Source organism: Eumetopias jubatus, unplaced genomic scaffold (genome assembly GCF_037043125.1).
Source record: "Eumetopias jubatus isolate StellerSeaLion01/CBP00866 unplaced genomic scaffold, mEumJub1_p1.0 scaffold_5, whole genome shotgun sequence".
In the NCBI taxonomy this organism is placed as follows: Eukaryota; Metazoa; Chordata; class Mammalia; order Carnivora; family Otariidae; genus Eumetopias; species Eumetopias jubatus.
This window is the reverse complement of record NW_028274811.1, coordinates 21,042,882-21,186,042: the sequence shown is the minus strand read 5'-3', so window position 1 is coordinate 21,186,042 and position 143,161 is coordinate 21,042,882. Positions and strand designations below refer to the sequence as shown.

The following is a 143,161-nucleotide window of genomic DNA, read 5'->3' as shown; positions in this document are numbered from 1 at the left end:
GGCTGTCTCAGTCCAAAGAGCATGCGACTCTTGATCTTAGGGTTGTGGGTTCAAGCCCCACGTTGGATGTAGAGATTGCTTAAAAATAAAATCTTTAGATAAATAAACTTAAAAAAGCTTAAAAAAACTTTCAGTTACAGTATTTTTCAAGTAAGGTCTATCGACTGAATGCTTGTCTCCTGTCGTTTTCCCTCCTCTCCCCAAAGTCATGTATTAAATGTGAATTACCCAATATGGAGGGTATTGGTGGGAGAGACTTTGGGAAGTGCTGCATTAGTGCCTTAATGAAAGAGACCCCACCGAGCTCCCTGCCCCTTCCTCGGTGTAAGGACACAGCGGAAAGAAAAGACTCTGACATGAACCAGGAACAGAGTCCTCACCAGACACCCTATCTGCTGGTGCCTCCATCTTGGACTTCCCTACCTCCAGACTGTGAGAAATACATTTCTCACGTTTATCAGCCACCCACTCGGTCTGTCATAGCGGCCCAAACAGACTAGGAGAGCAAGGGTAAAGTTTTTCTATTTAGCTCCTTTCCTGAGGAATTCTTTTTTGCAGTAGTTGTGAAAGTTATGGGTTGTGGTGGCCAACAGCCCAAGATTGTGGGGTCTCAGTGGCCTCAGAGGTCTGCTCTCTTTATAAAACTCCCCGGTGGGCAAACTCTTCTAAATACACACATGTTGTCCAGCAGTGGTTGTCCAAGTGTGATCCGGGGATGCCTGAGTTTCCTAGAGACCTTTCGGGGAGGGTCTATAAGGTCAAAACTATTTGCACTACAAACAATTATCTGGCCTTTTCATCCCTGTTCTTACACTAGCCTACAATGGCATTTGCTGAAAACTCCCCGTAACAGGAAGTATCACAGCAGAGGGAAAGCAGAAGCAGCTAGGAGACTCTAGCTGCCTTCAATTAAACAAGACGTGAAAGAGATGCACAGGGGTGCCTGGGTGGCTCAGTCGGCTAAGCATCTGCCTTTAGCTCAGGTCATGATCCCGGGGTCCTGGGATCGAGCCCCACGTTGGGGAGCCTGCTTCTCCCTCTCTCTGCTGCTCCCCCTGCTTGTGCTCTCTCCCTGACAAATAAATAAATAAAATCTGTCAAAAAAAAGAGAGAGAGAGAGTGTCACGGATTCTTTTATTCATGAAATTGCTTTTTGTTTTGGCAAATAGTTATTTTTCTTAACTATAATGTTTTTAAACATTATGTTAGTGTGTGAGTTAATTATTAATTAATCTTGCATTTTCAGGGGTGCCTATGTGGCTCAATAGGTTGAGCGTCCAACTCTTGGTTTCAGCTCCAGTTATGATCTCCTGCATTATGGGATCGAGCCCCGTGTGAGGCTCCTCACTCAGCGGGGTGTCTGCTTGGGATTCTCTCTCTCCCCCTCCCCCTTCCCCCCAACTCATGCACTCTCTCTCTCAAATAAATTAATTAATTTTTCGTTTTGGTTTTAATGTCTAATGCAGAACCCACATAAACAAAAACTCTTTTAAGGTCTTCAATAACTTTTAAGAATGTAAAGCGTTTTTGTTGTTGTTGTTTTCACACAGAGAGAGACAGCGAGAGAGGGAACACAAGCAGGGGGAGTGGAAGAGGGGAAGCAGGCTTCCCACGGAGCAGGGAGCCCGATGTGGGGCTCGATCCCAGGACCCTGGGATCATGACCTGAGCCAAAGGCAGACACTTAACGACTGAGCCCCCCGGGTGCCCCAAGAACGTAAAGGGTTCTACCTCTTACACTGCTGGTGGAAATGCAAACTGGTGCAGCCACTCTGAAAGACAGTATGGAGGTTCCTCAAAAAGTTAAAAATAGAACTACCCTGGGCGCCTGGGGGGCTCAGTCGGTTAAGCGACTGCCTTCGGCTCAGGTCATGATCCTGGGGTCCCGGGATCGAGTCCCGCATCGGGCTCCCTGCTCAGCCAGGGGCCTACTTCTCCCTCTAACCCTCCCCCCTCTCATGTACTCTCTCTCTCTCTGTCATTCTCACTCTCTCAAAATAAATAAATAAATCTTAGAAAAAAAAGAACTACCCTATCATCCAGCAACTGCATTCCTAAGTATTTACCCAAAGGATACAAAAAATACCAATTCCAATGGACGCATGCACCCTATGTTTATAGTAGCATTATGTACAATATCCAAATTGTGGAAAGAGCCCAGATGTCCACCAACTGGTGAATGGATAAAGAAGAGGTGGTAATATATACACAATGGAATGAAATCTTGCCTTTCACAACAATGTGGATGGAGCTAGAGAGTATAATGCTAAGAGAAATAAGTTAGTCAGAGAGAGACAAATACCACATGATTTCACTCATACTGGGAATTTAAGAAAAAACAAATGGGGGGGGGAAAGAGAAAAACCAAGAAAAAGACTCTTACCTCTAGAAAACAAACTGATGGTTATCAGGGGAGACGTGGGTGGGGGATGGGTTAAATCGGTAATGGAGATTAAGGAGGGCACTTGGTGTGATAAGCACCGGTGTTGTATGTAAGTGATGAATCACTAAATTCTACTCCTGAAACTAATATTGCACTGTATGTTAACTAATTAGAATTAAAATAAAAACTTGAAACAGACAAACAAAAAAAGAATGTAATGGGTTCTAAAGACCAAAAAGCTCGAGAAGCACCGTTTCATATGGTATAATCGATCTGAACTCAGAAAGCACAGAGGGCTTAACATGTGAACATAATTATTATTAGAAATGGGCTTCAGGAAGTGTTTGGTTTTGCTCATGGAAGAAACAGACCAGTATAACATGGGCACACATTCCTGTAGTCTCAACTTGCCCAAATTAATTAATAAAATAATTTAGTAGGACAAGTTTCTATGCCAACACATGGGACTCTGCCACCAAACAAAAAGTCTCGTGGCTTCACTCTGACAAATACTGGGAAACACAAAACTTACTTTTTTTTTTTTTCATAGCTACAATCATTAGCCTAGACTGTCATCTATGAAGTGCTTGTGGGCAGGAAATTGCAATGACAGAATGTCAAGAAGGGTACAATACAGCCAATGATGCGTGAACACTCAAAGCTCTGATGATCCACCAACTATATCAAGCCAAAGGAAAATTCTCATTTGAACAAGTGTTGGTCTTCTTTTTTTTTCTTTTTTTAATGATACAATTTAGGGAGATGACACAGTTAATAGATGTATTTAGATGCATGAATTTTTGACGTTTTCATTATGAAAATTAAATACAACAAAGACGAGAGTATAGTACATTACATCCTGTGTGTCCATCCTCTGTTTCAACAGTTACTAACAGTTTTATCAATGTGGTCTTCTCTATCCACCACCCCACAACCCCACTTTTTAGCAGCAGTATTCAAAACAGATCCCAGTTCAGCCTGGGAAACATAGTCAATGTTATTGTAATAACGTTGTATGGTGACAGATGGTAACTACACTTATCATGGTGAGCACTTTGTAAGGTATATAAACGTCAAATTGCTATGTTGTACACTTGAAACTAATGTAATTTATGTCAACTATACTTCAATTTTAAAAATCCCGGACATTATATTATTTCACTCATAAATAATTCAACATGACTTGGTAATAAAGACTTTTAAAATTCTATCTAATAAAATGGTCAATACTTTCTTGGTACACAGTAATCTAATACCTAGTCCATGTGCAAATTTCCCTGATTATCTTAAAACTTCCATTTGCAGTGGCCTACCCCCCCTTTCCTTGGGATTCAAATCAGTTCCCCTGATTTTCTTTGTCTCTTAAATCTCTCTTAATCTCATTTGTTTGTTGAAGAATCCAGGTAATTAAAATGAATATTTTAATTCCATCATTAAGTAGAGAGGCACGAAGGGGCACCTGGGTGGCTCAGTCAGTTAAGTGTCTGCCTTCCACTCAGGTCATGATCCCAGGGTCCTGGGATGGAGCCCTGCGTCAGGCTCCCTGCTCGGCGGGGAGTCTGCTTCTCCCTCTGGCCCTCCCCCCACTCGTGCTCTCTTGCTCTCTGCTTCTATCTCTCAAATAAATAAATATTTTTTTAAATGTGATTAATTTAAGGGACGCCTGGGTGGCTCAGTTGTTAAGCGTCTACCTTTGGTTCAGGTCATGATCCCAGGGTCCTGGGATGGAGCCCCATATTGGGCTCTCTGCTCACTGGGGAGCCTGCTTCTCCCTCTGCCTGCCCCTCCCCCTGCTTGTGCTCTCTCTCTCTCTCTCTCTCTCTAATTCTGGTAAATAAATAAATAAAATCTTTAAAAAAATGTAATTCAAATTTGATACAGCTAACGATCTTTAACGAAAAGTAGGGGGGATGAGATAGGGCTTTTTTTCATTTAAAATAGAGTGGCAAATAACTTTCTCAAGTCACAGTTACTTTGCTTTGTTCTCTTTCTTTTTTTTTTTTAAAGATTTTATTTATTTATTCATGAGAGACAGAGAGAAAGAGAGAGAGAGAGAGAGAGAGAGAGAGAGAGAGAGGCAGAGGGAGAAGCAGGCTCCCAAGGAGCAGGGAGCCCTATGCAGGACTCGATCCCAGGACCCTGGGATCATGACCTGAGCCGAAGGCAGACGCTTAACAATCTGAGCCACCCAGGCGCCCGCTTTGTTCTCTTTCTTCCCCTGTTGCCTGAAGGAGAATGGGGGTTCTGAGGGAATGCAAGGAACCTCTGGGATGAGACGGGAGCTCCAGGAGGTCAAACCAATGTCAGAGTCGTCTACTTAGAGTGCTTCCGGCCTCCAAAGACAGCTTCAAAGGAGGCTGCTTTCGGTCCCAGCCTCCTGTACTGTCAGAATAGAGTACTGGCTCCTTGCTTACCCCACTCAAGCTATTCTATTTAGTTATTTTGGAACAAATTCAAAGGTATTCTGCCCTGATTCCGCCTTCAGGGCTGAGGCCCCCACAGCCCTGCTGTTGGGAACATTGGTGGCAATTGGCATCAGCCGCTGGGAGCTGCCTCTCCCAAAATTACATCCCTCCCAGAGGGCAGCCCCAGGCCAATGACCAGTTGAGGCCGGGATACAAAGTTCTGGTTTCTTTGCTTCAGCTGGGGCCAAAGCTGAAGGACCCAACCCGCTCTGGAGTTCACCACAGACTGGAGGACAGTCCAAGGCCTCACCTGCAACTGACATCGTGGGTCAACCTCTCCCTCTGCCCAGCACCGCCCTCTTCATCCCTGGGGGGTGAATCTCCTGAGCGCACTCGCTAATCAACCTTCTGTACTCATTTTTGTACTGGTCTGTTTCCAGCAAACTCTGTCTAAAATGGTTGGTTAAAGAAGCTTCTTCCCACAGTTATTCTTCAGCCGCTTGATTGCTTTCCAGAGGCAATCGTATGTATCAGTTTGTCATACATACTTGCAGAGACATTTCATGTAGTTCTAAACATACATGTATATATTCTGTCCCTCGTATATGTTTTTTAAACATATACCAGCTTTCAACCATTCTTTGCTTTGCTTTATTCTTTTAACAATATATTTATCTCTTAATAGTATGCTTTGCAAGACTGCCTTATTGGGCGCCTGGGTGGCTCAGTTGGTTGAGCGACTGCCTTCGGCTCAGGTCATGATCCTGGAGTCCCGGGATCGAGTCCCACATCGGGCTCCCTGCTCAGCGGGGAGTCTGCTTCTCCCTCTGCCCCTCTTCCCTCTCGTGCTTTCTATCTGTCATTCTCTCTCTCTCAAATAAATAAAATCTTAAAAAAAAAAAGACTGCCTTATTATTTTTGTTGGATGTTCACTATGGCGTTACCACAATTTATTTAACCATTACTCTATTATTATTGCATATATAAATTGTGTCCAATTTTTTTTTTATTACATGCCATGCTGTAAGATATCACTCTGGCCATGTATCTCTTTCTAAATATGTGATTACATCTCTAACACACAGAGTTAGAAGTCAAATTGTTGGGTCAGAGAATATGCATTTAAAATGCTGATTGATGTTGGGGCGCCTGGGTGGCTCAGTCAGTTAAACGGCTGACTCTTGATTTCAGCTCAGGTCATGATCTCAGGGTCGTGAGATCCAGCCCCACGTTGAGCTCTGCTCTGGGTGTGGAGCCTGCTTAAGGTTCTCCCTCTCCCGCGGCCCGCCCCTCTCCCGAGAGCTACGCGGCGGCTGAGCGGAGGCCTCGGGCCGTAACGGCCATCGTGGCGGCCGCGGCAGTCTCCCGGTGCCCTCTTCAGTGTAGCTGAAGCTGCTGAAAGATGGCAGAAGAAGTGGTGGTAGTAGCCAAATTTGATTAGGTGGCCCAACAAGAACAAGAGCTGGACATCAAGAAGAATGAGAGATTATGGCTTCTGGATGACTCTAAGTCCTGGTGGCGAGTTCGAAACTCCATGAATAAAACGGGTTTTGTGCCTTCAACTATGTGGAGAGGAAAAACAGTGCTCGGAAAGCATCTATTGTAAAAAATCTAAAGGATACCTTAGGCATTGGAAAAGTGAAAAGAAAACATAGTGCGCCAGATTCTGCATCTCCTGCTGATGATAGCTTTGTTGACCCAGGGGAACATCTCTATGACCTCAACATGCCTGCTTATGTGAAATTTAACTACATGGCAGAGAGAAAGGGTGAATTATCATTGATAAAAGGGACAAAGGTGATCGTCATGGAGAAATGCAGTGATGGGTGGTGGCGGGGTAGCTACAATGGACAAGTTGGATGGTTCCCTTCAAACTATGTAACTGGGGAAGGTGACAGTCCTTTGGGTGACCATGTGGGTTCTCTGTCAGAGAAATTAGCAGCAGTTGTCAATAACCTAAATACTGGGCAAGTGTTGCATGTGGTACAGCCTCTTTACCCATTCAGTTCGTCCAACGATGAAGAACTTAATTCTGAGAAAGGAGATGTAATGGATGTTTATTGAAAAGCCTGAAAATGACCCTGAATAGTGGAAATGCAGGAAGATCAATGGAATGGTTGGTCTGGTGCCAAAATCTATGTTACCATTATGCAGAATAATCCATTAACCTCAGGTGTGGAACCATCACCTCCGCACTGTGATTACATTAGGCCTTCACTCACTGGAAAGTTTGCTGGCAATCCATGGTATTATGGGAAAGTCACCAAGCATCAAGCAGAAATGGCATTAAATGAAAGAGGGCATGAAGGTGATTTCCTCATTCATGATAGTGAATCTTTGCCAAATGATTTCTCTGTATCACTAAAAGCACAAGGGAAAAACAAGCATTTTAAAGTCCAACTAAGGGGCACCCGGGTGGCTCAGTCGTTAAGCGTCTGCCTTCGGCTCGGGTTGTGATCCCAGGGTCCTGGGATTGAGCCCCGCATCGGGCTCCCTGCTCAGCAGGAAGCCTGCTTCTCCCTCTCCCACTCCCCCTGCTTGTGTTCCCTCTCTCGCTGTCTCTCTCTCTGTCAAATAAATAAAGAATCTTTAAAAAATAAAATAAAATCCAACTAAAAGAGACTGTCTACTGCATTGGGCAGTGTAAATTCAGCACCATGGAAGAACTTGCAGAGCATTACAAAAAGGCACCAATTTTTACAAGTGAACAAGGAGAAAAACTGTATCTTATCAAGCATTTGTCATGATAATGCTGACCAGAAGTGACTGTCTCACAGCTATAATTCATCATGTAATTAAAGACTGAGAAAATGTCAGTCCAGTCATGTTTGACTGGAAATCGCTTTCTGACCCTGCATGAGAATTGACTATAATACATAAGTATTTTTATTATAACTCAGCCCATACATATATACTACATACGCAAAGCATCTGCACAAAGCAGTTCCTTATCCTTGGTCTTCTGTTTTATTGTTTTCTTTGCCGTTTTTCTCTTTGCTTCTAATATTAAGGTTTTTGTTTTTGGTTGTTTTTTTTTTGGTGTGGCACATAGACTTTATTCTGACCGCTCCCCAAGTCCTGGGTCCAGGCCCGCGTCCTGACCAGCGTGTGGGTTCACTCAGCACTCAGAAAGACCCTCTTGCGTGCGGTATTGGTGTACGGGTGCCAGCGCCACTCCACATCTGCTATGGCCTCCTGCTCCAGCGTGCCCAGGCGGATCATGTACAACTTCAGTTCAAAGCGAGGCCCAACCTCGGTCAGCTCCACACTGCGGTGGCTGGTGACTTCCTATATACATGGTGCCGGAAGGAGATATAGTCATCTTGGTTTGCAAAGGTGATGACCCGGTGGCTGTCATCTTTGGGCACAGGGAACAGGTAACGGAGTATGTCGGAGACCTGCTTGCCTAGTTGGGAGGAGAAGCCATGCATGATGAGGTGAGGCTTGGCCTCGGACACGGAGCCCAGGTCAGGGATGTCGTGCCACATGACCACATTGCACAGTGTGAAGGAAGCAGTAGGGCCGAAGAGCAGGTGGCTGACAATGAGCCCCACAGGTGTGCCTCGATGTTCATGGACAACCAGCAGGTCAGTGACACCATTGGCTTTGCAGGCTCGCACCAGTGCCCCTACCTCATGCTGGCCATGGTTCATGCGTTGGGCACCTGGGAACACCAACTTCAGCTCCTTTGCAAACATCTTGAGACGGGAACTGGGGTCTCGGGAGATAGTGATCATGACCTTAGGATCCTCGACCCCTGCCCATCGATATTCATCATCCATGTGGTTGGTCACACCTTCACCGCCGGCGTCATCGAACTCCAGGGAACCCTGTAAGGCCAGAGCCTCCCGGCGTAACTCGGTGGGAATCAGGCGATTCTCTTCCAGGGCGCGCCGAACCTTCTCCTTCCTCTCCTGGGCGGTTCGCAGCGACTCCTCGCGGGCCTTGCGGTACAGGTACTCCCGGCGAAGACGGGCCTCACGACGCAGCATCCTGAGCGCGACTTCCACGTGGGTCCAGGAGAATGCCAGGGCAGCCGTAAGCCTCTAATATTAAGGTTTTATGTTTTGAAAAAATAATGCAGATCAAGTCTTTACCTGGAAGAATTAGTTGGTTTATTTTCTTTATTTCCTTGTACGGGCACCATATTAGTCACTTCTGCAATGGTTTCTCTTCAAATAAAATTGTTATATCAGTATATGGCGTATGCTAAAATAAATTTCTTGGACAATGTTTTTTTCTGTGACTAAATAGCAATAATAAACGGAAAATTAGAAATTATTTTCAGGTATTTGTTGCAAGCCATTGTAAATACCATGTTGTGTCTGCCATTTTTAAAAATTTATTCATTGTCTTCATTGTAAAGCAAAACAAATGGGACATACGTTTGAAAACGTATCTTGTACACTTTTAATTTACAGCTGTTGGAAACAAAAATCTCTAAATTTCTAGGATTTTGGGGGGTTGCTTCTTATCTGGTTATTCAAAAGAATAAAGCAGTCTCTGAGAAAAAAAAAAAGATCCTCCCTCTCCCTCTGCCTCTGCCCCCCTTCCCCGACCCTTGTTTCTCTCTCATAAATAAATAAATAAACAAAATATTGCTTGATAATGCCAAATTTGCCCTTCGTGGAAGTTGATGAGAATGTGTATCATGCTATACCCTAGCCAATGGCCTGAGTTATTCATATTTTTTATCTTTATCTATCTGATAAGGAGGAAATCATCTAATGATAGCGTTAACTTTCTACTGAGTCATAGAGAGTGTCTTGTGTTTAAAAAACATTTATAGGGGTGCCTGGGTGGCTCAGTTGGTTAAGCGACTGCCTTCGGCTCAGGTCATGATCCCAGAGTCCCGGGATCGAGTCCCACATCGGGCTCCCTGCTCAGCAGGGAGTCTGCTTCTCCCTCTGACCCTCTTCCCTCTCGTGCTCTCTGTCTCTCATTCTCTCTCTCTCAAATAAATAAATAAAATCTTCAAAAAAAAAACACACACACACACAAACTAAAAAAAAAAATTTATAATGAGCTTTTTTTCATGTACTGTCTGTTCATATCCATTGTTGATTTTTCTATTGGGTTTTTATTGTTGTTTCTTATCTTTTTGTAGAAGCTCTTTATATATTAGGAAATGCAATATTATAGTATAAGCTATAAATACTGTTTCATGATTTGTCATTTGTATTTAGACTTTGCTTTCGGTAGTTTCTGTCATGCTAATTTTTAAAATGTAGTTTAATTTATCACTTGTCTCTGGTTTCTGAGATTTGTGTTAAAGAGTACTAGGAGAAAAAGACTTTGAGATAAAACCCAGGATGTGCTAGAAAGGAACATTCTAATTAAAACGGTGGATAAGACTAAAACTATTCGCAATTATCACTGATATTTCTCCAAAGAAGACATGCAGATGGCCAACAGACACATGAAAAGATGATCATCATTTCTTACCATCAGGGAAATGCAAATCAAAACTGCAATGAGGCATCACCTCAAACCTGTCAGAAAGGCTAAAATCAACAACACAAGAAGAAACAGGTGTTGGCGAGGATGTGGAGAAAAAGGAACACTTGTGCACTGTTGGTGGGAATGCAAACTGGGGCAACCACTGTGGAAAACGGTATGGAGTTTCTTCAAAAAGTTAAAAAATAGGGGTGCCTGGGTAGCTCAGTCTGTTAAGCATCTATCTACCTTTGGCTCAGGTCATGATCCCAGGGTCCTGGGATCGAGGCCTGCATCTGTTCATGCTCTCTCTCTCTCTCGCCCTCTCTCTCTCAAATAAATAAAATAAATAAATAAAATCTTTAAAAAAAATCCCATTAAAAAAAAGTTAAAAATAGAGCTACCCGATAATCCTGCAATTGCACTACCAGGTATTTACCCAAAGAATACAAAATACTAATTCTAAGGGATACATGCACCCCGATGTTTATAGCAGCATTATCTACAATAGCCAAACTATGGAAGCAACCCAAGTGTTCATTAATAGATGAATGGATAAAGAAGATGTGACATGTATACAATAGAATATTACTCAGCCATAAAAAATAATGAAATCTTGCCATTTGCAATGACATGGATGGAGCTAGAGAGTATAATCCTAAGAGAAGTAAGTTAGAGAAAGACAAATACCATATGATTTCACTCATGTGGAATTTAAGAAACAAAACAAATTAGCAAAGGGAAAAAGAGAGAGAAAGAGACAAACCAAGAAACAGACTCTGAACCATAGAGAACACACTGATGGTTACCAGGGGGGGAGGAGAAGGGGTGATGGGTGACATAGGTGATGGGGATTAAGGAGAGCACTTATTGTGAGGAGCATCGGGTGATGTATGGACCTGTTGGATCACGATATTGTACACCGGAAACTAATATTACACTGTATGTCTACTAACTGGAATTAAACTAAAAACATAAAACAAAACAAAAAGAATTATCACCAATAACCTAATAAAAATCATGATCTTCCCTCTACCTCACCCTCTAAAACTCGTTCCTCTCATAGTCTGCCCCATTTCAGTAAGTGCCAACTTTATCCTTCTATTGGCTCAAGGATGGCCTAGGAATTCTCCTTGGCTCTCTCTTTCTCTCACATCTCACATACAACCCATCAGCACTTCTTATCAGCTCCTAGGGCTGATAAGAATCTGACCTCTTTCCAAAACTTTCACTATTACCCTAGTCCAGGTCACCGTCATGGATTATCTTAGAGGCACCTAAATGGTTTCCCTGCTTCTACTCTGGCTTCTACAGTTTACTTTCAAGCAGTTAGAGAGATCCTTTGAAAATATAATACAGATCACTGAACTCCTCTACTCCGCACCCTGCAAAGTCTACAGCTATTTGGTTTAGGGTAAAAGCCAAAGTCTTCCCAATGGCTTAGGGTCCACCAAGTTCCTCCAACCTCATCTCTTACCACACATTGCCTGGCTCACTCTGTTGTCTTTGCTATTTACTCCTAGAATGCTAAAAGTTTCTGCCTCAGGGCCTTTGCAAGTCTGGTGCCTGTCTTTAGAAGCTCAGTAGCCACAGCTCATTTTCTCCCCCCTTTTAGTATTTTGCTCAAATGTCACTTTTTCAGTGGGTCCCTCTGTGATCACCATATTCAGAACTCCAGCCCCCATTTCAACATTTTCTGCTACTCCTTGCCCCCCTTCCTACTCTATAGCTCACATATACATATGGCCTTCTGAATATGTTCTTTATTTATTTAATATCTTCATACCCTAGCCCTGCCACAACTCATTTAAGCTCCATGAGGGCAGAAATCTATTCCTGTTGTGTTCACTTTTTTATCCTTAGCCCTACAACAGTGCCTGTCAGATAATTAGGATGGAATGGATTTTGAATTTTACCTGAGGGATTTCATTTCTTAATTTGATTACACAACAGTGTACTGAAAAGTAGCTATGTGGATGGCTCTGCACTTGGAGCACTAGGAGGGGGGGAAAAAAACCACCAGACATATTTTTCATACGGAAAAAGTTTCAAAGAAGAACTGAGGCAGAGTATTAAAAAAGATACACATGGGGTGCCTGGGTGACTCAGTCAGTTAAGCCTCTGACTCTTGGTGTTGGCTCAGGTCGTGATCTCAGGGTCATGAGATTGAGCCAGGCGTTGGGCTCCACGCTCAGCACGGAGTCTGCTTGTCCCTCTCCCTGTTCCTACCCCTGCTCTCTCTCTCTCTTAAATAAATAAATAAACTCTCTTTTTTTTTTAAAGCACATATGTAGGAAAGCTTAAGCTTTTCCAGGTAGTTATATTAGAGGTGGGTGTAGGAAATAGATACTAGGAAATTAAACCTGAAAAATGCAAACTTTCTTAGTTTTAAGAGATTCTGGGGTTAGGTTACACCAAATTATACATGCAATAGGAAACCAGGACAAGACTTGAGCAGAACTTGATATGGTGGGAAATGAGTTTAGGTGCTTCATTTCCCAGTATGTCTAGGAGGCAATGGGGCTGGAAAGGCAGTTTAGAGCCTAATGCTTACCCTGTCAGTGAGAAAGCTTGAGGTCAACGATAGCGGCCTTCGAAAGGAGTCACATGAAAAATCCCGTGTATGCTGAATAAACATAAGCTAGCATATGATTGGCTATAGAAGGCAAAAGGGGGCGGGGGGTCAGATGGTGCTAAAATTTGAAGTGTAGGTGACCCTTACAGCATAGAGACGCCTTATGTAACTGCGTCTTGGATCCTTCAACATGTCCTCTGGTGCTTTGATGTATTTGTGTGTAAGGAGACTTGTGATCACTCCATAGACCCTCAGCGGAGAAAGCCAGCAATGCCTTGGCTCTAGCTGCTTAAGGAAGTACTTGTGCCCTTTACACTAGTAACAGGAGTACAAGGAATAAACAGCACAACCCCAGGGAGACAGGTTTGTGGAGAGCTGAATGGAGCTAAAACCTGGGTAAAGAGGCTGAGAAGATCATCTGCCTTTTCTCTCCCTTGAAGTGTTCTATGGAATGTCATTGCTCAAGGTGCAGCTAACCCCTAGAATTTGACAAAAATTTGCATGGCTCTTCAGGAAAGCGAACTCCACTCTGCCTGAATTGAATCCAGCAGTTCTTTAGCCTCCGAGGATTGGTCATCATCCTCGCCTGTGGGAAAATCAGCCCAGATTGAATTTGCATATTGTACAGTGGGTCAGACAAAGGCAGCCCGTAAAATGTCAAAGTCCCAGATACTTTCTGACACCTTCTTTATCTACGCTTCACCTAGGTTTCTCATGCAAACATCAAGAGATTAATTAAACGCCCTGCCCAGCCCCCCCAAAAAAAGAAAGAGAAAGAAAGAAAAAGAAAATCTATGTGATTCAGAGACACAGAATGTCAGTCGACTTTATATTTACCAGGATAAAAGATTTATCTGTAGTAGCTTACGGAAATATTTCTTTAATAATTTTGTACCTTCTAAATGACTTTCTTTAGGTGTGTTAACTTTTTCAAAAAGATTACCAAAACCAGTAAGCGAAATCTTGTTGGAACATAGCCATGCCTATTTGTTCATAAAGGAAACCAAACTTAATGCAGCCTACAGCTTAATGTTGGATTCATTCTCTGCATGGGTTGTATCACTGCCATGGTCATAGCCCGGTACCCCAGAGTGTTTCTGGGCATTGCCAAATACAGCCATTTCCCACTGGACTCACTTGGCCCCTTCTCCCACTCCTCTGAAACAAATCATCCCCAATTATGCCTTAATTGAATGGAGTATTTGAGCTGTTTGAGACAACTTGACTGTATCCAGAGCCAAAAGCAAAGAACTTAGTGTCTTTGACTCATCTCCAAATTTTGAAGTCCAATAATAAAAGACACTTTATGATTAAAGGTTTTATTTTTTTTTAAGGTTTTATTTAGTTATTTGAGAGAGAGAGACACAGCGAGAGAGGGAACACAAGCAGGGGGAGTGGGAGAGGGAGAAGCAGACTTCCCGCCGAGCAGGGAGCCCGACGCGGGGCTCGATCCCAGGACCCTGGGACCATGACCTGAGCCGAAGGCAGACGCTTAACGACGGAGCCACCCAGACGCCCCGATTAAAGGGTTTATTATAGGTTAAGTCTAGTGTAGTATTTAAAGCACTAGAGTCCTGTGCTCCCACTTCTCCCAGCTTATAAAGAATTGATGCTGTATATTCCCTTGAAGAGATTTGATTTTAATACAATACAGAGTATCACTCAATACAAAAGCTAGAAAGGACCTAAGAGGTCCTCTTGTCCACTTTATTTGCATTTTTCAGATGGTGAGACTGAGACACACAGAGATAAGGTCATATTTTATAGGCCTCTATAACAGGCTGGAGAGGAGCCTGGAACTGGAATCCGGTTCATCTGATCCAGTGGTTTTGAACTTTACCATGTTTACAACAGAATAATTTACACTGTTTAACAGAATAAAATACAAGCACAATAATTCATCATTCAGCCATTTTTTGGAGGAAATGCACCAGAGAATCTGTATCAGAAGGGACCTTTGGAAACATTCTGCTCAACTTCCTAGTATTTCAGAAATCCCCTTCGAGTTCACAGGCAGAGAGTATATTAGAGGAATGCCAGACGCTGTAACAAAACAAACCCCAAACTTTAATGACTAAACACAACTAAAGTTTACTTTTCAGTCATTTACCAATACAAGTATTACTGATTGGTAGCCTTTCACGAGGTAACTCAGAGCCCAGGCTCCTTTCATCTGATGGCCCACGCTATTGTAGGGTCATCTATGTGCAGAAGGAGGGTGGGGGAAAGAAATAAGTAGAAAAGACTTCTTAATCTTGGCCTTAAGAGAATACACCTTACCTCCGCTCACATTCCATTGATGAGAACTGTTCCCTTGGCCCCCTCTAGTTGCAAGACAGGCTGAGAAATGCAGTCAATGGCTGGACACTATAGAGAAAGGAGTACAAATGTTTAGTGAACTCTCTGTGAAGCAAAAGGGCTGGGTCTATATTCCTGCACCAGTCAGTTGGACACTGATCCCAGGCAATACCTCGGGTGGGAAGTGGCTTAACCTCCCAGCCATCTGTGGCTTAGGCAGTTTCCTTCAGCCAAATGCAAGCCTCTGGGGAATAGCATAGGTGTGAACCATTGGCAGCCTATAAAGGGGATGTAGCAAGACATCAAAAGCATCTGCTCCAGTCTGTACCCTTTGTACCACTCAGAGCTGATGGTTCCTCCTGTTCCTGTCAATCCATCTGGTTGCAGGTCCTCCAGGATTCTGGCTGGTGCAATTTCTTTTTTTTTTTTTTTTGTTAAAGATTTTATTTATTTATTTGAGAGACAGAATGAGAGAGAGAGAGTGAGCACATGAGAGGGGAGAGGGTCAGAGGGAGAAGCAGACTCCCCGCCGAGCAGGGAGCCCGATGCGGGACTCGATCCGGGGACTCCAGGATCATGACCTGAGCCCAAGGCAGTCGCTTAACCAACTGAGCCACCCAGGCGCCCTGGCTGGTGCAATTTCTTATAAGAGGAGGGTTTCTGGAACAAACTACAACCCTGACTATAACAGGGGGGTCCTGAGGTTATGATAAATACAGTTATGCCCAGGATGAATTGTTGCTCTTTCCAGCATGAAGGGGGTCTGATATAATCACTCAGCCACCAAGTAGCTGGTTGGTTTTCTCAAGGGGTTGCGGTGTCTAGAGACCTCCATTGCTCTTCATTCCTGGTGGCTGGAAATGTGGCGGCAGCAGTAGCTAGATCAGCTTTGAGGGGAGGTAGCACGTACTATTGAACTCACCCAAACTCCCCATCGCGGCCACCACAGCTACTCTGTTCAGAAGCCAGTTGTGCAAGGGCTGGTGTGGCTGAGGATGGAAACTAGCTGGCATCTGCTGAGTGACTCTTCCGGTCCCCTGGTTGGTCAGTGCCTTGTCTGTAATAGATAGGATCTGGCAGACCTTAACAAATGCTCTTGCCACATCCACTAATCCACTCACACGCTTCTCTAGACCTACTTCTTCATGATTTTCTAATCTTGCTCTTTGCCAGCCCACTACCTGACCAGTCAGGCCATTTGCCACTGCCCGTGAATCTCCACGTAACCTTTTTGGGGGGGCCATTTTCTCTCCACACAGAGTAGATACCCAGGAGCACCGAAGTAGATACCCACTGGCAGAAATTGTTTCCACCACCATCTTTGAGCCCAAGTGGGCTGTAGTGTGGTAGCAGCCTATTAACCTGAGGATTCATCCTCCTCTATCAGCTGGTCTTAGGGAACCCTCAAGAAGCAAGGAGTTCAAGGAAAAGTTCATGAAAGAGATGGGAGAGACATATCACCAGAAGCACTTGTTTGTACAGTTTACTCACAACCTGGGGACCTGCGTGAGCCCAGTCTCTGACATACTGTTTCCATCTGATGATGGAATGCTGCTGGTGTTCCCAGTCTCACGACGAGGTGTGTCTGAACAAGCCCAGCTCATGGTGGGCAGCTCTAATTGCATAACTGCTTGATGTCTCATACTCAGAGAGTCCCTTCCAGGTCCCAAAGTGTGTCAGAAGCTCTTACGTGAATGGTGTATAGTTCTCGGCTGCAGATGGCATGGCCTTGCCCAAGTACCCTACAAGTCTATCCTGCAACTGTCCCATCTGGGCATCCTGAGTATTTCACACAGCATTTGTATCCACCACAGATCAGTCTGCTACCCTAGAAACCTTCGAGTCATATGACCCAGAGAGCAGTGTTTCTTATACTGTCACCCAGATGATGACAGAGCCCTCTTCTGCGCTGAGTCTCATCCTTCCTCATCCCCCATAAGCAGGTCAGAGCCGGGTTTCGCAAATGTGATAAACACTACCTCCCAAATGCTTGCAGGCTCTGTGCCTTTTTTAATGGCAGGAAACCCAAGGCACAATTACTTGTCCTTTGGCAGAGAAGAGATGTCCTGGCATGTCCCAGAACACTGTGCCCCTAAAAATGTTTACATGGTGGCAGGCTCCTTCATCTTTTCAGTATTATCTTCCACCTTCTGAAGTGCACGTGTCTTGCCAGCATCCCAGAGCACTTGCCAGTTCCTCCTTCCCAGATTCACTTAGTGTGACATCGATATGGTTGACTAGTGTGAAGTTCTGTGGAACGTCCACACAATCCAGGTCCCTTTGGACTACATTATGACAGAGCAGAGGACAAGTGAAGTAGCCCTGGGGCCAGGTCACGAATATATTCTATTATCCCTTCCATGTGAAAGCCAACTGTTTCTGATTCACCTTCCGGATGGGTCTAGAAAAGAAGTGGTTGCCGGTTACAGCTGCACGCCACATTCCAAAGTCTATATTAATCTGTTTTAGTGACGATACCATGCTCAGTCAAGCGACTTTGGTTGGGGCTCCTAATTGCTTGAGTTTCTGGGAGTCCCTATTATCTGCCACAATTCATCTAGTTTTTGCAAAGGACAAGCTATTGAATTAAATGGCAACTACGTGGGAACTATTCTCTGAATCCTGTAAGTCCTTGAGGACGCTACTAATGCCTACCATTTCCCCTAGGATATAATGTTGTTTTCACACTACGGCTGTTCATTTGCTTGTCTTTATTTTTAACTTTTTATTTTGAAGTAACTACAGGCACAAGAAATTGCGAAATTGGTGCAAGCAGTCCTGTGTACCAAGCTTCCCGTTTGCCTGAAACGTGTGAAATGCCAGAGTCATTGCATGATTTAATGCAGTCTCTCTCTCTTTTCTATTTTTAAAGATTTTATTTATTTATTTATTTATCAGAGAGAGAGACAGCGAGAGAGGGAACACAAGCAGAGAGAGTGGGAGAGGGAGAAGCAGGCTTCCCGCGGAGCAGGGAGCCTAATGCGGGGCTCGATCCCAGGACCCCGGGATGATGACCTGAACCGAAGGCAGACACTTAATGACTGAGCCACCCAGACGCCCCTTAATGCAGTCTCTTCTACCTGTATTTTGTCCCAGTCACCACAGGTGACAATCTCAGTGAGCGCACCCCTCCAGGAAGTCAGACTAACATTTTACCGTCTGACAATGATGAGGTTCACATTGCCATCTAGTGGTTGATTTATCCAATCCCGAATTCTAGATCTACTCCGCTTCCTGGGACCACTGCTGCACCAACTATCTTACAATATGCTCCCTGTGAACAGAGCCTCAGGTGGGAATCCCTGCTTCAGTGATCCTAAGGAGAGTGAAAAAAGTAGCAGACAGGGACGCCTGGGTGGCTCAGTCGGTTGAGTGACTGACTCTTGGTTTTGTCTCAGGTCATGGTCTCAGGTTATGGTCTCAGGGTCATAAGACTGAGCCCCGCATCAGGCTCCCCGCTCAGCACGGGGTCTGCTTGAGATTCTCTCTCTCTCCCTCTACCTCTGCCCCTCCCCCACTTGTGCATGTGCTCTCTAATGGAATAAAAAAACTCTTTTATTTTATTTTTTAAAAGATTTTATTTATTTGTTTGACAGAGAAAGACACAGCGAGAGAGAGAACACAAGCCGGGGAGTGGGAGAGGGAGAAGCAAGCTTCCCGCTGAGCAGGGAGCCTGATGCAGGGCTCCATCCCAGGACCCTCGGATCAAGACCTGAGCCGAAGGCAAATGCCTAACGACTGAGCCACCCAGGCGCCCCCTGCTTCAGTGATCTTAAGGAGAGTGGAAAAGTAGCAGACAGGGATGCCTGGGTGGCTCAGTCGGTTGAACAACCGACTCTTGGTTTTGTCTCAGGTCACGGTCTCAGGTCACAGTCTCAGGGTCATAAGACTAAGCCCCGCATCAGGCTCCCCACTCAGCAGGGAGTCTGCCTGAGATTCTCTCTCTCTCTCTCCCTCTGCCTCTGCCCCTCCTCCACTCGTACGTGTGCTCTCTAAATAAATAAAGTCTTAAAAAAAAAAGTAGACAGCAGGGGATGAAATCTGGCAATCATACTCCTTAGAAGTCTAGTCTCAGCCTGATCCCGTGGGAAGCCCTGAATCATAAGTTGCACCAGGGGGGCACCTGGGTGGCTCAGTTGGTTGAGCGGCCGACTCTTGGTTTCAGCTCAGGTCACGATCTCGGGGTCCTGGGATCAAGCCCTGCGTCAGACTCCACATTCAGCAGGAAGTCTGCTTCAGAATTCACCCTCTGCCTCTGCCTCTCCTCCCTTAAATGAATAAATAAATCCTTAAAAATAATCTCAGGAAACAAACTGAGGGTTGCTGGAGTAGGGGGTTGGGAGGGATGGGGTGGCTGGGTCATAGACATTGGGGAGGGTATGTGCTATGGTGAGTGCTGTGAATTGTGCAAGACTGTTGAATCACAGATCTGTACCCCTGAAACAAGTAATAGAATATATGTTAAAAAAAAAAAAAGAAGAAGAAGATAGCAGGAGGGGAAGAATGAAGGGGGGGAAATCGGAGGGGGAGACGAACCATGACAGACGATAGACCCTGAAAAACAAACTGAAGGTTCTAGAGGGGAGAGGGTTGGGGGGATGGGTTAACTTGGTGATGGGTATTAAAGAGGGCACGTTCTGCATGGAGCACTGGGTGTTATACACAAACAATGAATCATGGATCGCTACATCAAAAACTAATGATATGGTGATTAACATGACAATAAATAAATAAATAAATAAATAAATAAATAAATAAATAAATATATAAATTGTACCAAGAAGTTGTCCCACCCAGAGGAGAGGAGACTGCTAGATCCCCTCATCACTTAGGCTTTGGCCACGGCCCTCCCCTGGGTGGAGGACGTAATCGTCAGCCATTGTCTCTAGGACCACCACCGATCGAGGAGGTTCCAGGCAGCCAAGGACAATCTCCATAAAAGCACAAAGCCCCGAGCCTTGAGCAGCCAAACACCCACAGCACCGGGGAGGTGGCGGGGTGGGGGGCGCTGAACACACAGCCTCTTAAGGGGGATGTGGGCAGGGTGCCCAACAGCATCCACCGCACCTCCCTGAGAAGACAGACAGTCACTTTAAAAAACTGAATGAGGAGATGGAGTGAACCGTGTGCAGCTCTTGGGAAGAGCATCCCAGGTAGTTCTGAGATGGGGCAGCATGTCTGAAGTACAGAAAGAAGCCCCACGTGAGTGGAATGTGATGACAGAGGAGGGGAGGCAAGAGACGGTGTTTGGGACTCAGCCAGCGCAGCAGGACAAAGGTTTTTACTCTGATTACCACTTCCTTAAGACACCCTATCTTTAAAGCTTGGCGATAACGTTGTTTCCTAAATAAATAAATAGTGCACTCCAGGAATGACTTTCTTTTTAATCATTGGAGAAACAGGAGCTGGCGTGATTCGCCATGAGGAAATGTGAGTTAGTGACACGGTTAGCAAGGTTACGCCTGCTTCCATGAAAAGTGCACAGCCACACATCAGCCCGGAGCCTGTTCAGAACGCATCAGATCTGAGGTTCCGCCGCATTCAGGCATTTTCATAAGGTAACCAAGCAGGTCCGATCTTGACCTTGGGTGCCTTACCTATTCCTTCTTAATTAGGCTGTACTTAAATGAACCATCTCTGAAAGGGAAAATAGATTAGTCACACTAAATGGCTTTCTTAAAATACTTCACCATAAAAAAAAAAGCACCACACCTCTTGCTACTTTCTATACTGCACATTGATTTTTTTTCCTTTCTGTATTATCATGTTTTTTAGTTTTATAACTTTTCTTGGAGATTATGATGGCTCTCTCTAATAGTGCCTTACTGACCTCATTTATAAAGGTGACTACCAAGTACAACGAAGTTCTTTTCCAGTACAGGTAGATCCTGTCTCTGCATGCACAGCCTCTCTTGTGCACTTCATCTACACCAATATAAACTGTGGAGAGGCAGCTCCCTCGTCTCCATTCGCATGGCTTTGATCCTAATCTGGGCCTTCTCACCTGGATGTTTTTCCAAACAAGTGTCCCCATCTCTTAATCTCCAATCCATCCTTTGAATTATTGACAGATATATTTTTCTGAAGCCCTATTTTGATCATTAACATAACTCTCCATAGTTATCTATCTTATCTATCATTCGTTCTAGCCACACATAAAGTCCTCAATAAGCTGAATCCCTTTTCCTAAGATTCCCTTTTTTTTAATTCCCTAATAGAATATTGCTCTGCCCGGGACATTCTCACCATCCTGTAAACACAATGGCTTTTTCTTTCCTCGTTGCCTCTGTTCATACTTTGCCGCATGTGGAAAGTTCTTTCTGGTTCTTCTCTGCTCACATTTCACCCATTATTCAAACCTTGCAACTCCTGTAAGCAGAGAGAGTTAGGGGTCCCCAGAAAAAAAGAAGCTTTTTTGTCATAAGAAAAGTCATTTTAGGCCACCAGCCATCTTGGGAAAGAATGTAAGAACCGCGACCTTGACTTGGACTCAGTCACCTTAAGATGACTTTTGCCCCAAATCCATGCTGCATTCCCCATTGTGCAAGTTCCTTCATGAATATGTATGCACCCTTAGCTTAAAACTTCCCTGATTTTGTTGTTTGGAGAGACCCTGCTTTGGGAAAGATTTCTGGTGTTCTCCTTTACTTGTTGCGACTAAAATCCTTCATTTTCCTATTCTTTGGCATGGTTCTATCTTTTGGCTCTACATGCACCAAGAGGCAAACCCAGTTTTGGGTAACAGTCCTGGAATTTGTCCTGATTTCTTTCACTCTATAAAGCTTATCGCTCCCCTGATAGGTGGCACCAGTCAAGGACTGCTCACCTAGCAATCACTTAGGATACAATGCACATGTAATTGTTTGAGAAACATAGAACAAGACCATGATCTTTGTCTTCCAATATCAGGATGGCAACGAGCCTTGTGGTACTTGCAAAGAATTCTTTTAACTCCCCAGGAACACCAAAGGATGAACAAGTTTGTTATCCGGAGCAAAGAAAAAGCAGAGTTGCCACAACTCATTGCTGGGGGAATTAAGCATGGCCTATGTGACTCCACAGCAAGAAGATTCTTGGAAACTTGTGCCCACTATCCCCATGTGCCGTTTCCCTTCACTGATTTTGCTCTGTATTCCTTTGTAATAAATTACAACCATGAGTATAACTATACACTGTTTTATGAGTCTTCCTAATGAATTACTGAACTTGGAGGTGGTCCTGGGGACTCTTCATGCAAGCCGAAGGACAGTTAGTGGAGGAATGGATAAAGAAATTTGGTGCGTCCATATGCTGGACTAGCACTCAGCAATAAAGAACAATAAACGACTGATACATGCAACGAATTGGATGGATCTCAATGGCATTACACTTAGAAAAGCCAATGTCAAAGGGTTGCAAACTGTAGGATTCTATTACTAGGACATTCATAAAGTGACAAAATTATAATGTTGGGACATGGACCCGTAGTAGTGGATCCAGGGGAAAGGTGCAACTATCAAGGGGTAAGAGGAGAGAGTTTCTTTGTGGTGATGGAACAGTTCTGCATGCTGATGGTCATGATGGTTAATTGATTTCACAGAACTCTATACCCCTCCTTGTCCCCTCCCAAAAGGAGTGCATGTGAAAAGTGGTGAAATCCTAATAAATTCTACATCTCCATACCTGAATTAATAGTGTTTTAACAAAATCAGTTTCCTGGTTTTGACCAATTATTATGGTTATGTAAGATATTATCATTGTGAAAGCTGAGTGAAGAGTGCATGGGAACTCTCTGTACTGTTTTTACAAATTCTTGTGAGTCTGAGATAATTTCAAAATATAAACGCATTAACAGAAGAGAGAGAGAGAAAGAGAGAGAGAGAGAGTGTGTGTGTGGGTGTGTGTGTGTGTGTGTGTTTTGCCCAACTTTGCCAGAGGAGACAAGAAGTCTGTAGAGAATAAACAGCATACTTTCTCCTCATGCTGCCAGAAAGCAGAGAGGACTCCCTTTTGTTTCACACCTGTTTGTCTTTTGTTCAATTTTAAAATTGAATCGCTAATTAAGGGTAGCAGAATATGCCATTCCCAAATATGTCACTTTGGCCTAAGGATTATTTTGAGCTAAAGACAATTGAGAAGATGTGGATACAGGAAAAGCTCTCTGCCTTCCTTCCACTTGCCTAAAACAGGAAATCCATTTGGGGAGGTGTCCCCATTTCTCCTCTCTACCAGGGGACAGAAGTTAATCATCAGAGACAACTCTACACCCTTATCAGCCCAGAAGAATCTCTATAACAAACCTTTCTTAAACTAGCCTTTATCTACCACTGATTTCTCCATATATTCTCTCCCCCAATCTGCAACTTGTATAAGTTCTAAGTCCTTTTGTTTGTTTTGTCAGTTCTGTACAAAATTATTATTATTGTTCTTCCATTAAGATGCTGTAAGATCCAAGTTTTAACACTGTTTTGAGTTACTCATCACTGGGTGCTCCCATTTGTATGCATGAAGCATATGTTAATAAACTTCTGTTTGTTTTTCTCTTGTTAATCAGTCCTTTGTCAGTCTAATTTATATGGGCCCAGAAGAAGATCCTAGGAAGATTTGTGAAAAAAGTTAAAAATTTCCTTCCCTACCCTCATCTTTTTCTTATTGATTTGAAGAAGCTCTTTATATATTCTGAATGGAAGCCTTCAGATTTATGTATTTCATCTTCTACCAATCTGTGACTCTTTCCTTGTCCACTCTTTTAATGGAGTCTTATGAGGAAAATAAGTTTTTAATTTTAATGAAGTCCAACATTTCAATCGTTCCTTTATGGTTAGAGCTTTTATATCCAGTTTAAGCAATCTTTGCTCACTCCACGTTCTTCAAGTCAAAGTTGTCTCTGTTTGCCCCAAAATATACTCTCCACGACCAGCTTCTGGTCCAGCACTGAAGACTCAGCACTCCATATTTGGTGGTGAAGAATGGCTCTTCTCTCACTGTTGTTAGTACATTCTGTTTTCAAAAGACAGGTCTGAAGGCTTTAGGAAGGGATGATGATGACACTCATTAACACACTGTATAGCACTAAACCCATCCATCAGAATGGGCCCTGACGGTGAGCAGCCTGAACTAGTGATAGCAGAAGCATCATCCCTGCTTGTAGGGAGTGAACGCCATTTACCGGTAATCCAGATCCTCTAAATCTGTTTCAGCTGTGTGAACGGTGGCTTTGATTACCTTTGGACCAACTATCACGTTGAAGGATGGACTGGCTATAGCAGGCTTCTTGCATAGCAGCCCTTTCTACAAAGATGCAGTGTTATTTAGAGTGTGGTCCACGCAACATAAGCCTCACCGGGAAGCTTGTTAGAAACTCAAATTCGTGGGCCCCATCTCAGACCGTCTGAACCAGAATCTCTGGATGTGGGGCCCATAAATCTGCGCTTTAATAGAATTTCCAGGCAATTCTGAGGTATGCTAAATTTTAGGAACCATGGCAGAATAAAATTTCTTGTAGAAATCAGCCAGCAACTTGACATTTATCCCCCAAATTAAGTACCTGGCACGTAATATAGGCTCAAGAAACATTTGACGAACAAAAACAAGAGTGTATGAATGAAAGCAAGAGCCCGAATTAAAGACAGCAACCACATTTAATCTTCTTGCTATTCATATACACTAACTTGCCAACATGGGCTCCCCATTCTCCAGTCATTAAAGCGTAAAGCAAAGGTCTGTGAAAAAAGCAATTCTAGTTCACTTGTAATTAATCCTTTTTTTAAAAAAATAAAAGAAATTACAGATTTAAAGTGTGATAATTGGTTGGAATATTTTAAGGTCTTTGTGAGAAGAATGCCGTTTTCTGAAATAGAGAATTCACATTTATATTAGACAAAAAGCCCAGTCCTCAAAGAAAGTTCTTTGTCTTGTGCTGCTTCATCCGAGAGAACAGCAGGTGGCAGATGACCCTGGGCGCTGCAGGAGGGCCAGTGGTCGGGGCTTGGGTGAGGCCACGGAGCTTTCGGAGGCAAGGCCGAGGACAAGGAGGGGATCCCCGTCACCAAGCTGGGCTGCCTGGCCAAGGACATGATGATCAAGTCCCTGGAGGAGCTCTATCTCTTCTCCCTGCCCGTCAAGCCATCTGAGATCATTGACTTCTTCCTGGGGGCGTCCCTCAAGGAGGAGGTTTTGAAGATCATGCCTGTGCAAAAGCAGGGCCGTGCTGGCCAGCAGACCAGGTTCAAAGCATTCGTTGTCATTGGACATTACCATGGACACGTCGGTCTGGATGTCAAGTGCTCCAGGGAGATAGCCACCGCCATTCTGGCCAAGCTTTCCATAGCCCCGTGAGGGGAGGCTACCGGGCGAACAAGCCCAGCAAGCCCCACGCTCTGTGCTGCCCCCAGAGGCACGGACATGGTCTCAGCCCCTGTGCCCAAGAAGCTCCTGAGGATGGCTGGTATTGACAACTCTACATCTCAGTCAGAGACCCTGCCACCCTGGGCGACTTTGCCAAGGCTACTTTGGATGCCATCTTAAGACCTATGGCTAGCTCACCCCTGACCTCTGGAAAGAGACGGTGTTCACCAAGTCTCCCTATCAGGGATTTACTGACCATCTTGTAAAGACCCACACCAGAGTCTCCGTGCAGAGGACCCATGGCTCCAGCGGTGGCCACCACATAGTTTTATACAAGAAAAATAAAGTGAACTGAGGCTCTTTGTCTTGTGGTTTTGTTTTCTTGCTATTTAAGAGTTAATTTTTTTCCTCACGTAAAAATGGCCTTTTAGGAGCACCTGGGTGGCTCAGTCGGTTAAGCATCCAACTCTTGATTTCAGCTCAGGTCAGGATCTCAGGGTGGTGAGATCGAGCCCCACGTTGAGCCCCCGTCAGGTTCCGTGCTGAGCGCGGAGCCTGCTTAGGATTCTCTCTCTTCCACTCCCTCTGCCCCTCCCCCAACTCCCTCTCTTAAAAAAAAAATAGCTTTCTTTTCCACTATGGTTAGGAAGTCCAGAGTCCACTGTTAACCCAGACAAATCATTTACAATGAAGTTATATCTTTATAATGGAGATGTTGACATAATATTAACTTCTGGCAATGCTGCAGGAGAAGTTATATCAAGGACAACCACATATTCTTCCAAGGTTACTTTCCTGGAAGGTAAAATATCGCTTAGCAACAACTTACTGAAAAGATAATGGTGCATACCCATGTACAGTTTTATCAAGATTAGTTGATTATCTTAAAAATTATGTCCTTAGACCACCCAACAGCAAAACACTGCCAGGGCATCCAATATATATATCGAGTTAGAGATACAGAATATTCCTTTGCTACAGGTTGTTATGGGAATCTAAGGAAGATGGACTGTGAATCCATTACATTTTGGCCCCACAATTAACATGAAATTTCATAATTTGGAATTTAATGATTAATGAAATGAAGCAGGAAAACTAATATTCCCAAAAAAGGGGCAAAACAAAATGTGTTGCATGAAAGCTACATAAAGCCCTTTGAATACTGGTGGGGATGGGGGTGGGGGTTGGGGGGCTTAGAGTCAGATGTGACGCAAGGCTCTCCCAAGATCCAAGGTACCCTTTCCAGGGCCTCCTTAGGTCTCTCGCTTCAGCCATTCAATAAACATTCACTGTAAGTCTGCTCTGTGCAAAGCCCTGAAGTAAAAGCAAGGGGAAATACCAGGAGGATTAAGGAATGGTCTCCATGCTTCAGGAGATTTATGCAGGCAGAATAGTAATATAAAGAGCCATGGAAGCCCAGAGCAAGGGAGAGATATAAGAGTGAAGGCTTCATGGACAAGATACAGTTGAGCTGGACTTTGAATGGTTAGATCAGTACATGGTTATATTAGACAGGGTGGAGACGGGGAGAAGCTGTATCCAGGACAAAGCACAGACCATTCCCAGCAACGGTGGAGGGAAGCAACCTCAGAGAAAGGACAGTGAGTACAAGTGTGTGGGGTGGTAGTGCACCTGTCATGGGCAATAAGATAACCACCATCGCTCCTTTCACTGTCCTGGATGCCAGACACTCTTATCGATGAAAATGATCGGGCTTGGATGGTGCTGGTCCTTATATAACATCATGCTCTGGTCTTTGAATCATTAATGGTTTTGTGTGTGTGTGTGGTCAAGTAGACATATCAGAAAGCTTACCATTTCAACCCTTTTAAAGTGTATAGGTCCAGTGACATTGAGTACATTCACACCGCTGTGCAGCCATCACCACCAGCCAGCTCCAGAACTTTACGTGAATGATTTTTGAGCAGGAGCATGAAAGAGTCACAGAGGGCATTAGCAAAATTACTCTAGTAGCTGCTTGCAGGACCGCCTGAGCTGTCCTCACATGCTTACGGGGAAGGTGAGAGAGAGGACAGGGAACATGTGAGGAGGTTATTGTAAGTCACTTGGTGCGAGGAGGAGAGTAGATCCTCCCTGGGAAAGAAAGAGGGGACAGACATGTCTACACCACTATCCACCTACAAGGACAGATGAGACTGAACGGTTTGGTTGGGGAGGGGAGCAGGACTCTAAAGTGATTTCTGAGACCCAGAAAACTGAGAATATGGGTGTATTATTCATTGATGGTATTTATCAATATTGGCTAATTTCAGAAATAGGCAAGGCTGGGAGAAAAAAATAGGCCCAAGAAGAAAAGAGCAGGGAAGATGAGAAGCTCCTCTGATGAATTTGAGACTCTCGGTGAGATAATTATTTGAAACATGCAGCTTGGAGTAGGAATTCCAGCTTAGCCTGTAAAAGAGATCAGAGGTGTGAATTTTTTGGTTTTCTCTGAGGCGAGGATATTTGAAGCCAAAATGGCATGTGAAATATGTTCCTCTTCTTGGGGGAAAAAAAAAGAAAAGGAAAATGTTCCTATTCTCATTTTCAGGGAATTTCTATTTCCTGAATTCACTATATTCTTCCTCCCAGAAAAAGCTACTTTGCAACTAAGTCAGCCATAGTTGCTAAAATTTAACTGGCAATCTAACCCGTATGCCCATCCATAGGCCTAAGAAAAATATGTAAGTGGTATTTTGTGTCATGCTAAGGACTTTACAGGTAATCTAATAGACTGTTTACAACAACCCTCTGAACTAGCTATCACTAGCCCCATTAGCTTGCTTCAAGCTACACGGTAAGTAGCAGAGTCAGAATTTGGTCCAGGTCAGCCTAACTATAAAGGCCACACCCTCTGAAGCACTTCCCTGATGGTTTTTAATTTGTCCCTAGAAAACATACGATTTCCTGTTTAAATGAGTACTCCCTTGTTCTCTCTTTTTCTACTTTCAATTTTTTACATATCAGATAAAATTCTTCTGTGACCCTGCAAAGTGCTAGGTACTAGTGGGGTTAGTCCTCAGGGTTCAAGCTCCCCTTTGTTGATAAAATAGTTTGGAAATTTGTTAGTTATGGAGACACTGAAGAATTTTTCTCTTGACCTTCTATAATATTATAATCTCTCCAACAGTAAAGACAGTTTTCATTCATTAAATAAACATTTTTTTTTTAATTTGTTTTTCTTGAGCAATGCAACAGAGACCTCTCCTGGTCAAGAAGCAGAAGTCTTAGGCACGGAACCAACATGGGAAAAGTGAAGGCGGAGAGAAGATGAAACATGAAACAGGTTTCGCCTAAGAGTTGACATTGACTTTGGGGCTTGAACTCTGACAAGCAGAACAGAGAGAGGGATGATCCCACACATAGGGAGCAGTGTGTACAGGAGTGGAAGGGTTCTTTCTTTTCTGATGATAAAATACAGACTTCGTGTAGATAATTTATAAAGATACAGGATGTAAGAATCATTCATAACTCTACCATCCAGAAATTATACTATATAAATATTCTGGTGCATGGCTTTCTGCATTGTTTTCTGGTGACATACATTCTTTTTTGTCCACAAAACTGCATAAATCCTGATTTTTCTTTCTTTTCTTTTCTTTTTTTTTAATAAGATTTTTTACTTATTTACCTGACACAGAGAGAGAGACAGTGAGAAAGGGAACACAAGCAGGGGGAGTGGGAGAGGGTGAAGCATGCTTCCCGCCGAGCAGGGAGCCCGACGTGGGGCTCGATCCCAGGACCCTGGGATCATGACCCGAGCTGAAGGCAGACACTTAACAACTGAGCCACCAGGCGCCCCTGATTTTTCACTCAGTGTTTTATCACACCCATTTCTCCATATTCTTTTTTTTTTTTAAGTAGGCTCCACTGGGCATGGTGCCTAACATGGGGTTGAACTCATGACCCTGATATCAAGACCTGAGCTGAGCTCAAGAGTCGGACGCTTAACCAACTGAGCCACCCAGGTTCCCCTTTCCATATTCTTAACAGAAGAAAAAGATGTATTCTGATAGCCAGGCTTCTCTTGGTAAATCATGTAAAAGCCAGAGGAGTTTCAATGAATACTTCTATATGGTCTCCATATTGCCAGGACTCCCATTAATGCACGAAGAGGCACACAGCATGGTGAGTGGATTGCCGGCTACGTTCCAACTCCTGCTCATCTTCTCAGCCAGACTCCCCTTCTCTGCCAGACCCGCACTTGGTGGCCCCTCAGCCTGTCAGGAAGCTAACTAGTAAAGGTCAAATATGATCACCAACGTTCTCAGTATGTGAAAAACACATACTGTTGGCTTTTTTGACCTTGGAAATCCCAGAGATTTCTAGGCCCAAGATGGAGCTGCTCCAGCCCAGGATGTCACATCAGCAGAACAAAACTTTGATAACTGTCAGGTGCCTGAAAATGCTCTGCCTGATCAGAAATGCAGTATATCCCAAGCCAACTATGGATTGTGTACTTCCTTCCTTGTTTCTTATTCTTTTTTTTTTTAAGATTTTATTTATTTGTCAGAGAGAGAGAGCACAAGCAGGGGGAGGGGCAGAGGGAGAAGCAGAATCCCTGCTGAGCAGGGAACCCGACATGGGACTCGATCCCAGGATCCTGAGATCATGACCTGAGCCAAAGGTAGACGCTTAACTGGCTGAGCCACCCAGGCGTCCCTGTTTCTTATTCTTTATCCTATAAAATCTTCTTGCCTTCCACTCCATTCTGTAGTTCTCCTAGTAGAAGCAATCCGCTTAAAGTGTTAAACAAAGTTTGTATCACCTAAACTGTCTTAATAATTTTTAACACCCTGTATATATACTTTTTTTTACTTTATTTATACTTTAGTGATCTTTAAATTGATGTCAGATGGACATCTTTGTCCTTTTTTATAACAGTTTACTTCATGTGGTAATCATATATGAACACTTGGCTGGGTGAAGCATGGCTTAAGACCGACTATGATCTTTTTTAAACTGTGGTAAGGGATGCCTGGCTGGCTCAGTCAGTAGAACGGGTGACTCTTGATCTTGGGGTTGTGAGTTCAAGCCCCACGTTGGGTGTAGAGATTACTTTACAAATAAAAAGAAACTTTAAGAAAATTGTGGTAAAATATACATGACATAAAATTCACTTTAACCCTTTTTGAATGTACAATTCAGTGGCAGTAAGTACATTTACCTTGTCCTGCACCTGTCTCCAGAATTTTCTTATTTCAAACTGAAACCCTGTACCCACTAAACAGAAACCCTATTCTCCCCTCCTCTGCTACCTTTGGTAACTATTACTCTTTCTTTGCCTAGGAATTTGATTATTCTAGGTATGTAAGAGGAATTATACAATTTTTGTCCTTTTGTGGACAAATTTAGCACAATATTTTCAAGATTCCTCCATGTTGCAGCATGTATCGAATTTCAGGACATTTTGTGGCTGAATAATATTCCATTGCATGCATATACTGCATTTTGCATATGTATTCATCTGTCGGTGGACATTTGAGTTGTTTCCACATCTTGGGTCTTGTGAAAATGTTGTTAGGAACACTGGCACACAAATATCTGCTCAAGTCCCTGCTTTCAAATCTCTTTTTTTTTTTTTTAAGATTTTTTTAAAAGTAATCTCTACACCCAGCATGGGACTCGAACCCACAATAACCCCAAGATCAGAAGCTGGACATTCTACCACCTGAGCCGGCCAGTTGCACCCTCCCACCCCCACCCCTCCCGCCTTCAATTCTTTTGGGCATATACCTAGAAGGGGAAGTCCTGGATCATAAGGTAATTCTATGTTTAATTGCTTGAGAAACCACTACACGCTCGTCCCGGGTGATGCACCATTTTGCATATGGTCATTTTTAAATTACGCTCATACATTCTTTCCTGCAGGAATACAGTGCTTGGATACACTGAACCAACACAAAAAATACGCTCCAGCTGAAATCGTGCGGTGTATCATAGAGGTATCTGCCAAACACTTCAAATTACCATGTGAAACCGTTGCCAGGACCCACGGCCTTGGTGGGGAGAGGTGTGTTGGCGAGGTGGGGCAGAAAGGTGGTGCTGGGGCAGGCAGAAAAGCAGCAGAAATAACTCCACATCCTGTCACTCTTTCTCAGTGAGGCTCCTCTGACCCTGAGTTTTGGAGCATGATGAACAACAAAGGAGCGAGGAGAAGGGCAAGAAGAACACAGTGAAGATAGATGGTTGGATGGGATCCATCAGTTAAAAGTCTTAACTATTGGGCGCCTGGGTGGCTCAGTTGGTTAAGCGACTGCCTTCGGCTCAGGTCATGATCCCGGAGTCTTCGGATCGAGTCCCGCGTCGGGCTCCCGGCTCGGTGGGGAGCCTGCTTCTCCCTCTGACCCTATCCCCTCTCATGCTGTTTCTCTCTCTCTCTCTCAAATAAATAAATAAAATGTTTAAAAAAAAAAGTCTTAACTATTGGGTATGAAATCAGTTTCACTGAGAGTATGCCTTGCCCCCTCCCCGCCGCCATCAACTCCGATGTTCTCAGAGCCCATTTGCTTTCAAAAACTTGTATAATGGTTCAAGAGTACAGCTGACTTGTAGCCTTTAAACAAGTTGAAACTGTAGGGGAAATACAATGGTACAACGGGTTTAAATTTGTGGGGAGAGAAAGAGATTGAGATTGAAATACTCGGACACTTTTTATTCTTCTAGCCTCAGACAAGTCGCCTCCTGAAGCCATGGGAGATCACAGTGCTTTGGTATCTGGAGAGCGGTGAATGCAGAGGCATATCTGCAATTTTTATTTCTGGTGGACCTTTCTTCAAGACAACTTCCCGATCTTCCCCATGGCAAAGTCTTTCGCTGTGATTCAAAAACAGAGAGTCTTCTAAAGGGCCAGCGTGGATCCCACACGCTTCTGCGTGCTAAGGGGGGAAAAAAATCCCACCATGAATCACACGAAACAGCACTTGATTAGACGAGGATGGAGATTCCTCAATGGTTTTTCCTAACTACCCCTGCTGAGAAGGAAGGTCTAGAGGAGCCCGGATGGTTGCCCGTTGGCAGCCTGGATGGCTGCTCCTGGCTTTCAGCTCAGGGCCTTGGGGTTCAGCCCCGCGATGGGCTCTGCCCTCAAGAGTGCAATGCGGGGTCTGCTTGTCCCTCCCCTGTGCCCCATCCCCTTCAGCGGATGCGCGTGCGCTAGCGCTCTCGCTAATAAAGAAATAAACAAAATCTTTTTAAAAAATTAAGGAAGGTCTAGTGGACAGAGCACTATAACATCCCTTTTTAATTTTAATTTTTTTTTTTTAGATTTGTGTTTATTACTTATTTGAGAGAGAGAGAAAGAGCCCAAGCAGGGGGACTGGCAGACAGAGGCAGAGGGAGAGGCAGACTCTCCGCGGAGCGGGGAGCCCGACCTGGGGCTCGATCCCAGGACCCCGGGATCATGACCTGAGCCGAAGGCAGACGCTTAACCAACTGAGCCACCCAGGCGCCCCTACATTTTTGTTTTTTTAAAGGCGATGATCTCTAGCTCGTGCTTGGACCCCCAGGAAGAGTGGTGTGGACTGCTGACTAATCATGTAGTTCTTCACAGCTTGTGGGACCTTGTACAAGTCACTTACCCCGCTGTGAGACCCGGTTTTCTCAAATATGAAATGGGTATTAGTCAAGGATTCTTTGAGTGTTGAATAAAACATTGTAGGTGAATGAAAAGACTTTGGCCAACTTCAAAGTATTAGATCAATATCCACTTATGCTGCTGCCATGGCACCTGGGCCTGGAGAAATAGCAGGCACTTGAGCTACTGTCTTACATATGCATCTATTTCTGTGCTGAATCGCACTCTGGGGGGGTCTTGGGGTGCAGCCCCATCTCCACTATGCTGTGTTCTCACTGTGATGTTGCCTAGTTACATCCTCTCCAGCAGGAAAAATGGTAAAGGTAAATAGAAGGAAGGAAAACGTAGCTGGCATTCACCCAGGCTACATTCATTTCTTCTCACTTAATTTTCTTTTCTTTTCTTTTTTTTTTTTTAAAGTGTTTGTATTTAGGGGCGCCTGCATGGCTCATTCTGTCTTCAGCTCAGGTCATGATCCCAGGGTCCTGGGATGGAGCCTGGAGTCAGGCTCCCTGCTTAGAGGGGAGTCTGCTTCTCCCTCTCACTCTGTCCTTCCCCACCTCCCTCTCTCAGATAAATAAAATCTTTAAAAAAAGAGTTTGTATTGATTTATTTGCGAGAGAGAGCAAGTGCATGCATGCGTGTGCATGAGTGGAGGGGAGGGGCAGAGGGAGAGGGAGAGGGAGAAGCAGGCTCCTGGCTGAGCAAGGAATCCCAGGACCCCAGGATCATGACCTGAGCCAAAGACAGACGCCAAGGAGGCGCCCCTCACTTAATTTTCATTTTTACTCTGTCAGGGAGAATTTCCTCTACACCAGTCTCTAATATTATTTTTTAAATTGTTAGGAGTGCTGTCAACTAAATTGCACAAGTGAAACACAAGAGAAAATTACGCTGGGTTATAGCTCTCAAGAGTGAGGTCAAGATGTATTCAAAACAGTTTTTCGTTGTTGACTTCAGCTCAAAGTTTATATACACCGTAGTTCCGGCAAATGGGAAAGATAAAGTCAGTACTAATATTGTCACCATGCTCAAGCCATTTACGACACGAAAAATGACCTGACAAGCCACTGAATTATAAGAAGTACAGTTCAATATTAAGACTACAGAGAAATCTTAATACAGGTAAATTTGATATGTTGAGTCTAGATTTCCTCCATTTTATATTTGTTTCCAAAATATCAGACAAAAATACATATAAAATAATCATCTCAGGGCTAATGGCAGCTTCATTTACTATATTGTTTGTAGTTTATAAAAAAATAAGTAAGCTATATTTTTTATATATTTTATATATCATATAATATTCATATTTTATTATGTTATCTCTTGGTAAAGTATATTCTTATTCAAGCTTAATTGCTTAGCTGTTAGAAATTTACAAATTTATGCAAACCCATTTCTTTCTAGGAATCCTAACTTGAAATCTCCTATTATAGTCTGATTATTACAAGAGATTCTATTCTACTTTTTAAAAAATATTTTATTTATTTATTTGACAGAGAGAGTGAGTGAACACAAGCAGGGAGAGTAGCAGAGGGAGAGGGAGAAGCAGGCTTCCCACTGAGCAGGGAGCCTGACGTGGGGTTTGATCCCAGGACCCTGGGATCATGACTTGAGCTGAAGTCAGATGCTTAACCAACTGAGCCACCCAGGTGCTCCTATTTTACTTTTTTTTTAAAGATTTTATTTATTGTATTAGAGAGAGAGAGATCTCATGAGCAAGGGGAGGGGCAGAGGGAGAGAGACTCCCAAGCAACTCTGCACTGAGCAGGGAGCCTGACGCAGGGCATGATCCCAGTGAGACCATGACCTGAGCTGGAGGCAGACACTTAACTGACTGAGCCACCCAGGCGCCCCTAAGTTAATTCATAATTGCAAGTTGCCATTATGTGGAGAAAGGTAGACAGAGAGTTCTGAAAACTTTGGGTGCAGTTTGTCTTTGGACTCAAATACTTGAATAGATGTTGCTATTTAACTGTTCTTGCGAGTTTCTGTGAAAGTACATCAAATAGTTTATAGTTTTTGTCAGACAATAGAATGGTGGTTACCAGGGCTTAGAGGAGGGAGAAATGGGGAGACCTAGATCAAACGGCATAAACTTTCAGTTATAAGACCAAGTTCTGAAGATCTAATGTTCAGCCTAGTAACTATAGTTAATATATGTGCTGCCGAAGCTAGCATAAGCCTAGTAACTATAGTTGATAATACAGTACTGTATCGGGGCGCCTGGGTGGCTCAGTCGTTGAGCGTCTGCCTTCCGCTCGGGTCGTGGTCCCGGGGTTCTGGGATCGAGCCCCGCATCGGGCTCCCTGCTCCGCAGGAAAGCCTGCTTCTCCCTCTCCCACTCCCCCTGCTTGTGTTCCCTCTCTCGCTGTGTCTCTCTGTGTCAAATAAATAAAATCTTAAAAAAAAAAATAAGAACACTGAAAATGTTAATCTTTAAAAAAAATAAATAATACAGTACTGTATCCTCGAAAGATGCAGAAAGTAGATCTTAAGCTCGCCAGAAGAAAAAATGAGTTAACACTGTGAGGTGATGAATGTGTTAATTATCTTGATCCTGGTAATTATTCTACAGTGTGTATGTTTATCAAGTCATCACGTTGTCTACTTTAAATACATATATTTATTATTCCCAATAAAGCTGGAAAAAATAAATATAAATTTAAAAATAGCTTTTGCGTAGTTACATATTTATTCATGGGTATATTAAAGTATATTATTTAACTATGAATTTTTTATTATGAACATTTATAGGAAAATACCTTCAGATTCACATTCCTGAATTTCATGTTTTCTTTCCAAGGCATAATGTAACGTCTTGGGATCATCCCTTGCTTTAATGAAAACCGTGGCAAATGAACCTCATTACACCTGAAGATTAGGAAGGCAGGAAGGAAGGATATCTGGTGAGTTCAATACAATCGTTTTAGCGTTATTCATGTGTTGTGTCCATGATGTTTGAACCCCCCCAGCTGCAGGACGGAGAGCTATGGCATTGTCTGAAGCTCATCTAATATTGAACCCATTAAAACTCCAAGTATCACCAAGATCAAGAGTACGACCTGATTATCTGTACCTCCAGCTGCATGCTATCCTTTACAACTTGCTTGCAGTGTTCATGTAACCTGATACTAAGGGAGAAGGCAGCCCACCATGATTTGCCGCAGGCCCACCCGTGGCCTAAAGAAGTCTCTGACCAGGTACAAACAACAGCTTCTGAATTTAGTACCTGCTTTTTATACTCAGGGCAGACTTGCTTTCCCTGCCCACCCATTGTTTCCCTCTGGAACATCAAGCTTTCTAGACAGATGCCAAGGGAAGCGCAAAATGTTTGTCCTCATCTGTGTGTCGCTCCCGGAGGGCAAACAAAACAAAACCGAACACAAAACCCCCAAACCCAGAACCCTCAAGTCCTCACTTATTAGAAGGCTTATATGAACTCTCCTCGCAACAGCTGTTGGTAAGCTTAGGTAGGATAGGACAAGTGTCTTTCCCTGAAGCCATCGCTGCCAGTAGGGAGAGACTTCTCCTCTAGAACTTCACTCACTCACTCCTCTGATTATGATGACATTGTTGCCTCAGACAGAACACTGTCTTGCTAACTTCACAGTAACCCAGAGCAGTAGTTACCTTAGCAGGTGATTAAGAACAGAGAGAGGTTAGGGGCGCCTGGGTGGCTCAGTCGTTAAGCGTCTGCCTTCGGCTCAGGTCATGATCCCGGGGTCCTGGGATCGAGTCCCGCATCGGGCTCCCTGCTTGGCTTCCCTCTCCCTCTGTCTGCTTCTCCCCCTGCTTGTGCACACGTTCTCTCTCGGGCAAATAAATAAAATCTTAAAACAACAACAAAAAAAGAATGTAGAGCTTAAAGGGTGCCTGGCTGGCTCAGTTGAAAGAGCGCATGATTCTTGATCTTGGGGTCGTGAGTTCAAGCCCCACATGGGCTATAGACATTAAATAAACAAAACTTGAAAACGTATTTTTTTAAAATGTGGAGCTTAGGGCTATTTTCAGTGGGTTTTTTTTTTATATCCCTATGACTAAAACATCATTCTTATCATGAACAATTAAAAAACTGAGAATGCTTGCAGATGTATTACAAATTTGACACAACCATCCTAGGTAACATTTTGGACTATGCAACTATTATTCACAAAGTAGCCATTCACATTAATATTCTGTATTTGTCCTTAGCTGATTGTCCTATTTATATACCGCACATGGTGGTTGTGTCTCATTTATGTTTCACCATCTGTTGCTTAAATAAACCCTTTAAGAGTGGAAATCAAATATATTTAAACCCAAAACCATACCAACCCATTTTATCCCCAAGGATGTGAGTTCCATTGCAGAGTATTTGAGATTATAAAAACTCGTTTTAATACAGGGAGTGTGTCTTGCAAGTGAGAATGACACCTAAATTACCACGAGAAGTGGAGGGCTAGTCACATCAATCCCATAGTCAGCAAGTACAAAGAAGCTAGGCTGAGCAGCAAGAATTATTGCCAGATAGTTTGGTAAGAGTATTAACTGAATATAGACCTGACAATAGTTTGGATAGACATTTTTTTTTTCTTTACGTAATCTCCTCGCCCAACGTGGGGCTTGAACCCAGGATCAAGAGTTGCGTGCTCTACCACCTGAGCCAGCCAGGCGTCCCTGGATAGAGATTTCTAGATCTAGATGGGCAGAAAGAAGAGTAATTTTAATGGATAAAAAGTAAAGAACCTTAAAAATTGAAGTGTTGGGGAGGACTCCAGGCTCTGGTCTGTGCCCCATTTGGGACCCTCACTCCATTCAGACCAGGTTATCTTGCTTCTGGAGCATGTCTTGGAGCAGAAGACCGTGAACCCCCAAACTCTGCCAAGTCTTGAGAAGACATGCCACCTCCCCCAGTAGGATGCAGAGGTTCGCTATGGGTCATGTGAATCGTTTTTAAGCAAAAGTACAGAAAAGTGTACAGAGATGTGGCAAAATTCCTTCAGGGGATCTGGCCATGGGCACACACCTCTATGGGGAGCTGATGGTGAGTGAGGACGCAAGGCGGCCGGGTCACCTACAGATGCTTTGAGTAGCCCGAGGAGCAGATGGGTAGGTCCTCAGTGGAGGTAGTGGCCAAGATGCTATTTTAAAGAGGAAACATCGGGCGCCTGGGTGGCTCAGTTGGTTAAACAACTGCCTTCGGCTCAGGTCATGATCCTGGAGTCCTGGGACCGAGTCCCACATCAGGCTCCCTGCTCGGCGGGAAGCCTGCTTCTCCCTCTCCCGCTCCCCCTGCTTGTGTTCCTGCTCTCGCTGTGTCTCTGTCAAGTAAATAAATAAAATCTTTAAACAAAAAAAAGTAAAAAAAACACAAAAAAACGAAAGTAGCAGTTAACTGAATGTTATCTTTCCCAGTGTATTACACCTTTAAAATCACCTCTCGTGAATAATCTCAGGAACAATATTCAGTTACCTATTTAAAATACTTTCTTCCCTTGATTATAGCCATTTTATGCAAGAATATCTGAGATTAAAAAAAAATAGCCCCTTGAGGGGCACCTGGCTGGCTCAGTCAGAGGAGCATGAGACTCATGATCTTGGAGTCTTGAGTTCAAGCCCCAGGCTGGGTGTAGAGATTACTTAAATAAATAAATCTTTAAAAAAAAAAGTCACTTGAAGTGCATTAAGGACTGCCCAAAATCTAATTTTATTTTTGCATTCTTTATGAATAAAAAGCAACCAATAACCACTTTCCTCTTCTTTTCCCACTGATATTCTTAGATCCAACTTTGGTGACTATGTATTCCAGGAACTACAGAAAGACTTTAAATACTGTCTGTAAAGAATAGTTTATAATTGCTTCCTACAGATTTTTATTTTGTAAACCATAGTCAACCCTTAGAACACCTTAACTCCCCTTATTTCCTTCAATAAAAATGAGTAATTTGACACTTCAGGCAGATGTAACATTTTTAATACCCAACTTCCTTAACATAAGGTAAAACAGTCTTAGGCAGGCAACCACTGTGAATTTTGTAAATGTCCAAAGTAATTACACAGGTATGGATCATATTCTAGTATTGAGTGTATGATCGAGTAATTAGAAAGAAGTAAAAAACAAAGTTAAAGATAAGAACCAATATTTCTTTGAAAAGCTTCTGATGTTAATTTACTTCTGGACAAATAAGTGGTTAAGAGCCATCAGTATAAACCTATTTTTTTAGTCTCTGTCCTTACAACTGCCTAAAAGTTCTCAGAACCCAGAAAAACTAAATTTGAATGCATTTATAACAGCTTAACAATGTATGTGCCTTATTAGGATCTTTTAATGGAATGTTTTGAAACCAATCATAATTCACTGCAAGGATAAATCAGAAAAAGAAAACAAATTTTTAAATGGCATGTTACAACGACCTGGACAAAAGTAATTATCAACTAGTAATAACTAACACATGCAAGAGATTGAGAAATTAAATCCTCTGCTATATATACTTGTAAGTATTTTGTCAGACATGAGAAATGTTTCTATCAATAACATTCATCTCCCCACAGATTCAACTTTATTTTAAACAAGAAAAAAAAGTTCTTTCTCTCCGGATTTTTACGTGTATCAGTGCAAAGTAAAACAAAGCAACTTCAGTAGAAATGGCTTATTACAAGGTTATTCTAAAAAGGCTTATTCCTCCAAATGTACTAAAAGATGTCCAAATCGTGCGAATGATCCACCTCGATGGCTTCCTCTGCATCCAGCTTTGTCTCTCCGTGGCCTTCCTGCGGCTCGTCAAGAGAGGCCAGAGCCTCGTTCGTATCACTTGCGAAAGTTTCTCGCGATGTATCATCATCTTCTTGAAAATTTAGATTTTTAATAGCTTGTTTCATCTTTTTCCCCAACACTTGTGTTCTCCTCTTTCTAGCAGCCTTTTTATTTTCATACTCCTTTTGATTTTCAACGTAGAAAATGTCCTACAATAAAAGAACGACTCGGACGTAAAAACTGCCATTTACTGAACGTTTATTAGAAGGCTTCCTTTACGTTATCTTCATTTCTCACAAAAAACAAGCAAATATTATTAGACTCTAAGAGGACACAGAGTCCAAGATAGCAGGGAAGACCCCACTGCAACCAGAGGATGAAGCTGTAATTCAAACTTAACCTCATGTTAGCTCTGGGGCGCACGCTTATTCAACCATCACATACCATCTCTTTAGCCACAGGCTTCCTAAATGGGAAGATACGGTAGAAAAATCATGTTGTTCAGGATTTAAATAAAATCTATTCTGTCCCAAGAAAACAGAAGTCTTTGGAATAAGGGTTTACTAACTTTGAAATGGCATCATAACCATATGTGACTGCACATGCTAAGAAACCAAGCCATGCCTGAAGGGTGTGACTAAGTATGATCACGTAACCTATACAATGGAAAAAAATCCATCCTTTAAAAAAATGTTACTGTAATTAGCGTGAAGAATGTAAATCTGTCATGAGGCATAAAAATAATATAATCAGCATTGGGATATATTCCAGGATGTTAGAAGAGGGATTTTGTAACAGAAAAATATGAGATTGTTAGTACAGGGCTTCTCCACCTGGGCAATCCAAAACCTCCAGCTCGATCTCTGCTGTATGCCGGAGGGTTAGCAGCATACCTGGCCTCGCCCCATCAGCACAGAACCCCGCCATCCCCAAACTGAGACAACAAAACACATCTCTAGGCACTGCCCAACGTCCTCCAAGAGGCAAAATCACCAGCAGATGAGAGCCGAAGGAGAAAATGTGTTTCATTCAACTACTACATGGGAAAACAAAATAGCACCTGGGAACCTTGATGCACATAGAGAAGTGTAGTTTCAGAGGCTACAAAAAGAAAAGTAGACGAGGAATCTAAAGAGAAGGCCAAAAATGACTATACTAAAACAGAGAAGGTTCCAAGGTCTAAAAGAGAAGTTAGGATAGGCAGGACACACTTCTGACACCCTCTGATCTTCTGGGAAGGGACTACTAAAAGCTATAACCAAGTCACTCCCTATTATATTCTTTTTTTTTTTTTTTTAAGATTTTATTTATTTTATTTATTTGAGAGAGAGAGAATGAGAGATAGAGAGCACGAGAGGGAAGAGGGTCAGAGGGAGAAGCAGACTCCCCGCCGAGCAGGGAGCCCGATGTGGGACTCGATCCCGGGACTCCAGGATCATGACCTGGGCCGAAAGCAGTTGCTTAACCAACTGAGCCACCCAGGCTCCCTCCCTATTATATTCTTAAAGTGCACAAATTACAAATCCCCTCTTGTTTATAAAAAGTACTATGGACGATGCTGAAATAAAGGAGGCCCTCTCCTAATATTTATGCTAAAGAGTTACAAGCCGCACAGAGAACTAGCAGAGGAAGGAGTAAGGAGCCCTGAAATTAAGGCAACAAGGGAAGGCTTCAGAAGGTGAAAGCTTTGATGGAAAGGAGGAATTAAAGTACCTGCTAAAGGAACGACAAGATTGGGGGTGGAGAAAGAGGGTACAGGTGTAAGAAGTGGAAGCAGGACCAAAAAAAGTGACTTCAGATAGGTACCATTTACTGAATGAGCACTTTATATGCCAGGTATTGTGCTAAGGATTTTTCATTGTCAGCAGAACCTTATGAAGTGGGTATTATCCTCTTCAGATGAGGAAAGCGAGAGTGCCCACTTCGGCAGCACATATACTAAAATCAGATGAGGAGAGAAGGCACAAGACTGCAGAGCCAACATGTGAAGGTATCAAGTGTAAGCTCGTGTATTAGTTTTCCATATTCGCATTCTGAAAACCCATGGTGTTGCCTTCACAGAAGTGTGACGACTCACAATTTTTTCAAGGGTCTGCTTCCCCGCCAAGGGCAGAGATAAAGAGCAGCTGTGAGGGGAAGGATTCCCATTTCATGGGAAAGCTCATCCAAGCATCTCGAAAAAAACAAGTCTGAGGAGTACAGTGCTTGGCAACACCAAGTAAAATGATAGTTTCCCTTTTGCCTCCAAACACGTGAAAAAGGAATGATATTCCATAGGTTACGAATGTGGCAGAACCAACAGGGCAATGGCCCAGGGAAATGCCGCTGTAAACTGTTGTTCGTGTTGTTACAACAAATGCAGACAAGGGATCATCCACCAGGAGCTTTTTCTCCTCCCTTCCCTATCTACCTGCACAGAATTCATTTTACAAGTTAAGAACCTAAACGGTACACTATTTGCAGAGGGAGACCAGTAGAGCTGAGCTTTTTAAAAATATAGCAAATTAACTTTTTAACTACTAATCTTTTTTTCTCTCACAAACTTTGTATTTTCCAAAACAAAACTTAAACAACTACAAACCAAAACAAAATGGTATGTCATATACCAAAACGAAATCAAATAAAAAAACCACAAACAAGCCCACTCAGTTCGGTTCTGGCTTCCAAGTTCTACGGACTGATTATTAGCATTATAGTGATCAAAACAGTAATTATAACATGATCATTTAGATGATTTGAAATTATCTATGATGAAATTCTATTTGCTTTAGGTATTTTCCTCTGATAACAAAAGGACTCAATCCATGCACATGCAGAAAATTTGGAAAAACACAGAAATATCTTAAAAGCCAAAGCATTTATAATCCTCTGGAGCAGACCAAATCATTGGTAACTCTTTGGTGTTCTACATATCAATTAATTGTCCCATGCCTCTTTTTTGTTCTAAATTTGTAGTTTTTGCCTTTTTAAAAAATTCGGTATTACTTCATTTTTCTCCTTTTCTTAAGACGCTTCACAAAAATGGAGGCTACAGCATAGTCACTTTAAAAATGTCCCTCTGGTGCGCCTGGGTGGCTCAGTTGGTTGAGCGACTGCCTTCGGCTCAGGTCATGATCCTGGAGTCCCGGGATCGAGTCCTACATCGGGCTCCCTGCTCAGCGGGGAGTCTGCTTCTCCCTCTGACCCTCTCCCCTCTCATGCTCTCTATCTCATTCTCTCTAATAAATAAAATCTTAAATAAATAAATAAATAAAAATGTCCCTCTGGGTTAACACTCTTCTATTATTAGATATTTCAAATGTTTGTTTGTTGTTATAATGCAGTGTTTCTGGTAGCTTAACATAACCTACTAACATTAAAATCTCTTTCTCCACAATGAGTTAGAACTGAAGTTCGAAGACGTGATTCAGTGAAAACAACCAGTTTCAAGTCAGTATTCTGCAGGATCCCAGGAGGATCATTTTTGTTACTTTTCATGTGCATACCATGGTAACATCCACTTTGATAGAACCTGGTACAGATTAAGTCCTATAAATATTTGGCCTAGTGCTGGGAACATGGTGAATAAATGTTATTTTCTTCTCTTCTGCTTGTGGAAATTGTCCAAAGTTTAGTTACCTACAAGAAGTTTTTCCAGAAACCACTTTATTTAATCCTTTTAGAGCTCTATTCAAAAGGCAGGACACTTACTAAAAAGTCCCCACTTTATAACTGAGAAAATTAAGGCTGAGGGAGAGTAAGTGATCTGCTCAGTCATATAATTACTAGGTGGCAAAATTAAGATTAAAACCCAGATTTTGAATGTGAATGTTAGAGAATTCTTTTTATCACATCATGCTATTCCTCTTGACATTTTACTATCAAACAATGTTTAACGTTCCTTAGAAGGATGTTCCTTCTCAGTGTACACCTTTTGTCAGGGATCACAGTGGGGGAGGAGGGAGAACATAAGCAAAAGCTCTGCTCTACTAATTACGTAATTAGTAAGGAAAATTACATTGTTACAAATTTATCAAAGTCATTGTTCCAATGAGGAAAAAAGGCAGTTATGGACAAGAGATTTCAAATGTGCGATAACAGTAACGTTTCCTGTAGGAATTTCAACAATAGATTTTTAAAAAATAACTGGAAGTGGACAGCCAGAAAACTTGAGGAAAAAAAATCTAACACTGAGCAGATGTAAAATAAACTCACAAGGAGTGGCAGCTCCAGAGAAGTGACTTTCACTTATCTGTCTTCATTAGCATTATAAATGGCTCAACCACATTCCTCCGACCTGTATTACCCACTGTTACTGTAAAGAGAACACAAAGCTGCTCAAATACACCATCTGCGTTGCCTGTGTACCTACCACCTCTTTCCTATGCAAGAAGCAAGTTCTCCATCTTGATCAGATCTGCTAAACGTCATCATGTTCCTTAATTAACAAATTAAAAGATAAATTCTGAGCTGTGAAAATCTCACATGGTAAAAGAACTTTCCATATCCTATATGCATTCTAGTAATGCAAAAATGATTAATACTGAAAAGCTTAGATTCTAGTTTATAAGAATTCCTGGAGACAGAATGAATGAAACAAATCCACGAGGAGACAATGACCAGAATGTGGTATGTTCTATTAGATAACCATCTCAGACTCTTCAAAAGGTCTAAATCGCAAAAGAAAACGTGGAGTTAAAACGAGCAAAAGAGATACAATGGAAATCTAGACAGGATCCTGGTTTTGGGGGCGGGGGGAGGTAGACAATACATTCTTGGGACAATTCAGGAAATTGGAATAAGGTCAAGATATTGGATGATACTATGAAGTTGTTTTTCCTTCTCTAAGGCAAAGCTATGTAGGAAACTGTCCTTATTATTGACAGATGCTCATTGAAATAATTAGAGCTGAGTGTCACGATGTTCACTACTTATTACCAAATGGTATAGAAAAACAACTGTAAGGTAAGAATCTCAAAATATTAATAACCCCTAAATCTAAGGGTAGGAAATTCATCCTATTATTCTTTCATCTATTCTGCACGTTTGAAATTTTTCATTAATAAAAAAAGTTGTAGGAGCGTAGAAAAAATAATTACGTGCTAAAAGGCCAGGAAAACGACATAACAGAAATTGTGACCTTGGCTTGGAAAGGGAAGAAGAAGAGGAGGCAGTTTACAAAGGCACATGTTTTACTTGAAATGAGACACCGACAGAACTGGTCAAGTTAAGGCAGAACAGGTGATGGGGATTAAGAGAATATGAAGCTAGAACTCAAGTAGAAGTGAAATTATGATAGATCTTAAAAGTCAAGGACAGTATAATTTTTACCTTAATTTGTTCCTCACTGATACTAGGAGTATTTTTCAGGAGATTCAGGAAAACTCCACCTGGTGTTCTTCTTCGACTACCATTCTACAAAAAGAAAGAGAAAAATGATACTGTGTAGACTGTTCCTATGAATGGCCTAAAGCATCTTTTAAACAGAAAGGTACCTAAAGAAATAAAAAGGTCTACCCTGATCACCACAGTTTAACTGCAATGTGCTCCTCTCTTCTCCATACCTCCATACCTCTATTTCTTTTACCATAGCATTTATCACTTTCTAACATACCTGAACATATATTTATTCTTTACATATTATCTCCCTCCCACCCCCACCTACAATGTAAGATTGCTGTGTCTACAACAGTGCCTAGTACACAGCAATAAATAATCGTACAAGAAAAATGTCCATTAGGGCGACTGGGTGGCTCAGTCAGTGAGGCGTCTGCCTTCGGCTCAGGTCATGATCCCAGGGTCCTGGGATCGAGCCCCGCATCGGGCTCCCTGCTCAGCCGGGAGTCTGCTTCTTCCTCTCACTCTGACCCTCACCTTACTCGTGCTCTCTAATAATTAAATAAAATCTTTAAAAGAACAAAAAAAAGAAAACTGTCCATTAAAAGAAAGTGAATTTGGACTTGCATCTTTCCAACAACCAGGAGATTTTCACTAGCTCACTACGATATAAACTTTTATTACTACAGTATTAAGATATTAATGAATCTGTAACTTTGGGCTCAACTAAAAAATCCAGGTACCTCAGCAGTGACAAACAATGGTGCCAGTACATTCATGATTATTGTAATTTGTTTTGTCATCAAGTTCTGTTTTGACTTCCATAATCTATATTCACACGCTATTTCCTCAGCCAATGTTATCAATTCTCACTGGTTTCCTTTCTCTCCATTTCCACAGCATAATATTGATTCACTCTCATGTGATGTTACCATTCAGATTCATGAGGAGCAAATAAGAAGGAGCCATTCAAACTTCATCCTCACCCCGCGGTGAAAGCTGAATTAAATGAGATCTCCAAAACCATATGGGATAAAGTACCACTGCCTGTGATCGGGCCCTTAACCAGAGTGGTGCTCTTTTTGCCATTCTCAAGCAGTAAAGTGTTCCTTACTTCACATCTGTCAGAATGGCTAGTATCAAGACAACAGGAAATAACAAACATTGGTGAGAATGTGGAGAAAAGGGAATTTCTGTGCACTGTTGGTGGGAATGTAAACTGGTACAGCCAGTATGGAAAACGGTATGGAGGTTCCTCAAAAACTCAAAATAGAAATACCGTATGATTCAGCAATTCCACTGCTGGGTATTCAACCAAAGAAAACAAAAACATGAATTTGAAAAGACATATGGACCCCTATGTTTACTACAGTATTATTTAAAACAGCCAAAATATGAAAGCAACCTAAATGTCCAATGATGGGTAAAGATGATATACATCTCTCTATGTATCTCTATACATATGATGAAATATCACTTGGCTATAAGAAAGTATGAAGTCTTGCCATTCACATCATGAATGGACATAGAGGATATCATGCTAAGTCAGAAAGAACAAGCCAAATACCAGATGACTTCACTTATATGTGAAATCTAAAAACCAAAACAAACTTGTTTACCAAAAAACTAGAAAGAGACTCATAAATACAGAGAACAAACTGGTGGCTGCCAGAGGGGCAGGGGGTGGGGAATGGGCAAAATAGGTGAAGGGGATTAACAGGTACAAACTTCCAGTGACACAATAAAGTCACAGGGATGGAAAGTACAGCATGGGCAATATAATCCATAATATTGTAATAACTTTGGGGCGCCTGGGTGGCTCAGTCAGTTAAGCATCTGCCTTCGGCTCATGTCATGATCCCAGGGTCCTGGGAGAGAGTCCTGAGTTGGGTTTCCTGCCTAGCAGGGAGTCTGCTTCTCCCTCTGCCCCTCCCCACCGCTCATGTTCTCTCTCTCTAATAAGTAAAATCTTAAAAAAATATATTGTAATAACTTTGTATGGAGATAGCTGATAACTACGCTCATTGTGGTGAGCATTCTATAATGTTTATAACTGTCAAATCACTATGTTGTATAGCTAAAATTATTTTTGTATGTCAACTAAACTTCAGTTAAAACAACAGAAAACAAAACGGTAAAGTGTAAAGAAAAACAAATACTAAAGTGTTTCTCAAGTTTTTTTCACTGTTGCTTCCCCTACCCCACCCCACCACCCATGGGACTTTAATATTCACCGATACACTGTGTATCTACCTGTGTTTTATACCTATATATGTGGGTTTTTGTTTTTTGGTCCCAAGAATCAATTTTTAAGAATGCATGAATTACACAAATCCAAGCAACATGTTACCAAAGCAACATGTCTGTTCATCACTGCCAACTAAGGGCTGGGCACACTGTGGTAAATATTTTATGTGCATCATCTTGTCCAATCCTTGTAACATAGGATGAGTCCCCAATCTGCACCTGGGAGAAAGAGGCTCTGAAAAGTCAAATAATTTAGCCACATCTCACACCGATTAAGTTGCAGACCCAGAATTCAAAACAAGGTATCCCAAATTCTAAAACCTGTATTCTTAAAATTTGAGTTTCCAAGTTCCCTCTAGATTGTTTTCTTAAAATTTCAGCCCCTACTCTCACTGAATCCTATAAGAGATGCGTTGTTGACTGCACACTAACAGGATACAATTTATGTATGGTTTTTTTTTTTTAAGATTTTATTTATCTGACACAGAGAGACATAGCGAGAGAGGGAACACAAGCACGGGAAGTGGGAGAGGGAGAGGCAGGCTCCCCACGGAGCTGGGAGCCCAATGAGGAGCTCGATCCCAGGACCCTGGGATCATGACCTGAGCTGAAGGCAGACGCTCAACCACTAAGCCACCCAGGGGCCCCTATGTATGGTTTTTGTAAGGAAAGTAATAATTGCAAAAACTAACTATACATAACTTTTAAATTCAGTTTTTTAAAATCTGAGCCACACTGTAATATACTGATAAATAAGAAATCCAACAGAGACAAGTTTATTTTGTAAAAAAAAAAAAAAAATCACATGAAACACAATATAAAATAGAAACAACAGAGCAGTAAGTCTTACCATTATAAAAAGGCCACCATTTTGTTCAACTTCAGCAGTTTCCATCAGAAGTTCAATTGCTTTTTTGTTCCCAATTATCCTCACTACTCGCGCTATCAGATCTTTCTTTGGTTCCTGCAACCTGATAAGGAACAAACAGAATAAATATTTGCTGTATGAAGTTGAAGAAACGTACCTTTGTCTCCAGTTTAATCCCCAAGTAGGATCAAAATCCTATTCTGGTAACATCTGCTCTTGGCAATCTTCAATATTTAACTTTAGAATCACTGACATACCAACACTACTATCTTGGGTCACCCAAAGAGATAATAAACTCAAGGTTCCATCTCAAGTCTCAGAACTGGCCTCTTCATTTTGCCTTAATGGATTATGGTGAATTTCAAAATAAATGTGCACATCCAGCAAGGGGAATGCAAGCCTAAACTCTTGTCAAAACAAGTAACAAACATACACTATGCTTTCAATTATCATGCCTACAAGTTAGCTCTAACTCCAGAGATGTGTGGGAGCTTTAAAGTGGATAGGATCTTCCTCTCAGTCTCTCTGCCTCAGAACAAAGGCCACAGCTAATATTTACTGATGACTTACTATGGGATGAGCACAATCCTAAAAACTTTGTATGCATTATCTCAATTAATTATCTCAACAACCTTATGAAGTAGATACTTTTCATCTTACCACTGAGAGGTAAAAACATAGGAAGTCTAACTAACACTTCTCACGTCACAGTCCACACTCTATAGAGATGAATGAGGATTAACATGGAAGTTCTCTAACTAGACCTGGTTTTCTTGCTCCTTCTCAACAAGAGGCAGTGCATTATTGAAGAAAGAGCACTAGGAACAAAGCAACCAAGGTTTAGTTCCAAATCTGACACTTAAAACTGTGACTTTGGACAAGCCCTATTAACTACTGGGTCTGTTTCCTTATCCATAAAATGAAGACTGTGGTTTACAAAATCTCGAAATTCCTTTCCAACAGTCAAATTCCAAACTCACTCTGTAGGTTAAAAGTCCAGTATTAGCATTATTACTCTTGAACCATATCTGTTTTAAAATTTGTGACACTGTTCATTAATCACTTAGAGATAAGAAAGTTAAACAAAATCTGAACTTGTTGAAAATAAAATGAAGTATCAATTTACCATACACCAAGAAATTCTACTTCTAGGTGTTTACCAGTAAAAATTAAAATACATGTCCTAAATATCTGCATGTCAAAGCTCATAGAGCATTATTCATGATAGTCAAAAAGTGGAATAGCAATATGGATGTTTGTATATGTACAGAAATTAAGAAATTAAGTGTTGATGCCTACTACAAAATGGACCAATCTCAAAAACATTACACATACAGACCACACACTGTATGATTCCATTATTATGAAATGTCCAGAAAATGCAAATTTATGCCAACAGACAGTAGACCAGCAGTCATCTGGGGTAGGAACAAAGAATAACTTTAGGGGCGCCTGGGTGGCTCAGCTGGTTAAGCATCTGCCTTCGGCTCAGGTCATGATCCCGGGGTCCTGGGATCGAGCCCCACATGGGGCTCCCTGCTCCGCAGGGAGCCTGCTTCTCCCTCTGCCTGCCACTGCCCCTGCTTGTGCGTACTGCGCATGAGTGCTCTCTCTCTCCCTGTCAAATAAATAAATAAATAAAAATCTTGAAAAAAATACCTTTAAATGGGCACATGGTAACGATGGATATTAGGGTGGTGTTTTTAAAAAAGTGATTTATGGTGATGGTCGTAAAACTGATAAATTTACTAACCAATCAACACCCAAAATGGGTGAATTTTATCATGTGTATAATATGCCTCAATGAAGTTATAAAAGGTCAGGAATATCTGAAAATACTAATAACAAACAAAACAAAGCAAAAACCAAACACCCAAGATTTAAAAAGATATGCTTTGATCTAAAGAGCTCCCAAGCACTAAATGGCCAAAGTCATTAAGAGTTCATAAAAGCAAAAAAAAAAAAGTTCATAAAAGTTTACAAAATTCATTATTTTATCAGACCTGTCCATTTAAGGAAACACAGATATATTCCTATAACCAAGGAAGCCCATTCCTAGAATTAAAAAAATCTCAAAAGAAACATCATCCTTAATGCATTTGGAATTATTTCCCATAAATGGAAGACAGTAATTGGTCAAGTGCTCCTCTGCAGGCCACATTTTAATGCTCACCTGAAAGAAATTTCATCGGCGACTTTCTCTTGCGAATCGTCTTCTGTGATCTCATACCGGCCTTTGTAGTTCATTTCCAGTCTGTCCCCAAGTCTGTCTTTGACAGGTCGTTTCCGTTTGGGATGACCTTGCCCATTTTCCTCTTCCTTTGATCCCATTCTTTTGCCACCATGCATATATTCATCTAGCTCTTTGTCCAATTCTTTCATATGTTCTTGGGATTCCCTCTTAAGTTTCTTAGCAAGTAAATAATTGTAAGTCTCGGATTGTCTGCTTTTGTCAATGGTACCCTCCATCCCCAAGATACCAAGTTCAGTGGCCACTGCATCTTGATTCTGTTCTTGTAGCACAGCACCCCATATGTTGTTAACCTTCTTTCCTCCAGGAACAGGTGGTTTCTGGCTGCTCTGGCCAAACTGAAAAGGCTCTGGCTTCGGAGGAGGGTTAAAACATTTCTGTCGCTTGCGTTTCCAAAGGGAGCTATCATCATCTGAATCAGAAAAACTCTCTTCACTTGAATCCACACTTTTAACAGTCCGATAATGTGATACCGGCGCACATGGTGTTGCAGTACCCTGGAAGGGCCTCACTGTGCTGTCCCCACTTAGTGTTTTCTGCAAGTGAAAGGAAATACCGTCAATTCCACCAAACACATTAAACCTACCCACCATGTGCTATTTAAAAAAAAAAAAATATTTAGGGATTCAGTTGGCCCACTGAAGCAGAACAATCCTCAATGAATCTCTGAAACCAATCCAGTCCCTACTTTTCTAAAGTTCCACATGGAATTTGCCAATTTTAAAACCACAAACTCGTTATTTCTAAAGCTAATACAGAACTTAGTTCTAAAGCCTATTTCTAAAAAGCTCTTTAGAGGCACCTGGGTGGCTCAGTTGGTTAAGCGTCTGCCTTCGGCTCAGGTCATGATCTCAGGATTGAGACTGAGTCCCACATGGAGCCCGCTTCTCCCTCCCTCCCTCTCTCTCTCATGAATAAATAAATAAAATCTAAAAAATAAAATAAAATAAAAAACTCTAATTCCCACGTTAGAAGATTTTCAGTTATTGTCAGGATGTTTGAAAATGACATGCACAATAACTGTTAGTAGCAGTTGTGAAAATTAAAAGGAAAGCTCACTTAAACTGGAGTCAGGAGGCTTGAAGGGGGAAGTTCTCACGTCCTATCAAAGGAAAAGACGTGAGGTTTCACCTCCTACAGGAAGAAGCCTATACACCTTACTAACACAGCAAGAGGAAGATTTTTCTTCTTGCCTGGCAGCAGCCCAGCCAATGAGACTGTCCCAACTCAGCCAATGAAATGCCACTACTTTTTTTCTTTTTAAAGATTTTATTTATTTATTTATGACAGAGAGAGAGAGAGAGAGAGAGAGAGAGAGAGAGAGAGAGAGAGAGACAAACAAGCAGGGGGAGGGGCAGAGGGAGAAGCAGACTCCTCATGGAGCAGGGAGCCTGATGTAGGGCTTGATCCCAGGACCCTGGGATCATGACCTGAGCTGAAGGCAAATGTTTAACCGACTGAGCCACCCAGGCACCCAAAAAACCACTTTTAATTCCCAGTTTACTCCAGTGGACTTTTTTACAGCCCCTCTTAACTTCTCCCCTTCCTCTATAAAAGAGCATTCCTCTCTGTTTCCCACTTGCCTATGGTTTTGCCCTAGCTTGCTTGTTCAGAGTTGTGATTCTCTGCTGTTCCAGAATAAATCCTTTTTTGCTGGTAAGATAACTGGCAAGTTTTATTTTATTTTATTTTTTTTTAAGATTTTATTTATTTATTTGAGAGAGAGAGAGAGAGCACGAGAGGGAAGAGGGTCAGAGGGAGAAGCAGACTCCCTGCTGAGCAGGGAGTCCGATGCGGGACTCGATCCTGGGACTCCAGGATCATGACCTGAGCCGAAGGCAGTCGCTTAACCAACTGAGCCACCCAGGCGCCCTGGCAAGTTTTATTTTAAAAGCTTAACACAGTTATAACAGAATATGTTCTCTTTCTTTCCGAACATTTTTTTTTTTTTTTTGCATTTGGACACATCCAACTTCCTTTATATGGTTTAGTGACCACACTCTTTTGAGATTAGATAGTAAACTCCGATGGGGAAGAATCCCTGACATATTATTAAAACTGCACAGTCCATGGCATTAAGTTTACCAAGTAATGGGTCAATCTATGTAAAACCACCTGGAAAAGATTGAAAACCTAAACTGAAACCTTCGTATCAATTTCCTAAGACGTCTATATGCAAAAGGGAACAACTTGGGGCATCTGGATGGCTCAGTCAGTTAAGCAGCTGACTCTTGGTTTGGGCTCAGGTGATGATCTCAGAGTCCTGAAATCAAGCCCCACCGTGGGCTCCACCTCAGCACCTCAGCACTCAGCTTGGGATTCTCTCTGCCCAAACCCCATCTCTCTCCCTAAAATAAATAAAATCTTAAAAAAAAAAAAAAGAACACCTTTGTGTTTCGTACTAAATGAAGTATTAGCTGAGCTTCCCAGTGTTCAGCCCTATGACTTATTATATATGATAGGTGATCAAGAAATATTTATGGTGGGACGCCTGGGTGGTTCAGTCGGTTAAGCGGTTGCCTTTGGCCCAGGTCATGATCCCAGAATCCTGGGATCGAGTCCCACGTCGGGCTCCTTGCTCAGCAGGAAGCCTGCTTCTCCCTCTCTCTCAAATAAATAAAATCTTTTAAAAAAGAAAAAAAAATCTATGGTTTTGGTTTTTTTTACATAAAGGGGATGTTATTTGTGCTATTATGTGCTAGAAATGGCGGCAGGAGGGGGTGATTTAAGTCAATAAAGAGGCAGTCCTCCCATCTTCAAATAACCACAGCATCTAAAATTTGTCAGGCATTACTGTTCATTGAATCCTTACAAACACCCTATCACTGGCGTGTTCTTATCATTCCCATTATACAAATTGGGGCACTAGGCTAAATAACCTGCCACTGGTCACACAGCGGAGGCGCCAGTTTTCGAACGCAGGCAGCCTGGCGCTAAGCCCGCTCAAAAGTGTCTGCTACTTAGCAGGCAATCAAGACAAACTCCCATTTAGAAAACGGGGAGGTTAATACAAAACCCGGTGCCACATTACTGCATGGCGAAACTAGGTCCGACGGAGACATGGAAAACCAGGCCCTTTAGCAAATGATGCACTTCATTCCCGGTTTTCAGTCTCCCCATCTGATCAAGGCGAAAAAGGAGCGCCCGGGGATGTTTCTGCCCGCCGTCCCTAGGTGCCGGGCGGGGACACTCCGTTAAGTTCAGAAAACCCAGAGCGGCACGCCGCAGGCGGAGAAGAGCCGGCCGCACGCCCGTCAGCAGGAGGCCGCAAGCCTCGCCGCCCCGCTAGGCAACGAGACGCCGGGGCAGGGTTCGGACGGCCCGCTGTCGCGTCCCCGCCCAGCGCCTCCCCCGCGCCGCCAGGGCCCGCGTGCCTCCGCCGGGCCCGGGAAGCCGGCCGGCCAGCTGCTCACCCCCATAGCCGCCCGCCCCTTTCCGCAGTGCCGGCTCCGCACGCCCGCCCCTCACCCGCACCGCCGCCCGCCCCTCTTCTCAGCCCGGGCTGCGCGCTCCCGACTCCGAATGACCCGCCTGCCCTTTACAGTCACCGGGACCTGCAGCGGCCTGTCGCTGGGTGCGACCGTCATGTCGGAATCCGAGTCGGAAAGCTGCCCATCTTCCATGTCGCCGGCGTCCTGCGCCATCTTCCCGCGGCGTGGCGCGGCGCGGCGGGTCAGGAGAGCACTTCCGGCGGCGCGGCGGGAAGGTCCGGCGGGCTGCGGGTGCTCGGGCGCCCCCGCCAGGGGGCCGCTCCCGCCCCGACGGCGCGCGCGGGGCCTTCTCCGCCCGCCTGGGTGCACGTTGACGAACATGCATAATCGTGACAAACTGTGCACCACTTGCACTTCCGGGGAAATGAATCTCCTGTTTCCCCAGCACTTTGGCGCGTTTTCTCCCGAACTCTGTTTTCGTGCAAATCTAAAGTTGTGCCTGGACAGCGGCCGTCGGGGCTTCCTCCCATGGCCTCACATTCCTCACCAAGGTGCTCTGCACAGGCCTTCTTGCTCCCGTTCTTGCTCCTGCACAACCCACTCTTCTTGTAGCTTCTTGCAGAGCCTTTCAGGCAGCACCGGAGGTCATTACCCAGCTCAGACCTTCCAGGGACTTCGCTCCACACAGTTAAGTTCGGAGCTCTTAGCATGGCGGATGCAGCCGTCTGTGTCCTCTCTAGCTCTGAAGAGTCCTTCTTCGACCACCCTAACTAAAACCAGATCCACTACTGTCACTCTTGAACGCTTATTTTTCTTCATGACATCAAGAGTCATATCTGCATTTGTTTTATTTTTTGGTCTTCGTTCTCCCCTGGGATGTTTGTTTTATTGACTGTCGTTTGTCCCCAGTGTTCAGCCCAATGACATTGTATATGATAGGCGATCAGTAAATATTTATGGATTCTTTTTTACATAAAGGGAATCTTATTGTTTTCACCTTTTACTATTCTATAATCTGATTTTATTTTTTTAAGATTTTATTTGAGAGAGAGAGAGCGCAAGCAGGGGACGGGCAGAGGGAGAGGGAGAAGCAGGCTCCCCACTGAACAAGGAGCCGGATCGGGGCTGGATCCCAGGACCCTGGGATCGTGACCTGAGCCCAAAGCAGACGCTTAACCGACTGAGCCACCCAGGCGCGCCTGTAATCTCATTAAAGCAAAACAAAACAAGACAATAGGGGTCCGTGGCTGGCTCAGTCCATAGAGCATGCGACTGGATCTTGGGGTTGTGAGTACCCGCCCCACTTTGAGGGGGTAGATTGTACTTACTAAAAAAAAAAAAAAAAAAAACTTAAAAAAAATCTTAAAAAGAAACACTTTATCCTGGACACCTTTTTGTACCAAAATAGAAAGCTCTAGCTCCTTTTTAAGGACTACCTAGCATTCGGTTGCCTAGAGATACCATCACTTACTTAGTTTCTGGTGGTGTCCATTTAAGCTGTAGCCAATTTTGCAATTAGCACATATTTTTTACAGACTTGTTTTATTATTTCCTTGGGATAAGTTTCTAGACTGCATGGAAAAGAATGCGTATACATTTTTTGAAACGTGAGTTTAGGATCTAAGACCTAGTCCAGTCCCTTTTTGTCAATGAAAAGGGGTTACGCAGCTACGCTATTTAAACTGAGTCTTGACTCCAGGTCTCCTCTAACTCTTACACAACTTTATTGTTTTATCTTTCCTACGTAGAATTGCAATCCCCTTGGAGCTGATCCTGTATGATGTGAGGTAGGAGTGAAATTTCAGGCTATAATTAACGTTTTACTATGTGGTATGGGATGCAGCTAAATATTATAAAATGCAGAGAACACCTCCCCATCCTAAAGAATTTCTCCATTGTTTTCCTCTAGAAGTTTTAGAGTTTTTGTTCTTACTTTTAGGTCCATGGTCCATTTCGAGGTAATTGTTGTATAGAATGTGAAGTGAAGGTCAAGGTTCATTTTTTTTAGCATGTGAATATCCGATTAATATAGTACCTTTTGTTGAAAGGGCTATACTTTCCCCATTGAATTTCCTTGTCACCTTTATTGAAAATTGACTATGTATGTGAGAATCTATTTCTGGGTTCTCTCTTCTGTTCCATTAATCTTTATGTCTGTCTTTACACTAATGTGACACTCTTGATTATGTAGGTTTATAATAGTTGTACAATTGTATAATAATTATTAAAATTAGGTAATGTAAATTTGTTCATTTTTCCCAAAATTGTCTTGGCTGTTCCAGATCCTTTGCATTTCCATTTAAACTTGAGATCTGCTAGCCAATTCTGGTATTTGATTGGGATTGCATTGACTCTATCATTTAATTGAGACACTGGGGAGACTATGTTAGCCTGATGCTATTAAAAGCTGGAATCGGGGGCTCTTGGGTGACACAGTCGGTTGAGCGACTGACTCTTGGTTTCGGCTCACGTCATGATCTCACGGTCCTGGTATTGAGCCCAGCGACGGGTTCTGTGCTCAGCGTGGCGTCAGCTTGGGATTCTCACTCTCCCTCTGCTCCTTCTCTCTCTCTCAAATAAATAAAATCCTTAAAAAAATTTAAAAAAAAAGCTGGAACCATATATTATTAATCAGTAACTCTCCTGATGCTGGGCTCATTAAACAACCAGCTAGGTAGTTTGTATCCTGGGAGAGAATGCAGTGATTATAGGATGTGAATTGTTGGTCCTTTCTGAAGATAATTTTCCCTATAAAATAATATGCCAGCATTGTAGTTGTAGCATCATTTCTTTGTGAGCTTGATTAATGAGTTTGCCCAGAGCAATAGTGTCACTTCGCCACACTCTGACAAATCAGGTTTTGCATTTGCAAAAATGAAATTGTATCCTGGGTGGTGGAGATTTCTGTAATGTACTGCTGCCTTGGGGCAAGCATGTGTGTTCAGGTCACATCCCTCTGCCTCCTGGTAGCTATCTTTGAAGAATGAAGACTTTTAGCATTCACTGAGGACATCACATCATAAGCACTGTTCATTTGTTACAATGCTGTGACTCCAGAGTCCTTGCTTTAATCACTATGCTATGATGCCTTTGATAAGTCATTTGGAAAGCAGGATTGGCTCTTTGCAGACTCGCCACTTCTAATACAGAATACTTTCAAGGTGCCCTGAGTTCAGTCAGTACATTGACATTTCTATGAGGCTTTGCAGTTTTTATATATGCTTTTATATATGATTCACTTAATTCTTTTTCATATATGAAATGTGCTCTCATGAATCATTTAATTCTATCTCTTCCTGCTCTGCCCCATCAAAATTCATTGCTTCTAATTTTTTTCCTGACCTCCTATTGGACAGGGATAAGTAGTTTTGAAAAACGGAGGTAGAAGAAAGAGACGTAATCTCCATTTCAACGTGTCTATTTTTGCTATAACTGGTTTAGAGAGACAGCCATGAACTTCTCTACTTGACATAGTGAAGAGAAAGAATCTAACATTCCTCAAGGGCATTATGTATCGCTCCTAAAATTTAGTGCATCTGTAAATGTCTTCTGAATTAAACGGAGGAGAAGGAAGACTGTGGTGTTGGGATATATGTATATGGAATCTTGCTAGCAGCCAGAAAGTGAGAAGAACTAAATTCTCAGTTAAATGTCTGAGGCGGAAAAAAGAGCCTGAGATTTAGAACTATGGAAATTAGGGCTTCAGTCCTAGGGGTAGACGAAGATAGTAGCTGGGCTGTCGGTAAATTACCAGTGCTGGACAAGGTGTCTATGCCTTCTGCTCCTCAGGTGTATGCGTAGGTTCATTTGTTCATTCATTCATGTAAGTGCATGGTGAGCCTGCTACAATGCTGAGATTTGCGGAGCCATGCAAGGATGAACAGGTAAAAATGAACATGTATAAACAGAAACATCATTCCTGTATATCCAGCCCATACTATACTTTCTGGTAGGTGTTTGATATGCCAGAGTATTTGTTGAAATTGTTTGAGCCGTAACGATGGAACAGATAAAGCTCAAGCTTGAATGCAGAGGTGGACGTTTCACAGGTGGAGAGAATAGCAAAGGACAAAAGCACAGTGGGAAGAAAACAGGCTTGGCATAGAAACAAAGTAACTTAGTGTGTTTGGCTGCCATGTGGAAGGCCACCAGCAATTAGAAGGAATATTTTTAAAAGGTATGTTGGGAATCACTGAGAGACCTATTAACTCGATTCCAGAGTGGGGTGTGTGTGTGTGTGTGTGTGTGTGTGTGTGTATTTTTTTAAATTTATTTATTTGAGGGGGGAGGAGGGGCAGAGGGAGAGGGAGAGAGAGTCCCAAGCCCACTCCATGCTGAGTGCAGAGCCTGACATGGGGCTCCATCCATCCCACAACCCCAGATCCCAAAACCAAGAGTCCGAGGTTCAACCAACTGCGCCACACAGAGAGTGCATATATATATATATATATATATACACACACACACACACACACACACATTTAAATATTTATTTGTTCGAGAGGGTACTCGTGCAGGGGGAGGAGCAGAGGGAGAGAGAATCCCAAGCAGACAATCACCCCCCCTCCGGACCAGCTGGGAGCCCCACATGATCTCAGGGCTCCCAGATCAGGATGAGAGCGGAAATCAAGAGTCAGATGCTCAGTGGACTCAGCCACCCAGGCGCCCTTGCCTATATATTTTTGACCCACATCCAAATCATGCTGATAGAGATGTTAGTATTTCCCTTATATAGGGTAGGCCTAGTTACTGTGGAATGAGATGGGAGATGGGATGGTTAAGCGTGGAGGGGGGAGGGGGGAATGGAAAGGCTATTAGAGGAAAATTGAAGTAATGGAGAATGAAGGGGGGAATTGATCAAAACTGTCTTTATTCATCAAAAGCAAGAATATACCCTGGCAGGATATTGAGAAGGCAGTATCATCACTTAACCTTTTTCATTAATTAGAAAACTCGAATTTGTATTTTAACGAGGCAGTGAAAACAACCCTCTCCCTCCCTCCACCAAGAAACCTCCCTTGGCTACTTCACGCACACAGCCTCGTCAGCATCACCTGGGAGCTGGTTAGAAACGGCGATTATCAGACCCCAGGCCAGAGCCACCGAAGCAGAATGATGGCCAGGTGATTACATGCATGAGACAGCCCGAAAAGCCCCGCTCTAAGGCTAGGGTACTTTAGAACCAGTGTTTTGCTGAAAAGAATTTCTAGCCGGAGCCGCGCTTCGCGGCCTCTTCCACCAGATGGCAGTAGCCCTCTCACTTCCTCCTAGCGGCACGCCACTGTTCCAGGCGTGGGCGAGCTCCGCGCGCCTCCGGAGGACCCAGGCTGGCCTGGGCCGGGGCGGGGGCGGGGGGGGGGGCGTGCTCCGGGGGGGCGGGGCCCGGCCTGCCCAATGGGCTCTCCCGGGCGGGGGGTGGGGCGCTATTTCAGCCGCTCCCGGGAGCGCGCGCACGCCGCGCTTCCCGGGCTCAGTATGTGGCGCGTTCCTCGCCAGCTGTGTGTGCACGTCGCGAGGGGAAGCCAGCTTTCGGGCCCTTGGAGTAGGCCTGCCGCCTTCATGTCCACTCTGCTCATCAATCAGGCCCAGTACGCTTGGCTGAAGGAGCTCGGGCTCCGCGAGGAAAACGAGGGCGTGTATAATGGAAGCTGGGGAGGCCGGGGAGAGGTATGCGGGCGTGCGGGAAATCTGTGCGGCCTCAGTGCGGTCCCTGCCCAGCCCTGCCCCCCCATCTCCGCTGCCGCTGTGCAAGGTTGTAGTGGGTGGCAAGTTTTGAAGCCATATGGTAAACGTGTGCTTGTGTAGGGCGCTTTAAAAAATGCGTTTAGATTATTAGGTCTTTTGTGTGCTGTGGAGAAGTCAGTGTCATTTTGGAGCTGGAAGGGCTTGAACTTCCCACACACGCTTACAGCCTTATGGCAGAGTTCTCCCGTGGGTCGTGAGGAGTGCCACACGCTTAGCGTTGGGAAATTATCTCAATTTTGTGCTTGACTCTGGCTCTTCTGATGTGACGTGTCCACAGGTAATGTTCTGCCTTCGTTTTATACTGTCTTTTCTGAAATCCTTTGTCGGAGTTTGCAAGCCCGGACTTGCTGATATCCTGTTAAAATTGTTGGGCGCTGAGCTTCCTCGAGGACAGGATTTTCAGCGTTTCTTTATTTCCAGAGCCACACACCGTGACTGGCACTCGGTGAAAGCGCAATTAAGTGTTTTACAGAATAGGATGGAAAAGTAAGGTTATTACCGCTCAGATTTTTTTGAAAGCTGCGTACAAAAGAAAGCTTTTATGAGAAGATGTTATAGAAAAACACAAAAAGGAAATGTTACATAACATGCCACAAAGTTTGTCGAGTGTGATATAATGAACTTGCTTTGTTAGAGGAAACAGTCCTTTCGGTTATCTGCGACTGTAGGAGATGCAGGTGCTTTTAATTATTCTCTAAATCCCCTCTTCTGTTGGCACTTGGAGCCTGTTTTTCCTGTGGCATGTCATTAGGTTCCTGGTTAAATTACTTTCTCCTGAAAATCTAGCTATGCCTTGATTTTTTTTTTTCTTTCTAATCTCTGCCGTTTGTGTGGAGATAGGCCTTTCCCATAGTTGTCCACTGTTGGCTCTTTCACCTTCTGACCAGGGCAGAGTAAGAGCCAGAAGAGTAAGTGAAACTCGTCAGTTTGGTGTGTTCCTTGTGGAAAAAGAGGTGAAGTAACAGGTTACATCAGACTACTGCTTTTACGCCTAATGTTTAGATGGCAAGGCTGCGTTTTGCAAAAAGTGGTTCTGAATGTTTAGGTCCAAAAATGAAAGCTCTGTAAGCGACCTATTTGTAATAGAAGTTAATGTAAAAATTCCAAGTTTGGATATGGTATCTAAGTTTAATTTCTTCCTCTTTTTTTCCCATTTGGTCTGTTTCCCCATTTTGGAAGGGATTTCATTTTCTATAGATAGCATTCATTTTCTTTTTGTTTGAAGGTTATCACGACCTATTGTCCGGCTAACAATGAACCAATAGCAAGAGTCCGACAGGTAAGTTTTTTGGTTTTGCTTTTTTTAATACAAACTGCCAGTGGAGTTTGTGCCTGTGATGAAGAGCAGTATGGAGTCGCACAGTCCAAGAATAAAGTGTTTTTTTTTCACAGGACATTTAAGAATGTCTGGGAGAAACTGCCCACTCTTTAGGTTGGGTATCCTAGAAAAGGGGAAACAAAAGTCGTGTCGGGGGGTCCATTTAAGGCCATGTTTCTGAATCACCTGTTATTGAGCGAAGACGCTAACCTGTGAAGTCTGGGTTGGAGCCCACGGTTCTGAATTTCTGACCTCTCAGGTGTTGTCCCCAGATGAGGCTGAAGGACCTCGCTTCTAGGGGCATTGTTTTAAAAACCACAGCTGGATTCTGAGCTGTTTTACTGGATTCTTACAAGTGTTTGGGAAGCATAGGCTGTGAAATTTGTCCTAAACTACAAATATGAGGGTCACCTAGAGATACTCCCATTCTTCTCCAAAAATCTTGGGTGTTCTCAGAAGGGGATCCTCACTGCCCTTTGTTTTTCCCTTTGTCTCCCCCCTACTTGCTAATTTAGGCCAGTGTGGCTGACTATGAAGAAACGGTGAAGAAAGCGAGGGAGGCTTGGAAAGTCTGGGCAGAGGTGAGTGTGAAGGTCATGGCACGATGACCTATGGTAACTGCAGGGAGAGAAGAGAAAATCTAAAGAGCAGTCAGTGCTCTCTGCAGTAGGAGTTGCTGGGGGCTGTGATAATCTCCTGCTGCTGTAGTCCCAGGTAGTGCCTTTTCCATCTTTGGCCTTCAATAAACGGTGATTTTAAGTGGATTGAAAGTCTGTACTGACGTAGCATACACCTCAGCTATGAACACTATTTCCAGTTGGAGTTTAAGTTCCTAATTGGGACTGTCTGCTGCAACACCCTTTTGCTGCTTCTCCCCCCGCCCTCCTTCCAGTCAGCTTTATGCAGGGCTGGGGGCTGGGGGTGTGGGAGGGAGTATCTCTGCAGTTGGTTGATAGTCCCAGTTCAAAGGGCAGGGCAGGGCGTCGAGTTCCTGCAGTCTGATCAGGCATTGGAGCGGGTGGTGTGTCCCGCCCCCCGTCTGTCTCTGATGTAGGAAAGAACGTTGGGTTCGAAGCCGACAGCCAGGAAAGAATTCGTGAGATGTCTTTGGTGCAAAAAGGTGGTTTTATTAAAGCCTGATCCGTGGGCAGAACGAGCAGCACCGGGGCCATGAGCAGTGGCCCGTTGTATACTTTCAAGTTGGGAGGGGGTTAGGGATAGCGTGAAGTCTCGAAGGAATTTTGGAAGCAAGGTTTCCAGGACCTTGAGTGTGTTCCTATTGTTGGGGAAAGGTCATTTATTACTGTCTAATAAAACCTTAGTCATGAGACCCTTCAGGTGTATATCGGTGGGCCATATGCTTGGGGGATGATTGCCAACACGTATCTTGGGGGGGTTTAGAGATGAAGGAAGTTTCCAAAGGAATTTTTATACGTTAGACTTACAGGATCCTGGTTGGGAGGAGGGTCGGGCTAAGATTGCCTTTTGCCCTTAGCAAAGTATTAACATCGAGGCGGTTGAATCCCTAGAGGAATGTCACTCTGCCTCTTTCAAGAACTTGTGAGTGGGCTCTAGGTAGTAAGGAAATTTAATCATTTTTCTTCTGCCTTTGTTTCCCACATCATCTCCCCCTGGGGTAATACGAGCCAGTGTAGGAGCTGGGCTGGGCCACAGGGAGCTGTCCCTAGGTGAGGACTGGGCTCTGGAGAAGAGAGGGAAGAACTGGGGTAGCCTGCGTTTCCCAAGCCGCCCTCCCCTCCCCCACTCCGAATAGCCCGTTCGATCTATCACCGAAGATTATAGGCCTGAGGGTAGAAGAACATCCTGACGGTTTAACCCAGTTCTACCCTTGGGTAAATGACTTCCCTTCTGTGTGCTTTGTCTTGTAAAAAGAGGAGACCAGGCCTGCCAACCTCCTGGGGTTATGGTGAGGGTTAAATGAGTTAATCATTGGAACTGCTGCCGAACCAGGCCATTGCAAACCTCCATACCTGAGCTAGGCACCCACATGCTGCTGGGTTTGGGACTGCTGAGCCAGTGTTTTCTCTGAATCAAAGATTGCTAGGGTGACTTGGGGAGGGGCAAGCTCTCCCAGAGAGCCCTGAGTTGGATGCCCCTTAGTTGTCAGCCAGGAGGCTGCCTCTGTGCAAACCAAGAGGAACAGAACATCATTCCTGTACTTGAACCAAATCTGGCAGTAAGTTGGCGTAGCACAAAAAAAATATCCCTGAGCAGTAAAACGCCACTTCCAAAAGTAAACTGTGTGCTTAGTAAATAAAGTTCATCCTACTTAGAGAAAAATGTCCAAAGCAGTGTCATTCACTGTTTGCAAAATAATTTTTGTTTTCTTTTTGATCATAAAAGTGATACATATTTGAGGCACCTGGGTGGCTCAGTTGGTTAAGCAGCTACCTTCTGCTCAGGTCATGATCTTGGGGTGGGCTCCCTGCTCAGTGGGGAGCCTGCTTCTCCCTCTGTTCCCCCACCCCCTCATGCACTCTCAAATAAATAAATACAATCCTAAAAAGTAATATTTACTCAAAATTGGATGAAACACTAAGATAATCACATTGAATCCCCTTCCCTCATCCTCTTCTATACAGAATGGATATTGGAGTTAGATTTTGTGGATTTCCTTACAGTCTTTTATGTGTTTCATAGTTGTGATTATTATACGAGGCATGCGTAAAATTTTGTGACCTATCGTGGCACTGCATCCCAGCCTGAAGTATTTACAAAAAAGTTCATTACACTTTTTTTGAGCAGTTTTAGGTTTATAGTATAGGAGAGGAAAAATCTTTTGCTTTTCACTTCTCTGTTCTGTGGCTGGTCCAGTGATTGGCAACAAAACAGATTCACAGGAGAAAAACATTTTAATTTCTCCTGTGGGGCGGGGAAGGGGTGGCAGTGAGGAAAGACCCAAGACCCAAGGGCAGCCAGACTCCTAGGCTTCCATGCCTCCAAAGCTCTGGGGCTCCTTGGGGTGGGGGGAAGGCAATTCACAGGAAGGTGAGAGGAGCAAATGTTTGGTACACAAATGTTTTCCTCGCCATGCAGCTAGCTCTCTATCCTTATAAAAGTGATCTGTGGTAATAACTTGCTTCTTGGCACAGATCCCCTTCGTAAGTTCTTTTAGGCAGTTAAGGGGGAGGAGAAAAGCTTTTCCTGAGTCTGGTGGCCTTGGTTGCCTTCAGATCAAAATAATCCTCATGCTGAAGTGGCACGTTCTGGCTCAGTCCGAGCCCTGTCAGCAGAGCGATGAGCAGCAAATGGGGTCCCTGTACCTCCTCATCACACTTAGCACGTTTCCCTCTTAGCACTGTCTTTATATTAGTGCCATACATTGGTTACAGTGGGAGAGCTAATGCTGATCAATTAAAGTCCATAATTTGTGTTAGGATTTGCTGTTTGCATACGCTGTTTTGAATGCCAGGGAAACCTGTGACCAGAAACGTCTCTAAAAGGTGTGTGTGATTCAGGATCTTGCCTTTCCCGAACTGGTTTTTAGATCAGTCTTGGCTCTGCCCTAGGGCTGGCAGCTGACATTGTGATGCTTCCCTTAGTAGGGTGCTTTACTTTTTTGTTGCTGCTATTTTCCAGTTGAGGATTGCATTTGGCAGTCTGCTCTCACTGAACAGTGCCCACCTCTGCACCTACCATGCTTTCTCCTACTTCCTGGACTGTTTAGATCTCCCAGTAGAGTGAGGTTGCCAAGTGGGAACGGGTTGTTGTCCTGGGTGATAGTGGAGTCAGTAGGGGATCCCACTTTTGAGTTCAAAGTTGAGCGAAGTGGCAGAGCCTTTCCTAACTGCGCCTCCGGGGCTCCTGCCAATGGGGCAGTGACTTAGAGGCTGCTGGTGCCTCAAACAAGAACAGAGCAAAGCTCATCCCCTCCTGGTCTATGCACTTACCTTCCGGGCTCCTTACTCGCGTGGGGCTGCTTCTGCTTGGCCGTGATGGGTTTTGGCCGGCCTTGCCTGTGTGAGGATAAACCACCGTTTCAATGAGTTCATTTGCGTTAGGCCTGGAATTTCTCAGCGGGAACGTTCCTCTTTAAGGAAAAAGTATAAAATTATAGGAAGATAGATTATATACGCTGATTTGTTTTCTCCTCACTATACCTAAGCACAGAGAATCTGGATGGGAATACTGGTTCTGCTGCTCTCTCTCGGGAACCGGTTTCAGGCCGGAATGCCACCGATTTAGGCTCCTCTGCGTCCCCGGTGTGCCATTTTTCCCATCCATCTCTGGTGAGGAAGAGCCAGAGTGAGAGCAGGCAACTGTTAATGGGCCATCTGTAACTGAATAAAGGAATACCATTTACATGGAAGCTCTTCAACATGGGTTTCCTCATATTATTACCCCAAAGGCTCAGCTAATAATTCTCTCAGCGCTGGTAATTCCTTCCTCGTGGCTATCCGGGATGCTTTTTCTAAATGTGACTTTACAGGTGCAGTGTGCAGGGATGAGGACTCTGGTTGCCCATCTCAGGAGGGCATGAGGTTATGAATGGTCTGTTGTGCTGGGACCAGTCGAGCTCACTTGGGAGATGGGGCTATCTTGTTGCCTACTCTGCCTTCATTTCATTTCCCTCTCCCCAGACCTAATTCTGGCTTTCTCAATTCTTACTACTCTATCCTGTCATTTGGGAGGCTGGAACAAAAATGAAGAGGCTCTACATTTGAATGGTCTTGGACGGAATCTAGCCCAAAAGTTTTAGGGGTGGTGATTCTTCTATCTACCCAGGGTTGAGAATCCGTCAGTTACCGTTTGTCAGTTAGCAAGTCTTGAGTATTTGAAATTACATTTATCTCTCTTGCTGTTTTTGGAATTGAGACAAGTCACCATCCTTGTCTTGCCTAATGGTCTTCCTGGGTGAATCTTGTCTCCCTCTGATCTCTTTTCTAGACCATAACTGGAGTGATTTTTTTTAAGTAAGCTCTAAGCCCAACGTGGAACTCGAACTCATGACCCCAAGATCAAGAGTTGCACGCTGTATGCACCGAGCCAGCCAGGTGACCCTGGAGTGATATTTTAAAATGCACTGTGGGGCGCCTGGGTGGCTCAGTTGGTTAAGCGACTGCCTTCGGCTCAGGTCATGATCCTGGCGTCCCGGGATCGAGTCCCGCATCGGGCTCCCTGCTCAGCAGGGAGTCTGCTTCTCCCTCTGACCCTCTTCCCTCTCGTGCTTTCTATCTCTCATTCTGTCTCTGAAATAAATAAATAAAATCTTTAAAAAAAAAAATGCACTGTGATTTCCCCCCTACCATTTAACACCCTCTAGTGATTTTTCCCAGTATTTTTTGGAGGATCCTTTATAAGGTCCTTTGCATTGTGGCCCCTAATTTTCTCTCTTCCTTTTAACAACCCTTTAAATTTTCCAGAAATCCTCCATATTTTCTCTTGCCTTTTGGCCTTTGCATATGCTGAGTTTCCTGTTGCCCATAATTTTCTTCTACTTTCTCTGCGTCTTTACCTGGCAAGGACCAATCATGCTTGAGGTCGTAGATCTCAACTTTAAACTTCTTCAGAAAGCCGCCTCCTTCCCCACTCGCTAACCCCAAGCACCACTAAGTTAACACTGCTAGGTTCTCCCCTTGGACAGTCTGGCTTCTCCAGCACAGCACTCACCACATGAGATTGAAATCACCTGTTTCTCGTCTCCACCACCCCATTGGGTTGTTGGTTTCTAGTAGGCTAGAATTGTAGCTGTCTTCCCTGGTATCCCTGGCACATAGAAAGTGTGCAATAATGATTGGTTAGAGACCAAATAATATATACACAGAATACAGTGTAAAGGGCCATATGTATTGGCCATTCTGGTTGATATTAACCAGTTTGCTAAACTTAGAAACCTGTATGCTAAACTTAACTGAAACATAAATGAGCCCATCCCATGCTCTAGGAAGTGTATAGGATCTGTGCTAATTCAGGTAACAGCAATTTTTGTTTCTTGTTTTCAAAAGAGTGCATATATTGTAAAAATGGCAAATGTTGTAGACATAGAGAATGTGGGGAACGGAAGTCTGTTACAATTCCATCCCCCCAAAAAGTCCCATTCCCCAGAAAGGACCATTCTTAACATCTTGTATATTTCTTCAAATATAAGCAAAAGATTAGTTATTGTATGCATTATTTTGCTATTTTCTGTTCTCCAGTTACAACTCTTGAAAGTTTTCCCATATGAATCTACCTTACTCTTTGCAGAGTGTGAAGTATCCCATTTTATAGCTGTTCTGTAATTAACCAGTCATGTGTTGATGGACATTAAGATGGTTGGTCTGTCTCTGCTAGAAAAGGGCATGTGATTAAGTGTTGGGCCTTTACTGTTGTACACTTCTGTATATGCTTGATATCCAGGAATGGAATTACCTAGTCAAAGGGTAGGAATGGTTTAAATGTTAATGGTATGCCAAGTTACCTTCCAGAAACGCTCTATCTGTCACAACCCAGTGATCTATTTGGGAAGAACAGAGCGAAGATGAGCCCTGAGGTCTGGGTCAGGCTCTGGGAGATGGTGGCCCTTGAGCAGTGAGCAGTGCTGTGATAGCCCTCTCTTAAGCGGGTGCGGGACTGGCTCCAGCCTGCGGGAAGCCATCCTTAGAGTTGCCTCTGAAGAAGAGGCAGAGTTAATTGGGAAGAGCTGGAGGGGAGTGATGATCACAGTTGAGGAAGTCATGTCTCCACTTGTGAATCACATCTCAAACTTCCTGTGGCCCACCTGTATGTGCTCTTTACCTCCATAAACCCCTGACGCTTCTGAGTCTTCCTTGTCTCAGGAATTGTACTTCAGGCCAGAGACCTGGGCTTCATCCGTGGTTCTTGCACTTCCCTCATTTCCCACACCTATTCCATTACTGTGTCTTGTCCGTTCTATTTCCAAAATAGTCCCGAATCTACTTTATAGTCTCCCTTGCTTCAGTTTTACAACTAAGTTACTGTAATCTTTGGCCTAGGCTACTAGAGTATGTTCTTAATTGGTCTCCCTGCTTCTACTCTTTCCCTTCTGATATATGCTCTACCTATCCCACGTTGATTTTTTTTTAAGATTTTATTTATTTTAGAGAGAGAAAGAGAGTGGGGGCGGGGGAGGAGCAGAGGGAGAGGGACAAGTAGACTCCGTGCTGAGTGCAGAGCCTGACATGGGGCTTGATCCTAGGACCCTGAGATCATGACCTGAGCCGAAATCAAGAGCTGGACTCAGATGATTAACTGACTGAGCCACCCAGGTGCCCCCTGCACAGCGATCTTAATAAAAGGCAAAGCGGGGGCACTTGGCTGCCTCAGTTGGTGGAGCATGCAACTCTTGATCTTGGAGTCTTGAGTTCAAGCCCCAGTTTAGACCTAAAGCTTACTTAATTAAAAAAAAAAAATCTTTGGGGGAAAAAAAGGTAAAGCAAGTCATCTCCTTAAAAACCATTAAAGACTTCCCATTGCACTTAAAGTAAGATTCAGTAAGATTATTAGCTCCACGAACGCCTCGTTCATTTTTGCCCCAGTGCCTGGCATTATTCCTGTCACATAGTAGGTGCTCAGAAAATAGTGAGTGAATCATAATTTGAATGGGTTATGGAATACTGTTTTATCAGCTGAATCTAGGATTTGGCTATGCAGTCAGTTTGACCCATAAGAAAATGTCACTGGGAATCCTAAAGGTTTACTGGTATTTAAGGTATTTTAAGCTTTTTTAGAGTCATTGTGTTCAGTTCCAGAATTTCTCTCTGTACTTGGCACAGACCCTTACTCTCCAAAAACCTATCATCTGGATGATGTTTTCTGGGGCTCTGGGATTGGTGTTAGGGATATGCCATAATTACAGTTTCTGTGATCAGAAAGTCGTCTGTTGGGTTTGTATTTAGCTCTCTTAGAGCGTGTTTGTCGAATACTATGTTGCAGATACAAGTTTACACTTTGAATCAGATGCTAAGATTCCATTCTCTTCTTAGGTTCCTGCTCCGAAGCGAGGAGAAATAGTGAGACAGATTGGGGATGCTTTGCGGGAGAAGATCCAAATACTAGGAAGTTTGGTAAAGTATTTTCATAGTGAATAGACATTCCTTTGAATTGGGGAATAAGGCTGCTATGCATTTGTGTTTAAGATTGTAAGAACAGTTCATACATTTAAAAAATGTCTTTAAAGATGAACAAGATGAATTGGGAAGAGTAAAGACAATTTATGGATTTTTAAATTAAGGTAATAACAGACTTTCTGAAGTTTATACCTCCACAAAATAGACAAGAAATGCAGTTTGCTTCCTTCTGCACCAGCTCCCCCACCCCCCACCTCATAAATTTAGTATTTAAAACATGAATTGTGTTGCAAAATTGCTTCTTGGCTTTTTGGTTTTTTAGGTGTCTTTGGAGATGGGGAAAATCTTAGTGGAAGGTGTGGGAGAAGTTCAGGAGTACGTGGATGTTTGTGATTATGCTGTTGGCTTATCGCGGATGATTGGAGGACCCATTTTGCCTTCGGAAAGTAAGTTAAACTAAGACTTACTTTAACTGAAAGTCATTTAAGCTGAGACTTCTTTCCTCTTAGGCCATACTCCAAAAAAATGCCCTTGCTGTGAATGGTTTTCAGAAGAGGAATTTCATGTAGCATGTAAATATATGAAAATGTCTTTAGTATCTGTACTAACAAATGTAAATTAAAATAGGTGAAAATATCAGATCAAGATACTTGTTAAATTTTTCTGTTTTTAAAGAGAAAACTCCGTTTTGGGAAGTCCGTGGGTGAGATAGCCACTCTTTTATGGGGACTTTTGGTAACATGAATCACCAGTCCATCAGGAAAACAATTTGAAAATAAATCCAAAGGGCCCAAGATGTTTAATACCAGTTTCAAGACTAATTTGAGTAAATACTCTGAAATATGACAAAGGTTTATATATAATGGTATTCATTATAGTATCAACAGGAACAATTTGAAATGACCTAAATGCCTTATCATATGACAAATGTTAAGCTAATTTTGGTAGTCTATTAATACATTTAAAAAGTCATACTTAGTGGAGATTGCTTTCCCCTAACCCCACACTTTGTTTTTTTTTTTTCTTTTTTTAAGCTTTTATGTATTTATTTGACAGCACAAGCAGGGGGGAGCGGCAGAGGGAGAGGCAGAGGGAGAAGCAGGCTCCCCGTGGAGCAGGGAGCCTAACATGGGCCTCGATCCCAGGACCCTGGGATCATGACCTGAGCCGAAGGCAGATGCTTAACCAACTGAGATACCCAGGTGCCCCTAACCCCACACTTTATGAGAAAGTTGTATTTTTTTTTTTTTTAAAGAATTTATTTATTTATTTTGACAGAGAGAGACACAGAAAGGGAACACAAGCAGGGGGAGAGGGAGAAGCAGGCTTCCCGCGGAGCAGGGAGCCCGATGCGGGGCTCCATCCCAGGACCCTGGGATCATGACCTGAGCCGAAGGCAGACGCTTAACTGACCGAGCCACCCAGGTGCCCCGAGAAAGTTGTATTTACTTAAATTATTTTAATGTTTTTTTTTTTAAGAGGTGATAAATTCATATCACAAAATTGGAAAGGAGTAAAAAGGTAAAGGATGAAAAAGTTTTCTTCCTACCTCCCTGGATACTCCCTAGTATTCCCATGGAAATAGTGAATGTTTCTGGTTTCTTCTTTATCTTTTTAGAGGTTTTGCAGGCAAACACGTGTCCTTTAGGAACACCAACATTAGCAAGCTATATGGTCTGTTCTGTACTAATTTTTTACTTAGTGTGTCTTAGAGATTGTTGCTTATTATTCCAGTAAGGGACTTCATCTTTTTTTATGCCTTTCTATTGTTTGTGAGGACACTTAATTTTTTAAGCCAGTTCCTAAATGATGGATATATGTAGGGCATTTCCAATTTTTTGCTGTTACTCTATGTTGCAGGGACTGACCTTGTACTCGGAGGAGGTTTCAACAGTGAGGATAAGGGTTTTTGTGATCTGTAACGTTGGCAGTGTTAATGGAGCAAAACAGGCGACCGCATGTCTGCAGAGAAAGTACCAAGGGGGGCACCTGGGTGGCTCAGTCGGTTAAGCGTCTGCCTTTGGTTCAGGTCATGATCCCGAGGTCCTAGGATCGAGCCCCACATCGGGCTCACTCTCATCAGGAAGCCTGCTTCTCCCTCTCCCTGTGCCATTCTCCCCCCACCATTTGTGCTCTCTGGCTCTCTCTATCTCTCTGTCAAATAAATAAATAAAATCTTAAAAAAAAAAGAAAAAGAAAAAGTACCAAGGGGTGCAAGTCAGCCAGAGCAGTGACTGGTTGTCTGTGTGTAGCAGAATTATTGATGGTTGTTATTGTCTGTTTTTCTCTATTTTCAAAAACTTCCATGATGTTATATTACATTTATAATCAGGAAAGTAATATATTTTTTTAAAGAGCACATTTTCCTGTTTTTCTTGGCATATTTGGCAAATTTCCTACTGGTGGAAAGAATTGGAATTTTTTTTTTTTACTGTCTTTAATTAGGTATATAACAATGATTCCCATTATCCAAGGTGAATTTTATGTTACTGATCATTTTTTCTTTTTAAGGTCTTATTTATTTGAGAGAGAGTGAGAAAGAGAGCACCAGTGGGGAGGAGGGACAAAAGGAGAGGCAGAAGCAGACTCTCAGCAGGGAGTCTCAGCCTCAGACTCTCAGCCTCTCAGCAGACTCTCAGCAGGGAGTCTCAGCCTCTCAGCAGGGAGTCTCAGCCTCGCAGACTCTCAGCAGACTCTCAGCCACAGGGAGCCCCAGGTGGCGTTGAATCCCAGGACTGTGGGGGTCATGACCTAAGCCAAAGGCAGACACCCAACCGACTGAGCCACCTAGGTGCCCATTACTAATCATTTTCAATAGGCTTTTCTAGTTAAAAAAGTAAATTGCCAGTTTGGAGAAGTACCCATGGGCAAACAAGGAACAGAATTCTTTGATTTATACCTACTGAGATGTCTGCCTCACCAATTAAAATCTTTTTCTGTTGTTGGCACATTTTTTAGAAGAGTAGGTTATTCATCTATCTATGCAGAGGCTTTTCGGGTAACTTTGATTTCATTAATGTAGTAAATGCTTACTGAGTGTGTACCAAGTGCCAGGTGAACTGATAGTGATACTTGATCAGTAAGGCATTGTCCTTGTCCTGAAGGAATTAATTAATTGATTGAGAGAGCAAGCAAGTGTGCATATTAGTGGGGCAGGGGGAGGGGGAGAGGGGGAGGGAGGATCTTAAGCAGACTTCATGCCCAATGCAGAGCCTTACATGGGGCTTGATCTCACCACCCTGAGATTATGACCTGAGCCGAAATCAAGAGTCAGAGGTTTAACCGACTGAGCCACCCAGGTGCCCTGTCCTGAAGGAATTTATAAGTTTCAAGGTATCTTATGTTTTAGGGTGGGAAGCAAGTGCGAGACAAGGAATGGGATAATTGTAACAGAGCATGGTAGGTACTGTGACGGGGTGCCGGGGAGGGTGGTGACCCTGAGCCAGCCTTGCGAGGCAGTCAGGAAGCGCCCCTAGGAGACAGTAATGCAAGGTCAGGCCTCAAGGAGGAGATGGGTGGGGTGCTGGGGCAGGGGTGCTCTGCCACTGGGAAGAAGTCTGTGATTTAAGGTGGGAGGACGTGGCTTACTTGGCAATTGCCTTGCTTCAGCATAGCTTGAGGGCACCGTGTGAGGGGAGAGACAGGGTGGTGATGGAGCCCCGGGAAGGGACCCGTCCTGGTGAAGAACTTGGATTTTGTCCTGTGGACAGCTACAGTAGCCATCCAGACACCACAGGCTTGTAAGCAGGGGACGGAGGGCATCAGGGCTGTGCTGGCCTCCTTGCCGGGGGGGTGGGGGGGGGTGGGGGGGTGGGGGGTGGGGCGAGGATGAGGGGAGGGCCAGGAAGAGGCTGTGTCAGCACATCATCTCTAGGGGGATTGAGTTCAGCTAAAGGGGGGCCTGGGAGGGAGGGCAGCTACTGCTGGGTTCTGTGTTCCCACAGCGAGAGTGTGGCCAGAAAGATGGACGGCTGGGAGCCCCACCTTCCCAGTTTGTGGTTTTAACTCTGTGAGCTGTCACCTTACTGTTCCAGTTCACTGCTCCGGCTGCCTTAGATTAAAATACGCCCCTTGTGGGATGGTGGGTGATGTTACATTTAAAATTTGTATATAAGATACATATTTTTCTTTTTTTCTTTTTATTATTATGTGGGATGGTGGGTGATGTTACATTTAAAATTTGTATATAAGATACATACTTTTCTTTTTTTTTCTTTTTTTCTTTTTATTATTATTTTTTAAAGATTTATTTATTTGACAGAGAGAGAATGAGAGAGAGAGAGAGAGTACGTGAGAGGGGGGAGGGTCAGAGGGAGAAGCAGGCTCCCTTACTGAGCAGGGAGCCCGATGCGGGACTCGATCCCGGAACTCCGGGATCATGACCTGAGCCGAAGGCAGTCACTTAACCAACTGAGCCACCCAGACGCCCTTTTTTTTTTTTTTTTTTTTTTAAGATTTTTATTTATTTATTTGAGAGATAGCAAGAGAGGGAGGAGGGTCAGAGGGAGAAGCAGGCTTCCCGCTGAGCAGGGAGTCCGATGCGGGACTCGATCCCGGGACTCCAGGATCATGACCTGAGCCGAAGGCAGTTGCTTAACCAACTGAGCCACCCAGGCGCCCCAAGATACATATTTTTCTAATAGGTTTTTTTTTTTTAAGATGTTATTTATTTGACAGAGAGAGAGACAGCAAGAGAGGGAACACAAGCAGGAGGAGTGGCAGGGAGAGGGAGAAGCGGGCTTCCGGCCGAGCAGGGAGCCCGATATGGGGCTCGATTCCAGGACCCTGGGATCATGACCTGAGCCGAAGGCAGACGCTTAACGACTGAGCCACCCAGGCGCCCCATAAGATACATGTTTTTCTTTCTATTTCTCATTTTCTTATATGAACATAAAGACTTATGCACTTCATTTAACATGCATGTAATTCTTAGAGCTGTTCTTTTTTCTTATAAATGAGCCACCTTGTCTCTCTTTGGAGAGGTTGGCCAAGGGCTTTACAGGCAACGTAAAGACCAGGAGTCACAGGTCCTGGGTCATGCCCTTGGCATGCATATCATCTGGGGCACCTCTCATCGCCTCTTTGAAGTTTTCTTGTCTCCCAGATGGTGCTGATGCTGCCCTGCTCCACACAGGGCACCTGTGAGCATCAGAGGCATAATGGTATCCGTACAGTGTATAACCCAGCATAGTAGTAACAGCTTTATTGTATGCTAATTAATGTACCTGTGTAAAGGGATCCATTGCAAGGCCTCTGAATCCCCACTGGGTCTGGTGCACCTTCTTTCTCTGAATGATTTCAGACTCTGTTGTTATTATTACCATCAAATGCATTAAGATAATGGCTTAAGCATGTTCTGCCCCATCCCGTGTCCTCAGGACCTGGCCACGTGCTCATTGAACAGTGGAATCCTGTAGGCCTGGTTGGCATCATCACTGCGTTCAACTTCCCGGTGGCAGTGTATGGTTGGAACAATGCCATCGCAATGATCTGTGGGAATGTCTGCCTTTGGTAAGACCTCACCTTCTTAGGCAGTAATAAGATGATAAAAGTAGCCGTTTTCAGGTACTGCTCAAAGGATTTTAAATGTATCGAAATGTTTTCTAATATCCGACTCTTCGATGAACATGTAAGTCACACCTGCTAGTTGTACAGTGCTGATTTTTTATTATGTATTTTGCCATTGGTGGAATTAATTTTTTTGCCTTTTTTTTGGCAAAGGCTTGTGCCCACTCTTGTTTCCAGCTCTTTCCACCCCAAGTGAGTATACTGTAAGAGTTAAGTGTCAGGCTCTATAGGTTTCAGGGCTCAGTCTTCCCCAAGGCTGTTTCCACTTCAGGTAAAAGCCACAAGTGTCACCAGGACACCTGCAGTTCTGGCCAGCCTTGTATAAATTGGGAGGTCCCCACAAATCTTCAGTTTCAATAATTCACTAGAATGACCCACGGAACTCAAGACAATGCTATGTTTAATGATTACAGTTTTATTTTAAAAGTCTTATACTCTACCAACTGAGCTAACCAGGCACTTGATTATAGTTTAATTTTAAAGGTAATCTTAAATTTAACAGTTTTGTTTTAAAAGTCTCATACTCTACCAACTGAGCTAACCAGGCACTTGATTATAATTTAATTTTAAAGGATACACATAGGGTAAGGTGTAAAAGGGAACCAGATGCAGAGCTTCTATGCCTTCTCCCAGTTTAGCTGGGCATGTCACCCTACCTACCAAAGAAGCTGCACTGATCTTGGTGTCTACAGTTTTTCTTGGGATTTCCTTACAAAGGCACAGTTGATTAAATCGTTGGACATGTGATTGGGCTCTCTCCGCCCTCCTCCCTTCCCCATAGGTGGAGGGAGTCAGGGAGGGCTGAAAGTTCCAACCCTCTAATCACATCCTTGGATTTTATGGTGACCAGCCCCCCTGCCCGGCAGCTGGCTAGCAACCACCCCCCTCAAGTCACCTCATTAGCATAACAAAGACACATACCCCTCAGGAAATTCCAAGGGGTTCTGATGCTGTTTCAGAAACTGGGAACAAAGACCTGGATGTATTCTTTATACCCCACTCTAGGAAGAAGTTAAAAAGTTGGAGAGACAAGAACTTGGAAAGAGCCACAACCTTCTTTGTGAAATTTGACTCCCCTGCTCTCCGCCCATGAAAATTTCATAGTGAATCTGGAAGTGATTCTGCAGCCCTTGGCCAGTGTTCCCATCGCTAATTAACTTCTACATCTTTATAAAATATGTGATAGTAGAAGTTAGTTGGGAAATGTCTATTTTGCAGATGGCAAAACACTTCCCTGTTTGTAGCTTCCATGGTGAGATCAGGAAAGCCAGGAGACTTGTCTTGGCCTTTTTGGCATCTGTCCCACTTACTCCCTTAACCGTAATGTTGTATTCAGTTGAATATATTCACAGACTGTCTACAAAAGCCAAGCATCATTGGGAGATTAATGATTTGGCACCATGGTGCCAAAGAGACCCACGCTTTCCGGTATTTGAGTCCATAAAGACTAGTCGTATGGCTTTTCTCAGCCCTGTGAGCCTTCTGGGGAACTTCGGAAGTTCATGTTGCTAGATGTCCATTTCCATAATTGACAAAGGTTAATGTAACAGTTCCTGTGTTCAGTGCAGCAAGCAGGTTCAAAATTGTCATTTTTATGTTTCAAAATTTTATAGTCCCGTGGGTCCCAGGAACACAAAGCTGAAGAAGGACAGATTCTGATTTCAGTTACTAGGCTCCGTGGTCTAACGGGACAGAACTTGTCACAAAGACTTTTGGTTCTGCTTGACAGTAAAAGGTACTTATGATTTCCACCAAATTAAGTTGCCTTTTTTTTTTTTAACCCTCTCAAGGAAAGGAGCTCCAACAACTTCGCTCATTAGTGTAGCTGTCACAAAGTAAGTATGTGTGGCTTTCTTTTTCCTGAGTGTTGAATAATCTCAAAGGGTGATCAGTAGGCCCTGGTTTTTAATTCAGTGTGGAAGGGTCACATTTACTTAAGCATGGAACTTGGATAGCCTCTTTCTTCTTGGATTGTAGTAACATTTTGATAATCATTTTACAGCATATGGAGCTCTTTCAGAGCCATATCATTGAACTCTTTGGAAACATGCCAGATATTGATTAACATGTTGAAATTGAGCTCTTATAAACCTTTATGTCACTTGGCAAATAAAAACAAATCCAGGGGAAAGGAAGTCGTGCAATTTAGGAGCTGTATTTAGTAACTGCTGAACGTGTTCATGGTTTTGACTTCTACCCAGCTACTGCATTTATTGCTTTTGTTCAATCAGTGGTTAGCAAAACAGAAAGAAATGACAACACTGTTCTACTGATTCTAACAATGTCTGAAATGTACTTCATTTTTGGATTACAAAAAATTTTTTTTCATTTTTGAGAACTTGACAAATCTGATTAGGTCATAAAATCAGTGTTACTGTTCTGTCATTGTGGAATTTAGAGCCTGTATAGAGGAGGGTGCCTTCCCATGTAGAGTGATGATTGTCGACAGTCCTTGATGTTCCGTTGGTTGCATAGTCTGCCTTCTCTACTAGAAGAATTGCTCATAGGAAGCATGTGGCGTCTCTATGGAAGAGGGTCCTTAATGTTAGAAGTTCAGTTAGGGACAGTGGCTTAGGAATTGAAACGTGGGCTGAAAAAGAGAGTAGTGTGTGTTAGTATTTGCTTGAAAGGAATATGTGATATTGAGGAAACTTATCCTCCAAGGCAAGATAATTAAATTGAATAATTAAATTATTATTGACTTAATTAAAATTTATCATTATAATTATACTTAAATTATAATTAAGTAATACAGACAACTGTAATCTGCAAAACACATGAGACATGAGACAGGACACAGCTATAAAAATGATGAGGTTCCCAGGCAGTTTTTTTGGTTTTTGGGTTTTTTGTTGTTGTTACAGGTTTTTTGTTGTTGTTTTTGTTTTTTCTGGGTGCGAAAAGGTGGTTTTATTAAAGCACGGGGCCAGGACCTGTGGGCAGAAAGAGCTGCCTCCCAGGCAGTTTAAAAAACAAAAAAACTCAAAACAGTTACTCTTGATATAGTAAACAGACTTGCCAGTTGTTATTAAGCAGCTGGTTTAAAATACCTATTTTGATAACAGTTCCAAATGTTCTAGGTGATTGCTGCTTTGAGCTTATTTTTGTATTTGCGCTAAACAGTCTGAGGGGGGCACCTGGGTGGCTCGGTCATTAAGCGTCTGTCTGCCTTCGGCTCAGGTCATGATCCCAGGGTCCTGGGATCGAGCCCCACATCGGGCTCCCTGCTCTGTGGGAAGCCTGCTTCTCCCTCTCCCCCTGCTTGTGTTCCCTCTCTCGCTGTGTCTCTGTCTGTCTAATAAATAAATAAAATCTTTAAAAAATAAATAAATAAACAGTCTGAGGATTTGAAATGTTCATATGGGAACATGGCCGACTCCAGATAATTTTTTTTTTTTTAAGATTTTATTTATTTGACAGCTGACCCACAGTACCCAAAATGTCTTGGAACAATTCCGTAGGCAGAGCTCTTAGCTACCCACAAGGGACATGAAGTTCCAAGAGTCCCTGTGCTCAGGGACGACCAAAAAGCCTGAGGTTCCCATTTCCAGTTCTCCCGTTGTCATCCCAGTCTAGGTGGAGTTGACCAGTTCAGGGGTCATGTCTAACGTAAGTCATGCTGTGTCTCTGTAGCCTTGTTGATATTCCAACATTTACCAGGCAACCAGGGCAGCACAACCAGAGAGTTAACCTTCTTCAGAGAGGCTCATGCAGTACGGGAGATGGTTCGGTGAACGCCTAGGTGCAAAGCAGAATCCCCACCCTTGAAGAATAGTCTGTCTCCTTACGCAGACAGTAGATACACCCTAAGTCCCTGGAAGAAATTGTACAACCTGACATCTCGTCTCAAACACGACTGCTGCATGTGTGATCCTTGATGGACAGGAAAAAAATCGCTATCAAGGACATTTTGGGGGACAGTTGGAGAATATATGTATAACAAAGAGATCTTTTTTATGGAAGTGGGTATAGGATTTAGATTTTTTGGTGAAATTTAAATTAGAAAGTTGCTGGAAGGTTAGGATGATAGATGAAAAGAGCCTTGGCTCTCTCTGGGCCCGAATGCCTCAGGATGCTCAAAATGAATGAAAAGAACCCAACGTCAGAGAAACCAGGATCACTGGAGCCCTTTTTTATAGCTCATTGTCAGATTTAAGTGGCATTGAACTGTGTTTAACTCAAATAACGTAAGTTGTAGGATAATGTTTAAGAAAAAGCTCTGCTGGCCCACAGTGCTCTAGCCTGCAGGCTGCTGATACTTCTGGACTCAAGGATTTGGTGCGAGGCCAGTGGGCACTAGTCTTGAACTCACTTAGGTGCTGCCGGCAGGTCCAGCCCCCTCTACTCTGTCTCCTCAGCGGCTCCTCTAAGTTTGAAGCCCGTTCCCTGTTTCATCCTCAACCACTTACCTGGCTGTGGTATCTCTTTGCAGCGACGTGTTGAACCTTCTCATTTGCTGATTGGGAACCACCTTTCCTTTTCTTCGTTTTTCTAGGTTATGGTCCTTATTCCTTTTTATGTCTTTCCCTCATTTTAATGGACTTGGGGCAAGAGACCAAAAAAATGCCCTAAGATCAGTCTGCCATCTTGAATCCAGCCATGTGTTCAGAGTTGGGCAGAAAATCTTTGAAAACAATGAACACTTGAGCTACCTGACCAGTGCTTTGTGTCTTTGACTTTTGTGCATGTATTTTTCTTTTTTCTTTTAAGAGAGAAGTGGTGGGGGGCGGGGAGGGACAGAGAGAGGGGGAGAGAAAATCTTAAGCAGGCCCCACACTCAGTGTGGAGCCTGATGGAGGGCTGGATCTCCCGACCCTGAGATCATTACCTGAGCTGAAATGAGGAGTCAGACTCTTAACCGACTGAGCCACCCAGGTGCCCCATGTATTTTTCTTCTTAAGATTTTAGGGAAAATAAGTTGTGTTTTTAAGGTGTTGGAAAATCTTGTGTCTAATATGTCAGGTGACATCCAGGCCTGCGTGTTTGGGGCGGGAGGTAAGGGAAGGGGGGAGAGAGTTGCAACAGGAAAGTCAGGTGGTGGGAAATTATTCCTAGTTTTAAAAAACCCTTAGAAATGAAATTGTTCCCTTTCTTAGTAATTGTTTTTCCCTTTCTAGGATAATAGCCAAGGTCCTGGAGGACAACCAGCTGCCTGGTGCGATCTGTTCCCTGACCTGTGGTGGAGCGGACATCGGGTAGGTCAGTGGGCCCAGAGCAGCTCTCTGTTGAAGGATTCTGGGTCGATTGGTGAGGATCATCTTCATTAGAGTAATGAAATCCAGGACAGCTGAGGAGGGGAGAGGGACTTTTTTCGAATCGTTATTATCACATACCTCATTGGGCTTTGCCTTTATTGGAGGATGAGTAAGAATTATCTTTTTAATTGCCCAGAGCTAGTTTTGTGAGGTGTTTATAGCCTAAAATAAGAAACTCCTGTAACTTTGGGAAGTGTGTGGCTTCCTGCCACTTAGTTCGTAGAGGTGCTTACTTAGAAAGCCAAACCGTGGAATTGGATGGAGTCTGGTGTCTCACTCCTTCAGCTGAGAACCTGTCCTGTTGTCTAGGTTCCTCAGCTGAACAAAAAAGGGACCTCTGGGGATATGGCATCTTTTTAAAATATGTATTGTTTTTAGAAAATGGCTATATAAATCACATACTGTAAAATTCTCTCTTTAAAAAGGTACAATTGAGCGGTTTTTAGAATATTCACAGTGTTTGCAACCATCACCATTACTGTCTTCGAGAACATTTTCATTATACCAAGAAGGAGCCTTATCCCCATTAGCACTCACTTGGCACCCCCTCCCTTCCCCCACCCCGGCAACCACTCATGTACTTTTTGTCTCTCTAGATGTGCCTTTTGGGGGACATTTCATGTAAATGGAATCCTACAACATGTGGGCTTTGTGTCTGGTTTCTTTAACTTAGCGTGGTATCAGAGCCTCTTAAGCTGGGAGCTATAATTGCCCTGATCCATGATGAAAGTTGAAGTTACTACTACTGGCCTAGACTTCAATTAGGTGTGCTCTCATCAGAGTCACAACCCACACTGGTTTTGTTGAAACATTGGTCTCCCTCCTTCACTTACCATGCTACTCCACTTACTGGTCAGTCTCAAAAAGGAATAATACATTTGTCCTTTTGATAGAAATGAGAAAATATTAGGAAATACAACTTCTACATGTAGAGTACCTAGTGAAATATCATCTACATGTCATTTACAGCATTGTAACAAAAGACCTAGTCTTTTGTGCTCTTTGAGCATCCAGTCCTTCACATGGGTCTTGGACTAGCTCAGATGGAGGAGTGTTTGCAGGCGTGCCTTAAGTAACAGCCACTCTGAGTATCAGTGCTCATGTTTGCTGGGCTGAACCTGGGGACATCTGCATGCATTATCCCATCAAGCTGTCCCAGCCCAACGGTTAGTCTCATGCTGTGGCTGATCTGCTTGGCTCATACCAAGCCCTTTGAAGCCCAGAACCCAGAGCCAAGATATTCAGAACTATAGGGTCTGGTCTATATTTCTTAGAGGTAACTAGAAATCCTAGCACAGTCTTTATTTAAAGTGAGCTTCCAAGAGAGATACTTAGGATGTTTCCCTATAGTGTTCAGACTTTTAATTTTTTTTTTTCTTAAGATTTTATTTGTTTGACACAGCACAAGCAGGGGGAGTGGGAGAGGGAGAAGCAGGCTCCCCACTGAGCAGGGAGCCCGATGCGGGACTTGATCCCAGGACCCTGGGATCATGACCGGAGCCGAAGGCAGCTGCCCAACGACTGAGCCACCCAGGCGCCCTTCAGACTTTTAATTCTTAAAGGAATTAATAGTTTAGGAGTGTGCAACATAATTGGGGTGCTCACCAAGGAAATACTAAGGTTATGATGTATAGGAAAGACTTTCATCCTTTATTTTTTTATATACTTATTTGAGAGAGAGAGAGCACTCAAGAGTGAGTGGGAGGAGGGACAGAAGGAGGGAGAATCCTGAAGCAGACACCCCACTGAGTGTGGAGCCTGATGTGGGGCTAGATCCCAGGACCCTGAGATCATGACCTGAGACGAAACCAAGAGTCGGCAGCTTAACGAACTGAGCCACCTAGGTGCCCCAGGACTTTCATCCTTAACAGTGTCCTCAAGGTGATTTCTGTGTACACAGAGCTCCCAAACCAGGTGAGCCTGTTGGACTGTATGGTTCTGCTTGTGAAAATCTAGTTCATTTTCATGAAGACCTTTCCTCGCGCTCTTGGGATAGACTTACTTGTATCGCGATGAGGAATCCTGTCAGAGTGCTCTGGCCTGGTGCCAGTAGGTGGCGCCATTGCTGGGCTTCTCTGCCTGGGTGACCTTGTTTGTTCCCCTGCAGCACAGCAATGGCCAAAGATGAGCGGGTGAACCTGCTGTCCTTCACCGGGAGCACCCAGGTGGGAAAACAGGTGGCCCTTATGGTGCAGGAGAGGTTTGGTAAGTGTTGGCTTTCTCATGAGCATTGCTATTCCCTCAGCTGTGGATATGAAATCTCAAAGTTGGGTTTTTCTCCTTTCAGTGGGGACACCGGCCATGTTTGTTTGAATGTCCAAGTAAAAGAGAAAAGGGGTACAGTTATGAATGGGGAGACTGCAACCTTAAGAGCATAATTTGGGAAGGCATGTCATTTTTCCTCTAAACGACCAAAGCGAAATCCTATCAAATACATTTCTTGATTTCTGTCAGAAGTGTTTGGCAAGGATAATATCGACTGTCAGTTTTTGGCGGTTTTGCTGAATTTTGACTAACCCTAGCCTAAAGTGAGACTTGACTACTAAATCTGCCAGGTGTTTTGCTATAAAGGTGTTGCTTTTATTTGTTTATTTTCCCCATCCCGAAGGCATTGCCTTTAATTAATTTATTAAAGTAGGCTCCATGCCCAGCACGGAGCCCAGTGCAGGGCTTGAACTCAAGACCCTAAGATCAAGCGTCAGATGCTTATCCAACTGAGCCACCCAGGCACTCCAGGTGTTGCTTTTAAACAGGAAGTTTACAAGCCATTAGAGCTATTCAGTAAGGTCAGGTTGCAAGATTCATGATCACTATCCAGAAATCATTTGTATTCCTATACCTTAACGATGAACAGCCTGGAAATGAAATTCTGAAAAGACAATTGCGTTTACAGTAGTGTCAAAAAGAATAAAATACCTTTTTTAAAGAAAGATTTTATTTATTTATTTATTTGGGAGAAAGAGCACAAGCAGGGGGCAGGAACAGAGGGAGAAGCAGTTTCCCTGTTGAGCGGGGAGCCTGATGTGGGGCTTGATCCCAGGACCCTGAGGTCATGACCCGAGCTAGCTGAAGGCAGACGGTCAGCTGACTGAACACCCAGGTACCCCTAAAAGAATAAAATACTTAATAATAAATTGAACAGGGGCACCTGGCTGGCTCAGTAGGTAGAGCATGCAACTCTTCATCTTTGAGTTGTGAGGTGGAGCCCCACATTGGTGTGGAGGTTACTTAAAAATAAAATCTTAAAAAAAAATTAAAGAAGGAGGTGAAGTCTTTCACACAGAATACTACAGAGTATCGTTGAAGGAAATTAAAGAAGCTCTAAGTAGATGTAAAGACGTCCCATCTTCACTTTCTGGAAAACGGTATTGTTACAGCCTAAGAGCAATACTGCCCAAGTAATCTACAGATTGATTGCAGTCCCTTTCAAAGTGTCACCTGGCTTCTGTGCAGAAATCGACAGGCTGATCCTGAAATTTAGATGAACTGTGGAGGACTCAAAGCAGCTGAAACAGTCTTGAAAAAGAACAAATTTTGAGGACCCATACTTCCTGAAAACACAACTTGGTACAAAAATACAGTAATCAAGATGATGTATTGGCATAAGGCTAGACGTCAGGATCAATGAAATAACTGAGTCCAGAAATAAACCCTTCCAGTTATGGTCATTTGATTTTTGATAAGGGTGCCAAGACATTTCATTGGAGAAAGAGTAGTCTTTTTCAACAAAGGGTGCTGGGACAACCAGATATCCATGTACATAGGTATGAAATTAGACCCCTACTTCATCTTACACATAAAAAATAATGTTCCGAAGACCTGAACATAGGAGCCAGAACTGTCAAACTCATAGAAAAAAACGTAGGAATAGTCAAGGCAGTGGTTTCTTGGATATGACACCTAAAGCACAAGCAACAAAAGATTAAGTAGACTTCATCAAAAATAAAACTTCGGTGCTTCCAAAGAAACTTAACAAAAAGGTGGAAAGAGAAACCTACAGAATGGGAGAAGATATTTGCAGATCCTTTATTGATGAGAGATTTGTATCTAGAATAAATAAAGAACTCTTAAAATTCAACAATATGAAACACAACCCAATTAAAAAATGGGCAAAGCTTCTGAATAGATACTTGTTCGAAGAGCCACACCTGGCCCAAGAAACTTGTGCCGGGGTGCTCAAGATCCTTAATCCTGCTGCTTCCACGAGCAGATTCATCTCTTCCTTCTTTCCCCTTTTTCTTACTCAAAGCTGTAGTTGGTTATTCTCTTAAGTAGTAGTTTAGTAGAAGGATTATAGTCTTTAGAAACACGTATCCGTCTGCTGTCAGTTACAGGTTCTTTTCTTGGAGAGGGTTGGTGGTTATGAGTCTAGTTAGGGAGCACGTAGAGGAGTAGGAGGGTACGGAATGTATAGGTCCCTTCCCTTGAGGCCAGGCCACAGGATCCCATGTTAGGTGTAGATTCCGCTGTTGCCTTCATTTTCTTAGCAGGTAGCATCGTCGTCCTCTGTAGCCGGCCAGGCTATCATTAAATCCTCTGTTGTAGTAAAGACTGCAGCTGATAAGTAGCAGTGACTTCTGGTCACGACAGCCGCATCTCCTTATATTGTCCCCTGGGTGCTTAACTGTTTCAGAGCATTGGAGAGAGAACATATTCTCCTGCTGCCACAAGTGCTCCTGATATCACAAATAAGTAGTAGTTATTTACGTAGAAGCGGATTTTAAAGGGCATTTGAGGAAAGATATTCAAAAGATCAGCAGTAAACACGGCTCTGAAGTCGAGGCCAATCTCTGTTCTTTATTGCTGAGGTGTGTATGGTAGGAATGGTGTTCGTAGCCTGCTGTGTAACTTTCCTGGAATGTAAGTTGGCATGTTTATCAGGAGCTCTAATAGACCTACCCTTTGGCCCTGACTGAACTAGATAATCAAGAGGTTGATGATCAGTGATCAGTATTATCCAACACGAGAGCAGGAGCTAAGTAAAATTTGTTCCGTAGTATGCAGTGATATTTTTAAACAGCTCTTAACAACTTAGGAGAAGGTGTAAGAGCAAATTAGTTCCTGTGATGTCAAGAAAATATAAATGAACAGGAAAGAGATTTGAAGGCGCTGTATCAGATGATGAGGAGAGATTTCATGGTGACTCATGAGCCATAGCTTTCTGCCTATTTGATACTTTCTGATTTAAATTTTTTTTTTAATTTCTTAACTTTTTATTGGGGTAAAAGAAATGTGTCTGTATTTATATATTTATATATATAGTATATAACAAAATTTATCATTTTAACTATTTTAAGTGTATACTTCTGTGTCATTAAGTACATTTTCATTGCTGGGCAACCGTTACCACCATCCCTCTCCAGAACTTTTTTGTTTTCCCAATTTTATCCTCATTAAAAACGAACTCCCCAATTCTGCCATCCTCCAGCCCTTGGCACATCATTCTGCTTTCTTTCTTCATGGATTTGACCAGTCTAAGAACCTCCTATGAGTAGCATCACCACCCAGTATTTGTCCTTCTGTGGCTGGCTTACTTTACATAGCATGTCTTAAAGGTGGTGGCATGTGTCATAATCTTCCTTTTTAGAGCTGGATAATATTTTTGTTTATTCGCTCATTTTTTGATGGACCCTTGGGTTGTTTCCACCTTTTAGCTATTGGTTAAGGACCCAGAAGTGGATTGCTAGGTCATATGGTAATTCTCTGGTTAATATCTTGGCAAATTACACAATTTCGCAGACTTACAGTTTCAGGGGGTATAATTTCACAATGAGAGAAAAGTTACAAGACTAACACAAGGAATTCCTATATACCTTTAATGAAATTCACCCAGTGGCTTCTGTGTTGCCCCATTTATCATTTTCTCTCTCTAGCAACATGCACGCATGCACATAAACTGTGGGTGCTTATTGGTTTATTTTTAACCTTTGAAGAAATGTTGAAAACATTGTGTTTCTTTACCACTAAATATTTTGGTGTATATCTTACCAGTACAGACCTTGTGCCATATAAGCACGGTACAGTTATGAAAATCAAGAAGTTTGACATGGATGCAATACTCATGCTACATTTGGAATCTGAAAATAAATTAAGAACGTGATTGAAATAGGCTGTGATTTCAGGCTGTCTTGCAGTGTGCGTTAAATACTAAAATGGGCTTTAATGTGTGTTTGTGTTTTTAAAGGGAGAAGTTTGTTAGAACTTGGAGGAAACAATGCCATTATTGGTAAGGCTGCTTTTCGTTTATTTTCTGTTCAGAATAGCTTTGGTAGCCACAGTGAACATAAAGAACTCTCATAGAAACTCATCCTGCCTCTGTTGTGTCCGTCTGAGACGTAATTTTGGCTTTCAGGATTTACTTGTGAGGCAGGACACACAGGTTTGAAGGCAGAGATGACTAGGGAGGACAGGTTTTCATGTTGGAAAATGCTACCTGGGGCTTAGAGCTTGTGCCCGAGACTTTCTAGTATGGCATGATTTCTTACTTTACCTTCTCCTGCTTTCTGAAAACTGCCCATATGTTTCTCTAGAATAAGTAATTCTTACCCAACTTCCTGATTCCTTTATATTTTAAAAAATTAAGTTGTCTGTAATGAAATAATTGAGTGCTTCTATACTGGAAGGAGCCCTTCCTTAAAGCTTTGTATCGTTTACCTGTGGGCTTGGAGTTGACCTGATTCTCTTTTTCGGTTGTTGGGCACAGAAGGAAATAGGCTACGAGCCTCTTCTGGATAGTGGACATCAGTAGGGTGATTGCTTGATAGAAGCATGGATTTTGTGATAAAAAGCAAAATTTGGTAATTTGCATATTGCCATCATTATCATCATGTGTAAATGCCTATGTATTTCTGGTGTACACCAGAAATTTAAAAAGTCTGTGGTGATGGCTTTATTCTGGTTGAACCCATCTGGTTAAAGAGCGTTCGTTCAAAAATATAGTTAGCATTTAGCGAGCACTGAGTATTCACAGATACTGTGTTCAGCTCTTTGGTCTGAGTTATTTCCTTTAATCCCCACAGTAATCCCATGAGGTACATACCATTATTAATCTCCTTTGACATCTGTACTGGGGTAAAGACCTTAGAGCTCATTATTCTGCTCTTATGTAATCCTTCCTGGAAAGAAAAGTTGCCCCCGTGATGTGAGCATGCTTCTAGCACAGGGGAAATGCTGATAGTCTCTTACTGAGCTTTCAGGGGCATCACTTAGTACCAGTTAGCAAGTCTACTTGGCAATGCTGATGGGTATCTTTTGTCTCTCTAAGCTTTTGAGGATGCGGACCTCAGCTTAGTTGTTCCATCGGCTCTCTTCGCAGCTGTGGGGACAGCTGGGCAGAGGTGTACCACCGCGAGGCGCCTGGTGAGTGTGTCTGCGAGGGCACATGACGTCGAATGACATCTTCAAACCCCACTTAGGATCACATTGTACTGTTAGGATATGGTGTAGAAGTACTGCTAGAAAAATGGATTCTGCAGACGTGGTTGGCACATCTGTGGTCCTGTTACTCTCTTTCTTGCTCAAGGCAGATGGTGCTGATCAACCAGGGACTCTGCCTCACCCTCCACCCCAAACTAAAAGTGGATTCACGCTCATTGATTGGAGTTTGACTGGGGAATGAGACCTGTTTTCAGTCTTAAACCTAGAACAATATGGACAAAGTCCAATGTCACTTAGAGAATAAAATCAGCTAAAAGTTTGGAGAATTTGCAAATCATTTGCTAAAAGATAGCCTTGGTTTTTTCATAAAAACACTTTAAGTAGTAAAATATTATTAAGATTTTTATTTTGGGCCTTTTAGTCTGGTATTAGATCTAGACTTGATATGGCATGGTTTATTGAAAAGCAAATGACTGTATGTTTGTTGTCTCTGTATGAATGCATAGTCTGCATACAAATGTATAGAACACATCCGTATTAAGAGCATATAGGGAGGATGTGGTTTAGCATCCGTGTGTGGGGTTTGGAAGGTTTAATCTCCATACTTAGATGTGAGCTAGATTTCAGTTTTGTGTGGGATACAACCCTGATGTTCATGACTTTGTGTTTTTATTCTCACCGTAGTGAGAATGAACCAATTCTTATAAGGTTGACATAATATAAATTAGAAAAAAAGAGATCTGGAAAGTAAGTCTCCTTTTTCTGTAACTTTTCATATTCATTTTTCATGTATTTTACAATTGATTATCTGTATTTCCTTCGTTGTTCCATAGTTGAAGCTCTCAAAAAAAAATCTGGGATAGGATGTTCATAGAACATTTACAATGTACTGAATTTGTTTGCTTTAAACATTTACTACGCTAATGCTAAGATGGAAATCAGTACTCCAAAAGATAATCACATGGTAAAATTTGAAGTGAGATGGAAGTCAAGCATTTGTCTATTTGGCTGAGTTTTACTTTTCCTTTGTGTGTTGGGGCAAGTGTACATAATCAGGCTTTATATTTACTGTTAAATGTTAGAGGATGTCATTAGTCACTGCCCAGATTGGTTTCCATAGGGACAGTTGGTGTTATGTAGAAAAATCCATTCCAGTACTGTGGACTTCTCCATGACTGTCAATCCATTTGTTACATGGAGACCAACCCAGAGAATGGATGGCTTGACAAGTTCATCTCCATCGGTGGGTACAGATCATGGAACTTAATATCCTACCTGGAGTGAGTCCAAGGGCGATCTTCCTGGTTGAGACCTCCCTCCCCGAGCCCTGCTTGGCCTGAGGCTAAGGGGGTGTTACACAGCATCAGTAGGCTGACTATTCTGCTGTGGTGTCTACTCACCACAACTGGGACAGGTAAACCTGAGGTTCTCTGGTAATTAAGATGTCAAACACGTTAGAACAAAAACAGGCTTAATTGATGTGTGAAGCTTGGCCAAATAGGTCCTTAGAAACTTGATAAAGGCATGGCTTAAAATTTTTTTCTAACATCCACCAAGTGGAAATTATTGCCTTAATGTAGTTAAAATTAGAAGTTATCTAATACTTTGCTTATGTTTTTAGAGGTCATAGTGTTTAAAAACCATTATGAGTTGTAAATCAGTACAATTATGGGAAATTGCACACTGTTAACAAATTTGTACTTTTGACTATTCTCTTGAATGTTTCTTTTTTCACTTAGTTTTTACATGAAAGCATCCATGATGAAGTTGTAAATAGACTTAAAAAGGCCTATGCGCAGATCCGTGTGGGGAACCCATGGGGCTGTGAGTATCTAGTTTATTTCAAAGATGTTCGTTTTTAACAACTGGTCATACCAGTGTTTCTGATCTTAGACTTTCTGTTTTTCCTTTCCTGAGAGGCCTGAGGGCATAAGAAGCAGGGTTATTGGGCACTTGGGGTATCACATCTGCTCCTAGCTTAGGATCCCGAGTGCTTAAGGTCAGCTGGTGGGTGAGCTTAGGACGTGGTGTTCAGATGGGATGACTCGGATGAGCTTTTCTCTCTTCACTTTTAAAATGCCCGCGCAAGCCACGAGCATCCTTGTGGAAGGCTGCGGGAGTCACCCAGCTGACTTGCCTGCTTCCACTTCTGGCTTCCAGAGAAGTCAGAGTGATTTTTTTTTTTTTAATGTAATTAGATGACAAATAAATTGCATTCCTGCTTCCTACACTCCAGTGACTGCTAACTGCTCTTCAGCTAAAACCTGGATTCCTTCCCAGTCCCTGTGGATCCGGCTCACAGTCTCTCATGATGGGACCTCTGCCTCCCCCTCCTACCCACCCTGACTTCCATGTACCGTTTGCTCCTTTGCTCCCTGAGCTCCAGCTTCTCCATCCTCACAGAGCTCCAAGTGTCCCAGGCTCCATCCTGCTGCCCTTCCCGTTGGAAATGCTCTTCACCCCGCTTTTCCCATGCCTGGTGCTCTAAGGTGCCACCTCCTCACTGAGGCATACCTGAATCCCCTTCTCTGTCCCCTGGTGCCCTTTAAGGCTCTGGATTCCAACAGCATCCGTCTCTTCCTGTTGAATTCCACAGCAGCTCCTGAGCCTGTGAAGGTTTGAGAGATTGATCTCATGGTCATGAATAAACGGAGCTTACATTTTTTTTTTTTAAGATTTTTATTTATTTGAGAGAGCGAGAATGAGAGAGAACACATGAGAGGGGAGAGGGTCGGAGGGAGAAGCAGACTCCCCGCTGAGCGGGGAGCCCGATGCGGGACTTGATCCCAGGATCCCGGGATCATGACCTGAGCTGAAAGCAGATGCTTCACTGACTGAGCCATCCAGGCCCCCCGGATCTTAAATTTTAATGCAGTGCTCTGATTCTTTGATAGCCATTCCTTTAACCCAGGGGTTGACAGATTTGGCCTGCCCCCTGTTCATGTAGAGAAACTTTGTCAGGACACAGCCCCACCCCCTGGTTTCCATGTCTTCTGTGGCTGCTTTCGCCCCCCCTCGCAGAGATGAGTGGTTGTGGTAGAGACCTTATGTCCTGCAGAGGATTCAGTATTTCCTGTCCTTTTACTGGGAAAGGTTGCGGACTCCTGCTCTACATTGGGGGGCTGTATGAAGAGGTGGGGCTGTTCATTGGGAGAGCTCGTCTAACAATAAAATGATGCCATTCAGGGTGAGATTAAGAGCATTCCTTTTTCTCTGCAGCTGATGTTCTCTATGGGCCACTCCACACCAAACAGGCAGTGAACATGTTTCTGGGAGCAGTGGAGGAAGCAAAGAAAGAAGGTGGCACCGTGGTCTATGGTGGCAAGGTAATGACACCTGGGCTTAGTAGTGACACATTTTTGCTTCCTTAGGCACAAGCAGGGCTGTGGGCAGATGGGTGAAGGGTCTCCTGCTGTGTTTTCTTTTCTCCATCCATTTTATAAGGGGGAAATCAGTGTTTTGGTGAGTGACAACATAAAATGCATGGAGCACTTCTGGAAGGACACACAGGAAACTCAGAGCCGTGGTTGTTGTTGAATTGAGTCCCTGGGAATTGGTATGGAAGGGAGACCTCCTTTTCCTGGGACAGTATAAGACTTTGTATTCAGAGCAGTCAGAATCCGTATTTAGTGGTTACTTTTAAAAGGCAGGGTATCAAAAATGGGATCCTAGGTAGTTTGGCCATAATAGGCATCTTTGCTGCCAGCATTTTTACCAAAAACATTATTGTTGCATAACTAATTGGTTATAAAGGCAATTTTGGCATAAAGGGTAATGAAAATAATGAGCATAACTGGTTGGCTGTTTGGTTGGTCAGTATGTTAGTATGTCACTCTAATCAGTGGGTTGACAGTTGGGTTTCATTTCTCCATTGATGTAGTATTCCCATTTTTATACTGTATAAATTTTAGCCCTCATGATGGTCTATGCAGTGGTGCAGAGTTTTGAACTCCTTTCCCACAGAACTGTGGACTTTGCATTTCCCATAGAACTTTGAAATGTCTGTCAATGGACACGTGAGGACATGGCAAGGACAAACAACAGGGTAGAAGACTTTCACAGCGCAATACAAAGCTCAGTTAGAAATATGCATCTTGGTATTTAGAAACTGATACCTCTCTTAACAAAGGAAGAAATTTTAGCAAAAAAAGAAACAGGAGTCAAATCAACAAGCAAGAAAATGTGTAATACTATAAATGAGAGATTTTGAAGACAAGTAATTAAGTACAATCCACAAAATCAGTTATTTGAACAGTATTGGCTAACCTACAGTTTTGTTTTTTTTTTTTTTTTTAAGAATTTATTTCAGAGAAAGAGCATGAGCGGGGTGGGGGAGGGGCAAAGGGAGAGGGAGAAGCAGACTCCCCACAGAACAGGGAGCCCCCCACGCAGGGCTTGATCCCAGGACCCTGAGATCATAACCTGAGCCAAAGGCAGACGCTTAACTAACTGAGCCGCCCAGGTGCTCCACTGGGTCATTAAAGCAATAGGAATTCACTTTGCTCACAGTTCTTGGGACTGAGCTAAAGTCAGTTGGTTTCTGGTGAGGCCTTTGTTCCTGGCACACAGACCATGCACACGGCCGCCTCCTCAGTGTCCGCACATTGAGTGTGGAGAGAATAAGTCTCTGGTATCTCTTTCTCTTTTTGTAAGGACTTCTATTCTGTCAGATTCGGGCCCCACCCGTGTGACCTCATTTAACTTTAATTACTTCCTTAAAGGTCTGTCTCCAATTTCAGTCACACTGGGGGGGTTAAGGCTTCCACGTAGGAATTTGGGGATGGGGTATAATACGGTCTTCAGACAGTATAAATGACCTATTTTTACATTATATAAACTTTTTAAAAAGCCACCTGTCACTGTTTTTTTCAGTGTCACTTGGTCATGTCACATGTCACAGCTTTTGCTCCTTCACTCTTTTTTCTATATTTCTCTGACCAACTAAGTTAGTATCAACAGGAGACAGAAGATTTTTGTTCATGGTGGGAAGTTACTTTGGGGAAACAATTTATCTGTATAAATGGTGTTTAATTTTTTCTCTCCTAAGTATAGGGAAAGCTTGTGTCCTCTGACCCGAAGTACCAGAAAGCAAAATGCCTTCATTCTCATTACTTTATTTCTCTACTGAAGGTCATGGATCGCCCTGGCAATTACGTAGAACCGACAATTGTGACAGGTCTGGCCCACAACGCGTCCATTGCACACACAGAGACGTTTGCTCCGATTCTTTACGTCTTTAAATTCAAGGTAAAAATGGATTCTGTTTCCCTTTTCTTGAGTTTGATGTTGAAACAACTGCGAAGACTAAAGAAAATGAAGGTGTATGAAATTACACTCGGTTAGCCTTTCGGGAGGTTTTAGGAAGTCACTGTGATAGTAGGAGTTTGAAGGTGCAGGCTAAACCGTGATGAGATGAACACTATATACTGTGGAACATGTCGGGCTCGCTGTCAGGGAAACCAAGGCAGGCTGAAGTCCAGATTGGAATTTATGGAGACTGGCCCTCCTTCACGTGTCACCTGTTCTGAGCTGTGTAGGTCTGATGGTCAGCTTCCACACGGAAGGGACCAGATAGTCCCATAGCCTGAGTGCTGAGTATCAGACAGATGAGAAGCTACATGAGCGATCTAAGACTTAGGGTTGTAACCTGTATCCGTGGACGGACTGGGGGTTTTAGCAGATGGAAAGAGCTAGAGGGTCTGCTTTCCCACCATGAGACAGGCCCAAGCCATGCCAGCAAATATTTAGCAATCGAATCAAGGTTTGAATGTGCCATGATTAATAGTTAAAAATATAATAATGAGAATCACATCTTTTTGCAATTATAGTATTGCTTTTTATTTTTAAAAGATTTTATTTATTTATTTGACAGTGAGAGAGAGCACAAGTAGGCAGAGTGGCAGGCAGAGGGAGAAACAGGCTTCTCACTGAGCAGGGAGCCCGATGTGGGGCTCGATCCCAGGACCCTGGGATCATGACCTGAGCCAAAGACAGACGCTTAACCGATTAAGCCACCCAGGCGCCCCAGGACTGCTTTTTAAAAACCTTGATTTAAATCGTCTTAGCGTTGTCCATGTCATGTGACTAGAGAGGATAATTTTATGTTTTGTACTGTGTGTATGTGAGTGCATTCTTGAGTAAATTTTTATTTAGTGTATCTTGCCTAATCTGTAAATTGGGGATAATATAAAACCTGTATCATTGGATGAGGATTAAATACCTAAATGCGTGCAAAGTGCTTAGGTCAGTGGTTTGCATATAGTAGGAGCTCAGTAAATGTTAGCTCCTAGATGGAGTAGCTTGAATGGAAGCATGTCCTCATCTCTTTTTCTCAGAGTACAATTAAGGGAAAACCCCACAAAGCTGTATATAAGAGAAACAGAATTAGTAAGAGATGGAGATTTTAGTTTACTTTTGTGCGCTGAAATTGTACTGGTACATCTCATGAAATGTACCATCGTGAACTTTGACCTGAACGCTGCATCCTCTAACATCTTCCATTGTCTGTCCTTTCAGAATGAAGAAGAAGTCTTTGCTTGGAATAATGAAGTGAAACAGGGACTTTCAAGTAGCATCTTTACCAAGGATTTGGGCAGAATCTTTCGCTGGCTTGGGTACAATTTGTCTATTTTGAGAATTTACGTAAGCCTAATTTGTGTGGTGAATGGGCTTACAAAAAAGAAAACAAAACCATCGTAGTTGAAAGACCATTTTTGAGCATTGAGGGTCTTAGCGGTTTTGTTTGGATTTTTTGTTTCTTAATTTCCTATATGTTGCTCTCAACCATGCTTCCCTTTCTACACACAGGCCGAAAGGATCAGACTGTGGCATTGTGAACGTCAACATCCCCACGAGTGGGGCTGAGATTGGAGGTGCATTCGGTATGTAGAGAATCCTTTTCCATGTTGGGGGCAGTAGGTTAGATGGTCGGGGTATCATAACAAAACACCATGGCGGTGGTGCCTTGAGCAGCAGAAATTGATGTTCTCAAGTCCAAGGTTAGGGTGTTGGCGGTGCTGGTTTCTCCTGAGGCCTCTCTTCAGTCCTTACGTGGCCTTTTCTCTGTGCCTGCCCATACATCCCTGGTGCCTCTTACCTTCCTAGGACACCAGTCCTATTGTTACAGGGCCACACCTTTATGACTTCTTTTTGGGGCTTATGGCTTCTACCTTAATCACCTCCTTGAAGGTCCTTTTGCCAAATACAGCAAAGTATTGGAAGTTAGGTTATCTAAGTATTGGAAGTTAGGTTTTCAACATAGGGATTTGGGGGGGGGTACACAATTTGGGCAGTGAAGGCAAAGCAGTAGTAGCTTTTAGAAAAGTTTGACCAAGAAACCGAAATAATAGAACCTGGTAAGAATCTGGTCTTAAGCTTATGAGGAGCTTATGTGCCATATTCAGAGTGATTGTCCAAGATCTGACTTTTTATTCTCAAACAGCATCACATTGGAGCCGGGGCCCTTAGCCTAGGATATGTGACCCCTTGAAATGGTGGCATCTCTTTTTTGGGGGGATGGCCTATGACCCAAAGAACATTAAGAACCCCTGGCTTTAGAGATAAGCCAGATTCTGTCACACGAAAAACTCTGGTTTTTAGTTGCAAAGGGGTGTGGTAAGTGTTAAACATTAGCTTTTATTTTAGATAAAATCCCAACTTGTTTTTTTACACTGGGTTCTGCTTGTATTTTCTCTTAATAAGCCTTGAGTTCTTAATGCTTAAATTGGTTAATAGTTTTTTTTTTTTAAGCCATCCCAACCAACAATCGTGTGTTAAGCATTACAACCAAAAATGAGGGAAAGTATAGTGAAAACAGATTACCTTGTTTATACTTAAATGTATGTCTGTATATGTATAGAGAAAAACATACATGCATTAATATCTCCAACAGTTTAAATCGTTCAAGGCACTTTTTAATGTTTTAGCCCAGTGTTTGCTGCCCTTAATATTCAGTGTGCCGACTTTGACGAAAGGTTCCTGCTTTCCTTCGGGCTCGGCCCTGGTGGCCTGTGTGCACCATTGTCCGTCTCTCCCTCTGCAGACCTTTATTCCCTGTTTGTAGCCCACACTACTTTGTGCACCTTACTCTTCTTCCTTGGAGCCTGCCCCAGTTAATTTTTAAATGGGAAAGGGGGTTCTCCCACTTACCTATTCCGGCTTCATTCCCATTAGCAACTACTTTGAGTAAATTTACCTTTTTTCCCCCTTACTTTTTTCACTTTTTATTTATTAGTTATAAGCAATCTCTCCATCCATCGTGGGTCTGGAACTCACAGCCCTGAGATCCAGAGTGGCATGTTCCACCGACTGAGCCAGCCAGGTGCCCCTACTTCAGTTTTTCAAAGTAGTGTGCTTTAACTGCTTACTCTTTCTCCACTTTAGACATTATTTGTTGACCCTCTGTTAGCATAGATGAACTTTCTTAAACCTTCCTCTTCTGTGTGTGTGACATGATGCTGTCATGCTCGGTGAGGTCAAGAGGAAACCAGAGGAACCAACCACGCTTCTCCGTGTTCTCCCCCTCAAAGTCACACAGGATGTGCTCCATTCTTCAGCAACGGATCGGGATGACAAACGTGAAATGTCATCTACCAGGAAAACTCATGAGTGACTCAGCACCCAAGGCTTTTGTTGGGGGCTGGTCACCCAGGCCTCCTTTCCCTGGCATATACTGAAACTCCAGACTGCCTGAAGGAGAAAGCAGGGGTTTAACATAAACTGCATTGTTCCAAAACAGCTGAGGCCCCGTGAGACACTTGTATCATTTGGGAGGAGTTTTATGTCCGTGTAGGGAACTATTTAGCAGCCAGGTTTCCACAGGCAGCAACATTGCAAGCAGACCTGCTGTGTCTTTCCTGCACAGTTTGCAATAATTTTTCCTCAGACTTTTGCAGTTGTTATTCATTTGCATTATGATTTCTGGTATCGTGGATGAAGAGCCCAGTCCACTTTGATTTCCAATCTCTCTTTTTTTTATTTTTTTCCTATTTAAAAAAATTGGGGGGGTCTCCTATTTATGTCAGTGGAGATCTTTGTAAAAATTTTTCTTGGACATTGGGCCAGTGATTAGCTTTAGAGTATTGGGGCTCATAATTTTCAGTGCTGGGGTGTTTTTGCTAGTTCTGTTTTGGTAGTATTTTTTTTGACAGTTTTTTCCCCTTTTTCTCTTTTTTTTAAGGTTTTATTTATAGAGAGAATGTTGGGGGGGGCATAGGGAGAGGGAGAGCAAGAATCTCAGACTCCATGCTGAGCCTGACTCGGGGCTCGATCTCACGATCCTGAGATTGTGACCTGAGCTGAAACCAAGAGTCAGACAATTGACTGAGCCACCGAGGTGCCCCCACTTTTTAAAGTAATCTCTGCACCCAATATGCAGCTTGAATTTAAAATCCTGAGATCAAGAGTTGCATGTTCTACTGACTGAGCCAGTCAGGCACCCCAATTTTTCTCTTTTTCTAAATACCGGAACTATTACTTGAATGTTATCTCTTGAAGAATTGTCTAATTTTGTTATCTTTTCCCTCCTATTTTCCATCTTTTTTTTTTTAATATGGGAAATGTCCTCATTCTTTTTAAAGATTTTTTAAATTTAATTTAATTTAATTTATTTTTTTTTTTTTTTAAGATTTTATTTATTTATTTGAGAGAGAGAGAATGAGAGATAGAGAGCACGAGAGGGAAGAGGGTCAGAGGGAGAAGCAGACTCCCTGCTGAGCAGGGAGCCTGATGTGGGACTCGATCCCAGGACTCCAGGATCATGACCTGAGCCGAAGGCAGTCGCTTAACCAACTGAGCCACCCAGGCGCCCAAATTTAATTTATTTTAAAGATCTATTTACTTTAGAGAGAAGAGAGAGAGTGCCTGCGTGCTGGGTAAGGGGCAGAGGGAGAGGGAGAGAGAGAATCTCAAGCAGACTCCCCGATGAGCGCAGAGCCCAGCGCAGGGCTCGATCCCACGACCCTGAGATCATGACCTGAGCTGAAATCAAGAGTCGGATACTTAATCGACTGAGCCACCCAGGTGCCCCTAGGATTTTATTTTATTTAATTAATTTATTTATTTATTTTAATTTTTTTTAAGATTTTATTTATTTGACAGAGCGTGACGGCAGGAACACAAGCAGGGGGAGTGGGAGAGGGAGAAGCAGGCTTCCCGCGGAGCAGGGAGCCCGATGCGGGGCTCGATCCCAGGACCCCGGGATCATGACCTGAGCCGAAGGCAGACGCTTACCGACTGAGCCACCCAGGTGCCCCTAGGATTTTATTTTTAAGTAATCTCTATCCCCAGTGTGGGGCTCAAACTCACAATCCCGAGATCAGGAGTCAGTCGCACACTCCACCGACTGAGCCGGCGAGGCACCTGCTCAGATTTTTCTTCTAGCTCTTCTGTTGAGTGATTTCTCCTGTGCTGTTACTAAAAACACCACCAGGACTTGTGCTTTGATGGCACGCTAGTACATAGTATCCTTTTCTTGTTTTATGGAATCATTACCTTCTTATGATAATAAGGACATTCATCTTATATTTCAGAATATTATAAAAGCAGTGTATATATGTTATTGAAAATTGTATATAGCTAAGCTTAAATGAGAAAATTATATTTCCACTGTCCAGAAGTTCCCCGTCTTAATATCTCGTCTAATGGTAAGGTTGGTTTTCTTTTCTTTCTGGCAGATTTGTTGCCTCTTTATTCCTTCTGCGGTTCCCCCCCCCTTAGTTATTTTTTCCTGTGTATTTGGTCTCTGTCTTTTGTTTGTAGAGGAGATACTCTGAGCTAAATGTGAACTCATTGGTCAGGTAGCTCTGGTCTCCTTTTGGTGTGTTTCTCTCCGTGCTACCAAGTAGAGGCTGCACCCGGAGAAACTGCTCACGATTTGTGAGCTGCTTGTGTATTTGTCTAGGAGGAGAAAAGCACACCGGAGGTGGCCGGGAGTCTGGTAGTGATGCCTGGAAACAGTACATGAGAAGATCCACTTGGTAAGAAAAGGCTTTGGGAGGGTGGGTTTGAGCTGCAAGCCATTGGAATGTGCTTTTCTGCTGTTCCACTGCTCTGTCTTCGTGTGGCTTCACTTCAGTTTGGTTTTGTAACGAACTGCGGCTGTCCCCTCCCAGGGCATCCATCCTGTACTGTTACTTCTCTCCCTTTCTTGTCCCACTTCAGCTAGTGCCCAGGGCTCGACTGTGAAACTGTGTCAGTGGTGGTTTCTGTCTGGAGATACCAGAGGAGCAGGACATTGGAGGGTCAACCAGTAGGAGAGAGTGGGAGAAGCTGTACTTTCAGTTTTCTCCTTGGGTGGGGCCACCACCCTTGCAGATGGTAGGAGCAGTAGCAGAGGGGAGGTGTGCAGGGCCCCTGCAGGCCACAGGAGTGAGCATGGCTCTCGATGGTGCATTGGCTCGTTTACCCAGCACACTGGTGGCTAGTGCCGGAGCCTGCTTCAGGGAGACTTTTACTAGGAGTTGGTTGTTCTTCTACTTGCTATTTTGGAGTTTTGTTTTTTTTTTTTTAATACTTTATTTATTGGGGGGTATATGAGCTGGGGGAGGAGCAGAGGGAGAAGGAGAGAGAGAATCTCAAGCCGACTCAACGCTGAGCGCAGAGCCCAGTGCAGGCCTGGATCTCACGACCCCGAGATCACGACCTGAGCTGAAATCAAGAGTTGGAGACTTACCTGACTGAGCCACCCAGGTGCCCCACTTGTATGCTGTTTTTCCTTTCCCTTAGATGGAAATATTTTTACCCAACTGTATTAAAACAATATGCAGGTCAGGCCCATGTGATGTTATGTTATGGAAAGAACACAGGTTGAGGATCCAAGGATGCTCATCTTAGTCTCAATTTATTGCTTCTCACTAGCCCTGTAACCTCAGGTGGATTCCCAGCCTTAGCCCCTTAGAGCCTCAGTGACTTGATGTCTGTCTGGAAATTCTGAGGTGCTTTTGGCTGTGCCTTAAGTCCCAGACACATGCACGCCCCTCCTGGTTCCCATTCTTTGTTGTTGGGGGTTGGTTGGTTGGTTGGTTTCCTCGTTCCTGTTCTTTGAAGTCAGCTGCGTTCTTTTTACTTTTCTTGCGTACCTGACATCTAGAGTGGATCCCCATATTCTTGTGCCCTGAAGACTATGAATAACATGCTGGATACGTGTTTTTCCAGATTTCTGTGTTTCTCTCCTTTGTCTTTTCTCTTTTATAAAACTGGATCTGTACCACCCTTGTTTTGTACCCTAATTTTTCTCTTTACCAACTTGTATCTTGGACATTTCACCTTGTTATATATATAGAAATGCTAGATTTTCTTAATGGTATAAAATATTCTATATTATGTATATACTACCCTTCATTGAATTTGTTGTTTTTTTTTCCCCCTCTAGTACCATCAACTACAGTAAGGACCTTCCTCTGGCTCAAGGAATCAAGTTTCAGTGAAGGTGACAGTAAATTGACGTTACTTCAGATTTATAGGCATTCTTGCAACTCACTCTTCTGAAGATGAAGAAAATTAAGATTTGCCCTGAATAAATGCATCATTTTGATTACAACAGTGGCTAGTCTCTTAACCCTCAGGCCCCAGCTAAATCAAGACTTATTTTTTAAAAATAAAACTAAATTGTCATGACATAGCCATATCTAGTAAAAGATAGGATGAATTTTTTGTTACTAGTAGTTTGTAAGTTTAAGAATTTTTTATTATAATTTAGAAAAAAAAGGAGTAGATGCAATAGGAGGAAATTGGAAAAACAGAATAGAATGGAGAAGAAACTAGAAGCCTTCTGGGTAGATGCAGGAACATCTGCTGAGTGTGAGTAAAGATTGCCGTAGTGAATATTGACTCACATTAGCCTCTAGCGTGTTTGCAGGGAGTGTGTTTGTGTTCCTTGCATGTGGATTAGCGCAGCACAGCACCCATGTGGAATGACTTGCTCTGTATGAAATGACTAAGGGTCTTTATCACCATTATGACTTCTCTTGCTCATATTGGCTTGTGTCACCACAAAAAAGATATGCATGGTGGACATAGGTTTTGCACCTGCCAAGGACTCTGCCTGTGTCTATGGAAAGTGTGTCTGGGTTTCTTACGCAGCCTTAGACCATTTTTATAGCTATTACATTTGTGCACTTGCCCTTGGATTTGTTTGGGGAGACTGACCATCTGTGTGTGGCAGCGTGTGGTTTTTTTGTGAAAGGAGGAAAGTTTATTCATTCGTGGCTGAGAATCTGCCTCTTTCTCTTGGGAAGCTGAGCCTTTATAGTGGTTCAACCCAGCCTGTGGAGCCCACTTTGGCTCTTGAAGGTCTCCTGTCTTCCTGGCAGTCTACCCTACCGACCTGGGCAGAAGCCTTTCAAGAAGATGACATTTGTAGATAACCTGATGTATCAGGGTGTATGGAGAGATTTGGACAACTGGCAAAGAGTGGGTTGAGTTAGGACAGAGAAGTAAGCAAATGAAAAAACAAAGCAATTAAAAATTTATCAGGGTGGGAAAGGTATTCATAATATGTCCCATGGCGTAGCTGGGGCTAGGGCTTACCAAGGCATGCTATTGTCAACCTTGAATATTAATTAAGTGAAATGCTGGTGATAGATACCTGTTGAGAGCATATGGGCAGGAAGAAGTCGGGGTTACATGAAAGAGGCGGACAGTTCCTGTTCTCTAGTGGAAAATCAGCAATGGCTAAAAGTACAGACGTAAGAAAGAGTTAAGAAAGGTTGATGGAGATAGGTAAATTCTGAAAGCAGTGTTGTCTCAGGAGGACAAATGGGAGGTCAGGTGTGGAGATGGGAGGGATGGCTGTTTCTCAGAATATGTCTTAGAGAACTGTTTGATTCTTTAAGTCAAGAGAATGTTTAACTTTGATAAAAATTAAAGCCCACAAAAAAGAAAATGATGTTGGAGAATGAGTTGCTTGGACGCATGCATTTCCAGCGCGCGCGCGAGCGCGCGCGCACACACACACACACACACACACACACACACACACACACACACACACACACACACACACACACACACACACACACACACACACGTCTGCTCCGTATTGACCTAGGTCACCTTGAAACATCTCATGAAATGATGCTGCTGAAAACCAAATTTTCTCCATTTTTTAAAGTTCTTCGCAGACTGGATTATGCTGTATTGAGATTATCTGTACTTTTTAAAATACGTAGTTGCTTAAGAAAATCATGCAATTTGGGCATTAACTTTAAAAAAAAAATCTTGTTATGGCTTTGTTTTGCCTTTTTTATTTTAGGTCACAATGTCTAAGTGTTTTAGCCCTGTCTTAGGGACTTTATTACTATCTGAAGAAAGTAAAGCACCATTTAAAACACTTTTAGGAATCACATGCTGACAGGCCATTGTTATTTTGTGAAATTGTGCAAGGTGATTTTGATTGAAATATTTTCTTATGTCCTGGGTTTTTCCAGCATATTATTTTTAAACAAATGTTCTAAGATAAGCTGTATCAGTGTTTGTTTTATCTTAAAATTTTTTACATTTGTAATTTCTCTTCTAGGTTTTTAAGGGAGGCTCTCTCCATCCTCCTGTGTATCTGTTAACGCCACGATATGGTGGCCAATTTTCTAGCGTGCTGGGGTGAGTGGCAGATCTAGTCTTATGTATAGAAATCAAGTAAAACTGATTCTGAACGCTTTTTCGGAAGCTAATTCTTCATAATTTTTCTACACGTTTCTAACAATTATGAGGACATATTTTTGTCATAATGCTTATTAAAAAATTTTGCTCTTAAATTGTCCCTCTTTGTTCTTTTTTAGTGACTCAACAAATAAATGTCACTTGTTAGTGTTTTGAACCAAGGAAGTTGAGATACACCTTTTGTGTGTGTTGTTAGGGTTTGTATTTTAAGGTGCTAGGGGCCCTGTACTGCTTCGTGTGATTACTGTTTCCGTTGAGCCCCTCCTGACTGCTGGCATCCAGTGCTGTAGCCATACTGCCATCTCCTGGCCCCCATTGTGGACAAGAGGGGTTGCGGTCAGCATGCCAGTTTCCACCACTGCAGTGAACCCTAAGTTTCTTGGCATCTTGCTGTACTTCTCCAGTCTCTGGAGACAGCATCCCACTGTCTGACCCTGGGATCCTGACTCTTGTAGTATAGGCAGGCATTGGAAGACTTGATTGTCCTGACCTCCATTTTGGGAGGCAGGCACTCACGAGGAAGACCTCACAGAATGGAGCCGAGGCAGTTTTCTCAAAGGAAATAGGGATGCTATTACTTTTTTCACTCCTCTCTTCCCTGCTATGCAGCCAGAGATCATTCTCTGTCCCTGGGAATGCTGAAGGGACTGAGGAGTCCAGGTCCTTGCTCTTCTGCCTTTCTAGCACTTCAGAGCTTTCTCCTGTTGCCTGCACTGTAACTTTACTTACCTGCCTATTTGCTGTAGGCATTTGCGCTGTTGATCGTCTGCAACTTCTACCCTTTCTATACTTCTCCCCTCTTGCACGTAACTGCTCATGTTTGGTTTTGAGATGTTTGTTGGCCTTAAAGGTTTTTAAGGGGAAGTGTGAAGACATTAGGTGCCAGGATGTTATTTTTCAGTCCCAAAAAGTGTTGATACATTCTGATGTACTGAAGTTTTGGACTTCTCATGGCAATCAAATCTATTGATTTTTTTTTTTTTTTAAGATTTTAAGTAGTCTGTACACCCAACATGGGGCTCACTTGACCTTCACAACCCCAAGAACAAGAGTCACATGCTCTACCCACTGAGCCAGCCAGATGCCCCAAATCTATTGATCTTTTATAGTTTCTCCAATTTAAGTTTAGAAAGTTAGGTTATAAATTTTTTCCTCTGCTTTTTTTTTAAGTGTATTTTTAAATACTTGTACACAGTTAAAAATACAATGGGCCTAGAATGCTTAAAACACTGTTCCCTCCTGATCTGCACCCCCCCCCCACTGGAGTGACCACTCTCACCTTTTCTACTGTTGCTGACCACATTATTCCTAAGTAATAAGCTCCTACTGCTATTTTTCAATAAATCAGTTTAGATATTGAATGCAGAGTTCTCAATGCGGGAGGTGAGGATTAACTTTCTTATTAGCACTTCCCCAAACATAAAGCCTCTTTCCCTCCATTCCTCTCATCTCTTCACACCACAGCATCTGGTTATGTCTGTAGTCATGACTTAATTATGACTGTGTAAAGGGCAACAAATCATGCCTGCTTTCTTTTCTTTTTCCTGGAGTTTGGGTTTTTTTAAAGATTTTATTTATTTATTTGAGAGAGAGAGAATGAGAGAGAGAGAGAGCACGAGAGGGAAGAGGGTCAGAGGGAGAAGCAGACTCCCTGCTGAGCAGGGAGCCCGATGCGGGACTCGATACCGGGACTCCAGGATCATGACCTGAGCCGAAGGCAGTTGCTTAACCAACTGAGCCACCCAGGCGCCCTTTCCTGGAGTTTGTAATTGCCCTTATTGCTTAATTTGCTCTACAGCTATTTTTTTTTCTTATTGTGGTAAACTACAACATAACCATTTTAAAGTGTGCAACTCAGTGGCATTTGGTACATTGACTCATTGGTGCAGCGATCACCACTGACTAGTTCCAGAACATTTTTATCAGCCCCAGAGGAAACCCCATACCCACTGAGCAGTACTCGCTTTTTCACCCTATTCCCCAGTCCCTGGCAACCACCAGTCTGCTTTCTGTCTCTAGATTTGCCTATTCTGGATATTTCATAAAAATAGACCATTACTAATTATTTCTAAATGGATTCTGTCACATGCCTGTCAATATTTTCCAGTTACTCAGGAAGCTGTTTTTACTTTTCCTGGGATCATCTGTCCTAGTGCTCTTTGTCCTCTGCTTCAATGAGATGGTCTGCTCTGGGCTAGCATGTGAGTGACATCGTGAGTTTCCCTTTCCTTTGCTGCTCTTCTGCATTAGACTCTTGCTTCCTGGCTCCCATGCATTTCATCTGATTGCTTTATACTCTAGTCTTGCTGGAGCACATCCTGCAGAAGCTTCCTGACTGGTGGTTTTGGAGGCAGTTTTTACAGAGTCTTCTAAAGGAAAGGGCTTTGTCCCCATATTGAATGGAAAATTTGGTATAATGGATTAAAAATATAGAGACTATTTTTTTTTTTTTCCCACTGGAAAGGCCTGTAAGTGTTTTGTGGGATTGGCCTGTTGGTCTTTAATCCGTTTGGCCTTAAGGTGTAAGCTATAATTTGATATAAATTGATATCCCCTTCACATATTTAATACTCCGACCCCTACCCCAAGCCCAGATTTGATGAATGAATTTCCCTTTCCTCACTGAGACTTTTATAATACGATGCATTCTTGTGGATACCAAGATCTGTTTGTAGGTTGTATATTCTGATTCAGTGATTAGTGTATATATGTGGTTGTGTATACATACATACATGTGTATTAGACTGATTTAATTCTTGTGGCCTTTATCTATTTTTAGAGGGAGAGAGAATCTCAAGCAGGCTCCCCACCCAGTGGAGAGACCACGGTGAGGCTTGATCTGAACCCTGAGATGACCTGAGCTGAAATCAAGAGTCGGACGCTTAACCGACTGAGCCATCCAGGCGCCCAATTCTTGCTATGGCCCAGGCCTTTAAATTCCTGTTATTAAAGTTTTTTTTGTTTTCTTTTTAGAGTCTTATTCAGATTACCCGTGTGACCTTCAGAAAGCAGCTAACCTATTTGAACTTCCTTTTCTTAACTGTGATCTGGGGTCTACCAGTTTGGCTGCTTTGTTGTAAGCTGCAGAAAACAATTTTGCCTTTAGCAAAAATTGGAAAGAATGGTGGTCGCACTCACTTTGCTCCTGCCGGTTCATTCTCCAACATTCTCCCGCTGTGTATCTTTCAGGGCTGACCTCTGGACTCCTTCACCTGAGCTTTCTTTGTGTTTTGGTTTTTGATTGTGCAGAAAATCAAAGCACAGAGGTCAGAGTATCCATTTCCCCACTCCCTCCCTGCCAGCCTTTGGCATTTACTGTCGGTGGTTTTAAGCTTTATTCTATGACTACAGAGCTTGTCAGGTGTCCCCTCTGCTGTGGTGACACAGGATTCTGCCAACACCATTCCGTTTTCTTGCCCTTCATTCTCCCAAGTGCAAATGGCATTGCGTTGATGCTTCCTGGGTTTGTCACCTTCCTCAATTCCTTATTCCCTGGACCTAGCTAGAAAGCAGGTAATAATGAACTACCTTGTTGTTCTGCTAGAATGAATGAACTTCAAACTATTTTTAGGCCTTTTATTTTCTTTACTAAAAATTAAAATCTTGAAGCAGTCAGTGGTAGGCCTGGTGTGGATCCTTTGCCTGTCGGGTATGTGACCTGCTCATTGTTTTGAGAAAGAGTAAGACCACTGTATTAATACTCGAATGCTGAAGTCAAGGGAACGTAATTCCCTGGATTTGGAAATAATGATATTATCCTGGGAATGAAATGTGGGTGCTGGTCTGCTAAAACAATACGTTCCATTCTTCAGGGCGGTAATAATACCTGCCACAATTTTAAAGAAGAAAAAGAAAAATTATAAAAGTAACTCTGCCTGGCACATGATGAGGGCTCCGTAGATACTGGCTATTGCTATTAGAGTGTTTTCCGTATTTTCCTAAAAGAAATGTAGAAGCATGTTTCAGCTTTTTGAAAAGGGAAGTCTTGGGGGATTTTTCATTGGAATTACATTAAATTTATAAATAAATTAGGAAAGAACTAATTCATAGTACTCATTTTTTTGATCTCATTATATGTTGATTTGTTCAGATATTTATGACTGCAAAATTTTATAGTGCATTTCATGTGTCTTTTAAGTTCCTATATATTTTGAGTTATAAATGAGATTTCCCCTTCCTTATGTATAAGTTATTACATAGACTATTTACTTTCTGAGGTGGATTAGGTTTGAAAATGGAAACACAGGGGCGCCTGGGTGGCTCAGTCGGTTAGGCGTCTGCCTTCAGCTCAGGTCATAATTCCAGGGTCCTGGGATCAAGTCCCACATTGGGCTTCCTGCTCGGTGGGGAGTCTTCTCCCTCTCCCTCTGTCCTTCCCTCTGCTTGTGTGCTCTCTCCCTCTCTGTGTCAAATAAGTCTTTATTTAAAAAAAAGAAAATGGAAACACAGATCCTGTCAACACTCTGCATTTGCTCTTGGCTGGTTGAAGGTCTTTTAGCCCCATCAACTCTAGAGTTGGGGAAATTTGGCCAGGATTCAGATAATATGGAGTTGTCTTTACGGTGTTGAGCTGTAGGTGGCGCTGCTGCTCAGAGCAAACGCCTGAGTTTGGCAGGGAAGGGCGTTGTGTTGACTGTGGTATCCAGGAGGTCACCATGGAAAAGGTTTTCTACTCTGCGGACAGATATGCTAAGCACCATGCCCTGCTTTTATGGAATGCTTTACATTCCAGCACCACTGGTAACCTGCATTTCCTACTTCTGGTCTGCTAATGACACAGATCACCTGAGCTTCTGTGGATGACTTAACTTTTGGGTAAAATCTAAGCCCCAGAATGTCAGCAAAAAAATAGTATTGGGCTGTAATTGCAGATGAGTGTCTTTTAAGTTAAGAAATATTAGTAAGTTGGCTTATTTTCTGTCCACTCCCCCTGTTCCTTGTGGAGCATATGTGTGAGGTTACTCCAGTTTGTACAACCCCAGGGGACATTTTTATTTGTTTCACTCATACTTCTATGGTACTTACTATGTTCTAGGCACTTTTCAAAGCACTTAACAAATAGAAACCCATTTAATTCTCCTAACAAGTTGTGAAGTAGGTACTATTGTAACGCTCACTTTATTAACGAGGAGATGGAGGAACAGAGAGGTTGAGTAACTTTTCCCAAGTCACCCAGCTGATAAATGGTGGAAATGGCTGAAATTTGAACCCAAGCAGTCTGGCTCCAGAGTTAGTGCTGTAGTGATGAGTCACCTAAAATTGGAGTTCAGTACAAAGAACTTCTTTCCCCTTCACTGTTGAGAGTATGTAGTTGATCTCTCCCAACACCCCAAATCCTTGAATATGTATTTCCTACAAACGAGGACATTTTCCTACGTAACTGTCATATGCCATCAAGATCAGGAAATTACTGATACATCTTATTCTCAGATCCCATTCAACTTTAACCGCTTGTATCAGTAATGTCCTCTATGCCAAAAGGAGCTGTGTTCTACTTTTTTTCTTGACTTTTATGACCATGACACTTTTTTTTTCTTAAGATTTTTATTTATTTGAGAGAGGGAGAGTGCAGAGGGAGAAGCCGACTCCCCACTGAGCAGAGAGCCCCACATGGGGCTCGATCTCGGGACCCTGAGATCATGACTGGAGTGTAAGGCAGACACCTAACTGACTGAGCCACCCAGGCGCCCTGACCATGACACTTTGGAAATTACAACTTACTTGGTAGAATGCCCCTGAACTCGGTCTTTGCTCATGAGTAGATTCGGGTTTAAGATTTGTGTTTTAAGGGGAGCCTGGGTGGTTCAGTGGGTTAAGCATTTGCCTTTGGCTCAGGTCATGATCTCATGGCCCTGGTATGGAGCCCCGTATTGGGCTCCCTGATCAGCAGAGAGTCTGCTTCTCCCTCTGCCTCTCCCCGCTGCTCGTGCTTGTGCTCTCTCAAATATATAAAATCTTTAAAAAAATTTTTTTTGTGGTAGAGCAGTACAATCACAGAAGTAAGTGATGCTGTGTTCGCCTCGCTGCATCTTATCAGGCTCTGGCTTGTTGCCATTTGTCCATTACTGAGGATGTTAATGTCGCTCTCATAAGGAGGTGTCTCCTGGCTTTCTCCATTGTAAAACATTTCTTTTCCCCTTTGTAAATGAATGTCTTTCACGGGGAGGTACTTTGAAACTACCTATATGGCCCGTTTTCTCTTAGACTTTCTGTTTATTTACTTGTGTTCTTATGTTCTTATGTTTTCCTATTTACTTTTTGGAGCAAGATGTTCCAGGTGGTTCTTGTACTTAACCTGCCCCAGACTTGGAATCAGCCATTTTCTCTGAAGAGCCCTGATTCCTGTTAGTCAAGAATCCTATTGAGAAGCCGAGACACGTGAACATGAAGATTTCAGTGCTGCGAGGTCCTCACAGCAGACAAGAGTTGGGAAATACACATACATACAACCTTTCCTACATATGGACAACCATGAGGCCATATCAGAACTTCACATCCAGTCCAACATCATAGTGCCTGTTCAGTTTTTGCCTTTCCAGGATTTGCTTCTCTTGTCTCTGACCGTCAGAAACCTGCCTCCCGGTACCCTCGATACTTGTGGTTGGTTTCACCAATCTCCCATTTCTCCCAAGGACGCCCTGCTCACCTCATCCTGGTTGTCAGGGTGTTGGGCTCGCCCTTACCATGGACGTCTTCCTCACCCAGCTCAGCCTCAGACACCCACCCACAGCTACTCCCACATGGGGACATCCTTATTACCCATCTAATGGCTTTAGGATTGCACTGTTGAGGAAGGGAGACAAAGAGGACCTGACCTTTCCTTACATGTGCAGTTTCGAGTCCAATTCCAAATGATATTTAGGTGCCCCCCACCCTGCCTGCCTGCCAGGGAGCTGAGATGCCTGGGGCTTCAGCTGGATGTACAGGGAGGTGCAGGTCTGGGAGGTTTAACACCCGCCTCTAAGCACAGCTCTGTTTCAAGTGGGGTGAAGGCTCTGAGGAATCCCCTGATCTCTCTGGCCCTAACTCTCTTGTGTGTGAAGTGAATAGGCTGGACCAAATCTCTCAAAAGCTGGTGCCTCGTGGGCCAAAATTGGCCTGGGTGCCTGTTTTGTTTGGAATTTAGCTTTTATAAACATCAAATTAAAATTTCTGAAAGCGTAGGCGGTGTACTTTAATTTGTCACAGTTGGCCACAACTGTGATCTTACCCAGCTTCACGCATTTCCTTCCAGCCCAGGGGCTCAGTGGCTTTATTCTTTTCAGCTCTGATGAGTTAGGCATACTTCAAAAAGCCCTCTTGGCTAAGTACAGGTTTTTTTATCGAGAGTGGAACAGTTTACATAGACTTAAGTCGGGACCCTGGCATTATTTAGGATATTATTTTAGCTGCTTGAGTAGAGACCACAAGGAAGAAAGGCTAAACAAACTAGTTTTTCTGATTTAAGAGTTCAGGTGTAAATAGTCCAGGGTGGGTCAGTGACCCACGGTGTCCAGGCCTCAGGCTTTGTTGTTCCTCATATTGAAAGGTGGGTCACCGCCACCCCGCATTTCAGCTCAGATATAGTTGGGAAGGCGCTCTTCCGTTGAAGCGTGTGACCCAAAAGTTACACATGTCACCTAAGCGGAACTTAATCACACAGCAGGCACAACCCATGAGAGGTGAGAAATAAGGTATCTTTTTTTTTTTTTTTTAAAGGAATCGCTACACTCATCATGGGGCTTGAACTCACAGCCCTGAGATCAAAGGTTGCATGCTCTACCGACTTAGACAAGCGCCCCCAGACCCTTTATTCTTGGGAGCCATGTATCCAGTCAAAACCTGGGTGTGGCATTAGGTTGAGAGGACAGAAGGGATTTTGGAAAATTAACACCTTCCAACTCTATATATAGTGTTAAAAATGCTCCCCTCTGCCCACCATCTGGAATATCCTCTGTCACATGTCATTTATACTGCTTTATGTGGGTAATCTGCCAATTAAGAATGCATTTAGATTCTGTCTTCATCCCTGAGGGCTTTCTGTCATTTATACCTTAGTAAAAAATGGAGGTGGTGAGCTTCCCAAAGCAGCAGATGAGGGAACTTTCGAAGTTGGTTAGGAAAGAGCAGGAGGTGGAACAGTGGAATCAGGGTTGGGAGACCCTGTGGGAACACCAGGCTGAAGGGAAAGAGCAAATCCTGGGAGAAGGTAGTGCTGGTAAAAGAGAAGTGGGAAGTCCAAGAGAACCCAGGATGTGAGCTTCCACTAGTGTGGCCTCCTTGCTTCATTTTCTGCTCTGTGGCTCAGTGGATTCGTAGCCCATCACACTGGGGCTTTCAGAAAGGCTGGATTCAGTTCCCCAGCTCTGTGCCATGTGATGCTGGGAAATCCAGATCTCTTCTAAGACCCACTATCCTCCGTAAAATGGGCATGATCTTCCTACCAGGCTTCTTTTCCCAACACTGCCATGAAATACAAATGCAGTGTCAAATAGGAAAATTGTGTGTACAAAGTCTAATAGAAAGATGATATTGATAGACATGGTAGAACTCTCTACGTTCTGCGCAGAATTCGTCTAGGCCTGGGCTGACCCAGGCTTATGGATTTAGTTAAGACGGGGTCACCCTGATTGAAAGGTCATTCCTGCAGCAGCCAGGGTCTAGGGGAGAGCACATGGTCTGGGGGGCTGGGGCCCTCTTTGTCAGGTTCAGGACCTGGGCTTCAGAGTAGTTACCTGTCTGGAGAGGTGAAGAAGATGAGCACGTCTCGGGTGTCTAGTCTGAAACACCTTAGGCTGGGCCATGGGGTTGTGGTAGGATCTCCAGAGCTGCCTCTGATGGGCGTGGCGGCCCAAGGGACGTGGCTTGAACTCATCAGATGTTGGATTCCTCTGAGCCAAATAGCCACAGAACTGATTGTCTCTGCTTTTGACCTGGTTTGAGCTGGTGAACTCATTCACTTGGTTGGCTTTTAGCTGTGAAAATTTCCTGTGTGGAATGAGGAGCTATTTTGTATTTAATAGTGTGTCATCTGAATGTGCGGTCAACCTGAGGACATTCCGCTGTGAGCTAGGAACGTGAGCTTTGCTCACAATCTCATACTGTGCGTGTGAGAGAAGCTTTGCCTCTGTCCTTTTTCAGAGCCTCAGTGTCACATTGCTTTATCTTTTCTGGGGATAGTATGAGGTGGACTGCCCCCCAGGGGTGCATCTTGTTGTATTCTGTATTGCAGCTTGGAGAATCAGGTGTTCATTTTATATTGTATTCCTCAGTATTAATGTTAAAATATGACAAACTATTTTAGAAATAATCAAGATGATTCACCAAGAATTTTTTTTCTTGCCTTGAAGTAATGACCTGTTCCAACGTACAAAATTAGGCATAACCTTTGTAGTGTTTCCCTGGTGTTTTAAATCCTGACTCCAGATACCCAAAGCAGAGTGATGAAATGATTTTAATCTCCTGAGATGGAAAAGAACTTTTAAAGAAAAAGTATTAGGACATTTTCTATAGCTTCTGGGCTGTAGACTCTGCATCAAATGACTTAGTGAATTTTTATTCTCATCATTTGCTCTGTGTAAGGAGTCAAAGAAGGATGTTTTCATACCTCTGCCTCCCTCTGCCATTCCCCTCAGCTGCCAAGTAAATAACAGATCATTCTCGTTTTTTCTCTGAGCTCAGGTAAGCTGAGGGTCTCCCAGCCTCATTCCCCATTTGTATTTTTTGACCTCTACACATTTAACGATGGCTTTCTCATGATCACACCGCCTCCGTTCCTCCTTGAAGGATTTCGTTTTATTCTTGCTCACAGAAAGCACAGAGCCACACTGGCTGCAGGTGGTTTGGCCTTCCAGAACTTCCACACCACAAGAGGGCAGGTGCCCCACCATTGAGATTTTACCGCCTACATGCCTCTCAGGCTAAGTGGCTGGAGTCATCATTGCCTTGCATCTTTATAAATGGCCTCGTCAGTGTGTCATTTCCTCTCTCCCCCAACAGGATGCTTCTCTGGAACATGATTTCTCTGAGGTGGGCAAGAGCCCAACTCTTCCCTCAAAGTGGCCCGAATGACTTGAAGGGCTTGAATTTCCAGTAGCTTACAGAAAGAAAAGGGGCTTTCTGACTGGTCCAACTATTCTGTCCAGTGAAGACTCCCTGGCTGACCTCTGTTTACCATCAAGCAGCATAGTGCCAACCACACTGTGACTCATACTTCAATAATCATTACAGGAAACTCGCTTTAGGATTCTTCTTGGACTTAACAAGGTCTACTTCTGGCTCATTGTTATTTCTTCTGTCTTGTGAGTATCCCTTAACAATAAGGAAGGTTACAGAAAACTTTTTAAGAGCATCTTCACCCCAGAGTCATATTGATTTCTCTCTCTCTTTTTGCCCCCAGCAGTTACAGTGCATCGTTATTTTCAACTCTGTTTCCCTCAGTAAACGAAAGTTCTCTGAGGTCAAGACCTTCTTGAGCTTATTCAAGACCTTGTCTAGTTCTTTCTCTCCTGTATCTAATGAGATGCATGATATACAGTACGGAATCAGTAAATGTTTCTTGATAAGCAAATAAATGGATGCTTTGCAGAGGTTTGGGGTTCTTTTTGTATGTGTAGGGGAAGAAAAAAATTTTACTCTACCCTCTTAGAGTCATTAATTGGGGCCTGTGAATTAAACTGAGAAAAAGATAGATTGACCAGAGAAAAGGAATATAAATTATATTTGTTATTAATCTTTTAATTTTTATGTGCACAGATGCCTTCATAAAAATGGAGACTTGAAGTGGTTGAGCTTAGGGGCTTACATACTATTTTACCAAAGGGTGATAAATTATAGAGAAATGACACGACAAAGGAAAAGGGGCTTGGGCTTTTCGGGATGGTAGGCTGTGGAAAGGTGAATATATGGGGGAAATTAATGGAAGATAAAGTTATCTAGTAAGGTATATGCAGACTCAGCACTCTCTCCATGCCTGGTTATAAAGTTTGTTCTCTTCCAGGTACAAGAGAGGGGAATACCTTTACAAGGGAAGTTCATACTTTCAGGCAGATTGGGGGAAGTTGGAGAGCTTTCCCTGTGTCTGCTTTTTCTCACGTGCATTCAGTTCAGAATCATTTTTCTGCTGAAATGGCATATTTTGGGGTGGCATTATTCTCATCCCTTTCATGTGTTTGGTAAAATTTGCTTGTGGTAGAGAAGCCTCATTTGCCACTCTGCCATCCATTCTCTCCCTCTTACAGTAGGTATGTGGCTAATAAATTAGTACATCAAAATGTTGATATAGGGGCACCTGGGTGGCTCAGTTGGTTTAAGTGTCTGCCTTTGGCTCAGGTCATGATCTCAGGGTCCTGGGATTGAGCCCCATGTGGGGCTCCCTGCTCAGTGGGAAATCTGCTTCTCCCTCTCCCTCTGCCACAGGCTGCTCCCCCTGCTTGTGCTCTCTCTCTCTCTCAAATAAATAAACAAAATCTTTAAAAAAAAAAACAACAAAAAACCCCACGTTGATGTATTTAGTATGTCCCGGCAGGTGGAAGGTACCTGTGTACCTGTAACTGACAATGGAGCAGGAAGTTTGTTGTGCCCAACTTGGTATTTTGTTTTGCTCTTAGACATAAGGAAAAGGAAACCAATGGCATTTTTTAAAAAAGACTTTCCCCTATTACTACTATTTTTTTTTTTTAAAGTAGGCTTCATACCCAACGTGGGGCTTGAACTCAAAACCTCATGATTGAGAGTTGTATGTTCTACCCACGGAGCCACCCAGCCGCCCCTCCCCTATTATTTTTATGTCACTGGAGCCAGTTTCTTTTTCCTCCTTCCTTTAAAGGATTTACATTTCTTTATTGTCTTGTTGAACTTAGCTCATATGAATCAGCACTTCCGTGACAGTGGCACATTTCTTTCTTCAACCAGTTCTTTCCTATACACGTTGGGTATCTAAGCTTTGTTCCGCTTACCTTCATAGCCATAAAGGAGCAGGGAATGCTGTCTCTTTCAAAGGAGTGGTGGCTATGAGTGACGTGCAGATGGAGGGGTGGGGGGCAGTTGATGATCTGTCCCTCAAGTCTGTGTGCCACGGCTTTATGAGAAAATCCTTTGCCTTCATTTTCAAGTGAATAATACTTTTTTTTTTTTTTTTCTATAGGCATTCTCATTAAGCTTAGGCCATTATGGAATTGGGAACTCAATAAAGTTCTAATTGGAGTCAAGGGATGTTAAAATAAGAAATTTTGCTCTCGAATGCCCCTGCACTTTGAACTAGTAGGGGTCAAAAAGCAGAAGGTCCTGTCAGGTTGGGCCGTTTGGGGAATTTCAGTGGTTTGGGCAGTGCCTCAGCTGGCTGCACAGTCCAAAGTGTTAGGTGTCCTCCTGAGCCCTCAGGTTGAAAAACACCCATTATGTTGAATCATAAGAAATTTTAAGTTTAAAAAAATGGTAAAATATTGGAAGTTTATTTGGATCAACCTACACATGAGTTTTTGGTTTTCGTGAAGAGTTAATTTAGAACTGTGACCATGAATGTTATGAGAAATGAAACATTATATATAATGCAAGGCTGGAAATGGATTTTTTTTAATGAATAATTTGTAAATAAGGAAATGAGGCTCAGGGAGTAGAGATCATTTGTCCACATGTCCAGAGCTGGGGACTAGAGGAGTCATTATGGGAACCCGGATCTTGCTTAACTTGAAGCCTATGATCTTTTCATGAATACTTACTGCCCCTTCACTTGTATTCAGTGTGGTAACCTCCTTCGTCAATTTGGGAAGCAAGTAATCACTGCACAAATGAACCTTCTTTTGTTGTGGAGTTGAAAAGCCTTGAGCTTCTATATAATTATGTGGCTACTTGAAATTAAAAAAGCATTTCAGTATGTAAGAACCATCTTTTAAAAATGGACGAATAAATTATTTTCTTATGATGGAAGCAAGGCATGGGGGGGAAAAAAGAAAACAGATGGAAGCAAGGCATTGGGGAAAAAAACAAACCAGAAGGTACACATAGGCAGAAGAGAAAAAAATCTGGCAGCCATGGTTTCAGCAACTGGAATCAAGCAGTGTTAATACTTGGATATTTGTCCTTATCACTCTGTGCTCATTTATTTAACAAATATTGATGTAGCACCCACTCTGTGCCAGGCACTGTACTAAGTGGTAGGCTGGTTTGGACAACAAGTAGATGTAGTCTTTGCCCTCAGTCTAGACTGAGGCCAAAGTCAAACAAGTATACCAACAAATACTTCGTCCACATATTGAGATATTTGAAATAAAATGCCATTAAAAAAGGAGAGGGTAGAGTTCTGGAGTGAGAGAAGAATGAGGGATATGCTCATTTAGACAGGGAGATCAAGAATGGCCTTGTTGAGGAGAAGACATTTCCACAGAGATGAGAATGGTTAAGTAGTCAGTGATATAAATCACTGTGTGATTTATGATATAAGTGATATAAGATCACATACAAATCTTAGCAGAGGTGTAGTCAACACAGTGAGGGAGATCAGAACATGCAACCCCAAAAAAGCCCTCTTTGGCATATTGAATATTTGGAGCTGGATGCACTTGAGAAATAGCAGATGCAGGAAGGGCTCTCTGATCTCCCCCCTTGTGCCTAAAAGTAGAGTGCCCTCCCCATACCAGGAAGGAGGAGCACATTCTTATCATTACACACAGGGAGTCAACATGAGATGAGCCTGCACAGAAATACCTTATGAAAACAAGCCTTATTTGGTGTTAGTTTCCCCCATGTATATACTAGTCACCTTGCCACACATCACTGCATTCAGCCCCAAGCCACCTTTCCTTTGCCTTGTCACATCGTCACAATTTATTGCTCTTTGCTAATGTGGTATACAAGCCCTTGGGTCTAACTGCTTCTTTGGGGTTTTCACTTCTATGTAGGAAAGCACCCATGCCTTGGAGAAATAGTAACATCGGAAAAATCTATATGCCTTTTCTCCTGTCAGTTCAATTCCTAGGCCCTAGCCACAGAACCTGAGAGGGTCAAGGAAAAGTCTCTCCTCCCCTGCAGCAGGAAGGAGGCTGGCACATTTGACAGATTTTCCAGGAAGCGTCTGGCCTGGAGAGAGGCCCACATTTTCATAGGGTGTGGAAGAGAGCTGGAATTGTGTCCCATGTGATTATTAATTAATTACACATGTAACTTTAGAAACAAAAATGGAATAATTCTGTGTACATGGTCATTGTCACTTTTTTTTCATGATCAACACATAGATTTGGGGTGTATAGTCTGTGACACATGAGTTTCCTTACCTGGGTAACCCTGCCTGTTCCTTGCTCTCCCATTGCCTTTGTGGGAGAGAAAACTAGGCTATCTGTTCCTACTGACATAATATAAATTAGGAAAAGGAAAAACTGCCACTTCCTTGTATACACAGCTATGAAAGTAGGTTCCTGGGACTGAGTAAAACCCACAAACGGGCATTTTCCTTCCAGGAAAATATTTTTTTGTTACTAGCCTGTCTCCTGCCCAAGAAGAGGATAAAAATCAGATTTGTGCACGGTGTGAATATCATTAAATTGTAACACCTTAAAATCGCGTCATCTGTCTACTCTTAATTTCTTCCGAATCTCACAAAACTCGGTGTTCAACCAGAGCCACGCTCTGATTTCTCCAAGAAATTTATATGCTCCTCTGCCCTTCTTTGTGGCATTTGGGGAGATTGTTTGTTTTTAATCACTGTGCTATTTTTGGCCACCATCAGTATTTCTCTTGATAACCACTGAGGGAATATGGCCCATGCCAGGGCTGGGACTTGAGTTGTTTGTAGTTGCAACACTGAAAATCACCATATCTGGTCCTGACAGATTCACCTTCCTAATAAGCTCAAGTGAAAAAGACAAGGTTTTGGGAGACAAGTACAACAGACATGGTTTGGCATATTTTGGGTGGTTCTTGATGACAGCCTTCCCCAAGACAAAGCAAAGAAAGAAAACAAGCCAGGGGCCATTTTCTGCTTGGGTACTTTACCAGAGTTTGCACAGGCCCCAGAGAAGAGAAATTTCTTTTCAGGTTTGTGCACTGGAAAACTTTGCTTGATGAGACTGATTTAAAGAAAAAAACACCTCCACATCCTGACACACCCAGTCTGAGGGAAAAACCACCTTCAGTCCCCACCCAGCTGGAATTCCCCACTCCATCCACTTTTTGGTAAACCTCAAATACAAGATGTGATAAATGGTCCCAGCTCTCATCCCATGTGCCTAGAACATTCCATGATTGGGGGGGGGGCGGGCAACATACACTGCCAATTCAGACTAGCCTGATATTTGGGAGATTTGGGACCATTATATTTGGCCGTTGTTTTCCTAAATTATCATGAGGGGGAGAAAAATCTTATACAAATAGGTTATTGCTATTAATGGATTTTCTTCACATGCAACCTGTTTCCTGGTCCTCTGTCACCTGGGACGGGAGGAAGACACATGAAACCTGTTTTATTAAGCAAGTCTAATTCCCAGAAAGAGGACAAGAAAACTACCCTCTATGACTGAGGATGTAGGGAAGCTGTAAGATTCCCACATGGGTCATTTTGGTGCAGCATTTGAATGGATGGATGGAAGTTGGCATGTGGATTTTCTTCCCTAAGGGGCTTCCTGAAGCATAGAAGACGCTTTAGTAGGGATAATTTAGAAGCCATGCCCAGTTCACTGAAAGTCATTACAAAAATCCAGCGTGTTTTTTTTTTAATTTTTTTATTGTTACGTTAATCACCATACGTCATTAGTTTTTGATGTAGTGTTCCATGATTCGTCCCATGATTCATTATTTGTGCATAACACCCAGTGCTCCACGCAGAACGTGCCCTCTCCAGCGTGTTTTTGACTGGTCTTAGGAATCTCGAGCAATTTAATGGATTTACTCGTAGGAGATTATTGAGAAACAGGAAGTTTGGGTCCCTGACATTCCTGTGTACAGCGTTGAGATGAGAAGTGGGTCCCTTGTGTCTTCAGTTCCAGGACAGCAGGTGCTGCCTGCCCAGGTCCTGGCCTCTTTGAGAATTAGCTGAGGTCACTGTCTTCCTGCAGAGGCTAGGAGTCCCCCCACAGAACCTCCATCTGCTTCCAGAAGGCAAGTGGTCAGTGGACGCTGGTCAGCCTCTGAGACCCTTTGGATGGCCTTGGGTAGCTTTTGTTCTCTAGGCTTTCAATTCTCTAGTCCCTTCCCTGAAAAAGGAAATGTTTTCTTTTTAGGGAATTAAACTTAGGTGTTGAGACCTATTTCCAAGCCTGTTAAGAAAGGCCTCAACCAGTGATACAGGATGGTTTACCTGGCATCTCATTCACACTTTGGCCTTACTTGGTGCCAGATAATGGAAACGTATTGTAGGTATTCTAAGATTTGAGGGACTTAATGAAATAGTAGAGTTTACTAATGTGGTGCTGTTACAAAGAAATAGTAATAATCTTAATGACCAGACATTATGGACCCAAGAATCATTCTGGCTTTGTAATTTTTTAAAGAAGATTTATTTATTTCAGAGAGCACGAGTGTGGGGGGGGAGGGGCAAAGGGAGAGGGAGAGAGCAAAAGAGGCAGACTCCCTGCTGAGCACGGAGCCTGGGGCTGGATCTCACAACCCTGAGATAATGACCCTGAGATCATGACCTGAGCCGAAATTAAGAGGCGGACACTTAACGGACTGAGCCACTTTCTCAGATTGCTCTGTACTTAGCCAGGCTTCGGAATGGACCTCCTAATTTTGGAAGTCTGTAAACATACTATGCTTTGGTGGACATCTATTTAAACTATCCCAGCCTTCCTTTTCTTGAACACTCTATACCATGTGAACGTGTGGCTGTTTGTTAAATACACCGTCATGAGCTTCAGGTAGTTTCTACTGAACTTTTTAAAGATCTTATTTATCTGAGAGAGAGAACACAAGTGGGGTGAAGGGCAGAGGGAGCAGCAGACTCCCCACTAAGCAGGAGCCCAACATGGGACTTGATCCCGGGACTCTGGGATCATGACCCGAGGCAAAGACATGCTTAACCAACTGAGCCACCCAGGCGCCCAAGCTTCAGGTGGTTTCTAAACATGAAAAACGTGTGGACTTAGGAAGAGCCTAGCATAGTAATCTCGAGTAAGGCTTCTGGAATCAGAGCATCAAATCCTGGCTCCTGTACTAATTAGCCCTGACTTCCAGTAAACTCCTTAATTCTCCGTGACTCAGTTTCACTGCCTATAAAATGGGGGTGTGGGGGTGTGGTGGCCATTAGGATGTGCTTTGCTAACCTTCAACTGTAACTGACCGAGGGCCCCAGCCCCTGTGCTCTGGCATCTATCCCTGGGGTTTCCTGTGGCTGCTCCTAGCTTATTGAGTGTGGCAGGGATATTAAGATAGATCCAGTCCTGGGCCACACGAAGCTCCTGTATTTACCACTGTGGCTTGTAGACTCTTTGATGGCTTTGCCTAACTGTCCCTTTGTGATGTTTCCAGGCAACCTGCTGCCTGTCTCCTCCCTGGCCTCACATGGCATCATGGTCCCAGGCCTCTCCAGCTCCCTCCCTCTTATCCCTCATATAAGTAGTACCCCTAATATAGGGGTGTCAGGTTAACTAAGCAACAAATAAACATCAGGGTGTCCAGTTAGATGTGAATTTGAGATAAGCGACCAAGCATTTTCTTTGAAAGGTATACTTTAGCTTTTAGTAGACTCATATTTGGCCAAAAATTTGGGGAAATTCAGTTCCCATCTTGGCTTCTGAGGGTGTCAATAATTGTACCCACCTTAGAGGTAGAATTGAATCACTAAAAGATGTAATTAGAGAGGCGCCTGGGTGGCTCAGCTGGTTAAGCGTCTGCCTTCGGCTTGGGTCATGATCCCGGGGTCCTGTGATTGAGCCCCGCCTCGGACTCCTTGCTCAGCAGGGAGCCTGCTTCTCCCTCTCCCTCTGCCTACTACTCCCCCTGCTTGTGCGTGCTCTCTTCTCTCTCTCTAACAAATAAATAAATAAATCTTAAAAAAAAATGTAATTAGAGCTGGACTTGGCACATACTAAGTGCTCTGTAATTAGTGGTTTTTATCAAAGTCAGAGGCTGTGATGGATACTGAATGTGCTTTCCTTGGGTCCCGTAGCCTTGCTCTCAAGGTGGCCATGGGGACCAGTTGGGCTTCAGGCTATGTGTCAGGTGCAGGTCATCTCCCTGATGCAGAGTGATCTGTTGCAGGGTAATCTGTTGCAGGGTGATGGAGCTTGAGTGACGCACGCAGAGAGAGTGACCCTGACAGCAAAGCAGCTCTGCTCGCTTGGCTCCCTGCCCATCACTCTTCTTTACTGCCTGTTTTTTCTTTCCTCTGGTTTATTTCTTTTTTAAGATTTTATTTATTTATTTGAGAGAGAGAGAGAGTGTACACGCAAGTGGGGAGGGAGGGGCAGCGGGAGAGGGAGAAGCAGGCTGCCTGCTGAGTGGGGAACCCCCAACTGGGGCTGTATCCCAGTTCCCGAGATCATGAGCCGAGCCTAAGGCAGTTGCTTAACCAACTGAACCACCAAGGCGCCCCTCCTCTGCTTTATTTCTTACCATCTTCTGTTTCCCCATTGTGTTATGGCCTCTTATACAAAGAGCCAGGCCTGGTCATCAGAAAACCAGAATGCTCTTTTCCCTCTGGCAAGCCTCCAAAAGTTGTGCTTCAAGTTATTCTTTGGGCTATTTCTCTTTTTAATTGTTTTCCTATGCTTTTTTATCACTAGTTCTTGGTTGCTTTTCCTTTGAACTATTAGGTTCTAAAGTAGTCTGGTTGCTTGAGAATTCTGGAGGTTTGTGATCTGCACAACAGAGATGATGTAAATGAATTATGTAGGAGTAGAGACCAGTGGAACAGACGAGGAGTTTCATTGTTACTGGGGAGGAGAGAATTTTTAAGATCAAAACAAAATGCCTTGGACACTTGGAATAGAATCTGGATATTTAAATCTTACGTGTTAGGACCAGAGCCATATGAGAAATTCAGTAGCAGTAATACTTTAATTGATTTACATTTCCCTAAGATTCAGAAAATAGTAATTTCAGAAATACTATGTGAACATCAATTAATTCTTAGCAAAGATGACTTTGTAATGAATTTGTCCACCCCCCACCACCACCCTTAATAATAGCAAACCTGCATGTGCATTAAACTTCCTACATTGATGCAAATACAGGGGAGCAAAATTTGCCACTTCAAAATGTGTCTCTTTGGCACATGGATTATTTTAAGCTGATTCTTTTTAAGAGAGCAGGCTCAGGAAGAACCTTTCACTTCCCCACTAACTGCGTAAAAGAACCTAGATAGAGAACCTTCTCCAGGAAAGAAGCTGTCACCACAGATAACTATAGTATAATATGAATTAGGTATGGTAGACAGGAGGAACCTAGCCGTGTCTGTTTGATCAAAGTCCTCTCTCTTTCCCATTGTTTTTGGATGGCCCTGTAAATGTTTGTTTACTAAACATTTACTCTTCACATTATTCCTGTGAATTGCCTTTCTTCTTTTATAGCACGAGGCCCATACCTTCTCTTACTTAGTCCAGAATGACATATAAACCTCATTTTGCCTGACTACCTTTGGAATCTCCTATGTTTATGTGGATTCCCTGTGCGTGTATAATTAGATTTGATTTTTGCCTGTTTATCCGTCTGTCAATTTAAATCTTAGGCCAGCCAGAACCTTGAACATAGAGGAAAATTTTTCCTCTCCAACACAAATTACGAATGGCAAAAAAATAATTGGAAGCGAAGGAAAAATCACTCTCTACCCTTCCAGGTCTTCTGGGTGGACTAAGAATTTTTTTTTTTTAAGATTTTATTTATTTATTTGTCAGAGAGACACAGCGAGAGCAGGAACACAAGCAGGGGGAGTGGGAGAGGGAGAAGCAGGCTTCCCGCTGAGCAGGGAGCCCGATGCGGGGCTCGATCCCAGGACCCCAGGATCATGACCTGAGCCGAAGGCAGACGCTTAACGACTGAGGCACCCAGGCGCCCTTGATTGCTGTAGCTTTTATTGTAAATCTTGAAATTAAGTAGCATCAATCCTCTGACCGTTCTTCAGTATTGTGTAGTCTATTCTAGGTCTTTAGCCTCTTCATATAATCTTTAGAATCTATTTGTCGGTATCCACAAAATATATAGCTGGGATTTTTTTTAAGATTTTATTTCTCAGAGAGAGAGAGAGGGCGCACAAGCGGGGGAAGCGGCAGGCAGTGGGAGAAGCAGGCTCCCCGCTGAGCAGGGAGCCCTATGTGGGAACTGGATCCCAGGATCCTGGGATCATTACCTGAGTTGAAGGCAGATGCTTTAACCGACTGAGCCACCCAGGCATCCCAAATTGCTGGGAATTTTTTTTTTTTAAGATTTTATTTATTTATTTGACAGACACAGCGAGAGAGGGAACACAAGCTGGGCGCGTGGGAGAGGGAGAAGCAGGCCTCCTGGCCGAGCAAGGAGCCCGATACGGGGCTTGATCCCAGGACCCTGGGGTCATGACCTGAGCCGAAGGCAGACGCTTAACGACTGAGCCACCCAGGCACCCTAGGTGGACTAAGAATTAAATTGATGTGAGACAGATTAACGTGAGCAAAACCCACTGTTTTATTATATGCTCACAGAGGCCCAGTAATGAAATGGAGACCTAAAGAAATGACCAAGGCAGGCGGGCAGTTTTTATATTTTTTGGACAAAGAGACAATAATCTGTGAGGAGTTGACAGGACAGAGAAAACAGCTTTGAGAGCTTCAGTTAGTAAGGAACTCTAAACAGAATTTGGGCTGTGGTAGTAAGTCAGTAAAAAAAAAAAAAAAAAAATAACCAGGGTTGTTTAAACAGCCTTCTTGGTTCTAAATTTCCCATCTCTGGTGATAAGCATGTCTCTTTACCTCTTAGTACAGGAAGGTACCTTTCATGTGGGAGATTTATTTCCTGTTTTCAGGGGGACAGAGGAGGTTCTCAGTGTCCTTGTTGTATAAATTTTATTTAAAACAATATGCCAGAGGGGCACCTGGGTGGCTCAGTCATTGGGCGTCTGCCTTTGGCTCAGGTTGTGATCCCAGGGTCCTGGGATCGAGCCCTTCATCGGGTTCCCTGCTCCATGGGAAGCCTGCTTCTCCCTCTCCCACTCCCCCGGCTTGTGTTCCCTCTCTTGCTGTGTCTCTCTATGTCAAATAAATAAATAAAATCTTAAAAATAATAATAATAATAATATGCCAGAGTAGCACCTGTTGGGGCAGCCTGCCTCTGGCCCTTACAATCACAAATACTGGTCTTAAAATTGAACCTAAACTTCACGTCTCCATGAAAGTCTTAGGATCATAGTGCTAAACAGGTTTTGGAAGGCAATTGAGCAAAACATTCTGCTCTTAAGCAAAAGCAGATTGGTCCAACAAGATCAAAATCAAATATATTTCAAAGTTTCTGGGGATTTTGAATTAGAAAACCTGATTCAAGTGCTTTTCTCTGCAATTTAATCCCTTGGGCAAGTCCCTCAGCTTGGACTTTGCCTTCCTCATCTGTAACATGGTAATACTAATAAGTGCCTCAGTCTTTTTAACCAATTTTTTTTGTGTGTAGCTTGAAGGCAAATTGTATAAAAAAGGGCTGTGTAACACGTTCCTATTACTATTGTATGAGAAGGAGTGTTCATATGATTTATCTCTCGTAAGGAGAAACTGCAGATTTGTTAATTCCATTCATTTGTGATGTGTTCATCACCGAGACAAGAGATCCGGAGTCCCGGGATCGAGTCCCACATCGGGCTCCCTGCTCAGCAGGGAGTCTGCTTCTCCCTCTGACCCTCTTCCCTCTCGTGCTCTCTATCTCTCATTCTCTCTCTCAAATAAATAAATAAAATCTTAAAAAAAATAAAAAGAGAAGTATATGCACAACATTCCTGGGGGGGTGAGGCTCAGGCTCTCTTCCCATTATGCCATCAACACAGCAGCACTGAGTCCTTGGTGACACTGTTATTGCATCATTGTGCTCATTATCTCATTGAATCCTCCCCAAAAATCCACAGAATTGTGAGTCATTATCCCCATTACAGGTGATGTGACTAATGCTTAGAAAGATAGGGAACTTTGCCAAACCTCACTATTAGTAAGCAGAAGAAAAATTGGGGTCTAGAGATTTTGGGTTCCAGAATCCATACTCTCAACACTTGACAACTTTGCCTTTGAATTCACAAGTCACTAGGTTTGGGAATATTGTCTTCATGGGTGCATCTCTTCTCCCAGCATTCCTGGGAGTATCAAGAATATTGAAGTCCTTTAGCTGGGCCAGGTCTGATCTAAAAATGGAAAATTCTTTTTATTGTCATTCTAATGGATAAACAGCACAAGTTTTTATGGACTTTAAGAGGAGGGAAAATTTTTCCTCTATACTCTTAGGTTCAGTAGCTGTGGCATGTGAATTAAATTGACAAAGAGCAGATTAACAAGAGAAAAAATATACAGATATTAATTATAATTATATATGTAATTATATTACATATTATATATCATATAATTATACTATAATTAATTATAGTATACTATGTTAATAATTTTACATGTATGAAAGACTTCACAGAAAAGAAATGAAAACCCCAAAGAAGCAGTTAGACTGGAGGCTTGTATACCTAACTTAGGAAAAAAAGCAGTGGGAGAAAAGGCAGTTGTGGGAAAACAAATGACTTTCTGGAAAGATTAAGGGGCCCTTAGGAAATGAGGTAGAGATGTGCTCTTCTGTGACGGTGTCTATTTGGGTGTGGTGATTTAGAGATCTTCTCAGGGAGGGTATTAATGACAAACCGTTCTTTTGGGAAGCTCTGCTTTTAGGTAGATTAGGCATTTTAGGCACTCCAATGCCTTCAGCTCAAAATAGTTCTTATGCCCAAATGACATATTTTGGGATGGCATGTGGTAATCTCTTTTAGTCTGTTTGAGAACTAAGTTCTCAAGTTTTCATACAGATGTGATATTTAGAGTTACTATCACTTGGTGCGATCTATGAAGACAATCTTACTCCCTTTGCAGCTGGTAAACAAATCCTTTGTGAGGAGGGCTTCATCTTTGTGGAGGCAGTGCATGGAGAAGCCCCCTCAGGGACAGAAGGTCGGCCTCCAGGCTGGGGACACCAGCTGGGTGGAGGGGTTGCTCCCTGTGGTGCATGCTCAGGGAAGGTCACATGGTGTGAGCCAGGACCTTGGAAAAAGGCAGACTCAGAGCGATTGGGTGGGGCAGGAGGAGAGCAGTGTGGTAGTCCAAGGCTGGACGGTGCATGATAAACGCTCTCCCCTGGACTTCTCACATCACAGGTAAATCTGTATATTTAGGAACCTATATTGGATCTTTTGAGGAAACTGATGAAGACAGTGGTGTCCGGGACCCAGAACTGGCAACCCAAGTACCACAGAGAAGTAAAAAATGGAGGCAGTAAACCTCTTGAACAAAAAAATGCACTTTTAGAGCAAAAACTAATATTAAAGGAAAACACAACAAACCACACAGATAATGGTTAATTTTATGTGTCAGTTTGAATGAGCTAAGAGCTGCCCAGAGACCTGGGTGTGTCTGTGACAGTGTCTTGGGAATTGGTTAGCATTTGAGTCAGGAGATTCAAGTAAAAATCACCTTCACCAGTGTGGGTGGACATCGAACCCCGTGGGACCAAATAGAACCAAAACGTGGAGAAGGGGCAAAGTTAGGTTCTCTCTTTTTGAGCTGACAGCCATTTTCTGCTGCCCTTGGACATCAGAGTCCCTATTCCCAGGCTTTTGAGCTCAGACTGAAGTATACCTTGGGCTTTTCTGGATTTCCAGCTTGCACATGGCATGTTAAGAGGCTTCACAGCCTCTATAATTGCGTGAGCCAATTCCTATAATTAATCTCTACTTATATATCTCTATATATCCTATCGGTTCTGTTTCTGTGGAAAATTCTAATATAATACACTATGCCATATATGGTACGGTACCTTAATTCCAAAAGGAGCAATATCATCCAGAATATGTTATCTGACTCTACTGGTCAATAAAAATAGAAATCAGTAACAGAAGAATAACTTAAACATCTCATATGTTGGAAACCAAATACCATCACTAAATAAATCTTAGATTGAAAAAGAACTCAAATTTAGGGAAAGGCAAATACCATATGATTTCATTCCTGTATGGAATTTAGGAAACAAAACATGAAAAGAGATGGGCAGGCAAACTGTAAGAGACTCTTAACGATAGAGAACAAAGAGAGGGTTGATGGAGGGATGTAGGTGGGGGATGGGCTAGATGGGGGTTGGGCATTAAGGAAGGCACTTGTGATGAGCACTGGGTGTTGTATGAAAGTGATGAATCACTGAATCTACTCCAGAAACCAATATTACACTCCACGTTAACTCACTAGAATTGAAATAAAAATTTGGAAGGAAAAAAAGAAAAAAAAAAAAACTCAAATTAAAAAAAAAATTAAGAAATATTTGGAACCCAATGACATGAGAGATGAGACAGCTGCAGATACAGACCCTCACGGACTAAAGTCAGGTTGACAAATCTCTAAGGTGCAAGAAGACCAAAACTGTCATGTGTTTGGGCACTAGAATCAGCCTATTGCTAGAGAATTCTTGAGGCCTTGCTTTCAGTATTTTACCACCAATAATGTTGCAAAGTCTCTACTGAGTAAGTATACACCCAGATACTGGGCATCCTCCCACTCTTCTGGAAGGATGTGTTGTTGGTGTATGATCACTTGGGTACCATAAATCCTGGATGTCCTGGGACAGGTGCTATTTACACCTGCTGTCCTGGTGAAACCACCGTTTGCTCTCAGAAGTGTCATGGTGTGAGGGATGGCCATGATCTGGAGATGGTGATAATTCTGTATTAAATAATGCATTTGTAAAATCATCATTATGGTTTTCTTTTGGTAACTGTCTTGTGTAATTGTTCCATTATTACCATTTTGACTGGTTTGTTTCTCTCTTCATTCTTTGTTATCAAGCTTTTGTCTCCCCATGTGAAAGTTGGAAGGGATGAGGTGGGCAGGCTCAGGGGTACTTTGTCCCCTCAAACGGAGTACGGTCAAAAAAGTTTGAGGCCTCTTTCTCTGAAGCCCCTCCCCGTTGTGAGGCTGACTTCTGTTTCCATGCATTCTCAATTTCTGTTCAGAAGAGCACACATCTCAGGATTCCTGACACTTAGGTACACCAAGAAATTTCCTTAATGCAGAGTGAGTAGCATATTTAAATTTAAATTTCACCAGCACCGTATTTGTATTTCCTGAGGAGTACAAAGTAGAACAAATTGATGCAGTTCACCATCTAGGCCCTGAGAGGCTCCCCAATCTGGGAGCCAACTATGTGGTATATCAGGGACTCCTTTGGTTTGGGAACACAAACATCTCCTTACCTCTGGAGGTGCTCTCAGTTCATAATCTGCTCTCGACATGCACAGTTGAGTTTACGTCAGGGAAATTGGTGGTTTAAAATGTCCTCTGACATCCCTCAATGAACTTTTTTTTTTTTTCATGCTCTGTACTGATGGTGTATGGTCAGATGTCTGTCTTGCCATAAATAAATCAAGAATAGGCATAACCAATGTATTGTGTAACCGTAAAGGCAAGTTCTAGGTCACATCCTCAGCCCTAAAAAGGAATGTGGGATGGCCTAAAGGAATTCAGGGGCTGACCTGAGCTGAATGCACTGTTGGCTGCTACTTCCTACTTCTTAGAACCCATGGACTTGGATTTTGCTTGCATTGAATGCTCCTGCACATCCTAAAGGACCTCATGGTGTCCAGCCAGGGTCAATATGGATTTAATATATGACTGGAGGAAGTGAGTGGCACTAGAGTCCCATACCCAGCTCTAGAGATTTTAATTCAGGAGATTTGATAAAGGTCTCAGGATCTGTTTCTTTTTTTTTTCTTTTTTTTTTTTTTAATTTATTTATTTGACAGAGAGAGACACAGCGAGAGAGGGAACAGAAGCGGCAGGAGTGGGAGAGGGAGAAGCAGGCTTCCTGCGGAGCAGGGAGCCCGATGCGGGGCTCGATCCCAGGACCCTGGGACCATGACCTGAGCCGAAGGCAGACGCTTAACGACTGAGCCACCCAGGCACCCCAGGATCTGTTTCAACAAACATCTCCCTCCCAAGGATTCTGTCATAGGCATTCCTTGGACCGCACTCTTTTGGGGTGGGGTGGAGGGCTGATGCTGTTAAAAATCCCTGTGAGTTAATCCCTGGGGAAGTGCAGAGTTACTGACGGGAACAGTCAAATCAAGAAATTCCTCCTCAGAGTGGGGCCCATGGTCTCAGCAGCATCAAATTCAGGAAGGTGTGTTGAGGCAGACCTGTGTTTTCTCCAGGACCAGACAAAGTTAGGAGAGCAGGGTCCCCGTGACAGCTTGAAACGTAGATGAAACTTCATACCTAGGAAAATGAGCAGCTAATGCTTTGAGTGTTTCAACCTGGGGCAGTGTTTGTGTCCTAGCTGATTGAATTAGGGTCTCATCAGGGAATTACAGTGTCTAGTTGTACTGTTTGGGGTGTGTGTTCATTACTAGTGTCAAATACCAAATATAAATAATATCAGCAAACGTGAAATGAGAATGTGTTTATAAGATCCGAACTCTGTAATGAAAACCATATTCCTGGGAGGAAGAACTGACTTCTACCCACTCATCTCCTCAAACCAGTACAGGTGTGTACGAACAAAAACATCCACATGATAAGCTCCCAGATTTGAAAGGAAGCAGAACCGAGTACAGCAGGTCCCCTTTGCTCAGTTCTGGCTGCTTGGCCTCCAGAAAATTATTTAACCTCACAGCCTCAGGTCCTGTTTGCGAAGTTGGAAGCAGAGGATGGGAGCGATGTATTTTGTCCTTTATAAACGTCATGGGTTGATTTATTAATATTTACCCACATGTCAGGAAGTCTTTCATTTGTAAAAAGCCTAATGGTACCCAAACAAAAGACTGTAAAAATATTGATTTAGATAGAGATGCACCTCCTCTTTTTCCAGGAAGACCATGTTCCTGGTTCTCTGTGTTCACCTCAATAGCAGGTGTGGTAACATGGGAATATTTACTTGGAACGGAACCAAATAGAAAGCAGACGGCCTTTCCCACAAATCTATTCAAGCCATCATGGGTTCTCATCTCAGAGCTAATGCAGCTCCCCTTAATGTCATCATCATATTGTAGTTCTGTGCCATTTTATAGCTTCAAGGGCTTTTCAGGTGCCCTTACTTCCTATTCACCACCACGTCTGCAGATGGTATTTGGAACTTTTAACCTTCCCTTAGGCTCCATGTAAAAATGGGTGATTCCAGTTCTTTTTTTTCTGGGGGGTGCGGGAGACTCTAGTTCTAATCCGACCCAGTCATATTCTTTCCTTCCCTGGCTAAGTCAGGGGAGGGTATGTTGCGAAGAATCATCTTCTGGCGAGGACAGCTTGACATGGCATTTGGATTCCCACCGAATTTCACATTCTGCCCTTTAAAAGGAGAAACGATTCAATTGCTTTGAGAAGGTTTGGTTGTTACAGACCTGTTTTCATATCGTTTACTCCTGGAAACGAGTTATTGCTGACATTGAAAGCACAAGGAAAAAACTCAGGAGACCGGAGGGGACTCAAGCCACTCAGAAAGCTCATCCATAGTGTTACTTTCTCCCGAAACGTCATTCACAAGTCCATTTGTACAGTAGGGCCACAAGCCTTCCAGACAGACCAGCCTTAAGCTGGATTTCGCGCGGCAGCATCACAGAAAAATAAGTGTTCGAGTTCGAAAGCCTGAAAATCGTACACGACTCCCTGAGCCTACAAAAGGATGTAAAATACAACTGAAATTCTCTCTGAAGGTTTTTCAAGGGTTAAACAATGGCAGCAAAAGGAGGTGTGTGCTGCCCAAAGCTTTATGGACTTCTTTTTACCAAGATGGCCAGTAGGATTCTGCTCACGAGCCCCTGGATGGAGACCGGGGCGCCGGGGGGGGGGGGGCGGCTAAAATAACCCATTCAAATTTTAATCTTTAAAAATAGAGAGTATTGATTATCGTTAAGTTCTTTTTCGGGGTTCAGTCACACGAACTTCCCTTCACCACAGCTGACACAGCGGCAGACCTCACCTGGCACCAGCCTTGGGTAGAGCCTCATTCCCCTGCAGACCAGCCAGCCCCTTGCTGGCAAAACTCTTCCTGCTCAGAGGGCCAAGAGGTTTGTCTTCTTTGGAACAGATAGGTGTTCTCACTATTGACCTGCCTTCCTTGCCCATAATGTTTCTGCCTTAATTCACCGTCATGGTAATTCCACACCACAGTGCTTCTGATTGGGAAGCTCATTTCACAGCAAAGACTTTCAGCAGAGGGCTAGTGTCCATTGAGTCCACTGGTTTTTTGTTGTTGTTGTTTGTTTTACCACATACTCCCATTAGTCAGAGCTGCTGGCTTAATAAGCAATGGTGTGGCCTTACTGAAGACCTGTTAGGCTCCCCATTAGGAGAGAAACCCTGAAAGCATGGGATTTTATCTTAGAGGATGCAGCAGATGCTATGAAGCAGAAGTCCATATATGTGTGTCTCTCCCATAGCCTCCCAACCAAGTTTGGAGGTAGGAGTGGCTCCTTTCACTATTACAGTAACTCATGTATGTAATCCTTGCTTTTTATCTTTCCAATGGTGAGCTCTGCTGGTTTAGAGATTGTGTTGCCCAATGGACACCTGTTTCCGTTGAACTGGAAGTGAACACTGCCAAATACCCATTTTGGTCCACTGACACCATGGAACCAACAGGCAACCAACACAGCAACACCACCACAAAATGAAGAAAAAAAGGTTCTGGGAATTGAGATCCTTCAAGAATAGAGATTTGGATCACCTGACCGCATAAAGAATAGAGAACAGCTGTAGTTCTTTATGAGGGCAAAGAAAAAATGAAATGGGCAGTGAAAGGTTAGATATCTTTGTGATTATTTACAGAAATGAAGACTAGCGGCTATGCATATTTTCTTGCTTTGTGTGTACAAACATCTGTATGCTATATTAGCATAAATGTGTGTAGAGTAAGTTTTTTTTTTTTCTTTCATCCTTCCCTTTAATATTTTATTCAAGTTTTGCTGGAGGCTAACTTTAGAATATAGTCATTAAGGAACAGACTGTTCTGATGGGGCTGTGACCAAATGTGAGGAATAATATTATTAATTACTTTGAATTATTTAAAAGGAACTCATTGTTTTTGAAAGGGAGCTTTGAATTCATTATTTTTCCCAGTCGTGGTCTAGTTAACACACAGAAATGTCCCCCTGGAGTGATAAGACCAGGAGACAGAGGGCAAGGCAGTGGCGGGCTGGGGGTGCTGGAGTCGTGGGGAAGGGCCCAGTCCCGCTCAGGGCGGGAGTTGGGGAGGCGCAGGTGCAGGATTTCCTCTGCCCGCTTCAGGTGCACGGCCACCGTTTGCACATCCTCCTGGCAGGCGTTGCATGTGTCACTGGGAATTCCTGAGGCACGATGTGCATGCCACCTGTCCCCATAGCCCTGCAGAGCCACAGGGCCTGGCTGATGGGCTCTGAGGCTTGGCGCAGAAATGCAAGAGCAGGCCCTCCCTCCTCTTCCTGCCTTCCTGGCCCCCGAGACGCCTGCTCCAGCCTTTCGGACTCTGCCCTCATCGCTGCCCGCTCACCAACGTGGGGTCCGAGTGGAGCCTGCACCGTCTTCCTTGGAGAAGAGGTCAAAGAGGCCAAGCTTGGCCTCAGGGAGCGGGGCATTGGAACTGGGCACCTCTGTGCTCCCACAAAGAGCAGAGCCAGGGCCCCCTTTCCAATCTTTGATCACCGAGGCTTGGGATCGTCCACACCTGGGCACCGGGTTGCAGGACGCTCCCGGCGGCGGTGGCTGGAGGCCGGGTCGGCCCGCAGCTCACCCAAGTCGCGGTACCGCAGACACGGACCCCGCGCAGGCTGGGACTTGGCATGGCATCGTTTTCAGGTAAGGGCAAGGATGGCTTCTCTATGCGAAGTGTAGTTGCGTCTTGTCTGCCGGGAACCTGCATTCGGTTTCTTGTGCGGGAGCTCACATAGGTATAGAAGAGCGTGCATGGCTCCCGAGGAGCCAGAGTGGTGGCTAGGAGCCAGTCATGAAGCTGTCATCCTTCAGCTCGAAGCCTGCCCTTCTAGACTCCGCTTTGTGGTGCTAGTGTTGAAACTTCTAGAAACCATGTTTCTGTGTCTCCATGTTAGATTCAGCTAATAGGGGGGCACTAGCGAGAGCCCCGAGGCCTGAAGAAGGGACTGCTCCTGTTTGCTCGTGAGACCTTCTGGACTTCTTTCTGTGCCAGTGAGTGTCACCTCATTCTCACTTCTTCACCCTGACGGTGGCAGTTGATTTCTGCAGCAGCCGCTCCACTCAATCCACTTTGAGCTTATCCCCGCATTCGCAGAACCAGCCTCATTGTGCCCCTCTGAGACACGAGCGCCACCTGTGTGCCCCTAAGATGGTTGACTTTCAGCTCGCTGGAGCCCCTCCTGAGCGTCCAAGCTTTATGATAGTCTTAGCCACTTCTCTCTTGTTCCCCAAAGCCTAGGTTTGCTACCTGTGTGCTGTCTTAGTGTTCTGTTTCCCTTTTCTGTTACCAAGTTGACAATTCTTTCAACCCACTTCATAGTCCTCGGCATAGCATGTTCTCTGGTGTGGGGCTTCCATTTCTTTCCAAGATGGAGTTAACAGGGACGAGATTTGACTTCTCAGCAGTGTCAAAAGTTGGGCAATGGCCGAAGTAAAACCACTGTATCACTGAAGTAGTTACAAGCACAAATGTATTGTGCATACACCAAAAAGACAGTTCAGAAACCTGGAGCACTTGTACCAAATGTGGAATGAGGCTCAGGTGTGTATTGTTATAAAGTATATAAAGTTATATAGTGAAAAGGCAGTGACTGTTTATTCTTCACCGTGAATGGTTATAATATTAGAATTTTCTTAAGTGATAGGGAATTGGTCAGTGCTTACCTCTTATCAACCTTGGGAAACAGATCAAGTTTTGTCTCTGATTTTCAGAGGTATATACAAGAAATGATCCAGGTGAAGTTAGTCTTGCAAAATAAGTTCAGTTAAGCTTTGCCCGTATGACTAAACTGGTTTTGTTGACTCAGGGAATTTTCAGGGCTGGTCTCCATTTGTTTTTGATTTTAACACTTGAAACAACCAAATAATCCTGACAAATTATGAGAACAATGGTTTTGAAGACTCTGGAAATCAGGTGATGAAGGACAGTCATGCCTGAGAGGAGGGAGACAAGGGAGGTGAGCCCTACGATTGCTCGGGCTGACTGCTTGGAGACAGTTGTCAGGCTGTGGTGGCGGGGGGAGAACCTGGCCAGAAACGAGCTGCCGAAATTGTTCTGGGAGTCAGCCCAGGTGGCTAGAGTTCACAGAGCAGAGCCCTGGTGGGAAGAGAATCTCTCTTTCAAAGACATTAAGAGAGGGTTGCTGGAGTGGTGGGGGGTGGGAGGGACGGGGTGGCTGGGTGATGGACATTGGGGAGGGTATGTGCTATGGTGAGCGCTGTGACTTGTGTAACAATGTTGAATCACAGACCTGTACCTCTGAAACAATACATTATATGTTAAAAAAAAAAAAGCAGGAAGGGAAAACTGAAGGGGGGGAAACCGGAGGGGGAGACGAACCATGCGAGACTGTGGACTCTGAGAAACAAACTGAGGGTTCTAGAGGGGAGGGGGGTGGGGGATGGGTTAGCCTGGTGATGGGTATTAAGGAGGGCATGTTCTGCGTGGAGCACTGGGTGTTATATGCCAACAATGAGTCATGGAACACTACATCCAAAATTAATGATGTAATGTATGGTGATTAACACAACATAAAAAAAAAAAGACATTAAGAGAAGGGAAAGATAGGGGGGCCCTGGGTGGCTCAGTCAGTTGGGCGTCTGCCTTTGGCTTGGGTCATGATCCCAGAGTCCCAGGATCAAGCCCCGAGGTGGGCTTCCTGCTCAGCGGGGTGTTGCTTCTCCCTCTGCCTGCCTGCTCCCCCTGCTTGTGCATGCTTTCTCTCAAATAAATAAATAAAATCTTTAAAAAAAAAAAAAGAGAGAAGGAAAAGATAAACCACAGTCTGGAAGAAAATAGTTGCAAATCACCTATCTCATAAAGGACCTGAATCAAAAATACATAATGAAACGTCAAAGCTCAATAATAAGAAAACGGTTCTATAAAAATGGACAAAAGATTTGAACAGACTTCACCAAAGAAGATAGACAGATGGCGTCAAGTAACACATGAAAAGATGTCCAGCATCTGTCGTCATTAGGAAAATGTGAATCAGAGCTGCAATGAGGTACCACAGTACACCGATATTAGAAAGTCTACAGTTGTAAAGACAGGTCATATCACGTGTTGGTGAGGATGCAGAGGAACTGGCCCTCTCATACACTGCTGGTGGGAATGTCAAATTGTTCACTTTGGAACAAGTTTGGCAATTTCCTAACAAGTTAAGCATATACCTTCTATATGGCCCAGCCATTCCACTGCTAGGTACTTAGCCAAGAGAAATAAAGTGGATGTCCATGCGGAGGCTTATACAGGAATATTCATAGCAGTTTTGTTTGTAATAAACAAAAACTAGAAACAACCCAAATAGCCATCCACAGGCTGATAAACGATATGTGGTGCATACATACATACACAAACAAATTATTCAGCAATAAAAAGGAATCAATTATTGCAACATGCAAAAAGTTGACAAATGTTAAAATAGTTTGATAGCCAAAAGAGTACATACTGTATGGTTCATTTATATAAAATTCTAGAAAACACAAATATATGGAGACAGAACACATATTGGTGGTTGCTTGGGGGTGGGCATTGCAGAGGGGAGCACAACAGAGCGGTTGCACAGGAATTACTTTTGGGGGTGATGGGTATGTTTATTATCTTTTTTATTTAAAGATTTTATTTATTTGAGAGAGAGAGAGAGAGCACATGAGGGGAAGAGGGTCAGAGGGAGAAGCAGACTTCCTGCTGAGCAGGGAGCCCGATATGGGACTCGATCCCGGGACTCCAGGATCATGACCTGAGCCAAAGGCAGTAGCTTAACCAACTGAGCCACCCAGGCGCCCAGGTATGTTTATTATCTTGATTGTGGTGACGGTTTTGCAAGTAATTAGGTTAAAACTTAAATTCTACACTTTAGACATGCATAGTTTACTGGATATAAATTATACCTCAACAGAGGTATTAAAAATTAGAAATAAAATGAATTAGAGTGATTTGCCAGTGATTCTGGTTAGATAAAACTACACACACATTCCTTCTGGCAGCTAATAAAGCTATTTCTCTCCTGTTTCTACTGCTTTGGAATGCTCTCTCACTAGGGTAGCTCACGCTGGGATAGCTCAGCTCTAGGTCCTGGGGAAGAATTTTGTTTCTTTCTTCTGTGGTCCACGTATGTGTAGATAACAAGGAATAGAGTCCACACTCATAATCTTGAAGTGGAAAAATTACAAAGAGGTAATCAGATCACTGCCTGACCAGGGCATAAAAGTGGGAAGGGCAAGAGCCTACATTGCTTAGGTCTAGATGTTATTGTCTGGTCTATCCCATTATCATATGGGGAGGGAAAATGAAAAAAATATAGGATTGAATTTATTTATGCACATGTAGCTTAAGGACAGTTAGAAACAGAATAAGGAAAATGCATAATTGTAGCTTTCTAGAGACAGAAGGGGGCTTACTAACGCGTCCCCAAATCAGTGCAGTGGCGGCCGGACAGAGGGACAGACATGCTTCCCTGTGTGACATACTCTGTCACTTTTGTCTCAGAAGGCTTTTTATAGTCAATCAGTTTCAGAAAGAACAGTGAAAGTGACTTTCTGGAGGAATATATATATGAGAAATTTTTAAAAGACTGAAGGAGAATGGGCTACATGGTTCACCAAGACCCGTTGAGATAGTGGTTTTGTCTGAGTGGGGAGCCTGATGCAGGACTTGATCCCGGGACTCCAGGATCATGACCTGAGCCGAAGGCAGTCGCCCGACCAACTGAGCCACCCAGGCACCCGAGAAACTATAAGAATTAGTATTTTCTTGGTATTCCCTTCCAAGGATTTGTCCATATGGCTGAGTATTTTTACCTGGATGTTGTCATGTGATTTCACACCCCCATTTTTTTCACTGAACATTTTAACATCAAACATCTCTTTGTTGCTTTTAAAAGTGTTCTTGGAGGGGAAAAAAAATAAAGTGTTCTTTGAGGAAATACACTTCCTTCGAAGGTAGAATTAGACCTATAACAGCTATTGAGGAGATGAAAAGCAGACACTGTCAATCAGGCTTTGCTCACCACAGGTGCAGCTTCCCTCTGTCCCCATACAGTGGCATTGCAATACCATTGACTTCATTCCCTGTGCTTGCACCTCTCCTCCTGTGATTTACTCATTCCATGACTAGGGGCGCCTGGGTGGCTCAGTCGTTAAGCGTGTGCCTTCAGCTCAGGTCATGATCCCAGGGTCCTGGGATCGAGCCCCGCATCAGGCACCCTGCTCCGCGGGAAGCCTGCTTCTCCCTCTCCCACTCCCCCTGCTTGTGTTCCCTCTCTCGCTGTGTCTTTCTCTGTCAAATAAATAAATAAAATCTTTAAAAAAAATACTCATTCCATGACTAGAAGTCCATCCTTCTCACTGCCCTTCACCCTTTTTTGCTCATCTCCCCACACCTCTCCTCTCTGGCAACCACCAGTTTGTCCGGTGGGCTTCTTTCTGCTTCTTTTGTTGATTTGTTTTGTTTTTTAGATTCCCCATACAAGTAAAATCATAGTATTTGTCTTTCTCTGATGTACTTCACTTAGCATAATGCCATCTAGGTCCATCCGTGTTCTTTATCCATTCATCTGTCCGTGATTACTTGGGTGGCTTCCCTGTCTTGGCTATTGTAACTAATGCTGCAGTAAACATAGGGGTGCACGTATCCTTTCAAATTAGTGTTTTAGTGTTCTTTGGGTAAAACTCAGTAGTGGAATTGCTGGAATGTATGCTATGTCTGTTTTTAATTTTTTTTTTTAGGAACCTCCGTACTATTCCACAGGGGCTGCTCCAATTTATATTCACAGCAACAGTGTGTGAGGGTTCCCTTCTGTCCACATCCTCACCAACACTTGTTGTCTCTTGTGGTTTTGATAGTAGTCATTCTGACAGGTGTCAAGTGATACCTCATTGTGGTTTTGATTGGTAATTAATTCCCTGATGATTAATGATGATGAGACATCTTCTCATATGTCCATTGGCTGTTTGTATATCTTCTTTAGAAGAATGTCCGTTCAGGTCCTTGCTCGTTTTAAATCAGATTATGTGGGAGTTTTTGGTGTTGAGTTGTGTAAGTTCTTTATATAATTTGGATATCAACCCTTTATCCAGTATGTCATTTGGAAATAGCTTCTCCCGTTTCGTAGGTTGCCTTTTTGTTTTGTTGTTGGTTTCCTTCACTGTGCAAATGCTTTTCATGTTGATGTAGTCCCAATAGTTTGTTTTTGCTTTTGTTTCCCTTGCCTGAGGACCCATTATCTAGAAACATGTTGCTAAGATCAGTGCCGAAGAGATTATTGACTATTATTTTCTTCTAGGAATTTTATGGTTTCAAGTTTCACACCTAGGTCTTTAATCCATCTTGAGTTTGTTTTTGTGTATGGTGTTAGAAAGTGGTCTAGTTTTATTCTTTCACATGTAGCCATCTAGTTCTCCCAGCACCATTTATTGAAGAGACCCTCTTTTCCCCATTGTACATTCTGGCCGCCTTAATCATAGTTGTGGGCTCTCTATTCCGTTCCATTGCTCTATGTGTCCATTTTTGTTCCTGTGCCATACTGTTTTGATAATTATAGTATTATAATAATCTTAAAGTTTGGAACTGTGATACCTCCAGTTTTGTTGTTCTTTCTCAAGACTGATTTGGTTATATATATGGGTTCTTTTGTGGTTCTGTACAAATTTTAGGATTGTTCTAGTTCTGAGAAAAATGCTGTTGGTATTTTGATAGGGATGGCCTTGAATATGTAGATAGCTTTGGGTAGTGTTGACATTTTAACAGAATTAATTTTTCCAGTCCATGAGCGTGGCATATCTTTCCATTTGTTTATGTTGTCTTTAATTTCTTTCATCGGTGTTTTATAATTTTTAGAGTACAAGTCTTTCATCTACGTGTCTAAGTTTATTCCCAGGTATTTTATTCTTGTTGGTGTAATTTTAAATGTAATTATTTTCTTAATTTTTCTTTCTGCTGCTTCATTATTAGTGTATAGAAATACAACAGATTTCTGTATCTTGATTTTGTATTCTACAACTTTACTAAATTTACTTTTACCAGTTTTTTGGTGGAGTTTTTAGGGTATATTATCATGTCACCTGAAAATAATGACACTTTTACTTTTTCCTTACCAAATTGGGTGCCTTTTATTTCTTTATCTTGTCTGATTGCTGTGACTTGGACTTCCAGTGCTATGTTGAATAGAAGTGGTGAGAGAGTGGACATCCTTGTCTTATTCCTGACTTTAGGGGAAAAGCTCTCAGTTTTTCATCACTGAGTATGATGTTAGCTGTGGGTTTTTCATATATGGTTGAGGTATATTTCCTCAAAACCCAATTTTTTGAGAGGTTTGTTTATCATGAATGATGTCAGATTTTTGTCAGATGCTTTTTCTGCTTTCATTGAGATGATCATATGATTTCTATCCTTCATTTTGTTAATGTGGCATATCTTATTGATTGATTTACAGGTAGTGAACTATCCTTACATCACCAGAATAAATCCCACTTGATTGTGTGAATGATACTTCTAAGGTATTATTTTATGCAGTTTGCTAATATTTTGTTGAAGATTTTTGCATCTATATTCATCAGGAATTTTGGCTATGGTTTACTCTTTTTGTAGTGTCTTTGTCTGGTTTTGGTATGAAGATAATGCTGGTTTCTTATAATGTTTTTGGAAGCTTTCCTTCTTCATCTGTATTTTGGAATAGCTTGAGAATGCTGTTAACTCTTTAAATGTTTGGTAGCATTCACCTGTGAATCCATCTGGTCTTGGACTTTTGTTTGTTGGGAGTTTTTTTTATTACTGATTCAATTTCATTACTAGAAATTGGTCTGTTCAGATTTTCTGTTTCTTCCGGACTCAATTTTAAAAGATGGTATGTTTCTAGGAATTTATCCATCTCTTCTAGGTTGTCCAGTTTGTTGGCATATAATTTTTCGTAGTACATCCATAATCTTTTGTATTTCTTTGGTTTGGTTGTTAATTCTCCTCTTTTACCTGATTTTATTTATCTGAGTCCCCTCTCCTTTTTTCTTGGTAGTCTAGCTAAAGGTTTATAAATTTTGTTTATCTTTTCAGAGAACTAGCTCTTGGGTTCATTGATTTTTTTCTATCGCTTTTTTAGTCTCTGTGTTATTTCTGCTCTACTCTATTATTTCCTTTCTTCTAACTTTGTGCTTTTTTTGTTCTTCCTTTTCTAATTCCTTTACATGTGAGGTTAAATTGGTTGAGACTTTTTTTGTTTCTTGAGAAAGGCTTTTATTGCTGTAAGTTTTTCTCTTAGAACTGCTTTAGGGGCGCCTGGGTGGCCTGGGTGGCTCAGTTGGTTAGGCAACTGCCTTCAGCTCAGGTCATGATCCCAGGGTCTTGGGATAGAGCCCCGTATCAGGCTCTCTGCTCCATGGGGAAGCCTGCTTCTCCCTCCCTCTGCCTGCCGCTCCCCCTACTTGTGCTCTCTGTCAAATAAATAAAAAAATCCTCCCCTCAAAAAAAGAACTGCTTTAGCTGTGCCCCCAAGACTTTGGACCATTGTGTTTTCATTTCTGTCCATATATTTTATTTTTATTTTTTTATTGTTTTGTTAATCAACATACATTACATCATTAGTTTTTGATGTAGTGTTCCATGATTCATTGTTTGTGCATAGCACCTGGTGCTCCACGCAGAATGTGCCCTCTTTAAGACCCATCACCAGGCTAACCCATCCCCCCAACCCCCTCCCCTCTAGAACCCTCAGTTTGTTTTTCAGAGTCCGTCGTCTCTCATGGTTCATCTCCCCCTCCGATTTACTCCCCTTCATTCTTCCCCTCCTGCTTCTTCTTCTTTTTTTTTCTTAACATATATTGCATTATTTGTTTCAGAAGTACAGATCTGTGATTCAAGAGTCTTGCACAATTCACAGCACTCACCATAGCACGTACCCTCCCCAATGTCTATCACCCAGCCACACCATCCCTCCCACCCCCCCACCACTCCAGCAACCCTCAGTTTGTTTCCTGAGATTAAGAATTCCTCATATCGGGGCGCCTGGGTGGCTCAGTCGTTAAGCGTCTGCCTTTGGCTCAGGTCATGATCCCAGGGTCCTGAGATCGAGCCCCACATCGGGCTCCCTGCTTGGCGGGAAGCCTGCTTCTCCCTCTCCCACTCCCCCTGCTTGTGTTCCCTCTCTCGCTGTGTCTCTCTCTGTCAAATAAATAAAATCTTTAAAAAAAAAATTCCTCATATCAGTGAGGTCATATGATACGTGTCTTTCTCTGATTGACTTATTTCACTCAGCATAACACCCTCCAGTTCCATCCACGTCGTTGCAAATGGCAAGATCTCATTCCTTTTGATGGCTGCATAATATTCCATTGTGTATATATACCACATCTTCTTTATCCATTCATCTGTCGATGGACTGCCCATATATTTTATTTCCTCTTTAATTTCTTTATTGATCCATTAGTCATTTAACAGCATGTTATTTAGCCTCCATGTGTTTGTGGGTTTTTTCCCAGTTTCCAATTTTTCTTGTAATTGATTTCTAGTTTCATAATGTGGTCAAAAAATGCTTGATATGATTTCAGTCTCATTAAATTTATTGAGACTTGTTTTGTGGCCTAACATGTGATCTGTCCTGGAGAAAGTTCCATATACTCTTGAAAAGAATGTATATTCTGTTGGGTTGGGAAGGAATGTTCTGTATATATCTGTTAAGTTTATCTGGTCTAATGTGTTGTTCAGAGACACTGTTTCCTTATTGATTTTCTGCCTGGATGTTGTATCCATTGATGTAAGCAGGATGTTAAAGTCCCCTACTATTATTGTATTACTGTCAATGTCTCCCTTTGTGTCTGTTATTATTTGCTTTATGTATTTAGGTGCTCCAGTGGTGGGTGTATAGATACTTATAATTGTTATATCCTCTTGGTAGAATGATCCCTTTATCATTATGCATTGCCCTTCTTTCTCTTATTACAGCATTTGTTTTAAAATCTATCTCATCTGATATAAGTATTGCTGTCCTTTTTTTTTTCTTCCATTTGTATGGAATATTTTCTTCCATCCCTTCACTTTCAGTCTGTATGTGTCTTTAGGTCTGAAGTGAATTTCTTGTAGGCAGCATATAGATGGGTCTTGTTTTTTGTCCATTTCATTTCTTTTGATTAGAGCATTTAGACCATTTACATTAAAAGTAATCATTGATAGGTATTATAGCCATTTTATTGTTAATTGTTTTCTGGTTGCTTTTGTAGTTCTTCTCTATTCCTTTCTTCTCTTGCTGTCTTTCCTTGGGATCAACTTTCTGTTTTGTTATGCTTGGCTTTCTTTTTCTTTCGCGCGTGTGTGTGTGTGTGTGTGTATTATTGGTCTTTGGTTTTTGGTTACCATGAAGTTCGTATATAACATCTCAAGTATATAGCAGTCTATATGAAGTTGATAGTCACTTAAATTCCAACACTTTTTTTTTTTATGAGAGAGAGAGGTGCATGAGTGGGGAGGGGCAGAGGGAGGGGGAGAGAGACAGTCTTAAGCAGGCTCCACTCATGTGGAGGTCAATCTAAACAAGGGGCTCAGCCTCACGACCTGAGATCATGACCTGAGCCAAAATCAAGAGCTGGACACAACTGGCTGACCCACCCAGGTGCCCCTAGACATGTTCTAAAAGAACTTCATTTATATCCCCCCCTCATATTTTACATCTTTTATTTTGTGAATCCCTTACGTAATTTTTTTAGATATATTTTATTTTACTACTTTTGTCTTTTAACAGTCATACTAGCTTTATAAGTGATTGGTCTCTTACTGTTACTGTGTGTTTGCTTTTACTCATGAAAGTTTTTCCTTTCATAATTTTCTTCTTTTCCACTTAAACAAGTTCCTTTAACATTTCCGATAAGGCCAGTTTAGTGGTGATGAGCTCCTTTAACTTCTCTTTTCTGGGAAACTATATCTCTCCTTCCATTGTGAATGATAATCTTGCCAGGTAGAGTATATTTGGTTGTAAGTTTCTTCCTTTCAGCACTTTGAATATATCATGCCACTCTCTTCTGATCCCCCCAAGTTGCAACACCAGCTGATAGCTTTTTGGGGTTTCCCTTGTACATAAATAGTTGGTTCTCTCTTGCTCCTTTTATAATTCTCTTTTTATCTTCAATTTTTGACATTTTATTGTATTTGAATATTTATTTATTTTAGAGAGTGAGTGGGAGGAGGGGCAAAGGAAGAGGGAGAGAGAGAGTCTCAGGCAGATTCCATATGAGCGTGGAGCCAGACGCAGGGCTTGATCCCACGACTCTGAGATCATTACCTAAGTTGAAATCAAGAGTCGGATGCTTAACTGACCGAGTCACCCAGGAGCTCTTCTTTGACATTTTAATTACTGTATGTTGTGGTGTGGCTGTCCCTGAGTTCAACTTGTTTGGCACTCCTTGTGCCTCCTGAACCCGGATGTCGGTTTACTTTCCCTGGTCAGGGAAGTTTTTAGCCATTATTTTTTAAAGCAAGTTTTCTGCCCCACTTTTCTCTGTCTTCTCCTTGTGGGATCTCTGTAACACAAATGTTTGTTCCCAGATATCCAAGATATGGATGTTATCCAAGATATCCCATAACCTGTCCTCATTTAAAAAATTCTTTTTTCCTTCAGCTCTCTTCCATTTGCTGACCTTTTCTTCTGTACCCTTTAATCTGTTGATTCCCTCTAGCGTATTTTTCATTTCAGTTGTTGTATTCTTCAGTCTGACTGGTTCTTTGTTGTATTTTCTGTTTGTTGCAGTTCTTACTGAGTTCATCCACTCTTCTCTCTCCTCTGGGGAGGATCTTTATAACCCTTACTTTGAGCTCTTTATCGCATAGATTGGGTATCTCTGTTTCAATTAGTTCTTTTCCTGAGGTTTTGCCTTGTTCTTTCATTTGGAGCACATTCCCCTCTCTCGTCATTTTGTTTGCATTTCTTTGTATCTATGAGTTAGGTGGAACAGCTACTTCTCCAAAACTTGAAGGAATGACCTTGTGTGTGGGCATCCCTTGTGGAGACTGTGTGTGCCCACTAGCTGTGGTTGGCTGGCTAGAGCTGTGACTGGTATGGACTGGGAGTACTGGGACACTTTGTCCTAGGGCTGCCCTGGTGGGAT

The 143,161-nt window shown here is 43.0% G+C and overlaps 4 protein-coding genes and 2 pseudogenes across 6 annotated transcripts; 3 read left to right on the top strand and 3 right to left on the bottom strand.

Moving 5' to 3' along the window:
- Positions 1 to 6,189: 6,189 nt before the first annotated feature.
- Positions 6,190 to 7,534, top strand: LOC114209574 (SH2/SH3 adapter protein NCK1-like; annotated as a pseudogene).
- Positions 7,535 to 7,821: 287 nt separating this feature from the next.
- LOC114209502 (U3 small nucleolar ribonucleoprotein IMP4-like) lies at positions 7,822 to 8,810 on the bottom strand. The gene is given in 2 exon segments (XM_088023599.1): positions 7,822 to 8,069; positions 8,072 to 8,810. Coding segments are annotated over 2 exon segments (876 nt in total). The 5' UTR covers positions 8,780 to 8,810; the 3' UTR covers positions 7,822 to 7,901.
- An 11,706-nt stretch (positions 8,811 to 20,516) lies between these two features.
- Positions 20,517 to 25,748, top strand: LOC114209414 (small ribosomal subunit protein uS5 pseudogene; annotated as a pseudogene).
- A 6,342-nt stretch (positions 25,749 to 32,090) lies between these two features.
- Positions 32,091 to 36,615, bottom strand: SPMIP10 (sperm microtubule inner protein 10). Its single transcript, XM_028103425.2, has 3 exons — positions 36,423 to 36,615; positions 35,767 to 35,875; positions 32,091 to 32,300 (listed from the first exon to the last, which is right to left on the bottom strand). Exons 1-3 carry the CDS (start codon positions 36,506 to 36,508, stop codon positions 32,091 to 32,093), a joined length of 405 nt encoding a protein of 134 aa, XP_027959226.1. The 5' UTR covers positions 36,509 to 36,615.
- A 2,326-nt stretch (positions 36,616 to 38,941) lies between these two features.
- On the bottom strand, positions 38,942 to 54,093 carry PHAX (phosphorylated adaptor for RNA export). 2 transcript variants are annotated; one of them, XM_028103723.2, is made up of 5 exons: positions 53,968 to 54,093; positions 50,342 to 50,955; positions 48,151 to 48,271; positions 45,048 to 45,131; positions 38,942 to 39,946 (listed from the first exon to the last, which is right to left on the bottom strand). In XM_028103723.2, the coding sequence occupies exons 1-5, from the start codon at positions 54,061 to 54,063 to the stop codon at positions 39,677 to 39,679; spliced, it is 1,185 nt and encodes a 394-aa protein (XP_027959524.1). In that variant the 5' UTR covers positions 54,064 to 54,093; the 3' UTR covers positions 38,942 to 39,676. The 2 variants fall into 2 exon arrangements, with proteins under 2 accessions (XP_027959524.1, XP_027959525.1); XM_028103724.1 differs by having other exon boundaries at positions 53,974 to 54,079.
- A 5,219-nt stretch (positions 54,094 to 59,312) lies between these two features.
- On the top strand, positions 59,313 to 101,893 carry ALDH7A1 (aldehyde dehydrogenase 7 family member A1). Of its 2 annotated transcripts, XM_028103677.2 has the most exons (19): positions 59,313 to 59,517; positions 60,821 to 60,874; positions 61,429 to 61,494; positions 68,860 to 68,940; positions 69,266 to 69,389; positions 74,322 to 74,454; positions 76,302 to 76,346; positions 79,629 to 79,706; positions 81,874 to 81,971; positions 85,951 to 85,992; positions 87,031 to 87,125; positions 88,883 to 88,967; positions 90,363 to 90,469; positions 92,274 to 92,390; positions 93,660 to 93,757; positions 93,951 to 94,024; positions 98,044 to 98,119; positions 99,514 to 99,570; positions 101,659 to 101,893. In XM_028103677.2, the coding sequence occupies exons 1-18, from the start codon at positions 59,326 to 59,328 to the stop codon at positions 99,566 to 99,568; spliced, it is 1,620 nt and encodes a 539-aa protein (XP_027959478.1). In that variant the 5' UTR covers positions 59,313 to 59,325; the 3' UTR covers positions 99,569 to 99,570; positions 101,659 to 101,893. The 2 variants fall into 2 exon arrangements, with proteins under 2 accessions (XP_027959478.1, XP_087879372.1); XM_088023246.1 differs by lacking the exon at positions 101,659 to 101,893 and having other exon boundaries at positions 99,514 to 99,681.
- Positions 101,894 to 143,161: the final 41,268 nt, after the last annotated feature.

Coding starts and splice junctions, on each gene's coding strand:
- SPMIP10 (XM_028103425.2), bottom strand. CDS start 36,508: ATGGCTTCAGGGAAAGACACTTGTCCTATCCTACCTAAGCTTACCAAC. Junction 35,876..36,422: donor TCATATAAGCCTTCTAATAA/GTGAGGACTTGA, acceptor CCTAATCTTCAG/GTGTAATGAGGTTCATTTGC. Junction 32,301..35,766: donor TCAGGAATGTGAATCTGAAG/GTATTTTCCTAT, acceptor TTCCCCCCTTAG/CACGCAGAAGCGTGTGGGAT.
- PHAX (XM_028103723.2), bottom strand. CDS start 54,063: ATGGCGCAGGACGCCGGCGACATGGAAGATGGGCAGCTTTCCGACTCG. Junction 48,272..50,341: donor GCCGATGAAATTTCTTTCAG/GTGAGCATTAAA, acceptor GTTCCTTATCAG/GTTGCAGGAACCAAAGAAAG. Junction 39,947..45,047: donor TCAGTGAGGAACAAATTAAG/GTAAAAATTATA, acceptor CTTTTATTGTAG/GACATTTTCTACGTTGAAAA.
- ALDH7A1 (XM_028103677.2), top strand. CDS start 59,326: ATGTGGCGCGTTCCTCGCCAGCTGTGTGTGCACGTCGCGAGGGGAAGC. Junction 68,941..69,265: donor TCCAAATACTAGGAAGTTTG/GTAAAGTATTTT, acceptor TTGGTTTTTTAG/GTGTCTTTGGAGATGGGGAA. Junction 85,993..87,030: donor AGGAAACAATGCCATTATTG/GTAAGGCTGCTT, acceptor TGTCTCTCTAAG/CTTTTGAGGATGCGGACCTC.